General features: G+C 37.4%; 1 protein-coding gene across 1 annotated transcript; it reads right to left on the reverse strand.

Annotated features, from left to right (window-relative positions):
* Nucleotides 1-40,668: 40,668 nt before the first annotated feature.
* On the reverse strand, nt 40,669-107,800 carry LOC128800229 (succinate--hydroxymethylglutarate CoA-transferase-like). Its single transcript, XM_053965285.1, has 3 exons — nt 107,735-107,800; nt 93,365-93,428; nt 40,669-40,945 (listed from the first exon to the last, which is right to left on the reverse strand). Exons 1-3 carry the CDS (start codon nt 107,735-107,737, stop codon nt 40,782-40,784), a joined length of 231 nt encoding a protein of 76 aa, XP_053821260.1. The 5' UTR covers nt 107,738-107,800; the 3' UTR covers nt 40,669-40,781.
* Between the last annotated feature and the right edge of the window lie 36,379 nt (nt 107,801-144,179).

The following is a 144,179-nucleotide window of genomic DNA, read 5'->3' on the forward strand; positions in this document are numbered from 1 at the left end:
GTAAAAATGTGGTGGGCTTATATATATCTAACTAGGAATTTGCTTGGAATCAGCACTTGCAAAACTCCTTCTCAAGGCCTTGTAACAAATGACTAACACAGGTAATCACACAGCCTTTTCAAATCAAGATACTGGTCTACCCTAACACTGAGAGCAAAAAATACTACCAGCAAAAAAGTTTTATAAGAGAAGTTAAGACAAAAGATAAAGAAAAAAGATTTTTTAAAAATAACCTAAAAAAAAAAAAAAGAATCCACAATCATATTTAAGTGCAAAGACAGGCAGACTCTGCTTCCTCACATCCTAGACCAAAGCCCAGCCCCACCAGCACGTCCTGTGTGAACCAGACCCGGACAGCTCTCTTCTCTCTCTCTCCACAGAACAGTTAAAAAAAAAAAATATTTAGTGTCCTTTTGATCTTTTGGCTCCTTGCCTCAGCATGTCTTATGACTTCAGCCGGAACCTGGAAAAGCATCTTCCTAATTAATAGCTCAGGAATTATTTCAGACTGCCACCCACCAGGACTGTTTAGATGGATGGATTGTGTGACCTTTCAGCTGCTTTTCTTCAGCCTCTTCCCAGGATGCTGCAAGTGACCACTTTGTGGCTGTGTCCATAGAAATCCTGCCTACCCCAGGCAACCCCCATTCTATAACAACCCTAAAAAAGGCCTGCTAGGGCCTGCACCACCCAGCTTTTCCCATGCTTCAGACACCAGCAATGCCCCATTCCCTCTTAAAATACTTTGTGTGTGGAGAATAAACAGCTCTGTATTCAAGACCTAACAGATGAGCTCTTTCTAAGCCTCCTTTCCCAACCTTTCAGACTATCACAACTGTATCTGCTTCTAGTAAAGTGCTTTCACATACAACATCACTTATAAAACATACTGTTAACATTTATTTGTAAGGCTGTATACAAATATGTGAAGAAGATTCACAGACTGATATAAACCAGAAAACAATGTCCTTATGCATAACTTTGTTGTCAACACTTTTAGAGGAAAACTGATTTTGATAACCTCTGAGTTTTCTTGTTGTCCATCATATCTGTAAGGACTCTCAATTTTCAAATTATGGAAACTTCTTTGCCAAAGCACAAGCCCTTTTAAGGTAGTTTTAATGGATTATCCAAAGCATAAGACATCTAAAACAATTAGTCACTCCCAAAAAAATCTTGACTATTTATGTAGCCTTATTTTTCTAATTGTGAATAATTGACCAGTCTTGTGAACCCACACACTCAAATTTATGGCATTTCTTTGTAGGTTTGTCTGTCTGTTTGTCTATCACATGACAGCTTGGGAATGCTGCATTTACTCAATTAGAAACATTAGAGACTATTCCAGATGCTCCCAGCCAAGGAAAACCAGCACAACAGTAATGGGGAACACAAAGAACCTTCGTCATCTGCTTTGTGCTTCCACCACTCCCTCTCAGGTCAAAGGTTTGGCTGACAACATTCATTAATGCTTTCTGAAATAACAGTATCACTCCCTCATCTCTTTCCATCCCATCTTTCCAATAGAGCTTATTATGCAGTCCCCCAACAAATACTTTCCCAAATAATGGGAGGAAGGATGTGGAAGGAAAGAGACACAAATTAAGGCCTTCACAGGAAGAGACAGTGGGAGACAAGTACTAGAATGAGCGCCCACAGTATGTACCTCTCAATGGAAGCATGAATTGTAGTGAAACAGAGATGGAAAGGCCTGGAAAAAGGAAGTGTGGGGGAGGATTAGGAGAGAAGAGTAACTCTGGGGTGAAAGTCTCCAGACCTGGAGTTATAAATGGAAATAACACAAGCACATATCGAAGGAGTTCTGAAATCTTCCTTCAAAAGTAATATCAAAACTGACATCTTAGAGGACTTGATAGTCAAACGTTGGAAGCAAGGGCCAGTATTCATAGTTTTGGAACACAATTATACTTCTATCTTATTTGCAAGGAAAAAAAGAGTAAGCATCATAAGAAGACCTACCTCATGTTTCATTTCATGGTTTTTTTTTTCCCCACTGTCACTCAAGCTAAATCCCACGTAGCCTTGAGTCCTGATCCAGAGTTTTGACTTTGCAGGATTCTTTCAACAGTGGGATAAATTTCTTCTCAGCCATAAGCTTGCCACCTTCAGCAAAGAACCAAGAATACTTGTGGCCAACATTGTTTTACCCCCTAGCAGGAGACAACATTCAGTTTGTCATTATACATTTAGTCTAGGATACCAAATTAGCCCAGTGCAGGAAACAGAGTTGCATACTTGACTTTTACATGTTTAACAAATGCTCTGAAGAAAACTTACTCAAGGTCTACACTATACAGAAGCCCACAGAAGATGAAACAACCTGATGGAGCTGATGACTACATGCCTCCACTGATTATGTTTTCAAAACTTAGAACAATTTGTACATGTGAAAAGCTGACGGACATTCTTGACATTTTGATATGGAAAAAAAGAAAACATACAGATGAACTTGCCATAAATACTACACAAGTCTCTGTTTTATCCACACAAATCTGATAAGTTTGTCCATCACAAAGAAATAATGCTGCAAGCTGAATCATGCAGTCAGTGTTTCACAAGTGGATTGTTTTACTGATATGTTTGGAAGATAGATTGGAGACATGGGCTTTAAAGTTTTGTGTCTCTAGGCCAATCCCAAGATGGTTATACAGGTAAGCATAATTATTAACTTTATAAGTACTCACATCCTGTTGCAGTATCCTGAATGAATGTAAGATCTGTCTCTTTACCACTACTGGTATTGAAAAGTATAGTATGAAACTTGCCTGAATAAGCAGCAATAAAGTCAGTAGTTCAGAAATTTTTATTTCTACCATTGAACAAATTACTATTACTAATTTTAAAAAAGAAGTGGTCATTTAATAAAGCATTAGCCTCTTCTAAGATATTACAAACACTCATTAGAAGATCTCCTTTCTTGATATGAGTATTCTAAACTGAGCACAGTTACACTTAGTACACAGTACACTTAGCAGGCACACTTGATTTCAGCTGTGTGGAGCTTACACTAGCTCCATGGCACAAACTGATCATTCCAGCTGTGCAGTGCATTGCAAGAAGGTGCATGCTAACCTGGGTAAACTCAAGACACCTGACAACAGATGCCCAACACAGAGAAACTCTGATGTCTCCTCAGCAATCCTATTTTGGGTTGGCCAGCAGCCCAGAGGAACCCTAAGATTCAGAGGGCAGCAAAAGATGGGCTAGAAGAATGTTTCTAATGTGTTTGGTCTAACACTAGATTTTCGTTCCATGCTGAAGTCCTGCTTGAATTGGAAGGGTGTTTTTTGGGAGTGGTAGGTGTGCCTGTCACATGTAAGTCTACACTAAAGCAGCAGACTGTTTAACTTACACTCTCTTCTTCATCACTTTTCTGCAGGACTAACACCTCTGCTGAGTTCTTTTCGTCAGATTATCATCCTGACAGATTCCTGGCAGTTCCTCTTTTGGCTGGGTTCACCAGCCATCTCTTTTTTTTTAAACTCTGAATACTTTCAGATGCTTTCTTGTACTCATATTAATTTTTGAGTACTTCAGCCCATGTATTTCACCTCCCATAATTCAAATGAGGATCTCACCTCAGATATTATCTGCTGCTTTTAAACTTGGCATTGTATTACTAACACAGCTTATTAATGAAGACTTTCCAAAAACAATAACTAATGGTGCCTGCAGTTGGAGCCCTGTCGTCTCAGTACCCTTGGAAACCAGGCCCACCCTGCCCCAGACAAAGAAGCAAAACTAATGCTCTGAATTCAAAAAGCAGATTTGGGTCCTCTTCATGCATAGACCAGTCACTTCATCTTTGAAGGAAGGAATGATTAAATCTCAATCTCATGGGCAGCTGAAAACATTGACCCTCAGTTCTGCTGAACATTGGGCTGACTTTGGATTCTAGGATGGGACAAGTTCAGATGGCAATATTTTGTGTACTGGCAGCCTCTGTGTTAGTACTGCAAGAAATGCAATGCATCTCTCTTAGCTTTTCCAATAACTGACCACTCATTTGCATGCAACTTAGAGACAACTGTCTCTAAGATTCAAGGCATAAAGAACTTAGAGACTTTCAGTCCTCTTGGTAATATCTATCTTTTCCCTCAATGGTCAAAATCAAAGATGATAATAGTTTTTATAAGTCTCATTTCTTCCCAAAACAGTGTGAACAATGATACCATGATGCTGATGCTGATACCATGGCTGAAGATTCAAGAAAATCAATGTTAACTTTAAACTGCCATTGTTGTTACTCCAATTTAATTTTTAATTTTTCTAAATTTTTCCAGTCAGACTAGTTTGATACATTGGGAAGAGCTGTTCCAGTGACAAAGCCACTGCTGACATTTAAGCAGCTGATAATACTTTTGCTCTTATAATAATACTTATAATACTTTTGCTTCTAACAGGCTGAGAGAGTTGGGGTGGTTGTTGAGGAGGTTTAGGGAGACCTTACAGCAGCCTTACGGTACCCAAAGGGAGCTTACAAGAAGGCTGGACATGGACCTTTTCCAAAAGGGCATGTAGTGATGGGAAAAGGGTAATGGCTTTAAGCTAAAGAAGGATAATTTTAGATTAGATATTAGGAAGAAATTCTTTACTGTGAGGCACTGGAACAGTTTGTCCAGAGAAGTTGTGGATGCCTCATTCCTGGAAGCGTTTAATGCCAGGTTGGATGGGGTTTTGAACAACCTAGTCTAGTGGATGGTGTGCCTGCAATGTAGGGGATTGGAACTAGATGGTTTTCAAGGTCACTTCCAACGCAAACCATTCAATGTTTCTATGATCACCACTGATTCTTTTATCCTATTCCTTTCAGGCTAAGGAACAGCCATAAAGACTATGTATTTTATAGTGTAAAATGCAGCAAAGGAACCCTTCCACCTTTTGCCCATGTGCAATTTTTCCAATTTCATTTCTGCATCTTTATAATTTCTTCCATCCAGCATAGTCCAGCCAGAGGGGAAGGTAAAAACATAATGTAGGCTGCTTTCTTAGCTGAGCCCAACACATAACCTACAATTTCAGATTCAAGCAATAGCAGTAAACAGCCATTGTGGACAGGAATGATTACATAACATAACAGATGAGTTCAGGATGATGGAAGAAGAACTTTCTTTCATAATGGAAAATTAACTCAGAAAAGGTGGAAATTTTACAAGGAGATATTAAAATGCAAAATGAATACTCTTTGGTTCTTTGCTTCAGAACTCGTCCTCCCCAGGCTTTGTTCTGCAGATAGGAAGTAGGAAACAAAAATGAAAATATTTCTGGCATGAACAGAGTTAAGAGAAAAAAGGTGGGGGGGGGGGCAGAATGACTGCTAAAAGTCCGTATTTCCACATCTGCTTTCAATTATACTTATGTCAAGTCATTTTATTATTTGACAAAACCAATCCAAGGAATTAAGCTTTTGTCGGATGCCTTGAAATATCATTAAGTGTTCATACACAAACACACATACACAAATAAAGTCACGTTTTCCATCTAATATAAACGTGATTACAGTCCTGAAGGAGAACAGGAAGAGCAAGATGTTACCAACTTGCAAACCACGGCTTCCCACTCTCCTGCCAACCCTTTCTCTCACATAAGGCCAAAGCCAGGGTGAGGTCCCCCTTTTTCCAGCACAACCCAGGGTACATGAGCTGGGACCAGCAGTAGGAGGAAATGGGAGAGTAAGAACTGCCCAGACAAGACTGGGAAGGAGGAGGGGAGAAGCATCCATTTACAAATTATAATTTTGTCAACAATCCAAATTTGGTTTTAAACTAAATATTAGCAATAAACTCAGAGAGAAAAGATTTCCAAACTGCATGACAAAGGAAGTGCTGGGAGGATATGTCTTTTCAACATCTCAACAGATGTCTCTCTTTCCGTCCCAGTTATCCCAGACCATCCATTTAAGGTTCTCCATACTTTTAAGAGCTGGAGCCCTCAGACTGCTGTTTGCATATTTGCTCCAAAAGAAATCCCTTTAGAACTTCTGATGCTTTTACACAACCCAAAGTATGGCTTTGGTGGAAGGAGTGGAAGTATTTAACACAATCTGAAAAACAATCAGACCCAGTGGATATGCCTCTCACTAGAAACCCCAAAATGGGGATTTGATACCAAGGGTCAACGAGTCACTTTAAAAAAAAAAGTAGGAAAATAAAAAAAACAGGAAAAAAATTGCCTCTGATCACTTAATTTGTAGCTCATTTTAGAAAACACCATTGCTTTACTGCTGAACAGGATTGTGATCTCATGATAACAGCTGAGGAAATAAAATCTCTGTTTCTTTTGGCATTTTCTCATTTCAGGGTCTGCAGGCTTGGTGATGTTTTTCACTCTTTGTGCTGATATTACTGCAGACAATTCTCTGACTTTTCAGTGTCTTATCAAAAGGACAGCCTGATGAGTCTACCACAATCATCTATCTGGGCCATAAAGAATAATCCTGGTCCTGAAGATTTTCCTTCCTGCGCTCTACAGAGTCTCCCATGCAAACTTTTGCTCCAAGGGTTTTTTAACAGAATAAGGTCATAAACAGTTCTTTCTTGAATGACAGTCAATGGTTTGCAAAGCGAGATTTCTCAACTGTCAGACAGCTTTCTTTTACACATCTGTATGTAATCTATTTTGTTCTTCTTGTAAGTATAGGCTGAATATCTTCTTATGCTGCTAATACAGCCCTAGGTCCCACGTCCCAGTCTTTGATCCCTCGATTCCATATACCAGCTCCACATACCATAGTGCTCATGATTATATTTTTCCTGCTTTTCCACAGTGAAACATGAGCATTTTCCTTCCCATATCCTAAGTAACATACATGAAGTTCAAGCTTTGACAGACATGTTTATGACAGCAAATTGATGACTTGACTGCACTGCATATGGAACAACGGGGTTAATCACAAGCAGTAAAATACAGATCTTAGCACATGATCCTGAAACATACCCCAGTGATACTGCCATCACATCTGTGGTATAAAGCATCAGGATTTATTTAAAACCAATTCAGGTTTTAGCAGAATAGAAGCCCTAGCAATCCAGCCACCTGAATGAGAAAAAAAAAAAAAAGTCTCCAATAAACTATCTTATGTTGGAAATTTAAAAAGTCTATGCTTATTCATTTTTCTAGAGGTCTTTTCTAGATAAAAGTGGTGGGGGCAAAAGAGCAAATTGAGGGGATATGATGGAAAATAAGGAGATACTGTTTTAATATACATCTAATTTCATTAAGAATAGGAGAATTCAATTCTAATATTTTAGAAATTAATAGGAGTAATTGCCCCTTGTTTGGTTAGGTTTTTTTTAAATTCCAAACAGAGAGGTGAGAAGACCTATGCCAAAACACATGCTTAAATAATATGTTTCTCTCAAAATCCAAGTGCCTCCAATTCAGGATCTAAATAAGAACTTCAAAATTACCTGTCAATTCTTGTAAAATCTGGCTCCAGTATTTAGCTTGTAAAATGGGCTGTCCATCCAGAGGTGCTTTGAGGTCTTCCAGACAGGCTGGAAAGGTTCATCCAACTTCTTGAAAAAAGTCACTGCAACAGCATGATTTATACCTTCTCAACAAAGCTCCAAATGGAAGAGAAGCTTCCTTTTGAAATATCTTAATTAGTCAGGAGACACTGAACATCAGAAACTTGTTGCAGTGCAGCAACCCACCCACTTTTGCTGATTGGAAACATATAGAAAAAATACATTTATTTCCACTTTGGAACTTTTCATATATCCCATCCTTAATTTCATCATGTGTTCTTATTCTTAAATGAGGCTGCAAAGTTTTCAGAGTAGAGAAAGTATTTGTAGTGTGCTAGACACTGTCCATACAAAACATCCAGACACTAATAGAATAGGAATAAGTGATTGTTTCAATAAAAATTACAAAATATATCAAAAGTGGGGGACCAGGAATTACTTAGACACATGGAACAATTGGAAGCCATTTACCATACTTGAGATGCTTGTGTGTTGCATAAGGCTTTCTCTGGTTACAAATATTGTTGTTTTTGACTGGAGGAAGAGAGGAGGAGGTAGCAATTTCCAGTGTGCTCTTGCTGATTGTGCTCACACTGTTTGTCTCTTTTGACTACTGCATAAACAATGGTTAAAGCAAAAACACAGATCAGGGGTAGGTTTGAGACACTTATTTCCAAGGTGCTTCTACATGCTCAGGCTGCAGGCACCAGAATACAAAAAAATACTCAGAGAAGCTACTTGAACAATAAGAGAGGAAAGGAAGATGAAGCAAGAAGCAGGGGGGCGAAACCCCAAACAAAAAACCCATCAGGCAGAGAGTTCAGTTGCAGAAGCCCTTGGTGGAAACATAGTTTGTAATTGTCTGTTGGGCAATGTGGCACCTAGGCTTTATCTGGGGCCAGACAAACTGATCTGGGGGGTAGGGGACAGAGGGGGAAATCTGTTTGTGGGTTGCATTTCTGTAATAATAAAATAATTACTGAATGACTGACAAAGTTATAAATTAAATGGTGGTATAGTGGTATCTCTCTCCTACATTGGAACGCAGCCGGGAGGAGGAGTGTTTTTCAAGGGCTGAAAAAATTGTAATTGAAATAGAAAACTAGAACTAATGCGGAATTAAGTCACAGTAAACATTCATGGTGTACTTCTGAGTTTTGGTATGATCTTGTATACAATGTCACATTCACTCAGAAGTATGTGCAGGGTAGGATGCTTCCAGAAATCTTCTTATTACAGCATGGATTAGTGGTCTCACTTTACAAAGCAAAATTTATTCAGCAAGGCTAAAATCAGTTGAATTCAAGGACTTGAATGAATTCTCCTGTGCTGGAGAGAACTCAGTCTCTAACTGAAATAAAGTGCTGCTGCTCCACTACACAAATGCAGCACTGCTACCTTATTCCAAGTAAGGATTTGGCTGGGTATCATCAGGAGAGCCTGGAGATAAGTCCTTTTCAAGGACCCAGGCATGGCAGATGAGAAGGAACAGGGCAAACACAACTTAGGTGGATGTAATCCTTCTCTTTTCCTTTCATCTCTAACTCTTGCCAAAGTTAGAGGGTGGTAATAATCCAGAAAACGAGATAAAATTGGGAAGAAGACATTTGGAGGGATTAAATGAAATATTTGCACAGGACACAGTGTTTCAGAGGTGGCTCAACCCAGCTAGACTGCTATCAGACAGGAAAAATCTAAGTATCCTGACCTTTTAGAGCTGCTTACCGGCATCTTTAAAATCGATGAGTTTGTATAGTGAATTCTCTACTCCTAGCCCTTTTAACTAAACAGTGATTTGATAATGGGCCAAGATGTGGGATGTGGAAGAACTGGGAAAGCAGTTTAAGGGCAAAATGCAAAATAAAATGAAAACCCAAAAATGCATATAGCACCCTATTTTTAGAAAATTAACATATTCCCTTGTGCCTGTAACACACAGAGACATCAAAAGAACCTGATGGTCCCAAATAACTCCTGGTATCAATTTCTCAGCCATGACTATTTACATACAAGTGAACTGGCAGAAGTGACTATCCATGTTGTTCTCCCTAAACAACTCAAGTTACATGGGGATGAATGAGATTTTTCTCTCATGGAAAGCAAGTCTTTTGACAAGAGGGGCAACAGAAGCTACCAGTCTGTAATAAGATCTGGAGCAAGCCATCTTATTTACTTCCCTAGCATGATGTCAACTGCAGGCAACTGGCAGTGTGCCTGTCATTAACGCATTAACAAGCGTCGCACTGGGAGACACTTCTTTTCTGCATGTTCTTAGTCTTGTTCTCTTTGCTCAGGACAGATCCTGTCTCCAAGAACATAATCACATGCATTTTTCAGCCCACAGCACTCCAGCTTATCTGCAGTACTCACGTGTCTCCTCTCACAGGCCTAACACCTCGGATGCATTCATTTTCCATGCTTTTAACCCTATTTCACAGTGAGGTAGTTGGAGGGAGTAATGCAAGGACCAGTGCTCAGGTGGTCATCTGAAAGCCTCAACCTCTGTCACCCTTGTCCAAGACCAGTGCCCTGTCAATTGAATCTTCTTCATGTCAAGTTCAATGAAACTCAAGCATTTACTTCAGGAGACAGTCCCACCAGATTTGCTTACCAGCCCTACAAGCAGAACATGATTTTTGAAGTGGAGCTTTAGTCTGAGTGCAACAAAGAGCACCCTGGTATTTAACACACACATTCCTGATTGCATATACAGTACTGTGGTCTCTCTTATGACTTGTGGAGTCAGAGGTTTCTGGTCTAATCCTAAAAGGCAGAATAAGTTCAAATAGGGCAAGGTAGACATTATTTCTGCATATTCATTTATTAAATTCATCTATCCTATAGAGTCCTGTAAGGCTGTCTTCACTTTTTACTAAATAGGAATGTACTTTAAATTTTCTGCTTTAAAACAGTAGGCACAGAAACAATAACCAAGGATTAACCAGTGTGCTATAAATTTAGACACTAATTCACTCAACAGCAAGCTGTAGATATCCCATCTTCTTAAACAACTAAGTTTCTATTTGCCTAGTTAGAATTTTGGGTCAGAATTTCAATTGTTTTTTCCTTCCCATGGTGTTTTTTTTTTATTGACTCTTAAAAGAAATCAGGAAAGCCAGATGAAAGCTTCATTTAGCCACTCTATCAACTGAATAATGAGGCTGGCACAATTGAACAGAGATATTTTGGGGCTCTATAAGCAGAACTGGAACCAGAATCCAATTCATAATTTTGTTTGCTGCATCCTAAGTTGTTATTATAGAAATAAAGGTAAAATTTAGTAATTATCATAAAATCATAGACTCATAGAATGGTTTGGGTTGGAAGTGGCTTTAAAGATCATACAGTTCCAACATGCTTCGCCATGGGCAGGGATACTTTCCACTAGACCAGATGTCTCAGAGCCCCATCCAGCCTGGCCTTGAACATTTCCAGGGATGGGGCATCCACAGCTTCTCTGGGTAACCTGTTCCAGTGCCTCACCACCCTCTGAGAAAACTATTTCTTCCTAGCATCTAATCTAAATCTCTCATCTTTTAGTTTAAAACCACTACAGTCCTATTACTATCTGCCTCTATAATTATAAATTGCCTGATGCCAGCATAGCGTCTAGTTTTCACTTGAACATACCTTTGTTATTTAAATTAGAGCCAGGCAAAGCCTAGACCTAAAAAAATTAATCAATGTGTGTGTTATAGGTGGTTATGGAATTTATCATTCCCTTGCTGGTGCAAGTGAAATATGAATAAGGATAGGAATAAGCATCCACGCTATTCCAATGCTTAGATTCAGAATTAAAAGTATGTGTACTTAGAACCTGAGGCCAGCTCCGTTTCTCTGCCAAACCAGGAAACTTCGCACTCAGAACAAGACCTGAACTAGAAAGGCCATGCTAAATGCTTTCACTCTGCCATTAGGAGCAGAACAGGAGAGGGGCAGCCCAAGGGGCTGCTTTGTACCTAACGTTTAAGGAGGTTGCAGTGTAGGAGACCACAGGCAGGGGAATACTGCAGGATACTGGGGACACTGCCAGTACCCATTAATTTGCCCAGGTGCCCAAGGCCAACTTACCTGCTGCCTGTGCCAGGTTACTACATTTTCCCACAGCGCTCTCTCCTTCTCTCTCTCTCTTGCACTCCAGCATGCAAGTTCCCTGCTAAAGCAGGTTGCTGGTGTTCTGCACTGCATTAAGCAGACTCCATCACTGTGCTCAAGCTTCCTGCTTGGGATGCAAACATTTTCAGGTGCCTGTAAACAAGACTAGCAGTCCCAGTGCTAACAGCAAGCCAGTGCTCCTTCAACCCTAAAGCCTGCTGCCAAACCAAACAAAAACACCCAATGTGCAAACACTGGGTATCCATCAGGGAAAGTGGAGGAAAGAGACATTATCTGTCATTTCCCTCTGTCATCTGTACAGCTGTTAAGCAAACACCAACTAGTTAATTCTCTGGGTCTGTTGATAATATGAGAAGCACTTCCAACTCTAAAGGCCCCTAATAACCAACAGCACCACTCAGCTGGAAAACACTGTTAAATCCAGTTTCAGACGCAGATTGCCACACAAGTGTAAAGACTACACTCTGTAGGTGTTTTTTTATGTTCATTTACCTCACCTTCTGTTTTGCATAATACAGCAGCTTCCTCTCAAGCCATCCAATTTTGTGACACCTGAGAGCTAAAATTCCTTTAAAAAAAAAAAAATCACATTTTCTTGCCATCCAAAGGTACAGGATTCATGAACACAAAGGCAATCCCACTGTCAGACCTGCTAGAAGAAAACATATGTAAGAAACTTTTCAAAGCTTCTCCTAAAAAATCCCCATGAACCTGAAAGATATTTCTGTAACTACTTTTTATTATGACACTTGCCAAAAAATCTGAGGAAAGTTTAGAGCAAATTTGGAGCATTTGGATGAAACAGGTTTTCAAGAAACTGCACTGATTTGCTAAATCAGCAAGAATACATGGACAAATGGCAGCTTTGTATTAAGCAGAAATCTTCCTGGTTTTGATCAGAAGCTGACTTTACAGACTCCCCATACAGCCCTTCATAAGGACACCAGGGACCTGGCCTAAGCCATGTTTGCCTCCTTCAGGCCACAGACACACTGACAGCCTTCACACGCCAGGCATTTAGTCTCAGCACCTGTCTATACTCAGGCAAAACTCTCTGGTTTATTCCTATGGGAACTTTGCTGATCAAACACACTCACTGAGTCTCCTGCAACCCACGTGAAACCCCTTCAACTAGGAGACTACTGTCTTACTCTTTGTGAGGAAAAATAAATAAATAAATAAATGTGTTTTCGAATGGCTTTGGATTCACTTCCATGAAGAGAATATGTCTATTTAATAAAATAAAATAAAAAACAAAATCTCTGAACATTTTAATAAGAATGGAAAACTGAACTGTCTTCTGTAATCCTGTTGTTCTGACTGGGCCAGCACAGATATCCCAAAGTATGATTTTTATAAACAGTATTAACAAATCCAGAACAGATGAAGCAAATGGCAGCATATTCTATTGGGCTCTGTGGTGAAATTCATATACAACACCATGAAATTTACTTGCATGTAGCATATCCTTCTAATGATAAAATGTGTATGTACTATTTTGTTTGTTTTCAGGCAATGGTGCAAAAGAGAGGGAACAAATTATATTTTTGCTCTAAAGGAAAACAGTGTTTATAATAATCTACTTAGTAACACAGGTTGCTATGAACACATCAGACCATCACTACCCTCTCCAGCATGCCTCTTTGCAGAGGCAGCACGCAGCTCAGAGCCTGCACAGCAGGCTCTCACCATCCCCATAGGGATCTCAGCATTGCACTTGAGATGTGGTCTCCCTCTCCAGGACATTCACTCCCCTGCACTAACAAAACTGCGAGCCAGCAAAGGGGGCTCGTAAATCTGGGTAGCGGGATTTCCTCCAAAGCTGGATTTAGACTTCAGAGCAGATCCCCAGCATAACCACCGATATCACCAGCACCAGTCAAAGACAAAACTCATTCTTTTCTTTCCCTTCCTCACTAGTCATTGGTACACATGAACATATTCTCAGGCAAATGGATGTTCCACAGCAATTTCAGCACAAGGAAAGAAAAAGATGGCTGAAAATAAAAAAAGGTCCTAAAAACATATGTGTACATGCCTGCACATAAATAAATACCTTAGGAGTATGCAGGTATTCCAGCACTATAAACCACGTAATTACCTCTAAGTGTAGATAGGCCACAACCCTGGTCTAAGTGATGAAATTCAAAATCTGCCATTACAGAACAGTGGTCTGAAACATTATATAAGTGACGTGAGTTAAGGATGGAGTAACAGCCTTTACACTCAATTTCCTGGCTTTCCTTGGTTTGCGTCACACCCTTAATGTTATTTCAACATTGCATTTTGTCCTCTAAATTAAATGTACAGTAGGTGTTTTGTATTTAATTTCCTTACGTTTTTTTCTCCTCCTAACGGAAAAAGAATGGAAGAGATTCATGAAAGGTTATAAAACACACATTGTGTACTGGAGAGGCTGGAGTAGCTCTTTTGGAGCCTTTTCATTCTCCTGGGAAAATATGTAATTAGGTAGTTTTTTAACATGTGTATTATATACTGAATTACATGTATTTATATACTTCTCAAAGGAGTATTGCTTACACAATAGCCTGGAGCAACTTTTTTGGAGCCATTTGAGTCTATCATGTAATTATGTACTTAAAACTCGTTTATAGTAAATTTTGTTGTGCCTACATAGTACATTTTATTTTTATTTAAGATTAATTTTAAGGCTTGTGAGGGGTGCTACACTGACAGCCATAGAGACTGCAGGCTTCTATTTATTTACAGAAAAGGAAAACACAGGTAATGAAGATGTCTGTGGACATCCCCAGACTACCCCTCCAAAATTCATCTTATCTTTGACTTTGGGAACAACTCTCCAAAGTAGGTGGTAAATGAGTCAGTATTCAGCTTTCTTAGCAATTTGTTATGGCAGGTTTGGGGATGAGGACATCCATCCGCCTGGAACTGGACTAATACCAAAAAGATTATTTCACATAGGCTGCTAAGTATTTGCCATCTGCTAATCTGCAATTTATCTCATTTCATTTTCTCTTCTTATATTGGAAAAAAACCCACTTGGAAGTTGGATTACTGTAAGAATTTAGGTGCTGTGAATCAGACATAGGCCCTATGGAAAATGGTAATTACATAAGTTTGTACTCTCCCAAGATACAGCTTTTTGATTCTTTAAACATCAGAAAGAATTTAAAGGTTCTGCAGCTTTTTTTCTTTCCTGGAAAGAAAGAATGCATAAGCCAAAATACTTTTCTGCTGAAATCATAAACAAACAAACTCCCTTTCCTCCTCCAAATATGCTAAATGACAATGTGATTCTGACAAAAAAGCACAGTGACAGCTGTAATGTAAATGCATGGATATACATAATTTTACATCATTTAAAGTCCTAAGAAGGAAAATAGATTGCTTTGAATTATAGAAAGTGAATCACCAAGCAGTAGTGCTGGACAAATAACAGACTTTCTTAACAAAAAAAGTTGATACCAATTCTGAAACTAGTTTGATACCTCTCCTCCCAAATGTAATTCCATTTGACTTGGATTTATTTTTATTTTTGAACTATTTTGGTTATTTAAGATGTGTCTGCCAGATTTTTGTTTGTTGTTACTTTTTTTAACAGTCTTGTTTTAAACAAAGCATAAGAAAATATTTTTCAAAAATGTTGAAGGAATTCTGCATTTCTCAAGTAACACTTTTTATTTAAAATGTTGAAAGAGGCTAACCCAATTCTCTTTCATTAATTAAAACACAACTGGCATTCAGCCAATATGCAAAGTTTTAAAACCTTCCAAAACTAATTTTTGGGAAAACCTTATATGCATAGAAAGCCTTCAACACAGACTCCTAAGGAGCATTCAAGAGCACAATATTTGGCTCCAGCTTCCCTTCTTCTTAACACCATGCTGTGGGGGAAATGCATGAAAAGCGAGGTTAATGATGAAGGTCAGTACAGAAACATTTTGGGTTTTTTTACTCTGTCAGGGCAATGTTCTCTAGCAGAAATGTTGTACATTTTCCTTACCAAGGTCCATCCGTGGCACAGTAGCAGACAATGGACAACATGAAGACAAGACACATTCCTTATCCTACATAGAAGGAATATATGATGTGCAAGGAAAAGCAATCAAAACCCAGGGAAAATTACTATAATTGACACATCGGTGACTGTATACCACTGCAATCTTTTTTAAGGTTGTCTTTAGCTATGCATTTTGCCAGATTAACTCTCAGTACAGAAAGTACCTTTGTGCACAGAGTACAAATTTCAGCAAGTTACATCTGACTCAAATCAAAGCTACCAAAGTACTACGTGTCAATCTGCTTCCCAGGAGGCTATTTCTGTGCCTGCTTCAGCTTTTTCTCCTCAGCTCTTTCTGCAGTAGAAAGGTCCATCACCAAGTTTACAGGCATTTACTTTTTGAGTTTTAGGAAAGAGAGAAGTGCCTAAAATATCACTGACAAATAAAGGAACAAGCCTGGAAAATTTCAGCTCAAAAGCCAAAGATTCCAAATGAAATTAGTGACAGAAAAGAGTGGGTAAAGAAAGACTGTTAAGTTTCATGGGTGCTGTCATTCAAGAGGATGAACAGTGCAAGAGGCAGACCCTTCAAATGAAAACCAAAAGCCTGGCATCTTGACATCATCATGCCAACCCCCAAATTCCAAAATCCTCTGCACTCTGGTTTCTTTATCTGTTAAGTGTGTACAGTAGTGTTAGTCTAACTGCAGCATAGAAAGAAATGTTTAATCATGAGCATCAGCTTTCAAGGTCATATGATTTTTTAGCAACATTAAAAAAAGGTCATTTTAGTTATTTAAAAAAACCCTTCTTGTCTGTGCTGTTACTTTTGAGATACTTCTGTCATTTTCAGTCAAGGAAGATACTTTTCCTTCCTGGGGTTACACAATTAAAATCCTAGTCCTGCATCCCTTCCTTGCAGGAGGAATCATTCTGATATGAAAACTCCTAAGATATCAGTAGGCATTTTGGCATCAAGAGAGTTACAAGCGCAGGTGCAAGAGGTGCAGGAAACTTCCCCAGGCCATTAAAGGACACTTAATATAGCTATAATTTATCACCAGTGCTTCATTTTCAGCAGGAGAACATTCTTCTCATGTCAGGGGACAACCACCAGTGGCAGGACACGTCTGCCACCACTGTAGCAGTGCAAGTGCTTAGGAACACTGCACCACAGTGAAACTATGCAGACATGAAGTTTGGGTCACTGTGGGCACTGCAGAACATAGTTCCTCTTTGTCTACAAAGTGTACTGCATGCCCTTGTTGCTCCTACTGGGAGGCAGTTTTATGACCTCACTGTACTGAGGGGTAGAAATCACCCGATTTCCATTTTAATCGTACTCAGGGCCAAGTTTATGCCCACTTGTTCTTATGCAAATATTGCTCTTGGGTTTAAAAAGCTTTTTCCCCTCTCTGGCATTTAACCCTGGATGTATTTATAGAGTGCTGTCAAATAGTCTCTCAACTCTATTTTGCTAAACTAAACAAGCCAATCTCTTCTAATTCCTTCCCATAAGATAGGATTTTCAATCTTTTAATATCCACACTAGACTTTCCATATGTTCTAGTTTTATTTCAACTTTAACACAGTTATTTTAAAGTAAGTATGCAGTATTCCAAAACATGCTTTCCCAGTGTTCTGTACAATGGTACCAGTGCCTTGCCTGATATATTTGACTTCTCTGCTGTCTCATCTCTGTCACATCATCATGATGTCACTAGCTAGAATAGGATGGACAGAATTAGCCATGAAGTTTTAGCCCAAAACACAGGCACACACAGTAGCAGCACAGTTAGGTAAGCATAAGTTAAGGGCATTTCCACAGTTAGGTAAGCATTTCCAATCCTCAGCACTCCAATTTCCTAATAGGTTGAAGAGGGAATTTTCACTGGCATGTGTGCAACATCTCATTTTTAAGGTGAATGCTGGTCATTAAGAAACAAGAAAGTAAGATGGTCCACCAAGGTTGATCTTTTTTCCTCCCCCAGGCTCCCCCAGCCCTAACTGGAAGACGCTCTCTGACCAGGCATCTGCTTTTATTTTGAAAACAGAGAAATAAAAAGTTGTTTCCAGATAATAACCTTGATGAATACATCCACAGATTTAGACAGATTTACCACTGCTGCCCCTGCATGGCAGAGCACCACTGATGTGCTGGATGCTGGTGAGCCTTTTGTTGTCACACCAACAATTCCAAGGCTGCACTAGTGCTACCCAGCTTTCCAGCATGCTTCCTTTCAAACCACAGCTAAGCTACAGCCATTCTCTTCCACTCTCAGCCGCCCTGTACCAAAATAAAAATCAGTCAAATGGAACAGAAATCCCAGAGCAGTAGGCAGTGTTCTGCTTGTGTTGCTCTCACCAGCTGTGACAGCCATGCAGTAGGAATGGAGCAGCAGGTTATGTGTGCACCTGTATGGCAGTGCTGCAGCAGCAGGATAAACCCAAGTGTTATTGATCGGCACACCACTCTCTTCTCTCTGCACCCCACTGTTCCTCAAGGCCCTGAAGCATTTTGTCTTGCTCTTAATTTTATCTTTACGCTTTCCAGAACTAGTCCTCAAGCCAGCACCCAAAGAAGCAATATTTTGGTGACAAAGAGTAGCTGGCCACATACTACAGTTCTGATGATCATTTATCCTGAATAAGTATTTCTTCAAGAATCCTCAGCCTCACTTTACAGAGCATGATTTAAGAATGCTCTGTATTAATAGCATCTTCAAGATGTTTCTTCTTACTGTTGTTTTCCCTGTGGTGCCAATGAAGGATGCTTCTTAAGGGGCTTACCAGGGGATGCATTAGGCAACAAGATGACATAAGCCTATGGTGCTAAGAGAACATATAAGTTCAGCAGCTAAGAGTAGATGTGATAACACAACATCAAGCAGTAGTAAAGCACTGTAAGTTACCAGTTATCAGCATTACTTGATGCGATCTAACTGCGATTTACCATTTTCTCTTCTGTTTCAATTCACGTATATTGGCTTGACACCTGCCCTGAGAGTTGTGGCTTCTGCCACATTTGTGCTCTGAGTTTTTCATAGTTGTGCATGCCCAATCATCATTATTCTTGCTTTTTGCTAGGCACAGATTTAAGAAAAAGAGCTAAAGAAGTACTGAAGCACCTTCCTTTCCCTTTCAGGAAGGGTGTAATCCTCACATTACCCTAAAAAAAGATATCGTACTACCAGCTGGAGCTAAACTCAGTTTACAAGTTAAAAATCCTTCCTTGTCCTTCCCGCTGAATTTCCTGTACAAGCACCCCACCATCCTCACTCACATATACAGGTCACTTCCTCAAAGTGTAACACATCTTTTTGTCTTTAAGATTTAGAAAGCATTTGCACATTTAAATAGCTCAAACCCATAGATTCCCACTCACTTGCTTACATGGCAGATTTTCAATACAAGAACTCTCAGTAGCCTGCAGAACAGATATTTACAACTATTATAAAGGCACAAAAATTAATGTATCAAGTTAAGGTAGAACTAAAACCATCATTTGGGTCTTGGTTGTCTTGTTACCTTCACATGCTTGGACTTCTTTGAGGTGTAAATCTAACTTTCAGTTACAACATTCCTTTAATATTTTACCTGCACATCACTGAGTGTCATGGTTGGACACTGGCGCAATGCCAGCGTCCCTATGAAAATGCACTTTCTTTAAATAAATGCTGTGAGATGTTATTAGGAACAGAGTAGAGCAGGCTTAAGCTTAATAACAAAGGAAAAAAAAACTTTATTAAACTACTACTAATACAGAAAACACATAAACTAAATCTAGGATGAAGACCTTTTAAAACACTCTTCTTCTTCTTAATTTCTAAAAACACTTAGTATGAAACATTACTCGGGATTTCTGATTAAATTACTACCTTTTAGATAATCAATACTTAAACTATCAAGAGAGAGAGAAGTCTCTCTTGTACCACAGACCCCCCAGGAAACACAGCTGCTACTCTGTGTTTCCTTGTCACACATGGTAATTGCTTGGAGAAAATTTGCTAGTGTGACACTTTTTATTTTATGTTACAGTGCTCTCACTACTGTGTATGGACAGATTGTTCATAGGGCTCTTTTAAGGATGTTTTGCTACAGACTTAAAGATATAACAGTTCAGTTTCTTATCTTGGGACTACAGTCCCCCCCATTTTCCCCTGGGGCTGAGGGGTTTAAATAGGACTTATCTTTTTCTTGAAGATAGAGGGTATTACTATTTTTTTTTTAGTTTTCTTTGTTTTTTGCTATTTTTGTGTTGTTTAAAGCTGAAATAGGTTTCTTTGGGTTACTACTGTATCTCTTTAAAATGTAGTCTTTATTGTAGGAGATTTTGGTTTAGTTTATGGCTAACAAGAAAAGTCTAGCTAAAAGTTACTTTATTATCTCTTTTTACTTAAATTTTTTTTTCTAATATTTTAGGTTTTGGACTATTTCTTTTTTACTACAAATCAAGGAGGAGTAATACTTTTAAAAAGCTTTCATTTTTTGGAAAGGGTTAAAAGTTTAGATTCTTTGGACGGCTGATATTTTGGTCTGATGTTCCGCCTCCTACGCTGGACATTCCCCCCCGCCTTCTCTTTTTTCTCTGCTGGCAAATTTCTAGGTGCCGCCAGGTTCTTTGTTTCTTTCCCTCTTGGGGGGGGGGGGTAAAGGCATCTTTACTTTTTTCTACTCTTCCGTCTAGGAGCTGGCTCAGTTCCAGACCCTCAGCCCCTTGGCCTACCTGGACAAGGCCACGTGGCTTCCCCTCCCCGACCCAGCCTGAGGCTGGGTAGGGGAGGTCTGCACTTTTTGACGACTGGAACTAAAAGAGATAGTTCTTTTGGGAGTTCTTGCTTTTAATTCCTTGTGTTCTCAGAGGCGTGTTTATACTTTCAGTGGTCACTCTAGGTGCTAATATCTAAACTTGACTACTGGTTGGTTTGACTCAACTTCTTGGAAAAAATTTACTTCTATGTCAAACTACGACACTGAGTAGCACAAATATTTAACTTTCTCATTTTTTATTCTTAAAAGAAGTGTATGTTTGATGCTATCACACAAGAAATACAGAATTTGCTGCTGCATCACCAAATAACCAACAATATATGTCAGATATAGTTTATCTTGAAATTCAGGTCTTAGATTCACCCATCAAATCAAGTAGGATGCTAAGTGCAGCTTATCAGGAACTTTGAACTTCCACAGCACTAGAAGATCGCTCAAGTCCTACGAATACACATTAACACAGCACTGAAGAGAGCAGTGACCAGCAGAACAGCAACAAATTAGTATTGAAAAGATTACTCCGGTAGCTCTCATAACAATACTTACAGCACACAGAACTCTTGCACACAGGTTGGATGCTGGGGGTAGCAACCAGCTTCCCCATCTCATAAATACAATACATATACTAAAATATTACTTTTTGATACATTATATGCTTTTAGTGATTACATACAACTGTTAAGCTGCATTAATTTTTTTATATGTAGTGAACAGAAACTTTACAATTAAATTCAATCACCAATAGTTTGAAGTGATAGAAAAGGATACCTTTATTTAAGAAATCCTGTTTGGGTTCTTTCAGGTCAAATAACTCAACTTCCTTACCAGTATTTACAATATTTATTCTGTTACTAAATAAAATTAAAATTTCTTGTGTTTACGCTCTTACCTTTTAGTAAAATAAGAAGGTTAACATCACAGATTTGGATGAAATCAGAACTCATAATCTTGAGCCAGAGACGATCTTCACTACAAGAACTTCTCCCAGAAAGAAGAGATCAAACTTACAGTTTCTCCTTCTTTATTTAAAGTGCCCTGTAGCTTTTTGGAGGGTTGGTATTGGTGTTGTTTCAGGGTTTGAGTTTTTGTTTATTTCACTTGCTTGTTTTATTGGTTTCAGTAAATTTAGGGAAACGTTAGGTGAGTCACATGAATTTCACTGTATATTGTCCCAGCAGCAGCTGATATTTCTTTGAAGATGCTCTCTAACACAACATAAATCTACAGTCATCTACAGTCATCTACACTGGAACTTGAAGCACTCCAGAACTGCTAAGGAATGGATATTTCAAAGACACCTTCAAATCTGGATGCTCAGTTCCCTTGCAAGGAATATCTGAAAAAATATTCATAAAAGTTGGGAAACTCAACATTCCAACACAAGAAATCTCCACAAAATCCTGACAAAAGATTAAAGTTGTAAGATGCAAGAATTCAAAATTTATGCACTGGCATCTTTTTTTTTTTTTTCATTCATCCTTCTTAAACACATAAATAAAGTCTGAGAATCTCTTGCAGAGTCTTTATTCCTGTAAACAAAACCTTATGAAAAAAAACCAAAAACTTGCAACATGCCTACCATCATGGTTTGAAGTGTAAATTTCTATCTGGGAGAAAGAGGTATTTGCTTTTTTATCTCCTTAGAGTCAATAAAATAAAACATTTTAGGGTCTTTTATTGTCAAATGTCTGAGAATATGTGCTTTACTCTTCCTGGATTAGACAGTGAAAGTAAAAGGTCTGTGTGAGATTTATGATGTCCTTCAACTCTCCTCTCTCATCTTCGGGGAACACCATCCTCCCCACAAAAACAAACAAAACAACAAAAAACCCCATACCAAACAAGAACAATAAACACCAAAAAGCTCAAAAGTCCTGATTCTAAATCACTCAAAGCAGTTGCTACTTATATTCAGCCAAGTTTTACAGAACTTTTGTTAAGAGAGAAAAGTGATACTGAAGTATTTTAATGCACTTGTCAAATATGGTTCAGATTCTGAGCTAATCTGATCTCTGGGACTTGTTCTACTCTATCTTATTGTGACTCACCAAACAGCTTCCCCAACTTCCTCCACTAGCAAAGCACAATTGCAACTCAAAAATTATAGTTTTGGCACAGATCACTGCCATGAAGTGTGGAGCTTTTGCAGCACTACAGTTATAATTGTTAAGCGGCACTAACAAGAGCCAATCTTCCTAGAGGGTTAGAAATTATTTCAATTGCCTTATCTACCACTCATGCTTATGGATATCACCACTGAGAAGAGCAGAATCTGAATCCAGGTCCTAGGTATTAGGCACATTGTATTATGGCTTCTTATCATTACGGCTTACTAATGGGTAAAACTTGATGACACCAAGCTGAATGGTGCAGTAGACACAGCTGAGAGACAGGATGCCACTTAGGGAACCCTGGAAAAGCTCAAGAAGTGGGATTATGTCAACTTCAATGTTCAACAAGGCCCAGTGCAAGGTCCTCAGCCTGGGTCAGGGCAACCCCTGGCATCAATATAGGCTGGGGGATAAAAAGATGGAGAGCAGTTCTGAGGAGAAGGACTTGAGGGTGCTGAGGGAAGAAAACCTATACATGACCTGGCAATTTGGGCCTGCAGCCCAGAAATCCAGCCATGTCTTGGGCTACAGCAAAACTAGCTTGGCCAAGGGTGAGGAAGGTGATTCTGTCATTCTACTCTGCTCTGATGAGATCCCACCTGGAGTGCTGCACCCAGCTCTGAGGTCCTCAGTATAGGAAAGACAGTGGACCTCATTGACCTCTTCCCAGTGAGGATGATCAGAGGGCTGGAGCACCGCTCCTGCAAGGAAAGGATGAGAGAGTGGTGGCTATTCAGCCTAGAGCAAGAGAAGGCACCAGGAGACTTTATTGCAGCCTTTCAATGCTTAAAGGCTTTTAAGAGAGTTGGGAACTGACCTTTTATTAGGGCATGTTTCAAAGGGACTACCATTTTAGAGGGACATGGAACAATTGTTTTAGAATAAACTAGTGTAGATTCAGACTAGAAATACTGAAGAAATTTTTTATAATAAGAATGATGAAAGACTGGGACAGGTTGCCCAGAGAAGTGGTAGATATGCCATCCCTGGGAACATCAAACATCAGGTTGGACAGAGCAACCTTGTCAAGTTAAGGATGTTTCTTCTCATTGTGAAAGGGGTGGACTAGATGACCTTTAAAGGTCCCTTCCAACCCAAACCATTCTACCACAATCAGGTTTTGTATTGAAAGCTTCTAAGTTGTGTTTTGTTATGAGGACATATTTTTGTTTTAAAAGTCATTATGATAAAGAGCCTAAGTGAGCTCAGATGATAAATACAGGCTCAGTAAAAATTGACCATGCCTTTAAAGTAGTGCATATCTGATAACAGTTCATAAAACAATATTGGTGTTCCTTTTCTCAATAGAATAAGCCAAAAGCAGGAAGGGAAGGGAGGCACCAGGGAATCTTGGGATGTCCAATTTACTGTAAGTGGGCTCAATTTCCTAGTGTTCTTTGTCTTGCAAGGGGCAAGAAGGTTGACTAGTGTGTCAATGGGTATGGCTGCTGGTTTAAAAGAAATATACCAGAAAAGCAGTCTAAGGCTTGAACAACATTCTTAATAATCCTTTATTTTTATGTTTTTCCACACAGATAAAGGACTCTGCTTTGCAGCAGTAATGACAGATAGTTGCCACACCAATAGTTATCATACCAAATCAAATCTGTTTATCTTCATTTAAACAAGCTAGATTTCTAAAGGTTTTGTTATCCCTTAAGCTGGAAGAACTTCTCTTTTATTTATATTAGTTGCTTAAAACTCCCCTGTGTTATGTGCTGTACAGTGGTATAGTAAGAGCGTTCCATCCCGAATCACTCACCATATAAACATAGGAGATACAGGAGATATTTTTCTTGCTTCTAGTAATACAGACCCACATCAGGGAGTGACTTTAGCTTGCTCAAGGTCATATAGGAAACCTGTAGTACAGCTGCAGTATATATTTATTTTTTTTAGCTCTGACCTGTCAGATGCTGCTGTTGCTGTCTACCAACAGAATTGGTGTCACCCCCTGAAAGAGACTGAAGCTGTCACTACATGTTCACTGATGTAATGTTCACTTGCATTTGTCTGTCAGCCCTATACATGTGCAGCCCCAGACTTATTCCAAAGCATTAGGTCCCAGTGAAGCTGAGTTGAACTTGTATGCTGGAAGCATTTGTAACACTTCAAAAGATAGCTCCTCCATAGCAGTCTCACACCACAAAATCCAGGGTGCCAGTTTTCCATTGCAAGCATAAGAATTGCTCTAGCGCAATGTCTATGGATATTCCTTTAAGCATGAACCCAGTGTAATTTTACAAATAAATTGAGACACAGTTCAATTCCCAGCACAGACTGTGTACAGTAGAAGGGAAAACTATCGACCGGGACAGCTGACATAGCTGCAGTGGTACAAATCCTTTAAGAAAACCTGGGCTACTGAATCCACTATTCTCAGCAGCATGCGCTGTGGGTTTGGAGAGTACAACAAACACCACATGAACATTAACTAAGCACAAAGTAAAGCTCTAAACATCTTTAACAGTAATCATGGCACTCTGGAAGGCCTGATTACCCATTACGGATCTGTGGTCTCACCTGGTATCTTCCTCAGGATCTTCCTTCCATCACACCCCTGCTCGCAGCCACTATCACTGACATTTCCAGAATAGGTATAGTTGCCACAAGGGGAACTCTGGAAATAAAGATATACCTTCCACTTCCACATGCCATTAATTCTGGGCCATAAAATCACTGATTGCAAGCTCTTGGCATTTCAGTGCTCTGACAAGTACTAAAAAGCCAAAGTGAGCACCTGTCCAGTTGCTTAGCAGAATCAAGGCCTTCATCACGGGCAGTATCACAGCCCTTAAAACTAGGCTTGGTTTCATAAAAGTCTGTTGCACACCAAAATAGCCTGATAGAAAGTAAACATTGAATGCATATTATGTTACAGCACATGAGCAGCAAGGTAGTTTTTTTAGTTTTTAAAGCCAGTACAGCTATTACATATGTTGGTTTGTTTGGGGTTTTTGTTTGTTTGTTTGTTTGTTTGTTTGTTTTTGTTGTTGTTTTGTTTTTTTTAATTCTGAGCTAGCAAAAGTCACTTCAAAATGTATCAAAGGATCATTACCACACTAAGTTTAAGAGCAGGACTGACAAAAGTGCTAGTGCAAAACATAACAAAGCAGAGTGTAAATCTTTTGAGTCCAGAAAAGACTCTTTTCAGAGGTTATTTTTCCTTCTACAGAGCAACAATGTAATCTTCAAGCAAACAGAACAAGTGACGGAATGACTGACTGAAGCCCAGGCTTGTTTTTCACCAATGTAAAAGCATTTGCACCCTGGACAAATAGCAAGTTATTCCTTTCACTGGTCTTCCTCTTATTACAGCTTCTGGAAAGAAAACCTATTTTGAAAGGATGTTATATTTGTATGTGTACATTCATTTTATATATATATATATATATATATATATATATATATATATATATATATATGTACTATACATACATATTCATATTCACATATATGAATGTCTGTTGCAAGTAGAAGTGTTTATACACGTGGCCCCAACATTCAACCTTCTCTGTGAAGCAAAGTGATGCACACAAAGTTTATTTCTTCTTTTTTAATTATGTAACTACTGTGATTAAATAATCACAGAATATTCAGGAGCTGGAACAGATCCATATGTGAGCCTGTTCTCTGGGACAGCAGGGAAATAAGGGACAAATCCAAAACAGAAGTTTGGGGAATCCTGACAAACTTTACACTGGCAAAAGCATCTCCTGTAACATGAAGCTCATTACCACCATGTACTTGTTTACTGGGGCATGGATTGTTGTGTCAACCGGCCTTTAAATTCCCAGCAAGCTGCAGTCTTCAAACCACTGACACAAGGACTTCTCCTAGTAAGGATCTGGGCAGCCTCCCTCTAGCTAGGGGAAAGTGCAAAGCATGGGAAATTTCAAAGCAGCAGACAGAAAAGGCTTTGCAAGGAGAAGGAGCTAGATCTTTATATAGGACCAGAGCAGGCCAGGTCCTATATAAAGGACATTTGCACATTTACATTTACATTTACAAGGACATTTGCAATCTTACATTTGCACAGCTATAAGCTGTGGGAGCATTCCCATTGTAATCAACAAGATCTCTTAAACATGCTTAACATGAGGCTTGTGCTTACATACCTGGCATAAATGGCAACAGAACAAGCAACTGCAGGGCCTGCTTACAGGGGGGCTCACCAGTGCACATGGACAGGAAGCAACAGGGCCAAAGACCCAGATCCATATTTTCCTAAAAGCAACTGATACTTCTGGATGGCCAGTTAGGTAAGGCTGATATTTACAGATATGGAAACAAATATCTAAGAAACAAATAACAAATATGTATATATATATTTTAAAAGATATAGATAGAAATCAGGTCATAAGCTACTCATAATTTCTGAGATTCCCAAACCTAACAGCAGATGCTGCTACAAACTGAGACCTAAATGTCAAGTACCAATGATGTTTAAGTGTTACTTAATTAAATTAGAAGAGAAATAGCATTAATGTGTTGATTCAGTCATTCAGAAGGATTTTATACATTCACAGCAAGAACATAACTTACCCTTTAAGCACTCCAAGTTTTCACCTCATGGCTTTTTATTGGCAAAAATGCCTTATCTCTGTATTCAAGCAAAAAGTTTTTATTTATCTAGCCTTTTTAGGTCAGGTACCTACTGTCTAGACACACCCCATACCTTCCTCTTACATTCTGTAGCCCAGAGCATCATAGCATATATGTCATTTGCTCCACAAAAGTCACCTTTGGTGTCAGCAATATCCCAACAGGACACTAATGGCAGAAGCCATCACATACTGAGTTGACACTCTGAATGTTCCAGTGAAACAAAGAGACACATTAATTAAATGCAGATTAGCATAAAATATATTTGAGTCCCAAATAGACTGTGAGGCTCAATTATCTGCGAAAGAGGAGCAGAACTTTGACCAAAGCTTTTTACTGTTGGACATGCTAAAGCCGGCACTACATAAAAGGAATACCTGATGTATCACATACCATGAAAAAGAATGAGTTAAAATTAATGGACATATGGAATACACATGTGTAAGTAAAAATTGAGGGTTAATTACTCATATTATACAATCAATGAACAGAGCTTAAATGTCAACTTGAGCTCCAGAATTTTCAAGTCAGCAAGAGTCTACTATTCATGTTGAAGAACTAGATTAATTGCATGCACCAAAATGTTTTAATAACAGTATGTGACAAGAAAAAAAGAAAAAATGAATCGTCACATAATCCAAACTAACATCCAATTTCTAAATAAAAACAAGAGAAAAAAAAAAGAAATATGTTTAGAAATTGATTTAAAATATAATTCTAGATTTTTCCACAATAAATTAATTTTAAGGAATTTTTCATGTCACCAGAATCCCCAAATACAAATTTAGTTTCTTCAAGGATTAGCTGATTTCCTTCAGAAATATCTTTTTTTTTTTTTTAAGGTAACTATACCAAATGCATTAAGTAGTATTAAAAAAAAAAAAAAAAGGTAAAAAAAAGAAACCACAAAAAAACCCAACTATTTCTTCTGCTTTCTATGAAGAAAGGTCAGGAAACACCAACCCCCTATTTAAGCATGCAATTTTTTTTCCTGCCTCTGTAACTGTTGCCAAAACCCATTCTTTATCTGAGGCAGATAAAGAATGTGTTTAATGTAAAGCACCTTATTCTTCTAAACACCCACGTAGCTTTCTGAAGGTTAACAGATGCATCAGAGAGAGTAACAAGACACTGAACTGAATCAGAAAGGTTTTGAATGTTTGATTGCTTTGTTATACTGCTGTTAGCTGCCATGCAACCAAACAAAACCAGTGCTCCTTTTGAGGAAAATTTTTGCCATCTACATCAAACTCAGAAGAGTGAAGTGTCATGATTTAAGTTCACTACAGGTTACAAAGCAGAAATGTATGTCCTAAAGTAAGAGAAATAGCATGACTTCACTTTAGCATCACTGTTACACCAGCTGCATCCCTCTGATGTGGATGGATGCTTTTCTAGCAATGAGACCAGAGTGGAAGAAATGGCTGTTGAGACCATACTCCACAGCATTTGGGACTAAATGTGCTCTTAAACAGCATGGTTTTGGCTGTGTTTCACTGGGAGGTTAAGTTTACATTCTTCAACACCTCAGAAGCAGTATTGAAAAACAGGACATTACTGTCTAGTGGTGAGTGCTGCCATGACAGGCACCAAACTATCACAGTTGAGATGGCCACAACACACAGAGTATCATCATACAACTTCAGAAGGCTTCAAGCACCTGCCCATACAGAGCAACATCACTTCAGAAGGCTGCAAGCATCTGCTCATCTTGTCCTTCAGCCCAACCTTTTATACCTCTCATGCTCATGCATTGCACTTTTGCGCCCTCTGTTCCCTTTTGTGATTGGTCAGTGCACCTTGGCACTCCATGTCTCATTGCTTTCAATACTGTTCACCTGCCCTGCACAGCTGTAACCCCAATTAGGGATGAGGCTCGGCCACAGCCCCACTCCCAATTACCACAAACTGTGTACTTACACCAAACTATAAGTTACAGCCTTCTAGTCATCAATTGCAGAAGTGCCCTGCTGCACACTCCCATCAGTACCATGTATGGGCCCTCTGTGGGCCTGGTTCCTCCCACAGAGTGGAAGGGCCAAGCGAGCATGATCTCTGCAGTTTCCAGGGGAAGACTATGGAAAGCACAAGTCCAGATACTGGAGTGATCAGTTTGAAGAACTAGACTTAGTTAAGTTCCCCACCACCTCTGCTCTGATTTGGCAAGAGTTAAAGAAGAGGATTAGAGAAAACAAATGCCCTGTTATTTTAGAAAAGTTGATTCCTGGAATGATTGCTGCCAGGGGTCCACAGCAACAGAACAAACAAAAAGAGAGAGAGTCAGGGCAATTCTTTCCTATCAAGTTGGCATGCACCCCAGAGATTGTTCAGCAATTCTTCAGGATCAGTGAGAAAAAGTCAGCTGTGGGAACATAGCCTTGCCTTTGCAAGCATCAGCAACCTTGTAAACACTGAGTGTAAGTGCTCTGAAGTGAGCCGGAACATGAAACCGAGCTGTGTTCCCAGCTGGTGTGCACTGGTGTCATTCCACCCACAAAAAGCTGAGCTGCGTGGTTCAGCTCTCCTCTTGGGACTGTGCTCCCAGGTACCACCAATGCTTCCAGTTGCAACACAATTGCATGCAGACACTCTCTGGGAATCTCCCTCTCAAGCCTGCATAGGTAGTTGTTCCCCAGCTGCAGCATCTGGAGGACACACAATTCTTTGTCACTATTTTAGATCTCACTAGGGATGAGGAACTAGACTTAGATAGGGCACCTTCAAATTGCTCTACCACAACACTCAAAGCACTGGAAGAGGCATATTTGCTCCTTTTTGGCAATAAAAAAGTGTCAAAGGATGGTTAATTTTAAGTTAACTACACAGGACTCCCTCTGAGCACCACGAGGCAGAGCTAAAAGTCAGGACAGGAACCAAACAGTTAAGCTGCATTCTTCTCAGAATACACATTAAAAGAAAAGCCTTTCTCTTTAGTCAACTTCAAATCCAGTATTCTGCAAAAGTGAATTAGAGTGGCTGGAACACAGCTTTTCTAAAGCAGTTTACCTTGGACAGATCACAAAAACAATAATCACAAAACCTGTGAACCTTCTGTGAACCTTTCTGTGAACCTTCCAAATTATCACATTTCTTCTTCTGACAACTGAAAACATTCATAGGGTGGGGGAAAAGACTGAAATCTAAGGGATAAGTATAAGGTGGTTTTAAGAGCTGATGATCTGAAATAGGAACAAAAGCAAAAAAAAAAAAAAAAAAAAAAAAAAAAGAAAATAAAAGAAAAAGAAAATTCAGGCCTTTGGAGTGTAGCCCAAACCCATAATGATAGAAGAAATCAGATACTTTCTTGGTGACAAATTCCAAAAAGCACAACAAGAAAGACAGCTACTTTCCTCAAAAATTTATAGCTATGCAAAAAGACTAGTTATTCATATCACTGTAAATCCAAGTAAAATCAGCACCTCATTATTCTGATCAAACACACAGGAACGCCTGATCAAGGGCAGTCCTTGCCCAGAGACACTGCAAAGCAACTGGATAAACCAGAGAATGAGAGGAGGAAGTGTAATAAAGAGAAATCCTGGGTGAAGCCAGTCAGCAAAAGCTCAGGGGATGCCCTTTATGCCCTCAGATTACCTGCCATAAATTTCTAAGCATAAGTGTCAAGTGAGAGATGCCATTGCACCCTGGTCTTTTTACACTTATGGACCTGCAGTGCTGTTAATGTTCTGGCAGTTTTGCTGGCTTTCTTTCCTATAGGCAGGCACTCACAAATTTGGCATGACAGAGAGACCTAAATCATACAGCTAACAGCCAGCAGGACCTACCCTGCTCCACAGCCTAGAAGCCTTTCTTCATCCCTGCCTGGCTTTAAAAAGCATCTTGGCTGTATTGGAGTCATCTCCTTTCCAAGAAAGAGACAAAGCCAAATTTCAACTTCCAAATATCCTGCAAGGCCTCCCTCCTTTGGGTCCTCCTGCGGTGTTCCTCCACCGCAGTCCTGCACTGAATCCTCTCTGCAGACATACTTCTCACCAGGGGTAAGGTCTGTGACCCCAGCTGGCTCCCAACATGCCCTGCTGTGTGTCCCTCCTCCCTGCAGTGCCCACCACCGCCTTCCTTGTAGAAGAGGGAAGGAGACCACAGACACCCCTCACCTCTGCCTTACTGTTGTGTTTTGGGGTTGTTTTCAAAGGAGTCAAACTGTAAGTGCACCCACAGACACCCACAGACAGCTGGTCTTCCTCAGCAAAGCCCCTTTGCATTGGCAGCATAATCTGGAGATTTAAAAGCAAGGACTTTTTTCAGATGGTGATGTCTAAAATAAGTATATTTTGAGTCCAAGTACATTTTCACATGCTTTCGGTCTCTTCAGAACCTTAAATGGGAAAATTAAGATTTGAGCATGGCGGGCTTAAAGATAAGTTACTGACATTAAATTTGAATAACACCCTGAGCTCCTGATTTTTCTTTCTTTGGAAGCTGTTGCATTTCCACCCTGACTTGCATGGAAGCTGAACATTTAAACTGTATGGTTTGATGTGACAGTGTAGGTCATTTAATTACTCTTCATTTTTCACTTTGAGGGCAGATTGCAAAACTGGATATTTGCTGAAATCAAATTAAATCTTTTGCTCTGAATGGTTGGTTTCAGTAACTAATCAGCAAGGCTCAAATGACAGGTTTAGCACATCTTCAACAGTTTTAAATTTCTTCTGTATTTGAACGTGCAAGATTTCAATCCACTTCTCATTGCTCTCTGTTCTTCTGGAGTTCAAATATGTCAGTATTTCCTGGAATGCATAAGAGAATTATAAATAAAATCAGATTGAAACTCACTTTCAAAAAGCTTGGCATTATTGAGACCTACTTTTAAGTGTAGGCAGATTTAATGTTCGTTTGTGTCCAGGAAGTTCAGAGGGTTCCACATGCACACCTTGCAAGCAGAAACAAGCCATCTGAAATTAATGAGGTAAGCGTGCATTACATCTTTCTATCTGGGAAAGGTGGAGTGAAAAGTTCAAAACCAAAAACTTTATAAAATCAGGACTATTAATTAAATGCTGAGCCAGAATGTATCAAAGGCAAGGAAGTAATTCCATGTGCTCCACTTGGCATGGGATCAGGCCCTTAATTTGAAATTTTGCAGAGTGAGGAATATGGAAAACAACACAGTATTACCTTCTGCTTTTTAAAGGGCAAAATCACTTGTCCAGCCTCCTAGAGAAATTCTCTAACTGGGAAAGCAGTCATCACATACCACCAGATCAGGGAACTGATTTGGAATAATTACCTAAGTAATTCGAATACATTTTCCAAGACTCAAAGACCTTCATTTACAGTTAGATGTCCCTGGGTTCCTCCCTGCCTTGGTTGTGGAGGTAGCTATGCTTGATGGTCTGTCCATATGTCTCTCCTCCCCCATGTAATTTCACCCCTCTTCTTGGTAACCACCAGGCACACGCCAGTGACCAAACAATGCAGGACCTAAGGTCTTCCTGCAACCCTACTAAAATGTCTCCGCAAGGCTAGCCCAGGTCACAGCTAGTGCTCTCTGCTCTTTCATGGCTGGGATCATTCACCACACCTTTAAAGCTATGTATCACTATTCGACCTACCACAAGGATCAACTGTATATGACAACATGTATATGACAGATTTTTCTCAGTATACCAAGGCCATTCCCTTCCTTCCCAATCTATCCCTTCCCCACTTTTATTTCTTCTCCTATAATTTCTCATATGTTTCATTATCTCTTTCCCCTTCTCTCTCCTATTTTCTGTTTTCCTTTTTTTCTTGTTCTTTTTTTCTTTCCTTTTTTCCCTCTTTTACCTCTTTATTTTTCTTTATTTTTCTTTATTTTTCTTTTTTTTTTTTTTTTTTTTTTGCCTTGCCTTCCTTCTATTTTTTCTCTGCCTTAGATGTAAAACCTTCTTCTTTTAGCTTCTACTACTGCTGTCAGTAGTTCTTCCTGGGAATATACATTGCAGCTAATCTCCTTAACCCTAAATTCACTATCCCAGTCAGATAATGAGATTAACTTCCTGAACTTTTTGCAGTTGCTGCCAGAAAGGCCAAAGTCTAAAAGCTTGTGATCCCATTTTTATACGTAAGCAACCACTAGGTACAAAGATACTATCTGTTTATACCCAAATGATATGTGGAGTTCTTTCACAAGCCCTTTGGGGGGGCTTCTTTCTGTTTCAGTAATGGGAGATTGGGAAACTGTGGTTGTTCATATTGGTTTTACAGGAAAAATAGAATGTCCTCACTTTGCAAAAGAATTTAACTTCTCTGCTATGCTGCAACACATGCATTTTTAAATCAACACAATGCCTCTGCAAGACAGACAATGGATTCCATTTGTCTAAACAGAGATGGCCTCTGCTATCAGGTCAGCTTGCAATCTTTACTTTGTCCTTCTGAAAGGAAAGTACCAAACTACACACAGATAACCTAGAGGAAGGGAATGGGACTTGCCCAGCATCAAACAGGAAATCTGTGGCATGCAGATTTTCTGATAGCCCTCAGTTTGCCCAACAATCACTGGATCAGTCCTCTTCACATGAGACTAAATTCTTTAAAGCTATGGGAGTAAAAAGAGGTATGATAAGCCAAGAAGTACTGTATCTGCCACTGTATCTGCTACTATTAATCTTCATCCCCCCTTAAGAGTTTTGTTTTTCTCTCTGTTTTCTGTAAGTGTTCACATCCAACCTATTCAAATACATGCTGCATAACATGCTGCATAACCTTTTTCAAATTAGCTAATAGCATCAGCTTGATCCTATCATCCAGCTGCTGATATCAACAACCAGATATTTAAAAATCATCATTATAATTCACTTCCAATGTTTTTTTAGAAATAATTTCTAAGTGTCAGCTCCCTAAAGCTAAAAGAACCAAGCGGGACAAATTCCAGGCCTGCAAGGAAGGCAATGCAATGACCCGCATTTTGTTCCATGGACAAATATGTACCAGAGATGTTGCCAGCCCTTTATCAAAAATCTTGCTACAGCTTCTTTTCAAGTCACATCTAAATATATTGTTCTATCATAATATTCTCTTCAAAATTTTTAAACTGTTCTTGATTATTTTAGGGTCTGATTCTGGAGTTTTTTGAGTGCTCAAGGCTGGCAATAGTCAACAGTTCTCACAAAAAGCTACACAAAAAAAGGTTAGAATTCCCCTCTTCTCCAAATGCAGTTCAATAAATGAGTATTCTACTGATGTCACTAACATTGCTAATAGCATGGTCATTAAGGCACGTACAAATACCATATAAAGCCTTGTGTGGCATTTGATGCAAGAAACATCAATTTTTATATCATGATTTAAAGTGAAAGTGCAATGACCCTACCAAAGGAATAAAAACCCTAATAATGTAAGGCTTCTGGATGAAAGCACAGAAAAGGCTGCGAGCTTTCACCATAGGAACTTAAAGCAATGAGGCTTTGTGTACCTGGAATGCACAAACTCATGGTACTGAAGTTCAGGTTCCCTACTGAAATAAATGTGAATACCCTTTCATTGCATTTAAAGGACAGTGGATTAGGTTTTTAATTGTCCAATATTTATGGCACAAAATAGATCTGTAATGTATTCAAACAGTTTTCATGCTTTAAGAGAATGAATTCAATGGTCAGAGGTACAATGTTTTGGATATCTGTGCTCCAAAACTTCACAAATGCAGCTGTAAATGCAAAGGAGAGAGGACAACCAGTGCATTAGGAGGCAATTAGAAGAAAGCAAGTCCATAAAACCACACAAAATGAGTCAGCAAGCAGGACAGACTCTTCAAAAGTATTAACAGTTTCAAATTTGTTTACAAATTAATACTTCTATCAATTTAACATCATTGACTAAAAGTAATGATGACCAGGCCACACCAGGCCTTCAGATGAACTTCAGGTAGTTCATATTGTTTTGCAACCAGGATCTATGGTCATTCAGTTTGGTCATGTAAACTTTTGTCAGATCTGTTACAATCAGAACTGTTCTACACAGGTACAGGGAGACTTGAGCTGAATTCAAGGCCATCAGCCCTACGACCATACTACAGAATTTGGAGTTTTCTATTGACACAGATGCAACTAAGTCTTAAGCAGTGCTTTCTCTCTTTGATCCTGGTTATTCTTAAGGTTCTTTCTCTATCTCAACCTGCTCCCCATCAAACACTAATGGAGTGTTTAGTACAGTGGACATGATACAATGTGTGGGCAGAACTGCTTCAGAGTATAGGCAGTCAGACAATGTGGTTTGTTCCTGAAGAATTCAGAAAAGTGGTACCCTAGTAACACCTGTAGAGGTTTGTAGAGTGACTGCTTCATTATCCCATTTTTCTCTGACTAAACTGTATTTCCCTGTGTTTTCTCTGACTAAACTGTATAAGCAGCACAGTGCACTCACAGGATGAAGACATGTCATATATCGCTGGTGTCCCAGAGCCACCTAGCCTGAAGATGACAGGGCATGAGACTCTTAATCTGTGACTTTCAGAAACCTTTACAGTGGCTTTCTTGAATCAGTTCTTCCATCTTTCTGCTAAAAGTACTTGCTGTTGGCTTTGAGAGAGAGAAGCTTTTGATGGGAAGATAAAAAAAAAATTTATCCGAGAACTGTCACTTTTCCCACATGCTTGCTTTAGTCAAGGTTCAATCCACCAGCAGAAGAGAGTCTCAGTGGGAAATGTAACACTGCTCTGCATTTTTATACACAATTTTTTAATGTAAAACTTTACCTTCTCCTAATATGGATCTTTAAGAAATGGGAGGTACGTGTGCATTCCTCTACCAGGTTACACATTTTCAAATTTCTTTTTATGCTTAAAATGTATTTTGGCTAGTTTGGGGTAGTTGTTAGGCAAATATTGAAATAGCTGGCTCACAGAAGCAATTGGAGTGAAGTGAGCTCCTCCCCAGTCTGCTTCCCTGATAAGCAGTGTGACACTGTTTACTATAAATTAAACCATATTAAGGTTTTTTTAAGGCAGGCAGTTTAGTATACTCTTCACACTATGATTTTTAAGAATGTATTGATAACTAAGGATTAATTGGTACTTACTAATTCATTTTTAGCTGTAGCTCTAGGGAATAGGAAAAAAACCTGAAAATCCACAGGTTGATTCCATCTTAAACCTTGTATGGGTCTGCCTTCATTGTTCAGCACAGTCTGAGCCAAAAAATAGATCTTCTTTCAAGTTTCACGGGCCCTTGGCATATGTGATGCCAGGCATTTTTCTGGCATTTTCCAAATTCCAGTCACAACAGAAACCTACAGTAATTGAATTGATTGATTGTCAGCTTTAAAAAGGTTACTGTATCACTGTCTAACATAGTATTTTAATCACATTGGCAAGTATCATGGAGGCCTCTGTATAGAGAGGTTACTTGATCCTACAGGAACTGATTTAAGATTGGCTGGTTTTTTTCACTAGCTAATAATCTTTAGCATTTTATCAGGTCACATTAAACTAAATGTACAAACAGTTAAGAAAAGTACTGTATCTGGCACTGTTTAATGTCGCTGACATGAAATGTGTGCAGCTGTGCCAGCATTCCTGAACTCTGAAAGTACTTTACCTTTCCTCTATCTTTTGGAAATTAAATACATTTTAATATGTTTTGGGGAAATAAATATGTTTTAGTACAGTGCTATAATGTTAGGAAGGTCAAAGGATTAACTGTGTCTTGTCATCTAGACAGTAAAAGACATCAAGACCATTTCAATTACAGAGATGCCTAGCTGCCTTTTATCTCCAGGTTCACCAGGGCTGAGGGTTTACTGTGCTCTGTCAGTGGCAGAGTTATATGGCAATTTAACGAAAATGCTCTCCCCAGATTTTGAGTACACATGCATACTCCCTGGAAGCACTATTTCTGACTGCTATTTTAGCTTCAACGTATTGTCACTAGACATGTTTGGGACAAGCTTTATTTCTGAAGAAGCAAGACAAAACTCTGATTAATATCATCAGGCATCAATCTATTTCAATGAACTTAAAAAAAAGGACTTTCATACTTTGTATGCAAGTCAAGGATAGAGATATTTTCCCTTTCTCTGTTTTGGATTTTCTTTTTAATATTAAAAGATATAAAAATGACAAAATAACATTTTTATTTTGATTTTATAGACCTGAGAAGAAAAAGAGCGGTTATCTTCATCACAATTAAGTGATCCTCTTTTACAGACTGTTCTTCATATCAATATGGCTTCACTGGCCTTTGCCCATCAGCCGGATCACTGCTGAGGCTGGTGAGCTTCTGATAGCCGATTGTTCCTCCTGGCCACTAACCAAAAAAAGACCTTCTTTTGTATGTCAGTTCCAGGGCACCATTGCAGACAAGCATGCAAGGACTTCCCAAGTGCATGGGAAGGTTCTGGGGAAGAGTTACCAGGAACAAGATCCACACAGGAGTGAGAAAAATCCATTACTGTCTATCTGACCATTATTTGATTGGAATTTTCTTTTGATGCATTAAAGTATCCCTCAGTGAGATCCTCGGGCTATGCAAAATCCTCCTGACTCTGCCTGACCAGTTTTGCAGTTTTCTGGGTGATTTATACTTGGTGTAGAGCTTTACTAGCTTGCATGGAAAAGAAAGAAAGACAGTTATATGAGGAGGGCTGAGGAAACATTTTTAATAGCGAAGCTATTACAAGAACAATGGGACCCCCAAATGCAGAGAATGGAGCCAAAGTGGCCATGGACCTGGCATCAAGAACACATGTCAAAATGGAAAGCTCCTTTTCCAATGGTAGCTAAAGCTTCCTGGCAAACACTATGAGTGGGTTCAATTTGGAACTAGACAACAGGTGTGTTCTGTATCACTCTTTTACTTTTGGGGGCTTTTTCTTAGTTTTGTTTTTTAACGCAGTGATGTATAAATCAAGTCAAATTAAAGCAAGTACCATATGCACTCTCACATCGTGGCAGCACCAGAAGATTATTTTCCAATTTAAGCAGAGAAAAGCAAACATTCATTGCCAGAGGCAGCTGTGTATAGTCATCACAAACTACATTTCTTCTTCAAAAGTGGAGGGATCTCAGTTTATGAGTTCCAGAATCCCACGTCATGGCTGGTTCCAAGTTTTGAGGTACAAGAGAAAACCGTTTTGAAATTACAACATTGTCAAAATGCAAGTGAGCTCTAGAGACATCTATTCATGAAGATTCTTGGGAAGAGTGCAGTAAATTTTGTTTGAATATCTTTTTCTATATTTATTTGTTCATTTTTAAGGAAAAGGGTATTATAACAGCTTAAATATTATCATAGTAATTGTTTAAATGTCTTCCAAATCACCCAAAACCAAAAGACTAAACCTTATGAAAGGGTAAAACTTCATGATCAGATGTTGGAAGCTAAAGGAATTTCTAGCTTCCAGATACTCCTATTTAAAGGTTTCCTAGATTCCTATTTAAAGGCTTCTATTTATTTCTGCCTAAAGAGTAAGTATGAGTCTGTGTGTGAGTGTTTGACTTAAAAACTGAGAAATGGTATCTGGATTTCTCCTATTGCAGTAACTACTGGAGGTGAGACAAAATAATGTCTCCAATTGTCCGTTTAGGCATTTGACTGTCAACACAGCAAACCGGAAAGGAAAAACACTAATGAAAAAACAGACAAAGAAAGGGAAACACTGTTTGCATGTGAACTCTGCACAAAATACTTTATGGAGTTTAAAGCCCAATATTCAGCTTATTTAAACCACTATTACCACGTTAAAGTCAAAGCAGCTCTGCCAATTAGCTAAGGATATGGTGATTAGCTATTTCCATCTTGGAAAAGCACAGGAAAAAATCTTGATTTTTTTTAGAAATCCTTTAACAAAACTAAGCAATATTTTAGTATACCTTGTGTTTGTGATTCTTAGAAATGTGAAGAAAAGAACCCTTTGGAAAGTAAACCCAGAAAATTTATTTCTGAATGTTATCTGACCGTGTTTTTCATTAGTAAACAAAGTTTAGTTCAATATCAGATAATCCACTTTATATAAAGCAGAATTCAAATTTCTGCTTTTCTCATTAAAAAGGGGATGTTCCCCTTAGATTAAAAGGAAGGTGGACTATATCAAAATCTTTTCCAATTCAGTTTCAGTTCTTCCCCTACAGTGTCCCAATTCTCAATTCAGACTTATTTCTATATTTATTTTAGAAGTCACTTTTCCAGGATCTCATGATGTCTTTTGCACATGGATAAAGTATGGTGCTTTGTGCCAGGAATGCAGTGCAGAAAAAAAAAAATTAGAAGAACACAAAAAAAGAGAAAACAAGCAAACAAATGAACCAAAACACTGGGCTTCAAAAATAAGCAACCACAGTGGGGTTCCACTGCAATTTGATTATATAATAACCTCTTTTCTTCCCCCAGAAGGTAATACAGAGTTGAGAAGTTCAAATGTAATACAGAGAATCTTGTTTGTTAGAGTGGAAACAAAGTGACAAGCTAGTTATAAGCCAGGCCTGTTTCTGATACTTTGAGAGAAACATGGATATTGTGTTGAGCGTCAATTTTAGTTTTATTCAGTTCTAGGTATAGAAAGGCTTTGCCTCACTCCCAGTGTGCACACAACAAAGGTTAAACCCTTCCCATACACTGAGTTTACTTTAGCTGTAAATTATATACTATCCTAGAGGAGCCTGTGATGTCTTCTGTAAGTGAAGAACTGCCAAATTGGTTTATAGAGAAGAAAGGGCTCTCCTCTAATATTTTCTTTATTATTTCTCATGGATCAAATTCTTCCACCTTCTTCCACTTGAGTGCCTTACTCTCAAGAGCAACCCTGCTGAAGGATATGGTATTATGAAATTTGAGGAAGATCTGTCAACTCTCACCAGATTTTAATCATGGAGGTTGGACTGAGTCAAAAATTTGGTACAGATTTCAACCTGTACTTTCTTCATTATGAAGGTGGTTTGGATGGTAACTAGAGTCAGAGACAGAGATCAGTACCTACCCACAGAACCATCAGACAAGTTTGGTATTCAACATTAAGCATGTGGTTTTCTGTGAACTAGTGTTTAATGAAGAGTACCCTGAACCTTTCTGAACAAAATTACAGAAGTCTATTGAGCCACAGCTTGTTTTTCAGATGGTCTTGGAACAGGTATTTTTGATAACTGAAGAACTGTGCCAATTTCAGCTTCTTTCTGCTAACATGTTGAGATTGTCATGACTATGCAATGTAACGTAGAAATATATTAGTAATTTGGAATTCCATGGAATAGAGGCAAAATTTGCAATGGTTACTCTACTTTTGATCTAAAATAGAGATGAACAAAGTTTTCAGGATGCATAATTCTGTTCAAAATCAATCAGATCAGCTACCAATTTGTAAATAAATTACTTTCTATTAAGACACAAAGCAGCTTTCTCTGAGTGGAGAGTCCAGTATAAAGATTTTTAAAGCTTCTGCTTCTTTCCACTAACATCATGTCTTTCTGAGGACAAATGTTTAGGCAATTACTGTAATTATAAGGACTCCATTTTCCATGTGAAGTAGAGAGGATGAGTAGTCACACAGGACTGTATAATTACATTTATTCCCAACCCCCTCAAGAAAATCTTTCACTCAGGCAGAATGAGATTGTTTATTTGATACATCAGTGTTAAAATCATACAAACACACGTGGAAGAAAATTAGGAATTAAATTATGTCTTCTCTTTGAGTCCCATTAGGGAAACTGAAGGGAGCAAAGAGAGGACAAAGTATTGTGAACTCAGTGTGAAAGAATGTAGCTAATGTTCCTTATCTGACCTCATGCTGAGCCACAGCACCAGTGCAAAGCAGTTCTTCTATAGCATCATCCTCATACCCCAGCACGCTCTTCAGTATCTCCACTGTGTGTTGTCCAACAAGTGGAGGTGGTTTTGCATGTGACACAGCAAAGTCACTGTATCTGACACCTGGTCCTGAAAAAAAAAAAAACAAATAGGAGGGAAATTATTTTCCAGAGTCACTACCCATATTTATATTGATTTGTTAGTTTAAAGGAAAGTACCTCATTTTCACACCAGTTCTAATCGCAGTCATTACCATAGAAATGTTACATTCTGAAATTACAGACTAAAAAAAGATTCCCGTTTGCAATAATATACCAATAAGCCAGTTTTAAATAGTTCACTCAAATGCAGAATTACTGGATAGTCACCCAACGTTATGAAAATCTTCCCATTTTTTCCAGTGATATGTATATCAGGGTGCTTTGAGTCATATTATGTCACCAGTCTCCCACTCTCTACTACTTGAACAGCAATGCCCAGCCCACTCAGGCTGCAATGCAGAAATCCCCACATTTCTACAACCCTAGGCAGCACAAGTATTAGGACACAATTCAATGTCATGTTAACACACTTTTACTGATGTCAGAGCGGTGCAAGGACAATGGGTAGCACCATCTCCGGCCAGCAGCAGCTCAAGTACCTCTGCAGTGTGCTCCATTATCCTGCAGTGACACAGAACTGACAGCATGCACAGACATGGTATTCCTCAGTTTGGCTTACATTTTATCAAAAATACAAGTAGCAATAGCCATAAGAAAATCAACAATGATTTATTTACTCTGGCAGGAATAATTTCAAAAGTGAAAATGTGGAAGATGGCAATGATAAGAAGTCTTCTATTGCAGGTAGTCATATCTCATGTTTTAGTGGTGCTCTGTAGTGAACTTTCAGTGTAGCTCCCTGCAGACAAATAGCTATACCCTTACTACCAGACTCAGAAAGGAGAATGAGCCACAAATTTGTGCTGGGATCAGAAGTGAGGTATGCACTCAGCACATGCAGTGAAAGATTACCTGCCTCATGGGGAAAGAGAAGGCAATAGTTTCCTTAACTGCTAATTAAAACTCTTCTTTAATACAAAACTGAAAAACCTTTGATGCTATTGGCAAAAGGATTCGTCTATTAATAGTAATGTCTTTTATTACATCATTAAAAGAATTTACAAAAAAGGTTATATTTCATTATATCTTTGTCTATGAAACTACAGCTTTACTTTGAAATGTGAAGAAATACATAGAACATTTCAAAAACCAGAACAGTATTTGTTTTATTTCTGAAGAAATAGAATATTGACCAGCAAGGGAAGTGAACTACAGCATGAATTGGTAAATTTACTACTGGAAGCTACTATTTATTTGAGGAGAGATGCTGGCAAAGGTCAATCAGCATGCCAAAACATGTCATTTTATTATTTTTTGCCAGTCTTCGTGAACTGTAATCAAATGTTTAACACTGTAAAATATCCACCTCCAGGAAGGACAAAATAAGACAAAAGTTGCCTAGAAAAACAGTATTTTTCAAGCTGATTTGGTACATTTCTGACAAGTATGCTCCTGGAAAGACTAGTGGTTGTACTTGATGATCTTACAGGTCTTTTCCAACCCAGATGATTCCAGGACTCTATATATGGTTTCTGAGTTTAAAAAGGAAAGGAGTTACAATTGGGGAATTGCAGACCAAATAATTTAACTTCAAGTTCCATTCAATATTTGATAAAATAATCACAATGAAAATACTCAGCAAATGAGTAACAGCCAGCATGTACCTCTTCAGATCAAATTGTGTGTGTGATCTCTTGACTTTCTACCAGGAAAAGGGCTGGAGGGGAGAGACATTCCATCTAAATTTAGATATCAATAATCTAGATGTAGAAGTTTAGTTCCTTAGACACTCTGGAGACACTGAAGATGGAAGTACACACTTACAGTGTCTTCTAAGACACTGGTAAATGAGTAAACCTGGCCAGATGGATTGCAATCACCTGTGTTTCTCCATAGAGGAAAGGGTAGACAAGTGCCCTAGATGGGGAGCTTTACCACCCAGACATCAAGCCAGGTAAGATGACCCTCTGTCATGGCTTAATTCCAGCCAGCAGCCAAGCCCCACACAACCACTTGTTCAGTCCCCCACCAGTGGGATCAGAGGGACAATCAGAACAGGTAAAGGTTGAAAACTGACAGGTCGAGATAGAGACAGTTTAATAGGGAAAGCAAAAGCCTTGCACACAAACAACAAGAATTCTCTACTTCCCATAGGGAGGCAGGTGTTCAGCCACCTCCAGGGGAGCAGGGCCATGTAACAGTGACTTGGGAAGACAAATGCCAAAACTCCAAAAGTTTCTCCCTTCATCCTTCTTTACCCCACTTTATATACAGAGCTTGATGTCATACAATCTGGAATGTTCTCTGGTCAGCTGGGGTCACCTGTCCTGGTTGTGTCTCCTCTCAGTCTCCCATGTGCCCCCAGTCTTGCAGCGTGGCAATATGAGAAGCAGGAAAGGTTTTGTGAAAGCCCTGCTCAACAATTTTTAAAAATCTCTATATTATTCAGCACAAATATGAAACACAGTCCCATACAGCCACTGTAAAAAAAATTGCCTCAACCCCAGACAAGACCAGCACACTCTTCAACCCATAGGACACCAAATCAAGATTTGACTTTCAGACAGAAAAGTCTCTGCTATTTTCCATAAACTGACTAAAGAAACAAGGTCTAGATAAATCCAAAGCCAGGTGCAGTACTGAAAGGGAAATCATATTCAGAGAATTGCTTCTTGGGATCTTCTAAAACAGAACATTTTAAGTGAGCTCCAGAGGAATCTGTTCAGTATGAAGCGCTTACCAGTTTATTTTTACCTGGATGGCTGATGGAACTCAGATCTTACCTGCTCAGCTTTCTGAGGACTTCAAAAGCTAAAACTTCCTGTGAAGCACATTTTACAATGACCCGGCTACATTGGAGAAATAAATAAAAGAGGGTGATAAAAGAGCTCTGATAAAAGAGGGTGAAATTCAATACTGTCAAGGGGAAGGAATTATGTTTCATTACATAAATACAGGGCAGGGGACAAACAGGAAAGTAGGAATAGTTAGGGGTTATTCTAGTTCATAATGTGAAGATGAGTCAACAACATCATGCTGTTGTGAAAAAGGCAAGCATCATACAGGGGTGTACAAACAAGAGCGATGCCTGCAGGACACATTTTTGCTCTAGTTAGAGCTGGCAAGTCACAGCTGGAACAGTGTCTGGTGTGAGGCCCCCACTGCACAGCCATCTGGAACACCTGAGAGCTTCCATAAGACAGCAACTGAAATTTTCACAGGAAACATGACAGATTTAACCAAGTGGGACCATGGACCTAAAGAGAAAGGCTAGAGAAAAACAACTTCAAAACTGTTTTCAAAAATGTATAAAAACCCCACCACTACCACTAAAATAAACCCTAACCACACCCCCCAAAATCCATGGAAACTTCCTGGAAGGGGGAAATAAATCCTTTTCCATGTCCATGATTAGAAATACTTGACTTAAATTGCAACAAAGGAAACTGTAGGAAACAAAAAATAAACTTTTATAATGGTAGGGGTAGCAAAATGCTGAAACAAGCCATGGTAGGAGGCTGTGGAGTTTGTATCAATCCAGTCTTTAGAAAGGAGATTTATTCTAGAATAGTTGATCCCACAGTCTATCCCTGGAGCTTGCTGATGGATTAGATCTCTCACAGACCCTTTCACCCAATATAATATGAAAGCTAAGAAACAGCTCACATCAGGGATAAGTTTTCTATTAACTTGTTCCTCTGATTCTACTCACTTCAAACACGCTGAGTTTTCAGAGGAAAACTTCAGTGAGAGATCAGTATATATTAAAGGAAAAGGTGACATCACTGGGCAATATTTGAATTAATTCCTCTTCTTAGGAGTGTGTAGGAGCCCTTGGAGGGCAGAACTGGCACTAGTGCAAGCCACAGGAATGATTTCTGTGCCAGCTGAAATGCTTGTGTGACAATAATTTCAAAGTAAAAATGCCCTTTAGAGATTTATTAGTCTAGAAATTCAGCATAGTCACAGAACTATTATGCAATTTCTACTAAAAAGAAAAGATACAAAGCAATCTTATTTCAGGTGTGTGTATCTGGGAACTCTTTACAGCAAGAAATCGGCAAACCCTCAGAGGTTTAGTACCTATAGACTTTTCATTGCTTGTGCAAATCTTTGCTAACATAAAAAATTATAGATCTCAAACCCTGGGAGTTTTTGCAGTGATATTGAAAGACACAGAATAAATTCTCTAAAGAGAGAAAACCAAAATTGACATTGTGTGCAACAGACAGAATGCTTCATGCTTCCGAAAGAAAATTAATCTTACAAACTAGAGCAAGCTGGAAAATTGCACAGCAATTATAAAACCAGGGTCTTCTTTGAGCTTTTATTGTTTGATGCATAATTCATCACGCTACTTTTCACTTTGATAGAGTTATAAAGTTATCTACATTCATTCAAAGAAGCTACTTGCTAATGATCCATCATTAACGATTCTCTGTTCATTCCTTGTGTAACTTCTACTTGGCTTCTGTGTCAATTAGGAGGGTGCAAAGCTTGCCAGTCAGGCTTCAGCAATCCCACGCTCCTACTGAACAATGTGCCAGGAAAGCAACCAGCAGAATGCTATGCAAATGCTAATTAAACACAACTGCCTTATGAGGAAACCATCCCTAGAGGCAGAGAGAGGTGAACTGCTTTAATTAAGGTCAAAATCATTTGCATGTGGGTGAGTTACAGGAGCCTTGCAGATGTAAACGGGCTTTCGCTGCGGTAGAAGAAGGGTGCCTGGTGAGAGGGTGTAAGATGATGGTCATCTGTGCATCCTTGCTGTCAGCAGGACATACTTAATTCAGGCATGAAGTTAAGGGGGCATTTATTGTCACCTGAAAAAAATAATGAAAGAATGAGTGGTAGCTGTAATTTACCTTTGTACTGTTAAATTAAAAGGAGTCTGTTTCTCTTTTTGCTATGATCATCACTGACAGTAAAGCAAAGAGCGCTTTCACCACATTTAAATTCTAAGCTAATATTTTGTTATTATTATCATCACTTGGATTTTGACACATTGCTAAAATACATGCTGTGCACACCACATAACCTACAAGAATTAATAGTGTGACAATAAATCAAAATTTTTATCAACTGTAACCACAATGACAATTTTACCAAGACATCTTGAATGCTTGAACTGAGCCTCATTACAAAAAATTCTTTTTCTTTGGGGCCTATCTACAATGGCACTGCTAAGCATCACACTGAACTATTAGTTAAAGACATACCAAACACATTAAAGCAAAAGAGAAAAATGAGATACAACCACTGAAACAGGTCCAGAAGGATCCTTCCTGCAAGAATGAGATGCCTTTGAATACTCACCCTAAACAGATGAAATACACAGCAGTCTTTGGAACATGTCTCTGGGCATTGCTGAGATTTGGGGCTGCAGAAACAAAGTCATTTTCACTCTATATGCAGCAGAAATTAAAGTTGGATTTGAATTCCATTAAATGCCCAAAGCATAGTATATAAAAGTGGGTAAAAGTAATAATCTTTGTTTTGTCCTGACAAATAGCATTCCTCCAGCATTGTACAGCAACCACCGGAAAACACATTTTCTACAGCACAGGTTAGAGCATATTGAAGCAATCTAACTCTCAAACTATGTAGACAAAATCAGGCCTGAGGACAGCCAGGCTCAGGAGAAAAGTTATGATTATTTGTTATTATTCAAGTGGGACAAGGGAAAAAAGGGAAAATTTGAGCTAATAGGTAAGTATACATTCTGCTTGAAACATATCATCTACCTTTGCAAAAAAAGAGCAATGAGAAACATAGCACCACTTGCTAGTTAGTTCTACCCTAGTATACAGTGTAATTTATACAGATGTAGGAATCACATGAAAAAAAACAGTATTTGGTTTGCATTGCAAGGTTTTGGCTACAGAGGCAGCTTCTGGCAGCTGCAGGAAATTTTCCCTATATCCAATGAAGCCAATGCCAGCCAGCTCTGAGATAGACTCACTGATGAACAAGGACAAGCCAGTCAGGGACAGTGGTGATAGCAGCTCTGGGGCTACATATTCAAGAATGGGAAAAAACCTGCAGAACAGTAACCAAAAGATAAAAGTGTGAGAGAAATAGCTCTGCAGATGCCATGTTCGCTGAGGAAGGAGGGGAAGGAGGTGCTCCAGGTATCAGAGCAGAGATTCCTCTGCAGCCCATAGTGAAGACCATGGTGAGCATGGTGTGCCCCTGCAGCCCATGGGGATTCATGATGCAGCAGAGACCAGTCTGCAGCCTCTGGAGAACCCCAAGCCAGAGCAGCCTGAAGGAGGCTGTGACCCCGTTGGAAACCCACACTGGCGCAGGCTCCCGGTGGGACCTGTGGACTGGTGGAAAAAGGAGCCCATGCAGGTTTGTTAGCGGGACCTGTGACCCTCTGGACTCCCACACTGTAGCAGACCATTTGAAGGGCTTCAAATGGTGGAAGGGACCCACCTGGGAGCAGTTCATTAAGAACTATAGCCTCTGGGAAGGATTTGTGTTGGAGAAGTTTGTAAAGGACTCTATCCCGTGAGAAGAACCCCACACTGGAACAGGGAAGAGTGTGTGTCCTCCCACTAAGGAGGAAGGAGCAGCAGAAATTTGTGATGAACTGTTCACAACCCATCATTTCCCAACCCCCTGCACCATGGTGGGAGAGAAGGTAGAGAATCAGGAGTAAAGTTAAGGCCAGGAAGAAGAGAAGGGTAGGGAGAAGCTGTTCTTCAGATACAGTTTTATTTCTCATTATCCTACTGTGACTTGATGGGAAATAGATTAATTATTCCCCAAGTTGAGTTTGTTTTATGATGACACTGATTTTTCTGTGTCCTTATCTCAACCCCTTCCCCTGCCCAGCAGAGGAGGTGAGTGCTAGAGCAGCTATGGCGGGTAGCGAGTGTGCAGCCAGGGTCAACCCACCACACAAAACAAACATGTATGCCTCTTTCAATAACATGGTGTTGCTACACAGCAGTTTTGCAATTCCAATGAAATATCATCAACAGTTAAGAACGATGGCCCAGAGCCAACACACTTGCACGCAGATCCCTTATATGCTACAGATCAAGTGTTTGGAGCATGCAATCATCTGTTTATGAAACCGGCCTGAAGGAGATCAGCAGGAAAGAAGCAGTGACTTCTAAGGCAATGAAAAGGAAAGCAATACAAAATAGGTCCATGAGAGGGACTTCATGGCTACTATGAAGAATATATAGGTGTTGGAAATGATGTGTGCAGGGATATGATATGAGTAGACCAGGGCAACTGCATTTTGAGTGTATGGTTTCTTCCCATTGGTCTCAGCCATGACTTCTGTCAATCTGTTATTCCCAGCTGAGAAGATGGTGTGCCCAAGCACACAGCACAGCACAGTTTGGCTACACCATTTTTCACCAGACTTCTTCCCCTTGATGAAAGTCAAAGCAGAAAAGTACACAAGACAAAAAAGCTCATTATAGAGTTCTTACTAGTATGAGTAGTGCACACAGGCTTCAAAGTAATCTCCAGAATTAATGACCTGCTCCATCTCAACTGGAAAATTCTCATATTTTTCTTTTTCTTACCAGAGATCTGAAAGTTTAGGAGCATGGGAGACTTTTTGGGAATCTATTTAATTGCTGGGAAAAATATTTCTTTTTGCATTACATTAGACCAGGTGATCTACCTTTTAAGAACAACTCATAATAGATTGGGAAAAAAAGTAATTAAGGAAATAATATTCAAAGTCTTGCTCCTCCTTCCTTACTGCTGCTTCCACTTCCTCCCCCACTTAGAGCACAGTCACATAAAGTGTTCACCTAGCATCCAGCACAGCTGAGAGGGTGGAAAACTTTGGCAGGATTAGTAGGAATCAGTAACTGAGATTGGAGAGGATGGACCAACTTGAAAATGGTAATAAAAAAAGTAAACCTTGCTCTAGGTGCTATAGGAACACAAATATAAATCATCAGTAAATATTAAACAGTAAAATCAGTAGGGCAGTAAATAGCATCAATATTAGCAATATCTACAAGCCACCTTTTCTCCTTTGGACAATTCTGACTTCTGTGGAAGAGGTATGAGGAGAGTCCAACTGCACACAAGTCAAGAATTTTAAAACAGAAGCATTGTGAGAAGAATGACTTGACGGGCAGAGGGTAAATACATATAATCTGTGATAGCCATGATGGGTGTTTAAAAATGAGACCACTTTTAAACCAACACTTAGGCATTCAAAACATCCCCTACACAATTCTGAAAATCCTTTGCTAAGTACATTTATAAAAGTACTTTCTCACCTGAAGCTGCATGTAAAGAAATGCATTAAAAAACATTTAATGTATTTCCTATCAACCAACATCTTGGATATAATGAGTGTAAATACCACTCAACATTTATATAACTCTTTACATTTTCCAAAAGACACAATACTAACTGTACCTAATTAATATTACATGACTGCTGGAGTAAAGGAAATAATTTATCAGTCACTCTGGTTGCATATTTGAAAGTAATTCCACATAATTGTTCTATCTGAGTAGGACAATTTTGTGATAGGACTCTTGGCACCCAAAAGCTTTAAAAAAAGTTGCAGTATGGTGGTGTCTACTTCTTCCCACATGTATCATCTCACAATGCTGAAAATTTGTCCCAACTTTTTGTATAGACTCATATGGTCCCACTCCTTCCTGAAATCCCCAAAGACTTCAAGAGAGGATTTAAAGAAAGACAGGAAGGAAGATGACCAGTAAGAATACACAGAGGTAGCAATTTTAAAGAACCATAAATTCCCTAGGCAATAATCTGTAGCTCCATTTCCTAAGGAAACAAGTTTATGTGTGTGTGCTGTCTTTCTAATCATCTGTTTGTTTGCCTTGTCCCTGCCACACACAGTAACTTCTGAATCTGTCAATCTTGACAAAAGTATAGAAATCCCAAGGTAAATAAAGTTCTTAACAGTGTTGTGAAAAATGGTAACTGCTGAAGGATAGGTGCCCAAATTACTGCCCTGATGACACTCAGAAAAAAACCCCAAAGAATGCAATTGTTATATATTCTGTTTGGCCGCAAATGGCTTACCAGTAAGTACAGACACAGCTCTGTCAGATACATCTAGCATATATTGTAGAAGGCTTAAAGGATATGAGGATAGTTCAGGTCATAATAAGGATTATACATAGAGTTTATCAAGGATATAAGTTTGAAGGAAAATGCTATTTAGTTCCAGAACTTCTTTTAAGTATCTTTTCTAGAGTACTGTGGAACGTGTGTTCTAGGGGTTTCTTATTGTTCTTGCAGGAAGGAGCTGAAGAACTACATGGCAAAGACAACTTGCTGGCAGAATCCCTGCAAAACTCTAAAAGGAAAATCCTGCAGACACAAGACTAAACTACTGAGAATCCAAGCTAAAAACATAATTTGTCTCAAGTCATATATAAAATGCAATACATAATCCCACCACAGGATGCTGGTTAACCACAGGTTGTGTACCTAATGCAGAAATTACAGAGTGAAGCTGAACTTGTACTACACAGGAGGTCAGATCATAATATGATCACAATAGTTATTTCTAAGCAAAAAACATTAATTTCTTAAATGCCCATAAGCAAAACTGTTTCCACCCCAACAGGGCTGGGGTTAAAATGGCCTATCTGAATCTCCTGTGATACTTAGAAGGTCAAGCCGCATATAGTTTCATGTTGCATCTTTACTGTAAGCCCAAAGGCCTTAACTACGGTGTCGTATGGAGAATAATTACAGAAGTATGCTTACACGCATGGAACAAGAAAAAACAAAAAGTCACCTGAAATGAGCCTCTTGTAAGGACAGAGCATTGCCTAGTTGCAACACACTCGCATGATCTGGAAGGTGAATCATGCCCCCAGCTGAACAGGAAGGCAAGCAGCTCCTGGATGCTCTCCTACTGAGCCTGGTGAAAACTATTTCCGAGTCCCATGCCTTGTAGTTAGTGTGAGCCTGCATGTTGGAATAAGACACGCCAGCCAACCCAGAAAGTGTTTGTATCTCCTCAGTGCACCAATTTGTCCTTTCCTGTGTCCTGTCTCCAGCTATAAGTTAGATTCTTTGGCTCTTCAGAGACCCAAAATGTAATCCTCTTAGCCAGCTGTACATCATCAGAGTGGGAGCAGATGAGCTCTTCTTTGCAGATGAGCTTTTCTTTAGGCAACCAGCTGAAGCCCAGATACACGAAGCTGATAATTCAGGGATGCAAGACAATGCACACTGAAGGACATGCACAGCCTAATCCAAAGTCTGGGTATAATTAGTCTTGCTTACTCAAGGGGCACTTTTTCAGGATAGGAGGCTTTAAGCTTTCTCCAAACAACTGGTGAAAATAACTAAAAATTAAAAACATTTGGGCCTTCCATTAACACAAATTCAAAAGAATATTCAAAAAGCTCTCCTAAGAAACTTTTGAAAATGCATTTCTTGTTCCCAAATGCCCTGACAAGGTTCACAAGCCTGATATTCCAGCTCCTAGGGAACATTCTTCTGTGGCTTGTCCTTTAAGTATTTCTGCAGTTATTTCTGTACCCTTCTGTAAGCCTGAACATCAGAACACAGCACAGATTATTTTGCAGAAGATAAATAATTTTCTATGTCCCTTTTTTATGCCTCTAAAGAGCAGACCAGCTCTTTGCAGTACACCTTGTAATGGGAATTTACGTTAAAATTATTATTTTTGATGGCTCCCATCATGCTTTAAGTCTCTTTTCAAAACCAAAGGTGTTTGTTGCACAGTCCTATTCTGGAAATTCTGTCTGATAGTATTAGACCCCACTGTAACATCCCCTTTGACAGCAACGGTTGGCAGCCAAAATAGAAAGTGAACTGGATGGCAATTGGTTTGTGGCAGGAACAGTCTACCAAATTGCTTTGCTTAAGTTCCCTAGCCTCACCACAACCAACTTAGTACAGGTTACTTATTCATTTATATAGGATGATTAATGTCTTACAACATCCATATTAGCCCATCAAGAGAAAGAAACTGAGAAATGAAAGCCTTCCTCAGTCCACCTGTAGCAGAACTGCTTCCAGTCACTTTTTAAGACTTTTACATTGATTATTTTTTCCCCAACAATCATGTATTGAGGAAGTGATTGTTCAAAGGCTTAACTCTCAGAAGGAGTATATTATTTTTAAAAGCAAAGACTAGACATTTAGTTAGATGTCAAATCATGTGTCTGTCATGTGCTGTATGGATATTGTCATGCTCCTTTATTCTATGTCTTCAGGTTGTTCCTCTGTGGCCACAATACACAGGAATATAAACCTCCACATTTGGAAAATTCGTCAGTTAATACTTTCTTCCCTGGTTAGTGATACAAAATAAATATCTTCAGAGTGAGTATTAAAACAATGGGAAAAGCCATCAGTTGCAGCACAGCCAAGGAAATTCTGTAGGTTGAAATTCTTCAGCACAGATGAGAGCCAGGTAACTCTATGTTTGAACACCATGGAAATATGTGAAAAACAATTTTCAAGCAAGGCACCTATGATTAAGTAGGGCTGAGCACTGTGCACAGCCTGATCATTCTTCCAAAAGCTCTCCCACTCCACCCTCCATTTACTTCTGCTGTCCCCTGTGTAGCAGAATGAGGCTAGTTCTAGTGCATAGGGACTTAGCCTGGCAAAGGAAGACGGGAAGGGATTTGATACTTTGTTTTGGATTACTTGAAGAACTGCAAATTACATTTTTAGCTCTTTGAGTAAGGTGCCCAGACTCTTTAAGGCATAGGCTACTAAAAATGCTGGCTGAGTTTTGAAAAGCTCTGTGCAACCTGGGATGGTTCTTTGACTGTCATACTTGAGACATCTTTAAAGGGGCCCATTTTCCTGTAAAAGCCGAGGACATTTGAAAACCTTTCCCTTTCAGGATGCCTCAGTTTGACTGTGGAGAGACATCTGGTATTCAAAGTAGACAAGAAGAGAGAGTATCCTTTCTTGAGCAGAGGAAAGTAAAATTCTAGACATAGAACTTTTCAGCCATTTTTTTTTTTTTTCAAATTCCTATTTAGAATAAGTCATAAGGTTAATCTCAAATTCTTTAAAGGGAAGCAGTGTGCTTAAATTGGAGTCTGTAAATGGGGTTAGAGAGAGAGCGCACTGCAGATTAGGCTGGGTTTTTCCATTGATTTGTAATTTGTAAGTGACAATTTGATCAATTCTGTCTCAGTGTGGAGGGCTGGGAACAGTTTGTCTTGTTTTCCATTGTTTGCTGCCAATACCTGACATGTTATATTCAACTCATCTTGCAAATATCAAATCAGTATGGGCAGGAGAAACAACCATGTCAAACCACACAGTCTTCAGTATAGTTGCTGGTTCTGTGGGTGTGCCAGTGCAAGCCTGTGAATGTCACTTAAGTATAGGCTGGTTCTCTATCAAAGTTATTGTGGTTTCTAACATTTGCCAGCCTTTACTTCATCAGAAGGATTTCAGTTTTGTATTGTACCCTAAAGTGGGCAAAAGAGTCAGAAATCATCTCTCCTCCCCCACAAAGGCTAGAGTAGAATTAACAACCAGAAATTTACGTCAGACGCATCCATGAAGAGGAATGAGGCACGAGGTTAGGAAGCCATCCAAAGAATGGTTGCCTACCTCCTTACTAAACTAAATTGAGCTAAAGTCCCTTCTTTGCTCAAGAAGACAACTGAAAAGCTGAGGAATAAAAATTATAAGCAAATTGAAACCAGCCATGCCTAACCAATACCCTACCTTAAATGTGCACAGATCAGTTTCATAAAAAGTTTCCCCATTCTCTTTTTCCTTCTCTTAATACTTTGACTGTTTCCTTCAGTTGCCCTTCAAACTGCAAAACAAAATGCTTTTACTGACATGGTTTGTAATTTTGAAGCCCAAATCTTAAGCAGCAGGTGCTTAGTTTAATGGAATTTTTCCATCCCCAAATGTCTGGGATCACCATTTGCATGTCCCTCCTACACAGCCCCTCAGCTTTTATCCTTTGCCATTTGTTTTTGTGGATTTTCATTTAATATATTTCTTCTGCTTTCAACAATCTGCTTTTTCACTACAAACCCTTCAACCACTCCTCTTATTTTAACTCATAAGATTGGCAAGTGCTGTCTCCTAAAAATCCATATAAAATATGAAAGTCCTTGCTGTCTCTGGTCTTGCTATCTCTGACTTCATTTTCAGCATTGCTCTGTCTCCTTTACACTGCACTGGCAACTTGAAAGGGCCTTAGACTGGTTGTAAATATTTGCACCACAGGAACAATTACATTTTAATTTCCAGAGGTCCTACGGCTTCTCTGCACACACACACACAGACAAGACCCACAAACCAAAAAAAAAAAAAAAAAACCCAAAAATCTCAGCAAATCAAGAAAGAAAAAGAACAACAAAAAAAAAATCAACCTGAACCAAAATAACAGTTGGGTTTAGTTCATACAGTTATTTTGAGCAAGTCTGTGTGTGGGCACATTTGTTCCATACTAACAGGTTTTGTTTCCATTTTATTTTAGCTTTTTGGTTGATTTTCCTTGAGTAAATTTTCTCTTATAATTTTCTTTTTTTTTTTTTTTTTTTTTTTGAGGTAATGTTAATTATTTTTACAGGCCTAATCTTAAGGAAAATTCAAGGAAAAAGCATCTATACTCAGGTTGCAATAGCGTATATAAAAGCATGGATTAAAAGTAACTGTGTTGAAAAAAATGGGATTCACATACTAACATTGGAACTAAAGATGCTGAAGTAAGTGAATGCCTGCTCTGCCGTGGTGCTGGTAGATTGCTCCTGAACAAGGTACAATTTAACAAAGTCGAATCATCCGTCCAATCATCAGATTAAAATTCCAGTAATAAGGAACTGATTCCCTGTATCCAGAAAGACCTTTCCAAAGTTTATGTTTTAGTTAGTCCACCAACTGTATCTGTATTTGACATGCATTTGACATATTAAAGAACAGTTTCTTTTTTTCATTTGCCTTTCTATTGCTTATCAGGTACACTTACATATCAGTATATAGCTCTTGCCCAAAAAGAAATTACATGCTACAGAAATGACCAGAACTCTATTTGCTAATTATTTTGACACAAATTTGACTGAAAACTCTGCCTTTTAAAATACGAATTTGCATTGCTCAGCAGTAAATCACAAGGGCTCACATAGGTTTCTCACAATTAAATTTTAACTGAGCTTTCCATTCTTAGCAAGGCAGCCCAGTTTCAGAAAGCCATACCAGCCACTTCCTAATCCATAAAGCTCAGAGGCTATCTTCTGCACTAAGCATGCAAAAATGTTTAATACTAACACAACTACCTCTCACAGATTATTCTGATTCTCAGGCTGATTTCTAAGCCAGCTGTTCTCAGACTGATTCAATGTGCAGATTTCATTTTAAACCAGAGTAATTCCCTAGTTACTTGCCATATAACTAGATCTTACAGGTGTAGGGCATGTTTGTAATGCTTGTTAATCTACTTGCAGGGAAAAAAATCATAAAATCAAATAATTTGTGTTGCTTTCTTGGATTCTAATGTTTTCTTCCCAACTTTCAGATACTATATCAACAGAAGAATGCCAGGAATTACATAATGCTTTATATATGTACCTGTTACAGATTATATTAGTTAATTTCAAAGCCAGATGCTATTTTTGTTTAAAGTAATCCTTGATGGTACACTTTTTAAACAAATATACTATATATGTATTACATTCCAGTAAGAGCAACTGCTTGCTATGAAATACAAAGATTTAAATTTACCTTGATTACAGATCTTTTACATTATAGCTTTGTTCTTTTCCACGTAAGTAGTGCAACTAGCTTCCTGCTCCTCCCAGGGCTTATTCTCTGTAGAGCAGTTTTGATAAAGAAATAACACCAAATACAAACAAAAATGATGAAAATGTATGAAACTCATCAGAAGAAACTAATCATCATCTAATAGTAAGGTCAACCATAGTACAGACTATTGAGCTGGGAATTCAAACAATTGGATTTTAACCAATCAACTCTGTGATCACAGGTAAATCATGTTCCATTGCCATATCTTTGTATTTCCTGTACAGTTGTGTTAGACTTGTCTATTTAGATTACAAAATGTTAGGAACTCCAGTCACTGCCTAGTATTTGTTTATACAGTGACTGAGAGAATGGGCTCTACTTTGTATTGGAATGAAATACAAATAACAATTTTCTGATATTCTGTCTCACAGAGATGCTTCAGAGGAGTATGAACCACTGTCCCAAGTTATATCTGATAAATTGTGTATTACTCTGTGGTGGGAAAGATTTCTTTCTAATCCAAAATACATCTGTCTTGCCGTGCTGCAAGTGATAGTTTCTGGGCAGAGAGCATACTAATTGCAGGATTAAACTCTTAGCTAACTCTTGGGTGGAAACAGTTTCCCATAACGTGGTAGAAAACACATGTTGGCCTCTGTCTGCAAACTCTTGAATATCACAGCCCTGATCTTGACTGGGATATTTAGGTACTCTATTGAACTATGTCTGTGCAATATAATGCAATTAAAATTAAATAATAACAAGCTATCAAGAAGTATTATTGAGATTTTACTGGCTCCAGTACTGCTTAGCCAGACTTAGTTGCACTTTGAAGGCAGAGACAATTGTGCTGAATGTAATGAATTCTGCACCTCCTTCAAGTAAGTAGCACAGAAACTTAGAGCTGAAAAATTAACTGTGATTTCTGCTAAGCATCTTAGGATCATTTTAACGTTACAAAGACTCAGGGATTTGAAGCTTTTTAAATCTAAAGTGTATCTTTGCTTATAATATCTTCCTGTAATATTTCTCATTTCTGTGGATGTACATATTATATCCTATTCTCAAATTTGAATGTCTGACACAGCTGATATGACACAGACCCCATTGGCAAGCTTCTAGAAACAGCTGGCCCCAACATCTTTTCTTCCCATGGGTATGTTGAGCAGGCAGATACCAGACTGCCAAACACAAATGTGGAGGAAATATTTCAGAAATTATTCTGTGTACATCTCATCCTCTTAGGGCTCTCCAGTCAAAAGCCTAACAAAATACTAAAATACCCATATTGTTAAAATGTACTGAAGATGCTGGAGGCAAATGCACTTTTCAAGAAAAACTAGATTGTTTGATGAAGCTACTTCTTGTTTCAATCTTATTTTTATGGTTGTGGCTGCAGTGCCAACACAATCAAGAGTTCTCTATTTTGTAATACTGAAGCAAAGTCCTATGCCAGAAAGCATTAGTAAACCTAAGAGCAAAGTTAGCTGGGTGAAGGGGGTGAATGCAGTAGGATGAGGTGTGCAGTGGGTTGTGGCAAGAAATGTTCTTTACACTCAGGAGATCACAAAAACAGATTTCTGTTTGGGAAAACACAACTCTTCTAGAGAACAGGATTAAGGATTCTAGAGGAGAAGGTAATGACTCCCATTCTTAGCTTCTAATCCCAGCATACCTTCTAACTACTCTCAGCCCTTAGCCTAACCAATCACCTGTTACCACAGAGAGGTCTGCCTTTCCAGCTAAGCCATTTCCGTATTTCTCTGCTTGGCACTACTCTTTGGCCTCATTTGCCAGCTCTAATCACATGTGGACAAACTTTCTCCCTTTCACAGAGACCATAAAAGCTAACATTAAAGCAGAAATACATTCATAGTGGCTCAGTACACAAGACCAGTCTCTGAAAATGGTTTAAAAGTAGATGCTCTTGAAGGCATGTGAGAATACAGGAGGAACATCCAATATTTCCCCATGATAGTTTTACAGCCTCTAGCAATTCATCGTCTAGCTCCAGTATCCCACCCTTTTCTTATGCATACTGCCCCATTCTTCCCAAATCCCTCTCCCTAGTCTCCTTTTAACCAACACCTACTTAAACATCCTGAGGTTAATCAACACAAGGAACTTAATACACCATGAGATAATCTATCCCATATAGCTCAATTACTCATCAACTTTTAATGTTCTTTTTTGTTCCCAAAGCCCACAACTCCCCACAGTATTTTCCACTGAAGCCTAAACTTTATTCTCACTTGCTCCTTTTCCCACTACTTCTCCAAAACCTTCTATTGACCTTAAATATAGAATACTCTAAATGTTTGATATTCCTCACTACTTACATTTTTCCAGTTTCTTCATTAATCAATGTACTCCCTCACCTATTTCTTCCATAAAGCTGACCATTTGCATATTGTGCAATGAAAGCAATGCTTGAGACAGAAAGATTAGCAAGTGTTCTGACCAAATTGACCATATTTGTTCAATTCTTCTTCTGGATTTCTTAGATCTCTGCAGATGGGATTAATGATAAGCCAAGTAACCCCACTTTGCAGCATGCACTGCACCATCATGTTTTAAGCAGGTGTGGGAAAATTCAGCAAAGAACTAATGACTCCAGAAGTGCTAATAGAACCTCAATTCATGATGAAAGATATAACACCCATTTAATACACAGACAGAATTTTTTGTAATTTCTATCTAGGTCATCCAGTCTTCTTTAGAGGCCAACCACAAACCAAACAAAATCAGAATCAGATCAAAAAATCAAATACAGTGGACTTTTAAAATTTTACATTATTTAGAACTTTCAAGGAAACTATATCATTTATGTACATGCAACAGCAATCTTAGGGTACTACAGACCTCTACATCAGATATGAGAAACAGCCTCTCTTGTCCGGGAAATCCAAATGTTGTTTTCTTGAGTGACTCAAAGGAAGGACATGGCCAGTGCATCTTTATTCACTCTCCTAGGTCAACCAACAGGAGTAGACTCTTCTCTGTAAAAAGTCTATATACTCAGTTTCATGAGCATGGCACTGCAACAGGCTAATCCAGGAGAATAAATGCTTTCTCTTCATCTTTATTCTCAACCACCTTTGACTCATAGCATTTCTAGAGAGAAATAAGACCACAGTTTTCACAAATGGCTCTGTAGGAGCCCAGGATGCTTTTACTATTAGATCTGAGATATTTGTGGTAGCCCTAATTGAAAGAAAGAGCACTCTCAGAATCTCAGTCCTTAATATATTAATATATATATAATATATTAATATATATATAATTCTGCTGGATAACGAAAACCAAGAAACCAAATCACTTATCAACTTTGAAAAGTTTGTCTTAATTAGTATTTTTTGTGCTCTAGCTTCCCTCTTTTATAAAGACTTATTAATAATTTTGAAAATATTATACAATATCAGTCCAAATTCTATTAAAATAACTGTGTTCTGCTTGATTTAGAGACACAGATGTGTGTGTTCTACACACGTGAAGAACACATCTGATTTGTATGGCGTACTTGCTATGACATGTGGAAACTGCTGTTAAAATCTATGGCATAGTTGCTCATATTGGATATTTTTAGATTGAGAAAGACATAAAGTCATTTTTTTCATTATTTTTAATGTAAGCAGTGATGATTTCCCATTGATATTAACTTATATTTTAAAACAAGAACAGTTTTTAATGGGGTTCAGGTTGAAGTTTTTAAATTAAGCTTTGACTCTCACTATGCACCACATTTAAAGACCATAAGTAGTGATGCTTTGAAATAAGAGATTTAGAACCAGATTTGAGAAATATTTAGTCATTTAAGCATAGTGCAAAATCAATTTAAAGGATTGTAAAAAATAACTTAGGACCAATATATTTTGGTAAATCTGTGCTTTCAGGTTTTCTGAGCATCAAAATAAGGTCCCTTTCTGAGAGGCCACAAACTGATAATGTTGGGAAAGTAAATCACTGATGACTTAAAATCCTTTATGTGTATTCTGGATAAAAATGTTAATGAAGACATACAAATAATGTCCTATTTTCATTACAAACGAATACCAAGTTGAAAATAACCTTTCAGGGAGAAACTGCAATTAAAGGAAAGTTCTTAAGAAAGGAAGAAAAAAGAAGGGGGAAAAGAGAAAACAACCGTGAATGTGGGAAAATGCTATCATGATTTAGGAGAAGTGCTTATATTAATCCACATCTGAATCCTCATCCAGATATGTCAAAATCAATGGTAATAATAGCAACATGGAACCACGGACCATGTGGAAAAATTCCTTGACTGCAGTACAGCACTGTAGTATAGGAATGGGAATACATTGAAATCAACATCTTTCCAAGATTTGAAAGTTTTAAATTAAGTGGTAGAAACGGTGAAGGTCTGAGGTTTATTAACAGACTGATCTACAAGGTGTAGCATTTCCCTGAAGTGCAAATCAAGTGTTGCCAGTGGTAGAGGAGTAAGTTCTTCAGAAATGTTAAAAAAGAGATGAAAAAGGATGAAAAACTCTATATACAGAGTTGTAATACATTCTGCATAAGAATGAATACACATAAAAACCCCATTATTTATCATGCGATGAATTCAGTATAAATTCTTGATCTTACACTGCAGTATAACTATGAGTAATTTACATTAATTAGTGGCATAAAGAGTTTGAAGAAGAAATAAATTCCTTAACAGAACATCTCGATTTCTGTTTCAGCTGGTTACACGCAGATAAGCATCTTACACAGATGTACTGGTATTATATAGATGAATGCACATTTGCACTTACAATGAAATGATTACAAGATAGACATTGATATATATATACGCAGAGCAAACATACAGCCACTTCCATTTCTAAGACACTGAGATTATTAGGTGCTTACTCTCCACATAGAGGATATTATTAACATGGTTTCAGGTTGCTACCTTCTCAAAAAAGTCTGATCCTTATCAAACATCTTTGACATTCCCAGTACAAATCTGATGGGGAGCCACCATTGGATAGACATAAAATTCTAGCACTTGCACTCACTTGCTGTACAGCTTTACATAAAGTAGCTACTCTGTGAGTTTGTGATCCAGAAAATCATTTCAGCACGTGCTTAAATAACCCAGCCTCCTCAGCTGCAATGAGTGATGATGCTATTTGCTGACTTAACTCTTAGGTTATTATGAAGATGTCAGTAACACTAGCATGGAGAGAGGAAGTTTTTAGAGCAGCTAGAGCATTACAACCAATATGGCCAATAAACTTTCCTTAGAACAATAATAAACTTTTTCTGTGATCCACACCAATCTGCCTGGCTGCAGCAGGGTTGACAACTTTACACTTAGTGAACACCTTCTCTTTGTGGTGTGTGTCCTACTCAGCCCTAATCTCCATACTGTCCACAATCTGGCTAGGCATACCACTGTCTCATTTGCACTGGTATATCTTGTTTTCTTTCCAAAACAAACTAGAACAGGTGAGAGCAAGGGGCAATAAGAGTGCAGACCACAGAGAGTGGGGATGTTTAGCCAGTCGCAACTGTGAGCTGTGAATGTCCCTGAGTTGCAGACTGTTAGAGATCAGACATAAAGAGCAGGAGAAGAGGTAGTGATAGACCAGAGCCTAGAACATGTCATTCCTCCTCTGCAGGAAGGAAAGAATGGCTCAATGATGAGTAGGTAATTCAAGGACAAGAAATTAATTTATTGTGAAATTATAGGGAAATTTATCTTTGTCCCTGTGAAATGGGGAAAACAATTCTTAAGTGGTTCCCAATATGAGGTTTATGATTTTATCCATTGCTTTGATGAAATTATAACAGAGCCATTAAAGTATCTAAGGCAAAACAGAGCTATATTTTCCAATTAAGTTTATGCAAAAAAAAAAATACTAACATTGGTACAAATGAAAAGCCAAACTTTTTAAAAATTTTGTATGAGTTAATTACTTCTTGTGACAAAAATGAAATAGACTGCTATGATTACTAAGGGCATACTGCAATACTAGAATGGATACTTCCTTGCTTATTTCAAAGACAAAAGCAAGGTCACTTTGAGCATTTATGCCCAGGAATTAGCCATCTCCTGTGGAGAACTAGTTCTAAGAAAAAACAGAACTTTATTACCAATACCAACTGAAAGTGCCAAATTATTTAGAGACAAGTGAAACTGCTATCTTTTTGATGCAGGCATCTAGTCAGGAACATGCCTACTACCTGCCTACTAGATCAGAACAGAGTCCTTGAAGTGATTTTATGCAAGTAGCTTACAACTGCTTTGAGATGGATATGATTTAATAACTTCAAGAAAAGTCTTTCAGCAATTCAGATCTCAATGGCCATATTTCTGTCATACATTAAAATGGTCTAATATTCATGTTTCAATTAACACCTCTTACAGCACAACTTACTGTCCTTGTCTCAGTTTCCTCTCAACATACAGATGACAGATTCTGAAAAGGATCAAATATTATAAAGTCTTCCAAAGGACTCCTCATACAAAGGATGAGACACTGAAAGCAAAGAAAATGAACCTTCATTTTAGCAGTGTGCCTTTAAGGCATTAATAACAAAGGCTAAAACAGCAACAGGAAACTTTTCCAAACTGGTTATGTTTAGCTGTTCTAATTCTGTGTACTGCTCCAAGGAATTTGAACACCCACTGAAACCAAGGATCTTCCTTTACACAAGGAGACATAAAACATAATCCCATCAACTTTAAGGCAAGTAACTTCCAAGAGATTAACTAGAGTGATTTATTTGCAACAGGTTTGCTGCAATATTAACTTTTCATTACAAGTACACAATGTTTGTCTTTTGCAAAACAGTTCCACTTCTTTTTCTATCAGAGGGCCACCAATCCTTCATGCCAGGATTTCATAAAATTAATAAATTTACTTCCATAATCCTTGGTGCTTTTACTGACAAATGTAATAAACTACAGGATGCAAAACTCTGCAAGCCTACTGGGATTCACTTTCTTTTTTTCCCTTGACAAGCTTTACAGAGTAGCACGTGTGACATGCTCATGAGCTGTAAACCAAATCCTTAGCAATTTCCTCTTTTTCCCAAATAACTCAAGTATTTTATGAATAGTGAAGGATTTCCTTTATCAAACAACACTTGTTGGTTGTTTTGGGTTTTTTCCCTATGTGAGTCGTTCTCAAAGAAATACACTTTGAAACAATTGTATGTAGACTTTCAAAAAATACACTTCTAAGGAAACAAGTAAAACTTGACTGAAAAGTAGGTGTCCTACACATTAAAGAGAAATGAGAAGAATTGAGAGAGAGAACTGAGAGAACTGAGGACAAACCTGATGGACCTACAACCAAGGGAGTCTTTCTAACCCTCTCACAGCAGGCATTTCAGTGCCACTTTTTATGCTTTTATCTCTGTAAAAGATTTGCCTTTCTTTGTTGTTGCAAATCACATATAGATTGATTTTTCAGCATTGATGAGCCAGTGAGGTCACATAGGCTCCTAATATTTTCTGTTCTTAGTCCTCCCCAAAATTTGGGTGCCCACTACTCCATCTGTAACAGAAGGTGTTGTCCTACTCATAGAACAGCCACACTTATATGCCTGTCTTCTGCAGCTAGGCCTGCACCTCTGTCTCTGACCCCATCCTTTGCCATCTGGAATTTTAGTTGGCAAGTGTGTTAGTGCACACACGTGGGCCTACAGTGATGTGATTTCAAGTAATTTTGTGGAAACAATGCCAACACAATGGAAATCGAAGTATACTGTAGCATTGATCCATCTGCTAAAAAACTCTGATTTTTTGCTACAGAAAGAGCAGTCTGAAATACAGCTCTTCAGGAGAAACCACACTGGTTCATATCATCTTCCTGCGACCCCACATAATGGCTTTAGTCAAAACTTTACCTTATCCTTCTGCTGCTGAGAGACACCCTTGATTTGCCTGGGAAGTGGGGAATAGGGCATTGTAAGCACAACTAGTCCATTATTTCTTGTTTATTCTAGAAGGACCAATAAAGGAATGAACACAAATCTTAGCTGGAATAACTGTAACAAAAAACAGTTGAGTATGTTTTTTGATAGTTGGCTACCTTCAGGAAGTCTCAAGATAGTCTAAAACTCCCTCTTCATCAAGAAGAAAGACTGCTCAAAATTTCCTTAAACTGACAAGCAACACTTAAGAAATTAATCAAATTGAAACAATTTTCATTTTGCTACAAATCCAGCTCCAAATTAAATATTACAGGAGCACTGAAAATCTGAAGAAAATGCCCCTTGAGGCATAGAAAACAATTAGTGGGCAAAAAAAGGAGACTTATTCAGTGCACCCCTCACCCTAGAAGTCCAAGCCAATTACAGTAGAAATAGTCAGTGATTCAGCACAAAGGTTCCTTGGCAGACTAGTGAGGAAAAGGCACAACTCCAGCTGGGTCACTCAGAGAAAAAAAAAAATGCAATAGTGCATCATAAGGGCAGGATTTGAGTTTGCAGCCCTTAAAAGGGGGGGCATTTAATTTAAATAATATAATTTCTAAGAGGGCCTTCTTCATTTATATTTGTTCTCAAAACACAAACCTAAGAGTCATTTGTAGTCACAAGGGTCAAAAAATCCTGCAACTATCAAGAGTCTCTCTCATAGCTTAACTCAAGGAACGATGCATTTCTGGAGATTCTGATACTTCTGGGAAGAACAGAGTGCAATCCAAAATTTAACCATCAGAACCATCAGGGATTCTGTCATCCTTTTCCCTGAAAAAAAGAGAAGGGACAAAAAGAGGAGCTTTATGTAGTTGCCCTGAAGACATGTTGGAGTCTTGATTTTAACTGATGACAGAAATAATCAGAAAAGGAAGCTCGGGGGTTGTTTGGAGTTTTTTTTTTTCTTTTTTTTTTTTTTTTTCCTGACAAGGGAGCCAAAATTTTGGTCATTGTCAGAGACAAGACAAGATGAGATGCAGACCTTCTATCTGCCATAGACTGAGAACTCCAGTTCTTGAGTATGCATGAAACATTCATAAAAGTAATCTTGGAAGAGCTATAGATTCGAAAAAATATAATGGAGAAGATACAATAGAGGAAGGAATCACAAAATGTGGAAAGAGTGCACAGCTATGGAGGCAAACAAAAAAAAAATAGAGTTAACTGTTTAGGACCCAAAATACTAGACAGAGCAGGAGGAGGAGAGGAGAGTTTGATGTTAAAAGTGATGAAAAGGTGACTGAGATGCTTACCATTGAGATTCAGAAAAAATACTGGAGCAAGAAGATGGGAAATATGAAGCAGAGTCATCAACTGCAGCCGAGGAAGTTCTTATGATCACAAGAATTTTTCAAAATGTTCTCAGCCAACTGTGGTTGACTTGGTGAATCATGCAGTTAGGAACAGGAATGAAATAACTGAGCTAAGGGACAGTGTGGTACAGGCCAACAGCTGATTTGACAAAAGATAGCAAAAAGAAAAAAGCTAATTTGAATGGATTGTGTCTGAAAAAAAGTAAACTGCATGGGCTTAAGCTTCACACAGAAAGAAAAGGAAAGGAACTTCAAGATACATTCTCAGCTTCTGCAGTTGTCCAAGAAGTGCTTTTAGCAATGAATTTATCTTGAAGATAAAGCTGTAGACAGAAAAAATATTTGTCTTTTAGGAATATTTGAAAAGCATATGTATGTATGATCTTATTTGCCTAAAAATAAAAAGATAACATTAAAATAAAAGCTTTTACTATTAAAAAAAAAACCCCTAAACAAACTCCATGTCTTCTTACCCTTCTAATAATAGAACCACAAAATACCACAATACAAATACTGTTCTTGTAAAAGTATTGTCTGAAAAATTATACCAATGGTTCCAGAAGTGTGAGGTTCATTAATTTTACAATCCAGCTGGAAGAGTATGTGCATGTGTTACTGTTCCACAGCACTCATATAAAACATTTAGAACATAACCATTTTAAGGTGACACTGTCAATATTTAAATAATGCTAAATCTCTTTTTTTTTTTCAATACTATTGTGTCAGAAAACACTTGGCAATTTTATAACTAAAGAACAAGGGTTTTATTTCCTACTGCTCCAACATGGACTGTATGCAGGTTTCACAAAAGTTTTCAGATGAGGCTGTAGAACCTCCATCCTCAAGGTTTTCAAAGCTTGACAGACAAAGCCCCAAGCAACCTGGTCTGTATTCAGCACTGAATTCAACCTGCTCTGTCCAGCAGGATTCTAGAATGCACAACATCCATTATGAACAATTTCAGTATTTATCTCCTGGCAGATCATCTTGGTAATAGACCCCTAGTCAAGCATGGTGTTCATGACTCACTTGAGCAAGTAAGATTAAAAAACATGCAGAGGTAAACCTGGTATTTGAACAACTTCATTTGATGAGGGAGTGAGAGTGATAAACTCAGTATCTGACACAGGGAAATGGGGTAAAATCTGACAAAGAAATAGCAGGAGGATCACAAGTAGTCTCCATCAGTGTTGTTTTCTGTATTGCTCTGTACTGAACTTGTGTCTCACATAAAAGATTTAAAATATGGTATTATATCACTTTTGATAAGATTCAGTTCTACCTATGTCCTGGTTCTGACCAGGACAGGGTTAATTTTTGCAGTAGCCTGGAGGGAGAAGGGCTAGGACCTGGAGGTAATTCTGTACCACCTCAGGCTATTTCCGGGGCAGGGAAAAGGGACTCTTTTCCAGGGAGAAGAGGTTCCTCCCAGTTGAGAGAATGTGGCAGAGGGAGTGGTCTGGTATTGTCTATTATTGAGGGTATTTTCCATGTGAATATTTTCTTTTCTTATACTCTCTGTCACTAGCATTGTTGCTGTTAATGTTTGTTTTCTTACTTCAGTGCTGTTTCCAGTAAATTGTTCTAAATCTCAACCTGTGATCTTTACCTTTTGTGCCTCAGGTTGGAGGGAGAGACCATGGTTTTAGTGGGAGTACAAAATTGGAGATTACCATTCCTCAACCATAACAACTGCAATGTATGAGATTAACTGACTACATTTCAAATTTATTTTTTTTAACCAAATAAGGCTCTTCCTGCTTTCACTGCAGGAAAATGTGAAATATGGCTTAAGGTTTTCCAAGGTGTCATGCAAAGCTGTTATCTTGAATCTCAAAAGGCTTATGAGGCTTGCAGTCTTTTCCCTTTTACATTGGGAAAATCAGAGTGGGTGAACCATCTTGTTAGCTGTAAACTGTGATTCTGATGACCTCCTGGATGTCCCTGTGTCATCCTTCATTGTACTGCTGAGACCTGTTCCAACAGACTTGGTTTCAATCAGGCCACTAAGCAGTGACTAAAAATCAATACACTTTTTAGAAGCAACTCAACCATGGCATTAAAAAATCACTTCTTAAAACCTCATATTTTAAATATATGAAATACTTACAAACCTGAGGAAGCAGAAACACGTAAGCCTTTAAAAATGATAATTTTTCAGATTTTCTCTCTGCCTATGTATATACATTGGCCCTGCAATATGCCACAAACATTAAACTTTCAATTGGAAGAACAATTCTCAGCCACCTCTTTCATAAAAACCTGTCAATCATTTGTAATATTTTTTGACTGATAAATAATAGAGCTGCTTCACTGAGCAATTTAAGTGATATTATTTACAGCTGGAGAAAAATGAGAACAGCCTAGCGAGGCCAAAAAAGAAGACACATTCACACAAACTAAATTAGATTTATAATTTTTTTTGCCATTAGTTTGAGAAGATAAAGGATAACCTTGTCAAGTTTTACTTTGCTTGGCATTGCATTTTTATTTTCTAATGAAAGATGTTGAACACAGAACTTCATGAGTGTTAATAAGTTCCAGTGCTATTGCTGATGTGCTGAGACTAAATCCAGATGGAACTACTGAAGTACTGCTGTATTTGGGATGTCTATGCAGAGTGTTTGAAAACAGCATTCAGTGGCACTTATTTTTTTTTTTTAATCATATGGTGTCAAATTATACACCACTGTGCGAAAACTTCTTGAGCAGACCCTCGAGAAAGCATTTTTGCAGTTTTTGGGGTGATTTTGTTTTGTTCTGGTTTGGTTTGGTTTGATTTGTTTTTTGGGGTTTTTTAAACAGGGTTTGGTGGAAAGAAGGTAAATCTGAAACTCTGACATTTTCCTCTACAGTCCCACTGCTGTCCTCCTGTGTGCGCCAGATACCTTTGCAGCCTCGGTGGCTGCTATAATGAGAGTGCCCAGACATGGAGAGGAGCTGGCAGCTAAGACCAGGCAAAAGACCATTCCTCATGTCGACCTTGCTCTTCTCAGGTCTTCTCAGAGAGCACGAGGTAGAGAGACATTTCAGCTACCTGTTTGTACAATTATAATTGGATTTTAAATCCTGTGTTTTAACCTGAGGCTTCCATTGGACTAAATCTGGCCACTGCATAGCATGTCTCAGCAAAACTTCCCCACAGGCAGTGGAGTCCTTCTAATGAACAAACAGGGCTACTCTCCAGTAGCAGTCAATTCCTATGCTGCAATGCTTCCAGAATCACCACCAAGAGGGTCAGGAAGAAGAAAAGTTAAATAAGGGAAGCATAGTAGATCCATTGAGTTCTGAACCTCCTGCCATTTTCCATCACTTTTGCATTAAAAAAATGGAACATTTGAAGGCGTTTTCAGGGTACACACTTATTTTGAGTTATTGCTATTATTTTTTAAACTAGACAGAGGCTCAGCTGGACCAAGAACTGCACAGACAACTGGAAGAAAACTACCCTTAATACAAAGAGTTTACAGACTGAGTTTACACTACTGAATTGGACAGCAGTAGAGTCTCAAAAATATGGCAGAAGATATAAAAACACCTGTACTGAAATGAAAAGTGAAATAAATAGATAGAAAATGCTCAGCTTTTCTGCATAATCCAAGGTCTATGTTTAACTCCTAGCAGACAGAACATGCTCTTTTGCACCTCATTCTGTTCCTTAAGAGATAGTTTTATGGGAGAAGAATTTATTGTCAAATCACCCATGCTAATCTTTTCTGTACCTTTTACCTTCACTACCAGAAGCAACTCAGGAGTTTCTCAGAAAACTAATCTAAGGTGAGTAACTAAAATATTCATAATAAGAGCTGCAACCATTTGCTCTATGCTGACTTGTACTATTTCAATGTTTTTTCATAATCTTTATCAATTTTTGCTCCTGTATTACACTTAAGATGACTTCATAGGGAAAAGGCCACTTTTTTATTTTATTTTATGTCTGCTGGGAGAACAGCACATATGGGAATCTGTTCTTCAAACATATATGTTATAATAAATAGATTAGGAACTTCACTACCACTGCTAATTTGTGCTGTAAAGAATTCAGATTTCTAAGTTAACTTCCTCACCAATTTCATGTCAATAAATGAAACAGAAATGTTTAATCTAATTGTATTAAAGAACAGTGAGAAACTTTGAAAGGTTAAGTAATGAGAAAAAAAAATCAGAGAGGCTACTTATTGCATTGTACAAATAAGCTGCCACATTACAAGAACCATCCATCTTGCATTAACAACAGATATTTGGATCCTCTCTTCTGAGCCTTCTATCTTTTAGGAACTCATAGCAAAATAAAAGTATAAATTCATTAATAATCTGTGTGCTGGAGGTCATTAAAGAAGTAATGCTTGTCCCATTATATCTTGAACTAAATATTATGGTATTTTTCCAAGAGCAGGAGAAGCCAAGAGTACCAATTATGGTGCTCTCATTTAAACAAGATAGCATCGTTCTCTGGGTTGTCTGGGATCAGACAACCCAAATATATGTAACGGTTACAGTGAGTGTCAGTAATTCTGATTTCCAAGTATGAAAACCGTATGTAACTTACCTAACAATGCATATAGTAGATGTAACCTCAAATAATTGTTTGCCTCGTAAAAATTTGGAATATGAGGAAAAATAATATTTCTCAGCTGTGGTGCTGTCTGTGGTTTTAGTTTGTTTTGCTTTTCCATTAGGAATCTGGTATTTGTGGCTGACATTTTTATTGCATTAATGGCAGGAAACAATATCAAAAGAATGCAGACAGAAGTGGAAAACATTAGCAGAAACATTTAGATCCATTGCAGGGACATTCTAATTATGATGGTGAGTAATAGACATTTAGCAGAAAAGTAAGTGTACATGGTATGCACTTCACTTTTTAAATTTGAGTTTCAAGTCTAAAAAGCTGAAGACTTGCAAAATGGTAGAGAACCTTTGTCCTCCATTTTACTAGATGTGGGTCCCTTCAGTTCTGCAAACTACAAAGTACAATAGCATGAGACAGCAAAAAATTAAAGCCATAATCTAAGTGGTATCATTACACAGCTTCCCAGAAAGTCTGATTATTAAAAACGTCTAGGGTTTAGCCTTCAATTTAAGGTGCTGTTGGTTGTTTTAAGTTGTTTGTCTTTGAAAAAACTGTTTCTGGCATTTGCAGCTAAAGGCTGAGGCATGATGAAAATTTGGGGTCAATGTGTCATGCTTAATTTGTCATTATAAGAAACACAGTATATTCTGTACTAATTGCACTTACTGATATATTTATTTTCATTAAAAAGCAACAACAAAAACAACATCACTGTTTAGTTTTACTTGACAATGCAACGAATCTTGCCATTTGCTGAGAAACTGAACACACAAAAAACCCTTATCACATAATTTATGCACAATTGGAGATGCATCTAATTTTGTCTTGTTAAATGAGGACCAGATCTAACCACCAGTGAAGTTAACAGAAGACTTCCCCTTACACTTCAGCAGGCATTATATTAAAGCATTGTTTTTTGGTGAGTCACAAGTTTCTACAGCTGTCATTTTATCAGTGTTGCAGACCTTATTTGTATGTTTCAATGCACACTTTCTTCTTATTTTGAGATTTGGATGTTCTCTTGTGGGCTAGGAAGGATGGCTTTTTCAGGAACTGATATATTTATTTTTTGAAGACAACTGAATATGAAATGCATTGAACTAAATATAAGTTAGTTCAGCTGCAAAGGTTAGCAGCTAAACTTTGTATGGTGGCTGCAGTTGAATCCTACAAACATGTAGAAGTTATTAACTGTACCTATTGACCAGTCCCATAGGTTCAAATGGGACCTACTCACTACAAGAGTTACTGATGTGCATGGCTGTTTGCAGGATCAAAGCCCCACTATGAAACAGAAAGAAAACATCCCCTTGGAGGGAGCTACCAAACAGAAAATACATGAGGAGTAAGAAACAAAGAGATATTTCAAGATGAGGTACTGCTCTGAGAACAGATGAGTCATGGAAAAGATGCTAAGTGATTCATTAATAACAGAAGCTTAGCCAATAAGGAATGTACAAGTATGAAACTAATGACTGTGCTTTTACAATACTACAAAACTATTTGCTTTTGTAAACTTAACATAGGAGTAATTTTCTCCCATTCTGAAAATTTATTATGCAATTCGTTGTCACTTTAATAAACTATATACATGGCTGTGATAACGGTGGCTCAAAATATTAAGGACTTTACAGTTTTTGTTTTAAAAAAGAAAAACACTAGGAACTTCAAGTTCTGCCAATTTTCCTCCCTGCCAAGTCCTATTAGCATAAATGAACAGTTTATTTTAAGAAATGCCTGATAAATTACTCTACACAATCAGTAATGAGGGTACTGTCAGCAAAGGAGAATCATTTCCAAAATTTACTTGGCACAAATGAGTAGTTGACTAGCTCACAACCATGTTACATGGCCTGAGGCCCTGTTTTATTCCATAAATCTGCCTGACCTCTTCAGGGTGAAAATTAGTGATTCTATAGAATTCTACAGAATAGAAGTATATTCTATTATATACAATAGAATACTTCTATATAATAGAAGTATAGTTCTATAGTGGTTCTATAGAAAAGGTAGCAAACCTGGTCTGTTTGTGCATTTTCTCATTTTTAAGAAAAATTAACACGTTCAAATCATTTATTGGACTATTTTGATAGCTTCCTCTTTTTTGGCATACTGAAGCTCCAACCTAAAGTTACTGCCATAGGTTGTATGTTAAAATTGCACATCTTTTTAATCACAAATTACAAGAAACAAAAACATGAAGACGAGAATTATACCATTTCTTAAGAAAAAAATGAGAGGCATGAGTCTCCATCATGCTTCAATTAATCTCAACATCAGTGTGTTATCTAACAAATCAATTTTCTTTTTAGAATATAGTTTCAAAACTAGAGAGGAATCCCTTGGCATGGATTATTGTGTCAATTAGCAACTGAAGCCAATAATCATTCATCATCTCTTCTAAAGAATCCCTGGAAAAAGTCCCTAAATACTTAATCATCATTGCTATGGAATTCATTACATTAAAGCAGGGAGAAAACCTTTCAAAGAAATAATTAAAGATAATAAGGTTTTTTTAAAAAGCTCTAAGAAACCACTTATGCTCTGCTCTCCTATCACTGCAAATTACTTCCAATTGTTATTCCTCTTTTAAAAAAGTTTGATTGTTCCTGATTTGTCCAGTCTAATCTTCCAAGTCACAAATGATAGTTTTCCCACATTCCCTTGCAGACTGCTTGACTAGTTCAAATATTTTTTATTCCAGTTTTCAGAATATTTTTAATATAATTTAATCTGCACATACTTTATGTATAATCTGCCAAGTTCTTCACATCTAACAATATGTTATATATGTAGTTAAACATTAATGTCTAAATACAATGTCTAACACAATATGAACAGGCAGTCTATATAAAATACAAATGAAGATAAAAGGCCTCACAAGTCTTGTGAAGTTTCATAGGAAAAGAATACACACCAACAGCCTCCCAAGAGGTCTGATGTGAACCCCAAACTGCTTGTCAGTGCACAGCTGTGGTGTTGTTAGTGAGATGTTGCACTATTTGCCAAGGAAGCAAAGGGTCTGGAGAGCTGAAGAAAACACCCTGAGTGCAGGAGAGTGCTGCGCAGACTCACTTCAGGGGCTGAATCCCCACACAGTGGCAGACAGATCTAGAGGAAAAGTTCTCCATGACACATCCAAAGGTATCCATAGCTACTATTAAATCCATAGTGGGCTAACAGACATGACACTTTCAGGTTTTTGTTCAACAAGGAGTTTCAGTCCTGAGATAACTGTGACAAAACCAGTCTCTAGCAAGGTTTGCAAGGACAGTTTGTCTTCTCTGGGAGAAGGATTTTAGCCATGTTTTAGCCAAATTTTCATTCTAAGAAATATATGCATGTTAAAATGTAGCCTGAAATTTCAGAAAGGTTTCTCTCTGCATAAGTGTAACTGTGTGAAACAGCAAGAAATTATGTACTCAAAGATCTAAAATCTCTCAAGTTTTCTCACTTTTCCATATTAAATTGATTCCAGGCAGCTGCCTAATGAAATGCTTCTTTTCCAGAGTGAGGTTCGGAACACAAAACTTTACTTAACCTGTGTAAAGCACATACCACACACTTTCTCAGAGCACTGAGGAACAGAGCAAACCTGCCAGGTCAGACACCTTCCTGGAAGGCTGCATTTCCTCTCTCAAGCACAGGATTTGACACCAAAAGGGAGAAATGTTTTTCACTTTTTGCGTTTTATCCTGATGTTGCAAAGGGTACCAGGGATAAGCAGAAACAAATCTGAAGTGCTTACAAAGATTTTTTTTTTCCTAGTGTTATGTAAGACTCTACAGACTGCTTACAGGAACACTGTAATGGAATGGTGGGAACATTTACACCGCACCGGGCTGCGTTCTTCTGCAGCTACAGCTGTACAGTCACCAGTTCTGACCACAGAACACCATCAAAATGGCCGGCAGAATAGTTCTGAAACTCAAGAGTATAAGTTAAAATCAAGAGTATAACTTAATATTGCCATTTCCATGGCCATATGTAATTTTATTTTACTTCTCCTTTAAGCAAACTATAACAATTTTTGAAAGAAATGAGATTTTGAGCTTCTGTTGGCATCAAGATTATAGTAATTTCTTTTTTTATACTTCCCTTTTTAACACTTATTTGCTTTGATTTGGATTTTGATTTTGTATGGGTACTACCTTCAGATTTCCCTCAGCTACCAGTAGCCTTTAGTTTCTATTATTACGTATCATCAGCCTTTAGTTTCTATTATTGCTGCAAGTGGATTTTTGATGGCTGAACCAGACCTAATCACCTACACAATGGTATCAAATCATCAACATTTTTACTGATTTTTTTACTAGCTCATTTCACTCTTTATTGTTTCATTTTTGCACAGTAGACTTGATTTATCTGTGCCAAGGTAAAAATTAGGAAGGGAGATGGTAGAGTGAAGGGAAAGAGATGCAGGAATGTGAAAGATGAACAATGCATAGTGAGAACTATTCACCAGTACTGTTCTTGCTTACAAGCTCTTTATTGCCAGATTGTCTCTCCTGTTGCCCTTTGAGCACCCAGGCTAATGTGACCCATTTTGAGTTAATTTTGAAGTCTATTGCCAGGCATCCTAAGTTTCAGACAGTCTGGTACTGTCTTTGTTTAAATATCCTCCAATAAGTCATACAGCAGCTGCAGCAGAAAGCTTGTCTATTGGTTTTATTCTTTTATTTTTCTTTGTTTTCTTCTTTGTCTTTTTACCAGGGCTCATATTTCATGAAGCTGTGCAATGTCCTGTGGTCAGTCAGAAGTCTGAGCACCTCAGATTGCTATTTCTTTGCTCCTATCTGAGCATACTGTCTTGGTTGACATTTAATTCAGATCTATATTAGTAGGTCTGAAGTGTATTTCAGGCACATTGTAGCACCGTCTAAGTCTTCTAGGATTGCTGTTAGGTCTCCTTCCAAAAAAAAATACTTTGCATGTACAGTACATTCCAGCATAACTTCCTATCATAAGTGCCCCTTCAGACTGCCATGGTTGATATACAAGCTGATTTACTACTGCCTGGTCTTCAGGGGGCTGTGTGAAGCCCATCATTGGAGATGCAGATTTTGTCTTATAAAATAATGTTTAGTGTTCTAGGCATGTCTTCTTGAGTGCATCTATCATATGCAGAGATTTTCTTGGGAAGTGCCTTATTTTCATATTGTACTGCTAAAGTTCTAAGAAGAAACAAACCCGAGTACAAACTCACAGTTCTGTCCATGTTCCTTCAAGCAGATTTTGGGCTAGTGCTGAAAGGTGAAGTGAGGGAACTGCATTTCAGAAAGCATAGCTCTGTGTTTCCTTTTGGCTTCCTGTGTTTAGTAAATGTTCTGGGCTGCTTGGTATGCATTAGCACTTTGCCTAAGCTCCTTCAGAACAAAATAATTTTGCTTTAGCTACCCTATAGAGTCTTAGGAGCAGTACCTCCTAATTGTTTTAAACACCTTGGGTAATTCCAGAAAAAAAATCACTATGTTTAATAGACATTGGACTTCTTTCATTTTAAGTGCTTTCCTAATCATGCTGACTTTTCCAGAGTTTTGCTGACATCTCTCCAGATGTCAACTAACAGAGAAAACACATTTTTACTCAAGTTCTACATGTCTACATTCAACTTCATATTTTGCTTATTACGTAGTGACGCTGACTGTCTCTTTTGTCACATCATTAATTTTTAGCTCTGTCATCAGCTTCAAACCACATGTTTGGGAATCCTTCCCAGCTTCAATTTACATTGCAATACCTTAGAAGTTGGGTGCAGGTCAAAAGCATTTACACCAGGCCACTATCTTTCAAAAGGTGTGGCCAGTGTCATCACATGGCTCAAATCACAGAGTGGTAAAAGTCTTAGCCTGACAGAGGTGTTAATTGGATGATAGCTTATAGAATCTAGTGTGTATTAGTGATGACACAGATACATACAATTATATGCTTTGGTGTTTGGCTAAATGAAAATCCTCAGCTTACTCAAAATTTTTCTCAGCAACAATTAGGCATCTGAGTCATTCTCTAAAAGTTTCAATAGACATAATAATGTCAATTCTTGTAGAGTTATCAACTATTTGATATTACTCTGTCATTATCAAAAACTGAATTTTAGCCATCTCACTGTATTGAGGCTTGTTTCTGACTTCATTTTTGTGTGTCTGATTCCCTGAAGTATGACCGTACATCTTCTGAAAAGAAGAAAACACACAGAGAACACTCTCTCCTCTACCGTGCTCAGGAAATTAATACCTTGTGTATATAACATCTCTTGATTGTCGAACTTTTTCTCCACAGGCTGATTTGCTGTTTGGCTTCAAACACCTGCATCATGAATTCTAATTCTCCAGATTAAAGTCATCCAACTTTGTAGGATTAGGCTGCTGATGGCTTCATCATCCAACTGGAGTCAACTGATTAAGACTTTATAGAACAGTTCTGAAAATAAACAGGCTGGCATCGTTTTTTGCATCTTTCTGTGCAACTGATTTATCTGGACTTATGCAAGACAACCAGAAGACATCTTTCTTTTGACTGTAATCTCTATGTCCTCCATACCTATTAACTTTATTTCCCAAGCTACAACACACTGAACAGAATGTTTTGCTGTGCTCTCTGCTTTTTCTATGATTTTGCTGGGAACCAGACAGGGTTTGTACTGTCTTGTGTATTGTTTCACTCAGTACATACCCTGCAACCCAACACTTGCATTCTTGTACAGTCTGCCTCTGTCCTGTTTCTGAATTTCCTTTAGTTTGTCCTTGTTCTGCACTGATGACACTATTTTTATCCTCTTGCTAGACATTTGAGCTGCCCTTGCCATTTGAAGAAATGTGTCTGTTTCTTTCAGCATCATCCCCTACATGCTGGAATCATTTGCCCCATATATGTTTCTGTCTCTTATTAAGTGATTTTTTATATCTCCAAAAGATGGATGCCAGATAATGTGACTGTGAGGAAGGCAAATATTGCCCCTTATGCTTCTTGGGTTCAGATAAAAACACAGCCACATTCCTTCCAGGGTCACAGTATATCAAATACTTTTATTAGCTGCTATGATGTTTTAGGTATTATTTGTACCAACTATGTCTCGTTCACTTCTCTTTTTCACCAGAAATGATAGTAGAAATGTTTTATTATACATTTCTCATCATTACACTCCAAACCAATGCTTTATTCACTATATATTAGTACTGTTATACTTGACTAAGGATTTTTTATATGGAAATTCAGTTTATTAGTGGACTTAAAGTCTCATGGCTGTTCATTGCCTCATGGCTGCTTCTTTTCTCTCTTTAAAGCTCCTGTTTTGTTTTTCAGTAATGTTTTATTCTTGTTGTTAGTGTCACCTGACTGACTATTGTATCACAGTGTTCTTTACTAAATAAGGCAGGCAGGGAGTGCCCTACATCTGAGAAGTCCAATGTACTCTATTACATTACTTGCAGAGATCATTCAATTGCCATTAACATCCCAGACACAAGCACACAAACTCGTTCTTTGGTGACTTCTCCATATCCATTTTTCCTCTTAAAGCCCGTGCTTCTCTGTGGCAGCTCCATGTCTTGCTTAGCAAGGATAAACTTCTGAGAAGATCAGAAAATAAGAATCTAATGAGTTTCTCTATACTGGTAAAGTAACAGATGACTTCTCTACACCACATGCTGCCTCACAATAACTGCTATCTTTATTCTATGGCAGCTCCCCATTCTCTCTTAAGAAGTATTCCAACAATTTATTTCAAACTAGTTGCTGAGAAAAATGTTTCAATTCTTATACAAAGCACTGAAAGCTGAGTGTATGACAAACTGTAGAAGAATATCTCCCCTGGAACAATAAAACAGACATTTTGCCATTCAGGACCTTGAACACTGCAGCCAGAACCAAGGGGTGAAGCCAATGCACAATGTCACTGACTGATGACAGCCTCTAGGACAAGCAGAATAAAAGGGGTGGGAGGGAATCCCCAAAAGATCACTTCCTTTTTCAGCTATTTGTGCATTAACTATTCTGCTTGCCCTGTAATTTCTGTAATCTCCAAGCCTCCCCAGGATTATGAATACCTATTGTTGACTTAATTGGCAGAATAACAAGAAACATCTGCCAAACTAACCCAGTTTCTCAACCTCTGATGGTCTTGGACACACTATGACTTTGAGAGAGAATAATGCATTTTGTCTTCTATGAAAAAGCCTGGAAGAGATCCTTCCAGAGCTCAGGGAGACATTCCTAGTGTAAATCAAAGAACCAGTATACAACAAAAACTTCATAAAGACTGTCTTGTCAGGTGTTCATCTAATATGGCTTGTGGAATATATCCATAATTCTAATGCTAGGCTGGAAGAGAAGGGTAGAATTAAGTTGATTGAAATAAAAAGGTCAGGTCTTTTCTTGCTTGCTAGAAGATAAGTTTTGAGAGAGATGAGTAGACACACAGGTGGACAGAAGGTCTAAGGAAGATTAAATGAAGAGGTTTTTAAAATAGAATAGAACAAAATGGGATAGTTGAGTTGGAAGGGACATAAAGATATCATCTAGTCTAACTGCATCACCACTTTAGCTGTGTGGTGGAGGGCTGGATTGTGCTGCTGGTTGTGACTGCGTGGAGCTGACTCCAGCAAGGTACTGATGTACCTTGTAGAAGCCTCATTAAAGCATTTATCAGGCTCCATCCTTCATGCTTTGTTGTCATCAAATGTAGGAAACAAGGAAGTTCATAGTCAGATCTTTTGAATTTAGATTTCAGAAAACCATGAAGAACTGTAGGTTTCATTGTCCATGACATATTCTGGATTTCATGGCATTCATGTGGCAGAAGAAGCTCTGTCTCATGGTATAGGTCTACAGCCCTCATCCTCCCCACCAGATGAAGCTCTGACAGAAGAGACATCCCCTACATCAATAAACACTCCTTGCATGAGGAACTGCAGACCACAAATAGGTACCACCATGTCAGGTAGAGTGCCATGAATTTCTGCTCCACTGTAGAACTATCAGAGTAGGAAAATATTCCCAGAGGCATGAATAGATCACAGGATGACTGTAAGCTATGAATGAGATACAAGCAAATACTTTCTTGTGTCTCAGGCAAGATATTTCCATAGGAAAGGCAGACATTGTGCAAAGCCCTGATGAGAGCTCACCTATGTACTACTATGAATGTACTACTATGAACATTTCTCATTTTTCAGGTTCAAGAAAGATAACTTCACTCTGGAGTGAATGCAAGCAAAAACTAAGCCCCCTGACTTACGGCCTACAGAAGAAAATGACAATTGGAAGGAGCAATACAAATGCTTGCAGGCCTACCATCACTTTCAAGTAAGGAATAAATTATTAAGGTGAAGGAAGAAAAGAGCTATTGAAGTAAAGAAAAAACATGGTAAAGAACACAAAACCATTAGGGACTCCTTTCCAAGAAGGCAACCTCATCATAAACAGTGTAGTGGCAAATGTTCATTGGTGAATTGGTGGGAAATCACACATGCTCTTGATATCTCTGCATGCCCAGGGAACCAAACTCCTCCTACCTTTCATCTCTGGCATCACCACAACAAAACATATTTATATATGTTATAAATGCCCTTATTTACATAGTCTGAAATTGCATATGAATTTTGGCACCAAGGTACAATATGACAAGAACAATACCTTCCTTAGTCTTTCATTACATCTAATCTTAAGTACTAAAGGCAAAAAAGATTTGACAGGGTTATAGCTAAGACCTGAACATCTTCCTGTAATACAAGGTAGGCAAATAACTCTTAGAAAGATCAAAGGGAGAAACTAACTCTGAAAGTTTTACCCTGTGACTGAAAGGTGTTTTACATCATTTATAAGCATGGCCAGTGGTTGTGTTTAACAATAGGAGCTGTGCAGCTAGTTTTAGTGGGACAAGAGGATGTGATGGCAATAGCAGCAGTTTGTGACAGTTTGTGACAGTCATCTTCATCAGATGACAAGCCCCTCAGGAGATGAGATGACCCACCAATCCCTGGAGGTACCTGAGGCTGTCAGCCCTTTTTAGCTCAATAGCAGTGGCAAGACCAAGGGAACACCGTCTTGAGGATCACTGCTGAGCTAGCCATCCTCATCCCCTGGGGAACCTGAGACAGCAGTCATATGAAATGGAATGCAGAAATGTTGCCAGGGGTCCCAGTGCTTTGAGGCACCCACACAGGTGCCCTGTCAGACATGGAAAGGAGTTTTGTCCCCAAGTAGATCAGACCAGGGGATTTGGCCACTCTTGGAAGCCCCTGAGATGGCTCCAAGTAGGGCAAATTAGGGTTTGGGCATCGCCTCAAAGGTGTGAACAGTCTGCGGGGCAGGGAGGTGACAGGTTTTGCTCACATGCTCAGGAAACAGCCAATCACGAGCACTGGGGTCAGGAAGGACTCTTCCCCTAGAGCAGATTGGCACTAGTCAGGGCTCCTTCAGTCCCTTTTGTCTCAGTTGCTGCCTGCTGCTCATGCCCCGTAAAGATGGCCTCTCATGCCCTGCAAGTTGGGGGAGAATTTTTTTTTTTTTTTTTCCCCATGGTGGACTAGAAATTGTGCCTGGGATTTATTTTATCTTCCTCTGCAGCACTGAGCACAGCCTGTTGTCAGAGCTCCTTTGGGCCATTTTGGCCACATACTGCTGGTCATGTTCCACAAAGGCAGCCCCCATGCCCCTCATCTGCTAAATGAAACTTTCTAGACTCCCAGAGCAGGCCTCAAGAGAGGCTCCCAGGGGTTGGTAACCATTCATTTGATAAGCATATCCTGGTTCACGAAGAAGAATAGAATGGAATGGAATGGAATGGAATGGAATGGAATGGAATGGAATGGAATGGAATGGAATGGAATAAAAATAGAATTGAATATAGTCCAGTTGGAGGGACCTACAGTGCCACTGCCTGACACTTCAGAGCTGATAAAAGTTAAAACATGTCTTTAAGGGCAAGTGCCCAAATGCCTCTTCAACACTGACAGGCATGGAGCACTGACCATTTCTCCAGGAAGCATTTTTCAGGGTTTGACCACCTTCTGGGTAAAGAAAAGTCTCCTCATGGCACATCTGAACTTCCCCTGATGGATGCAGATTTCAGTCATTCCCCACGTGTCCTGGCACTGCGAGGCCGAGAAGAGCTCAGCACCTCCCTGTCTTTTTCCCCTCCTCAGGAAGCTGTAGGGAGCAGTGAGGTCATCCCTCAGCCTCCTCCTCTCCAAACCAGACAAGCCCAGTGCCCTCAGCGCTCCCTGCCATTCCTGCCAGCCCCTTCCCCTGCTTTGGTGCCCTTCTTAGGATATGTTCAAGGACCTTCACATCCTTTTTAAATGGTGGGGCCCATAACTGCACACAGTACTTGAGGTGAGGCTGCACCAGTGCTGAATTCAGTGGGCTAATCACCTCTCTCGGCTGGATGGTGATGCTGTGTTTGATGCACCCCAGGATGAGGTTTGCCCCCTTGGCTGCCAGGGCACACACACTGCTGATCCCATTGAGCTTCCTGCCAACTAGCACTACCAACCCCTTTCTGCGGGGCTGTTCTCTAGCCACTCCTCTCCCAGTTCTGACTCGTGTCTACTCCATTCCAAGTGCAGAATTTGGCATCTGGCCAGTCTTGGGGGTGTTTTTTATGTCATTGGTGATTTCCCAATGCTCCAGCCTCTCCAGATCCCTCTGCAAGACCTTTTGTCTCACAGTTGAGTCGGCAGCACATCCTAGTTAGGTAGAACCACCAAACTTACTCAGCTGCAGCCTTCAGATCATTGGCAAAAATATTGAACAAAACTGAGAACCCTTGAACTGAGCCCTGAGGAACACCACTGGTAGCTGGTCACCTGAGAGATGTTGCCCTGTTCATTGTAATCCTTTGAACCCTGCCATTCAGGCTGTCCTTCACCAAGTGCACATATGATAGTGTTAGTTTACATAGTAAAGGAAGGAACACTCAAGGGATAACACACCTTCATGTAAAATTACTTAATTCCTTCTAATCCAAATGGACAGTGTAAAGGGCACACTCAGCATATCCTTTTGTGCAGGATCTCCTTTAGTATATAATATATAGAGAGTGTATGTGTCCACGTTATAGATGTCTGAGAGAAATTAAATCACTGAAAAAAGAACATGCTAAAGAAACTAGGATGGATGTGGAGGCGGTAAACCCTAATACACAATATTAGAAAATATGGAAACAAACCATAAATTTAAACTTATCTACATTTTTACACAGACAAAATAAATTTCAGCATCATATAGATTACATAACCACAATGCAAAATATATATGGTTTAAATCCATCCTTTAAGCCTTTGAAACAGAAGTACAAAGGAAATAAAAACAAATTTGTTATATTTTCTCATTTTTTGCCAATAGATGCAATAGCAATAGAAAAGATAATTTACATCATATCCTGTATGGTGAGTGGTTATATAAGAGTGTACTCTGGTACATCTTAGTAATCTGCATTTTTTCCTATTATATAGCTCTCTTAGAGCTACATAGATATTAATCCATTTGATCACCTGGGGTTTTATTGTAGGCTGAATGTTGCCAGTGGAAGAAGACCACTTGTGAGTGAATTTTATATTCATTGTATCTTAAAATTCAGGGTAAAATGGTTTTCTCAACCAGCATGTCTCATTATTTCACAGTTTCAGTATTTAGGAAGGACTGGAAATACAAGACCTGTGGAAGAAACCAATCTATAATCAAAAGTCATAAGTCTTTCAAAGGCTGAGTTGTACATCAATGACATTTGCATCCAGAAGTATTCTGGAATTAAATACAATCACATTCTTGCCTGAATCGGTGTCTTTGGGTAGGCATTCTTAGTTAAGTAGCTAACAGCTTCAATGAAGTAGAAATCAGCTATGATCCCAGTATGATGAGCAAACCAAAACACAGTCCTTCCTCTCCAAAGTGGGGTTCAAATGACCTGGTTATTAGGAGAAGGACTTCTTTCTTTTTCACAAGTTAGGAGATGGTAATGGTTATATTATTCAAATATAAAACTAAATCTTGAACTACTAAAAACTCTTCTGGTAAAGACATTAAGCACTAGAAAAAGAAATTTCCTAAATTATGATTGAGCTTTCAATCTTATATCTTGGCTTTTTAAAGAGCCTCTACAAATGGATCCTTTTAATATTTCCACGTAATTATCAGCCACTATATTACAAAGTGTACCATGGATGGGAATTTTTCATTTTGTTTTGCATACATTAGGTTCCCTATTTTACGGTACATTTCGGTTGATCACTTAGAGTATATTTGGAAAAATTACATGACAAAGCTCCAAATATAGTCTTCAAAAAAGAGCAGAGCATTTTTACTGAGGACATGTCTTACTGCAAATAAGACTGCATTTGTTTAATTCATTCATCCTGAGTTTAAAAATTATCCACAATTTACTAAGATATTTAACATCAACAGTGTATTCACAACAAATCATGTATGTTCCCTGAAGGTACCCTATATTTGAAATCTGGTTTATAAATAAATAATTATTTTTTGCCTGGCTTTCAAATTATTTTTTCTTGGTTATCAAAGGTAAGTAAAATTACCCATAAATACTGTTCAAAGGTGAGCAGGTAAAAATTCAGTATGATACCAAGGATTAACTTTGTTTTCAATTACAATAATTTTCTTTATACACGATTTTGTTAAAAAAATGTTTATACAATAAACAAAAAATATTCCGATTTCTGAATTTTCCTAATCACCTCTGTTTACAAATTATATGCACTGTAATGACCTAATTCTTCTCTCTCTACAGTTTAACACCAAACAACTTCCTTGTCAAGTGTAGAGGAGTTTATAATATATTCACATGTGATATACAGGTGTAATAGATAATTATGTTATTGAAGTATATTATTATATTTCATTGTAACTGGTACCCAGTACAAGATTAAATTCAAATAGTAAGACTTTAGACTTATAGCTTCTAAATACAATCAATGAAACATTTTGATTCATATCTGTGTGCACTTGGGGAAATGAATACCAATCTATGAAAATACCTGAAAATGAGAAGTATATGCTGTGCCTCAAAATATAGCACCTGAGTGAAAACTTTACATTAAAAAAAAAAAAAAACCAAAACAAATACAAAAAAAAAATGTAAAAGTAAAAAAGTAAATGCAAATTCATGGAAATGGTAACATTGCTTCATGGATATTGTTGTGGATGATGCTGCTTTGAGTGGTAAGCTTTCTAGCAACGGGAATCTGAAAGTCATATTAAAGCAGTAAACAAAGTATTGCTTTCTTTCTTGAAGTCAACTGGAAGCAGGATTCCCAGGTATCACCACACTAGTTAACATGTTGAAAAGCTTAAAATTTGTCAGAATAGTAACACTTAAAAGGTAAATGTCTTAACTGGAAGATACCAAGGATTTTCTTTTATATTCTGAGCTACTGCCCCAATTTATTGTTTTCCTTCAGTAGGTTTCTCTACATTGTCATTCTTACAAAAGCACTTGAAGGTTATGTTAAAGTGGTCTCTTGCAATCCAACATTGCTATGCAGCCATGTCAAAACTACAATTTATCCACGTATTCTCCCAACACTTTTAGAGGCAGTAAAATCTAGAGCATGGTACAATCTACAAGGAGCAAAAGGACAGGTCAACATTTCTGATGTTTTTTTCTCAGGAAATCCAAGCAAAAATGGGGAGTAGAAAAGTAAGCTATTAAACTCTACATTCAGTTTTGAGATAAAACAACTACTAAATTATACACTGGGGACATTGATTTGTGAGTAGTGAGGAAGTCAGAAAGTAAAACTTTCCTTTCAGGAACTACCACACAAGTCCTTATTCCAGCCTTTTAAGAAGGTACTAAAGGTAAATGCTACCAAGACAATTATCTGCGGCACTTTTTTCATATTTTCTGTCCCCCTAGCTATAAGCAAATGTGAAAACTAATATGTTTCAAATTATAGGAGAGTTTTCATCATAGATTCACTCATATAGGGATCTATCTCATAATCAAAGCAATGTAGCTTAATTTTTTAGCACTAATCTTGTGATTTCTTCAGAATACTATTAAATTACTGTAAGTGTATACAAGCTTGCATGTCTGTGTCTGGGGTTGTAATAGCAGATGTGTGCATGAAGTTGTGTGTTGTATAAACTGGATGATGGGAATTGGTTATTAGTGCATCATTAGCTTTAAAACTTTGTTTGCCCCACATGTTTATAAATTGTACTGCCTGTTTTCACAAATGGGCTTCATTTTCTGTTCCTTGTGACTTTTCTAAAAGCAGCTGGCAAAGAATATTAAAAAGTTTCTTCTAATCTGCAAACTTTTACTTCATTTCATCTCCGCATCTAGTTGAAAACCGATGAGGAACACTCCACTTACACACAAATCAATTTTTTTTATTGTCCTGCCAAAGGTACAATCTCTAAATAACTTTAATTCAAAGCAATGGACTCATATTACATTTTAAAATTCATTAAGTTATCAATTTCATTTGGTAGATTATTTATTTGCTTTTTATACGGGTAATCTGCTTTTGTTTCCTCTGTTCAGTCTAGTTTCAGAGAGCCAAAACAGGGATTTTGTGTTTTCTTAGTTTATTCTGTTCTGTACCTTAACAGACTCTGTGTCAGGAAGATTTTTCTAATCAGGTCTTGACTCAATGCCTAGTGTTTCAACAGACCCTGGATTAAGCTAGTTCACATCTATTCCATCTTGGTTTAAATATTTTGCACACTATGTTAGGATGGACAAGCTATTTTTATTTGCCTAAAAAAATCTTTATGTTAGCAAAAAAATGTCAACATTTGAATCAAATTTGTTGACCAATAGCAGATAAATAAAAGTCCAGTAAAAAAATAAAAGGAACATCTAGTCATAAAACATTTGGAAAAATTCTTGGGAATTTCTTTCTCTCCCAGAATCACAAATGAGCTCCGGAATAGTTAGCAAAATGGCAGAGGGCAAAAGAGGTGGCAGCACTGCCTTATTTTTGATAGCCCAAATTATTAAGGCATCATTTAGAATATTCAAGACTCAGGTCAAAACCACCATTTTAGTTTTTGATTTTGATGTAGTATGTCATTAATTTCTGGGCTGGACTTTACTAGCAAGAGTGGTAAGTATAAGGAAGAGGAACAAAAATAATTTCAAGTTCACATTGACTAAAAGGACTTACATATTCCCTACTTCAGAAGTTATAGATAAATTAACTAATGTACAATAGGTATACTCTACCTTCTGGTGGTTGGCTCTTAATCAACTGAACAACTAAGCTAACTGTATAAGCCTTATTTTGCCCCTTATTTCTATCCGATGATTCTTTTCATAAACTACAAGGAAAAATAGCATCAAATGTAACAAAATATAAATATTATAAATTGGAAAAAAATAGTTAATTGTGAGTTCTATTATCTCAATCTTTTGCATGAAGATGTGAGAAACATAATATCATGGGCTAAGAGACTTGCCCAGAGTCAGTCAGGAAGTTTGTGATGCACTCTACACAACTGCAGTTTTCCCTATATATATACAGTACACAGACTGCAATAAAAAAGATGGAGTTACAAAACTGTAACTGCAGAGTACTTACACAAAGGACCTGAAAAGATCTGGGCAATAAACCCTACATAGTCTGTCAAAAGGTTATCTAGATAGAATTTTGATCATGTAAGTACTTTCATGGTACAAAAAGTATTTAAACCCCATGAAAGACACAGAAAATATAGTTCCTGTATTAAACTGAAGATACAGGGTTTTTTGCAATTAAATTAATCAGGTCTTTAAAGACAGATGCAGATATTTGCCAAATTTTCCATCTCTTGAGGACTACTGAAAAACACAAATTATAGTCAAACATACATGAAAGAGGTAAATTGATGACATTCTATGGTCAATGTGATAAGAAGACAAAGCACATGACCTAATGCCCAGTGCTGACCACAAAATTGTTCAGTCTAGATTCACAGAAAACAGGGTAAGTCAAATCACTCTTACTGTTGATGGGAAGGCAGGCCTTGTGTCAAGATGATATGAAAGAAACACAAATGAAGATTAGTCTACTCAGTATCCTAGGGATTAAGAAAAATTTTCTAAATGTTTAAAACATATTCTTACATTTAATGAAACCAACTCTTTTTTAACTGACAGTAGATTCCTTTTCTTATCCAATAATTATTAAAGATCATAAAGATATATGAAAAATTTATGGGTGTTGAAGTAATTTGGCTGTTTTACAACACACCCAAGGCATGCAAACATATCTTTATAATCACACACCCTGAACTGTGTGAGCACCTGGCTGTGATTGTTACAGAGTGAGGGTTAAGAAACTACTTTCTAAGTTATTATTATTTATAAAGAAGTGGGAAACACATTCAAACAGAAGAAAATACTACATCATTTTAGACAAAGTTGAATTTTAAGACAATTACATTGGTGGAAAACTCATTAATTTATTTGGCTATTCAGTAAATACATCACCTTTCTGCCCCTCCCTTCCCCCACCATGTGATAGCAATGAGTTGCTCTTGAGTTAACGCTCCATCAGAATTATGTCCAGTTTAAAGAAAATCCTAGTATAGCTTAGGACACATGGAGGAAAATATAAAGAAAATATTCTCCAGTAACTAGAAGTATAATTACCGATCAACATTTAATACCTCAACCAGAGCTTTACTTGATTTATTATGTACAGAGCAGAAAAATGTCCCCACTTGTGCCCTGAAAATTTTTTTATTTTTCCTCCCTATATAGCAGTGCCAGATCCTGGAAAAAAAATACACAATGAAAGAAAAACAACTTTGATTACCAGATCCCAAAGACCAACAAAGAAAAAAAAACAAGAGTCTGATGAAAGAAGAGTCTGGCACAAAGCCATTGCTTGAATGACACGGTCAGTACTGGTCCCAGTCAGCATTATTACTCAGTTACTTTGAGACTGATGGAGAAGTCTTCCACTATTTCTTAATTCCCTCCAACAACTGAAGTTGAGTACTAGGTAAGAAATAATTGCCTTTTCTTGCTAAAAACAACTTTAAAAGTATTAACTGTGGCACTAAGACCATTCCAGAAGGTATAACACATTTTAAAATATGTGGTAGAGAGATACTGTGGAAACATATGACAGAGGAGCGAAAACATTAAAAGGTTTGTTACTAATGTTTTACTTTAAAATGATTCTTAAAAGATTCCAAATTAAAGCATAATTCATTAAAAAGATGCACTAGCCTTTCTACATAATGCTGAAACCAATAACATATTCCTTGCCATTCCCACCATCTCTTTTCTGCTTTTGCAATCAGTATGAATATACTGTTTATATATTTATTAATTTTTTTAGAGTATTTTGAGGATAGCTAGGTGAGTTCCTGTAATGGTCATGGACTCCTCAAAATTGAAATCAGCTCTATGAATGTAAAAGACATAAATAGTCAGCCCTGATGACTAAAGAAGACAAATGAGGTAATGGTAATGCTGGTGAAGCTGTCTGTCTCCAATGTGCCATAAAAAGTGAAGTGAAATTAAATTTTTTCAATCAACATTGGTTATGCACATGCATACACACACACATAGACAGGCACACACATATGAAAAAACACCTGATGAGAAGCAGACAGGATCAGAATTTCAAGCAAAGGATGTTGAAAAAATTGTTAAGATTTTTATGCTGTTGTTGTTTTATATTGAAGGCTCTCCTAGCTGCAGGAAATAATAGATTGGAGTACAGACTTCCTTAATTTCCTGCAAACTTCCTCCACATGGAAGTCACTTTTCTCTGCTTTATAAACCTACTGAAGCTTCCTCTACTACACTTACAGTAAATGGTCAAAAAAGATAGCATGTATCACTAACAGCCACTAACACTAACATATTAGCTCCCTGTATTGAAATGCTCTGATCAAATACATAGATGCACCACTGTTTCCTTAGCTATAACTAGTCTTCCACATACATGAAGAAAATAGGTATAAATACATACATAATAAATATAAATAAATATTTAAAATAACAAGTAGAGTTTTCCCAAGAAATTCCTTCCCCAAGGAATCAAAGTAGTTTTCAATTATTAACCAAGATCCAAAAAACTGGAATTAGGTAAGACACAGAGTGATTTGTCCAAGGTTAAGGAAGAAATCTGTGGCACAACAGGGAAGTCCTATTATATTTCTTGCCTCTTTGTCTCATTCTTTAAAACCATTCTTCTAAGAGATTGATAGCAATTAGTCTCCATGGAACCATGACACCATTTAATGAATCACACACAACAGGAAAAGCCTACCTCTGAAAAAAATTCTTTCTGGTTTCAGTAGTATATTTGTAATGCACAGTGACAGGAGAAGACTGGAAAAAAGGGACATTTCTCCTGAGTGGGTTGATTAATTAACATAAGTTGCCTGAATTCAGTCCAAGAAATCTATGTCAAGGAGGAACCCTGCACTATTTTTCCTAACTGAGCTTGGAACTGTCCCCCAAAAACTTTATCTCAAGAGCACAGAAGGAAATTATGAAGCCAGGTATGAAAGTGGCCTTTCTGAGCAATAAAGTCATCCTTGATGCACATGATGGGCCAAAGGAAAGGCATTGTGTTTATCAACTCAGGAAATGGGGATAAGAAGAACATACAACATAAACATTATCAAAAGTAAGATTGTCTGGAAGAGGTGATTTACACAATTTCAATAGTTATATTGCTTCCTGTTTGATCAGAGATGATTCCGAAGTCTAGGCTTATATCCAAATCCCCAGTTTGCTAAGGCTTAGAAAGGGTCAGAAATGAAATTTAATTCACAAAGGTTCCTGCTAGTTAATAAATTCTAAAAAGGTTAGTTTGTTAGGGACAGATGAATGCATAGTGGTTTTCTCATTAAAAAAAAATAATATTACAAACACTGTTTTGACTTTAAAAAATAACCAGCAGCCTTTAAAAGCCAACCTTAGAGACTAGATAATGCAGAAGCTGGGAGTATTATTATCTGAGTTTCCTAAACCATATAAGGGGACTGTAATTGAAAAGGCTTGGGAAAGAATGTATTTCATCCATTAGTTTTTTTCTCTGTAATCAGAATGGGTTGGGAGCACCCATTGTGCTCCATACTGGCACTCAGAATACACAGTGGCTTCCAGAAATACACACACTACCACTCTTTGTAAAATCCATTATTCATTCACAAAGTAGTTCAAGACTAAACCAGATGCTAAAACTTCTCAAAATTTTGTCCCTTCATGTACCTGTAGTGTCTCTGTGCCATCCAGTATCATCTGCAATCTGGCACTGTATAAAACATTATTTTTTGTCCCTGAGAGTACTTTCTGTGCTCTACATTTCTTATTTGAATAAAGTGTGTAATTTCTCCTTCAGATCTCTGTGGAAAGAGCTAAGCACAATAGAGCTGAAGAAGAGACACTAATGTTAATCACAGAATAAGAACATAATCCAAGTTGGAAAGGACTTCAGGAGGACTCCACTCTTACTTGGATCAGGTCAGAGCCATGTCCTAGGTCAGATCAGGTTGGCCCTGGCTTTACCTAGCTGTTCCTTGAAATTGTCTAACAGAATACGCAGACCTCTCTGGGCAACCTGCTCCTCTGCCTGACTGCTGTCATGATAAAAAAAGATATTAATGATATACAGGAATCTCTCTTGTCCGTCATCTTCCCACCATGTGCTGCTATGAAGAACCCAGCTCTTCACACTGATAATCTTCCTGTAGGTACTGAAGGGCTTCTGACAGGTGCCCCTGAGACTGCCTTTTCCCTTGGCTCTACCTTCCAGCTGAGGTGGTCCAGCTCCTGATCATCTTTGGAGCACTGCCCTGAGCTAAAGATGATTAAGTTGCCTTCAGGTACAGAAACAGAAAAGATTCATCAGTTCAGCCCTACATTCAGATGAACCAGTTCTGGCAAGAATTACTCAAGCAAGGCTCTCTCATAGTGTTGCACATTCTATATAAGATATGACAGGTGTATGTATATGTCAGTTCTAGAACAACATCATGACATGAATGTATGGAATTATATAGGTGAAACATTACCCTAATGAAACCACTGAACTACCACAGAACCACATGTTTCTTCAGAATGTTATCACCATCTTTTATAGAGTCACTTTTAGACTCTAGACTCAGACTCACAATGAACTCTCTTTTTCACATTTGTTCTTGAATCAGAGATATCTTGATACTAGTAACAGCAATGCAATGTATTTGTGCATAGACATTTTTCATGAATACTTGAAACAAGAGACATCAAAATGCAAGGTTTCTTTCTTTCCTACCATGAAGATATATTCTGAAAAGGAAAATTACTAGAAAAATGTTCTTTGTAATACAGCTTCTCCCACCACCCTATAATGCACTTATCAGCGCACAGTATATCTTAGACTGGGAATCACAAAAACAGCAAGGGGGGAAAGTGAGGAAAGAATCAAATTCAATAACCATATCAAAAGATATTTAAGCAAAGGAGGAGTATTAGTTACCAAGTCCAACATAAAAAATGTAGCCTACACTAATGTCAGTGGCAAAATCTCTCAATTTCAAGCTGCAAGATCTCCAAAGGAGGATTCATACACAGATTTGAATCGACTCTCAAACTGGGGACATGCCTGAAGAAGGACTACTGCAAATTAATATGCTAGACACAGAGGCCACCTGTGATACTTGGAGCTGAAATCTGCCAGCATGGCCCACTTAATTAGTGCCTGTTGCTGCACTCACAACTTTATTTGGCAGCAAAAGTCAAACCTCTGTCAAGAGCCTCAAGTGTGATGTCCAATTCAATTACTAAAGGGCACATTAAAATCTGGCTTATATGGTTAAGAAATAGCAGCAACCGATTTTTATTTTGGGATTAGAATCTCCCCAATCTCTTAAAAGAAAAACATTTTCAGCCTATTTAGGTTCAACATTCACATTAATAACTTAATTTTTCTTAATAAGCAATCCTGAGACAGAAACTGAGAGCTTAGTAAGCTTGTTCTCTACCAAATGCAAGTTATTAAAACAAAACAACATTAAAAAAAGTTTTTAAAAACCCTTCTATTTCTTAACTGTCATTGAGAAGAAATTATCTACTGTAGGTTTTCTTTACACACTCTTCCCTCTACTCTTCAGATATATCATTAAGCAGGATAAATCCAGAGTACCTCTTTTATCAATCATCATTTTACCTATCATCAACAGTGGCCAAATTCACTTTAGTTTTGGGACAGTGTAATGCGCTGTCTTTCCAGTGATATCAATAGGTCCATTCTGCTCACACTGAATAAGTGTTCTTGCCCCTTTCCTCCCCTGTGTCTCCCCTCCTTATCCTCCCATGCCAGGAAAGGAAGGAATTCTACTTTTCCTGCTCAAATATCCAATAATCATTTCAGCCATCTGTTTCAATACAAGAAACTCTTCATAGAAGTTCATCTAAATGGCAAACCACTAGAGACTAAGATGATTTATTTTAGTTTAGTGCAGTGTCACTAGTTTAATAAAATAAAAAAATTACTAAGGATTTGGGAAGTACTATGGCTTACCTATGTAAAAACTCACTCTCTTGCCAATACATTCTATTGCTGCTGACAGACATTAGAACATTCCTTTCATCTCTTTCCTCTTCTTGCAGTTTAAGCTATCCCCTTAAGGAGTATTTGCTTTCTCTAAGATAGATTATAAATTGTATGCAACATGAAAACCTTACACACTTCCTCTACCATCTGTAAGGCTTTTATTTCTACTTCTTAAAAAAGAATTAACTCAAAAACCTTTTATTTGTCTTTTCATTTTTGGTAAATAAACCAGGATTACTTTTCTGTAAAAAAAATTTTTTAAAGGATTGCTATTTCCAGATATGTGCAATTAGAGAAGCATTTTTTAATACAGTCAACCAAACATTCACATCTAGTGAGATCAAATGTGGAATGCAAACTGTGATAAAGAGCAAATATGGAGCATACTCATCCACACACACAAACACCCCCTAGAAAACATGACCTAATACAGGATTGGTTTCTTTCAAATAATCCTTTCTGCATCCCAGTGTGAATCCAGGATGTAAAAATTAAAATAAATTTTATGGATCAAATTCTTCTTAACACTACATGTGCTCAAGTAAACTGAAATTGATGACAACTAGATGCAGTGTCAGAGGGTGGAACTGGCACAGAAAACCACAATGTCAGGAGAAGTTCTTATAAAACTAGACACGACAAAGTGCTTTGAATGAAGGAGGAAACAATTCTCAATGTGGCCTGGGAGAAAGAAAAGCAGGGAGAAGCAGAAAATTTGACCCAATAGCTAACAGATTATCAGATAAGGATCAGTTATCAAAACCAAGCCAACTGCAAGATGTTCATAATGGCTCTCGTTGTACCTAACTCCATTACATAACTAAGACTAATGGAAGGAAAGCCACACCCATTCCTGGTCCATTTAGAGCTGTAAAGAGGAGAGACTGGTTTATTATTTTTGTATAGACTTTTGTATTCTTTGGAAGTACAAAATAGTTATTTAAGCTTCATTAGGTCTTCAGTACAAATTTCCCTCCTCATTTGTCCTTTTTTTTTTTTCCCCGTTTTAAACAGAAATGTCCCTAAAAGAAGCCTGGGTAACTTGCAAAATTTTGATTTAAATCAAAAACAGATTCATGTATTCATGTAGATTATTTTAGCAGTAACATTTCTAGCAGTGGGAATTTGCAAGTATTATCAAATTGATATTCATGTTATGACAACTGACCAATGAAAACCAGAAGCTATTCTGATACACGTTTTAACCCATTTTTCTGCTCCTGGAATGACTATTGTCATTCCAACAAACGTTGGCCTGGTTAAAATTTTATTCATTTGAATGAAATGTGAAGATGCATCATGTCCTCAGCTGAGTTCCAGAACCACTCAGGATGTCATGTAGCATTGAATTCAGCAAAAAGGATTAAACATCTAACCTGGAACAGCTATCTTCCCAGCTGTTGGATTATTCATTTCCATCACAAGTCGATTGTGCAGTACCTAGGAAAACAAAACAAAACAAAACAAAACAAAACAAAACATGTATGTAAAATAAAATGCAATCAGTTCCTAAACTCAAGAGGAAAAAAAGAGATAAACATTATCATGTTCTTTCACAGACTCTCTGAAAATACAAGGATCTACAACACAAGTATCTTGTTTATTTTTGCACTGTTAGTTTTGAGCTTGTGATGGATCATACTGTGAAATGCTGCCTTAATAGCTTTTACAAACATTTTGGAGAGACTAAATAATTTTGATGTTTTTTCTGTTTTTTTGAACGGGTATGCCATGCTTCAGGCCCTGTGTATATCTATATGGGATGATTATTCATCACCATTTTCAGATCCTTGTTATTAATCTCAGCCAGAAAACAGTGTGTGATACCAAAATTGTCAAGTAACAGAGAAAAAGATATTTATAATAGCAAAATCACTGCTCCTGTTTATAAAATTCTGCACCAAAAGCCACTAAACAATATTTATAATTACTTTACCGATTATTCCTCCATCCTTGTAATATTGTTACCTTAATCATATAATCAGAATTATTAAGAAAAACAAATAGTCACCCACTAGGCAATTATTTTCATATCCAATGTAACAAGTCTAGAATGTCTTGCCAAATGTATCAGCTATAGAAAATGAAACATGGGGAAAGCATTTTAAGTGATCATCTACCTATTGACCTCGTACCAAGAACAACACTAACAACCTGGACTATTAATGACAAGTCTTGAACTAATTAATCTTTAAAATTTTATGTTAATAAGATGAGAATTTTCTTATGTAGTCTGCACCTTGTTCTGCATTTTTATTACTAGAAATTTTTCTCCTGATACATAATCTGTCTATTAAACATCTTGTCTTTTCCCCAAATGAACACAGAAAACCAATCACTATCATCTTTATAGCATTCTTTTATGTACTGGAAGATAGTAATCACATCCTCCCTCAGTCTGTGCTTTTCTTGACTAAACAAAACTAATTCCTTTAACCATTCTTTCTAGGTCAAATTTTGTGAACCCCTTATCTGTGTAGAATAGTGTGCTTAAAAATTTCCCATTCCTGAACAGGTGGTGTCAAAAGGCCAGGTCAGCTTTCTCTTAGCTTGTGGGGTGAACCTATTTAGCTGACATTTAGAAATCCAGATATTTCCAATAATAGATGCTGGTGGAACAATGTCTCTTCACTGGTCTAATTGCTTGGCGATATACCAAATCGTTAGTTCTATTTCTATTTCAGAAGTTTAAAGGCAGATTTGGTAGACATTCAAGTGAGACATCCAGAATTTTTTTTCCAAGTGACAGAATTAGAAAATATAATTGCTTTTTTAAATTCTTATTTAGAATCTTTCCAGTCACACCCTTAATCAAACATCATTGAAAGTCTGGCCTCCTTTTTCCACAACTTACTTACACAAGCTTGCTTTATGCATTTAATTGATTATTTGGGACCTGAATGCAAGAAAACACACTCATTTGAACTTGAAATCCACAGCACACTCAGGTGAATAAGCTGTTCTTTAGACGGCAAGTTAAAGCATGTACCTAAAAGTGGCTCCAGTTGGTTAAAGAAAAGCATAGATTGTCTAGCAGCTACTCAGGGCTCCACAAAAATCATGTTTTTCTCTGTTCCAAGTCTCTAAATTCTTCTTCTCATAAGACAGACCTAAATTTCTTTAAAAATACTTTTTTTGTTAGATTCAAAATCCAGATCCCTTTTCTTTACAGAATGAACTACAAAACCCCTGAAGTATCTTTGAGTATCATCACTACTCCTTTTAAAAGAATTGCTCAAGATGCAGTCAAGCTTCCTTATTTTCATTATTAGTACAGTGTTGAATTTCATTCTCAGATATATTTTTTACTCAAAACCACTGAAATTTCTATTAATCTTATTTTCTACAGTAATTAAGCCTATATTGATATACTCAGTTCCAACTTTTCTTTTGAAGAAAACAATCACCAAGAAATGACTGGTCAAGAACTGTGGATGTTTTCCCCTACATATTTTAAACCAATGTTTAAAATAATTGTGTAATTTCCCATTCCATGCATTGCACTATTAGGAATCCCACAAAGAAATTGATAAGAAACTTCACCAACTTCTCATGTGCATTCTTAAAACACATGAAGGATTATTGCATTCTAGCCTTGGGAGAATGCAACATGCACATCCTTTACCATCAAGGACAAGGAAAACCAGAGGAAAAGGTAAGAGACACAACTCAATGGCTTTCTTCTCCATTGTCTTGTATAGGTGAAATGGTCATGATATTTCTGATGTGGCAGAGCCCTCCACTGTGTCTGTATTCACCTGAGCTCATAATAAGGAACTGATGAACCAAGAGAACCATGTAAAAGATTATGGTAATCAATTGATCATATTTTTTTCCATATGGCTTATTTTGCAGGGTAGAAATACTATATTGTCTATTACCACATGATATTTTCTGAATCAAATATTGTTTGGGAGGAATTTTACAGTGAGATCACTGTAAAGAAATCAGAAGCACAGTCTTCACTCTTTCAGTAAAAACCTTTTAATATGTACCAGGAACAGTGTGGCCAGGAAACAGTGTGGACTAGGGAAATTATTCTTCCCCTGTACTCAGCACTGGTGAGGCTGCACCTTGAGTTCTGCATCCAGTTCTGGGCCGCTCAGTTTAGGAAGGACATTGTGGTACTGGAATGAGTCTAGAGAAGGGCAGCAAGGCTGATAAAGGATCTGGAGCATAAGCCCTGTGAGGAGCAGCTGAGGGAGCTGGGGTTGTCAAGCCTGAAGATAAGACCTATAACTACCTGAAAAGAGGCTGAAGTCAGGGGAGGGTTGGCCCCTTCTCTCAGACAGCCAGTGACAGGAGAAGAGGGCAGTCTCAAGCTGCTCCAGGGGAGATTTAGGCTGGACATTAGGATGTATTTCTTCACAGAAAGTGTGACCAGGTGTTGACATGGGCTGCCCAGGGAGGCAGTGGAGCCACCACCCCTGGAGGTGTTTAAGGAAAGACTGAACCTGATATAGTTGACATGATGGTCTTTGGACTTATGATCTCAGAGGTCTTTTTCAACCTAATTGATTGATTCTGTGACACCATTTTATTTTATTCCAAATAAAAACATCACTTCAACTCTGACGATGCATGCAACTAACCACCCATGACAACATGGTTTCTCTTAAAACTGCCAGCAAAGTTTCAAGTCTACCTATTTCAATTCTACCTAAGGTAAGCTTGCAAATCCCTATCAAAGGAGATACAGGAATCAGAAACATATCAAACCTTATAGCTCCCACCTCCCTCCTTCCCTGATTCAAATTTTAGAAGTTCTATTTAATGTGGAGCTATGCACTCAAAATATGCATTTGTACAGGTACTACTCTTTCACAGATTCTTCTAGAGTTTAGTCAAAAGGATTTTAAGGGCTACAAAGGAAATGATGTAACCATTTTCTCCATATTTTTGTAGCCACAAGATAGCTGGCTTTTGGTAAACGAAATTACCACTCGTGCCTCAAAACCACAAAAAAGTAATAATAGTTTTCCCTGTACATGCTGAATATAGAGCAATGGCCATAATCACTCCCTGAAAAAGTAACAGCACATCTTGTGAAGAAAATGCCATATATGAATTGCATCCCACACACTGAAAGTACCCCTTTCCAAATAAAAATACATCAAGTCATTTGAAATTTGGAAAGGATATTAAATATATCCCCATCTGACACCTGGTTCTGCTTGGTCTTGTATTCCTAGAATGTTGTTGCACAACAGAATGGTTTGCATGTCAGCATGTTTCCTCGCCACTTTTTTTCCTAAGCAGAAATCCCAATATATTCAAGTTCTGTTGCAAAGTTCATCCTTAATCACTTATAACTTTACTATTCTTCTTTCCAAACACAGTTTCCAATATGCAGGGGTCACTTTGAGAAGGTATTAGCTCTCTACTATATCTAAGTATTGTATTATTGAATCACATCTCTCTCCACTTTACCTATTTCTCATATTTGAAGTTTTTTACCATTTCATGAGACAGGACATAATTTAAAGAAAAGTTGTTTTCTTAACAAATTTTTGAATTAATAAAATCTGTTGTTAAAAATTAATAAAATTTGTTGTTTCTGATTTACCTCTTTTCTCCCATTCCCTTATTCTGACACAGTGAACACTGTGAGTATGTAATAGTCTCTTAGGTCCCTAGCACCATGTCTGTGATACTATATGCATACAAACAGAAAAATTACAGTTCATTGGAATGTCCCTATTCTCTACTGCTGCTTTCTTCTAGGCCAGTGTCTAGGCCTAGAAGAAGGAAACAGACTGTTTCCTTCACCAAACTTTCTGGGTTTTTTGTGCATGTGAGGTGATGGCTTTGACAAAGTCCTTATGTCACAGCTTTATAGCTATTTCCTACTATATGTTATAGACAATATTACCTTTGATTGACATCCCTGGGAATGGCATTCTGAGGCCTGATGAATACATCCTTACCCTGATCCATGTCACATTGTTAAATACTTCACACTTTTCTGCTGCATCTCTTGTTCATCTACAAAACACCTCACCTAGATTCCTTCCTGGATATCAGAATTTAATTTCCTTACTTTTTCATCTTTTGTTTAAAGAGTTTTTATATCCTGTAGCCTAACAGTGGTTCTACAAACTAGCTATTGGCTCTTCAATATTGAATTTAGGTTTTACAGTAGCCATGACTTTAATCCAAAAAGGTGCATTCTGATACAAGAGTTAAGAGCTTCTTACCTGCATTCTGCTATGTCACTTAAGTCAAGAACTCCCATTTGCATACTCTAGAACTAAATGTTTCAAAAGGCAATCACTGATTGAGAGTGATGAGAAATTGCTTCCCTTACACTCTATCCCAATGTGACCTTTGACCTGAAAGCAGTTGAATTCACCCATTATTACTACTTTGTTAGGCTTAGAGGAATCTTTTATCTCCTTCAACGTTTTGAACTCAATATCCGTTTCCTGATCAGGAGGCTCAACAGTATAGTCCTAATATAGCTCCCCCAGCTCTATGACCTAATCTGTCCATGCTGTTCAGTTTATAGCAGATATTACACTTTCCTATTGATTTTTGTCATTCCAGTGTTCTTCAGTAATGGCTAGGTCAAGATCCTTCTTCTTTGCCAAGAATTTCAAATTACTTTTTTTATTCTTACTCAGCTCACGTTCGTATAGAGATAGCTACAGGTTTTGTATACATTTGGGGAAGCAGAGAGTTGGCCAGATCATTTTTATTTAACTCTAAAATTTGACACTGTATTACCTTTCCAGAATTTCTTCTCTTTCCGTTTTCCTGCACATTTGATTCTTGTCCTGTACACCTTTTGTATGACTGACATCACTACCAGATGTTTTAAAATGGTGTGAGCCCTCATATATCAGCTTTTTTCTCAACTCCTGCATGAGACCACTCTCATTAATTTCCTGTACGAGCAATTTATTCTTACTGCTGTTCTAGATAAGTCATTCCACTGAGGTTCTTCTCTGCAAAGCTCTGTGTAAGTATCCTAATGGAGATCCTATTTGTCATCCATTAACTGAAATATCAAAAATCTGAAATTATGAAACCTGCACATTAGACTAAAATTAGACCTCAGTTTAGAAGGGAGCATAAAATTGGTGAAATTGGATAAGTTTCCAGGATTATTTTAGTGGTTTGTAATACTGGAACAGAATATACCCACCACAGTGACCTCTTCTCAGGCACCCTATGAAAGTCTGTTCTTCACAGACTCACCTTCTTCCACCCTGAGAGTCTACTCAGCAAACTGTTTCTGGGGCCAATATGAACAGGCAATTACAGTTTTTAGTAATTCAATTTCCTAAATCATCTTTCAAACTCATAACCAAAGTAAGATATGATCCTGATACTGAGAAAAATTCTCATATTAATGTTTTGCTTCCCCTAGCACCTCCTCCTACAAAATTAAAAAATTCCTTAGTGCTAAATCAGCCACAGTATAATGCACAAAAGAGATATTAAACAATCAAAAAAGTATTAAAAATTGAAACCTTTTCTGACAGAGCAGAAACACCTTTGCCACTGTCTAATCAACACATACTTCTTTTTGAGAAAAATTACTAAATTTTATTTATACCTTATAGTCTAAGTAAATATGAGACAGCTGCTAAATAAGTCTATATAAATCTCCTATGTTTTCATCACATATATTGAAAAGTAATGAGAGTAAAATAAGGTACTTTTATTCTAATAGTAGACCATATTACAGTCAAGAATCAGGTTTTTAACTTTTGTGGAGAAAGAAGTATTCCCAAGGAGTTTATTAGCATGTGAAATGTTTAATATTTGTAACAAATAGCAAGGAGATTAAGAGAATAAAGGTTTATAACTTGGGCTAAAATATACAAAAATGCATGGATACAAATCTTATTTAATTGCATAAATTCACCAATTTTCAAGGTTGCAGACATGACCCTGACTTCAAGGGGCTGTCTGGGTGCTTAAAAATCAGGTTCCTTCCCTCAGATCATCAAGAATAGTTCCCTGACAACTTCTTGCACCATCAGTCTGGAGATGTGGCAGAGGAAACAATCTGTCCTTATTTGTAAAATATACATATATTTTTCAGATGTTCTTTTTCCCTGAGAACTGATGTGATTGTAAAACCATACTTTTGGTGGTTTTTGGGTTTGAATGTGTAAATTCACAGAAATATTTTAGCAGAGATGGTTGGCTGTACTGCTATTTGGATATAAGACCTGGCTCATGCTGGTAGGGGTGTGGCTATATTCAAAGCACTGGCTCTCTGATCAAAGAGTCTGTCTCCAGCTGCAGCATAGCTTTCCTAACATTGATAACTCCACACCGATCACCTGGTGCTACAGAAACAGATTGATTTTATTAATGCAACTGTCTGAAATACTGACTGTTTTTTTTTCTTGTTTTAATCAGAATTGCCAGTAATTGTCTGCTAGCAATGGTGTTAAAAATTACTGGCTTTTGATAATATTTTTTCTACTTTGGATTATTACAAATACTATATTCAGCCTTTAAATGTTGTGCTTTTAGTTTCTTTTAAGAAAAAGCATGGAAAAACCTAATTACAATTAATTTTTAAAGATGCAAGTGAATGTAAAAATTAAGACGAGTATCCCGGACTGTACATATATTATATTATTTTGGTGTCCAGAATGTCATATGAAAGGTTTTATTTTATTTTATTTTATTTTATTTTTTATTTTATTTTATTTCATTTTGTTTCTACAACAACAAAATAAGTTTCCAGATGTTTTCTTTTGTGGAAATTGACCTGTTAACAAAAAGCAAGTGTATTTCCTAACTTAATACACTGATAATAAGCTAGGACTGCCACTCCTTCAAGCACTGTGTGCCATAAGTGGGAGACTGGTGGGGTAAAAATACTAAGAACCTTTCCACTGCCATTGTTTTCATAACAACTCTGTGGATGTTTGTTACATCCCTGTTTATTCATCAGGGATCATATATGGACCTGCCTATGGAGCTGGAGATGATGAAGAGAAAATTCTGATAGGGTTTTGGATAACTAAGATTTTTCAGAAGTCACTTTTTGCCATCTGGTATTGAAACAAGTCACAAGCAGATGCATGTGGATTGAAAAATGACTGAGGTGTTTGTCCACTATGTAAGGGAATTGTTATTTCAAAATGCACAAGCCTCAAAAAGTCACAAATTTAATATCAGGCTATTAGTGAGCATAGGAACCATTAAACAACAGCATTGCAACATTATGCTAAAATATCACTTGATTTCTGATGCTCCATGGGGGTTTCACTCGTTTTGCCAAATACTATGTACATAATCAGTATATATTTTCTGACCTTGCATGCCACACTGAGTTCCCAAGAGCCTTCTTTTAAGTACTCCATCCATCTTTCATCTGCCATGTAAGTTTTATGGTTTATTTATACATCATTGTTTCATTAGTGCTGGTCTGTCAGCTCAGAGTACTTAACCTTTCCCAGGACTGCAAATGTGCTCATCCTCAGAGGAATGCCACTTAACAGTGGCACCTGCTTACTATTGTAAAGAACATGAGATGAGACCATCTCCCTGCACACCCTCAGTCTACTGCAGGCAGAGATTCACCACACCTCTCATAAGTGGTTTATTCCTGCATAATCTTGCACTGACCTTCATAGCCCTTTAGAAAAGGAACCGTGACTGTGGTTTGAAACACAGCATTTTAAATTAAATTAAAGGAATTCTGTATAGCAACATGTGCAGACAATCCTGGTAAACTGTATAGATGCTGTTGGTAAACTGTATAGTGCTGTTATCTAGGTGTCCTGGGAAGTCAAAGGAACTTTCATCAAAAGAAACTCTGGCACATAGAAATTTTTCCTGATTTATACTCTGCCTTGTAAACATTAGCCTATGTAACAAACCCACTTAAGATAGAGAACTCCTAACCATGCCTACACCACAGAACTGGGATTCAAGAATGCTAGGTGCAATGTGTATATGGAGAAGGTGAAGAGTAAGTTCCCACTTTGTATCAGTACCTCCAACTTCTTTCCAGTAGTTCAGTACTTAACTACTGCCATCCACTTTTCCATCATTAGCATTTAGTTATTAATTTTATTTCCCAACCATAAAATTTCTCTCCTAGTTGCAGTAAAGCAAAAAGAAACTAAACCCAGGAAGGTATTTCAAGGCTATGAGTGTTTACACAAAAGATTTCTTTCAGAAACAATCATCATAAAAAAAAAAAAAAAAAAAAAAAACAAATCAGGGTTTTGAAAATACTATATTTCACAGTTATTTAGTCATTGATGTTCATTTGATGCTCTGTAAGAATTTAATGTAAGAAGTAATTAGAATGTGCATACTACATATGCAACTGTGAGCAAAAATACAACACTAGTTTTTAAATATGCTGCTTCCAATGAACTTTGCTATACAAGTTGCTAGAGAAGCTGAGAGACCAAGATGGATATGGAAAAAGGAAAATACAAAGGACAGATTTTTCACTTAAAATCTTACACAAATTTTCACAAACACAGACACCAAATAGTTCACCAGGGTGTCTTAGGGATAGATTTTTATCCCACACTCATTTTTGGTTTTGTTTTTGTTTTGTGTCTGGGACAGTCACTGCCCACCCCCGACCCTGGCTCCAGCAGTTTTGCGATGGGCAAGAGCCAGCCTGGGATTTCCTGTGAGAAGTGGAGGGGGCAAGGGGCAGTTGCTTCCTTCCAGTGAGGTGAGTTGTCTCCACGGCCACACAGTGGGATCTCTCTGATGAGAAATACTTCTTGCCATGTGGATTTTTGCCCATTTTTTATGTTCTTTTCCTTTAGCACTGTGACTGGAGCTTACTGACTTGCTTCTCTACTGCTTGGGAGACCAGAGCCAGCGCTGCTGCACTGGGACCTGTGAGCACCCCATTGCCCGCCAGCGACTGCCCCCTCTGCACAGCCTGAGCCCAGTGTGCGGCCATCACTGGTGAGCTGCCCAGGGAAGCGATTCCCTGCTCAACCCTGCTGTTCTCTGCTGCTGCTTCAGGGCTTCTTGCTACACTGTAACCCGACAACCAACTACCCAGAAGCTTCTGGCAGGGCCCAGAGTTTTCTGCTACACTTTGCTTGTCAAACCGGACGTGCCCATCTCTGCCATTTCATCTTGCTGCTTCCGAGGTTTCCCGCTGCAATCCGTTCAGGTAGTCACCTCCTTTGATCTTCCCTTTATTGTAACATTTTTTGTGACTTCTGATCCACATTCTTTGCTTGCTGCTTTGTTTTCTGGTTGGCATAAAACCCAAATACTGCAAAATTTGAACTCACAATATTAAAGATACATTTCTAATAGTTACTTAGAGTCTTCTATGTTTGGGAACCTATTGAATCCTATTATTTTTATCTCAACAAGAGGCACAGAGACTGGCTTCCACCTGTCAGTTTGCAAAGGAAAGCCCCTTCTCTCTTTCTCTCTTCAGCTCACCCGCCACTGCAGCGTGGAGGGATGGCTGAGCTCGCACGACAGCGCCCCCTGCAGCCGCGGGGCAATCATCGCACATGCCCTGCCCAGCCAGGAGCCACCAGCGCCCCTGCCGGCTGTGACCGTTAACTACACCAAAGGGGAAAGTGCCGCAGCCAAGCAAAGGCTGTTACTGGGTTTCTGGATCTGTTTGTTGTGCTGCTGTTGTGGTTGGATTTTGCCTTGTTATCCATACACATACTAGTAAAAGAACTGTTATTCCTTTTCCCTTATCTTTGCCTGAAAGCCCCTTAATTTCAAAGTTATCATAATTCAGAGGAAAGAGGGTCATATTTTCCATTCCAAGGGAGATTCCTGCCTCCCTTGGCCAACACCTGTCTTTCACACCAAGATAGTGGGTAAATTAATCTTCAAATATTGGAAGTTATATTTGTCTCCTCAGCTTTGTGTTAAGGATTTCTTCTCTACCTCAGCAGTGATACCTCTTGCATAATATTACCTAAGGCAATACCAGGATGTGATAGCAATGAAGTGTCACTGATGGCAATGATGGAAGAGCATTTTTCCTAAACATGCAAATGTAAGCAGATGAGCAATGTAATTGGAAAAGCATTTTTTACATTCTTAACCATTTCAGAGCCTGCACAATACCACCAATTACAAGACTTCACTGTATATGAGTTTAGTTGAAGCAGGTTGCACAACCAGAAGAACTCTTTCATGTCAAGCCATAAGCACTATTCTGAAAATTCGCTTTGTATAAGACCTTATATTCTAGTGAATGCTATTCAAGGAGATAATTAAAGTGACAGGCAATGACACTATTAAAATGTAGAGAGGCATGACATCTAATAAAATGAAATAAAAAATACTTTAATAAAAGCTATTGTCTTCAGCTTGTAGATGCTTTGTGAGACTAGCTCCAACCTTAGCTCAATTTAAGTATAATACAGAAACTTCAAAATTTCATTTTTTGACTCTTCTGATTAAAATGCTACTACATCATACAGTATGTATTTCCTACAAATGGAAAATTTATTTAATAAACTCCAGTCCTGCAAAAGGACTCTTCTTACAGAACTACTATTGGACACTAAATGTCTTCAAGACCATACTATTCCATGCACATCATATGAAGTTTGTGTAGATAATACCACTTGAGTATCAAAGCAAGTATCTTCTATACTTTCCAGGGAAAAAAAAGTTCATTAAATAATTCTGTTGCAACAAAATTAAATACTATTTTGCTGGTAATGAAACCAGTCCATTACTATCATCATGTGAGATATTATGAAGTTATTGTCATTTTTCATTTGATCACCTACTGTTCAAGAAAACTGTTGGGAGATATTAACATTAAAAAATGTTTAGTGTTTCAGATCAAAACAGAAAGTTCTGTAATGTTTGATAGGTTAAGCTAGTTTGAAAACAGTATTATACAACAAATCAAGTGTTATATAACTTTAACTCATATATTTTAGGAGAACGTCACAGGATACTTTTAAAAAAGGAAGGCATTATTTCTTTGTATCTCATTTATATATATAAATGTTACGTACAGTGGAGTGCATAAAACTAGCGTTTCTTTTTGATGTAATTAATTGCTCCAAATACCTATTCGCTCAGGTATTTAATTAGTCTGAAGTTTTCTTTCCCACTACTCTGCTTATCTGATGTCAACCAAATGCAGAGCTTGAAAGAGATATTTAAAAGGCAGGTGATAAAAGGCCTTTTTCTCCATTAACTGAAGCATATAAATGTTGAGATAAAAATAATAACTGAGGTAGGATGCAAGTCCCAAACCTAGAAGAATCTAAGTAACTGTTAGAAGTGTATCCTTAATATTGTGAGTTCAAATTTTGCAGTATTTGGGTTTTATGCCAACCAGAAAACAAAGCAGCAAACAAAAATGTGGATCAGAAGACACAAAAATTGACTTACAATAAAGGGAAGATCAAAGGCAGTGACTACTTCTGTGCTAAATAAGAGCCATATTGTTGCATCCCAGGTTGCGTGCAGATTAGGGGTTCTGATATAAGTTAGTTAGCTGGTTCTGTGTACCCCTTTGTACACCCCTGTTCCCCCTGCGATGGTTCGCTCCAGGCTGCCTGCCATTGGAGCTTCTCCACATCACTCCAGTAACCACCCCCCATCCCTTCCTGAAACGTCCCTGTCAGTTACCCCATCTCTACGTCCCTATTCGCTCCAGAACCCTGTGTCCGCCCCTGTCGCGTTCCCATTGGTCGCTGTGGTCCACGTCACCACCACGGCACCTGTCCCCATTGGGCAGGAGGGCTTCTGCCCTCCTCGTCCCACCCTCTATTAAATCCCACACCTCCCCAGTCCCGGGGTCCTTTTCGTCCACGCGGTGCTGATAGCGAGTCGCGGCTTCTCCACCGCAGCTCCCCGCGGCAAATAAAAGCTTTCCAGCTAACCACACGGACAGAGTGGACAATTCCTTCACGTCTTTGTCTCGCCCCTCACGCCAACAGCAGAACGCGGCCAGTCCACCCCGGTGCGTGGAAAGCAGAAGCGCCCAGGAATCACACTAGCCCTGGTCCCGCCAAGAAGCAGTGCCCGAGCCCAGCTCTCCGGAGCTGCCCGGAGCTGGGGAAAGACAATGCAGCGCCATACCATATAACCAGTAAGGATGAAATGGAATAGAAAGAAATAGAAATAGAAATAGAAATAGGAATAGGAATAGGAATAGGAATAGGAATAGGAATAGGAATAGGAATAGGAATAGGAATAGGATAGAATAGGATAGAATAGAATAGAATAGAATAGAATAGAATAGAATAGAATAGAATAGAATAGAATAGAATAGAATAGAATAGAATAGAATAGAATAGAATAGAATAGAATAGAATAGAATAGAATAGAATAGAATAGAATAGAATAGAATAGAATAGAATAGAATAGAATAGAATAGAATAGAATAGCTGTAAGGGATCCTACAATGATCATCATGTCCCACTGCCTGAGCATTTCAGGGTTGACCAAAGTTAAAGCATGGTTTTAGGGATCCTGTCCAAATGCCTTTTCAGCACTGACAGGGGCTGGGCAGGGTCAGGCAGAGGCATCAACCACCTCTCCAGGAAGCCTATTCCAGGTTTTGGCCTCCCTCCAGGTCATGAAATGTTTCTTCATATCAAGTCCAAATCTCCCCTAATGGATGCAACTTTGAGCCATTCCCCACATGTCCTGGCACTGAGAGACTGAGAAGAGCTCAGCACCTCCCTCTCCCCTTCCTCGGAAAGCAGTAGGGAGCAGTGAGGTCACCCCTCAGCTTCCTCCTCTCTGAACCAGACAAGCCCAGTGCCCTCAGCAGCTCCTCAGAGGACATTCCTAGCAGCATCAGTGCCCTTCTCTTGATGTATTAGAGTCACATAAGAAATATTTAAACATTTTAAAATATTATTAAAATATTTAAGCATTAGTAACAGTAACTGGAGATAAGGAACAACAAGTTAGGGAGAAGCACTGGTATATAAAATCACAACATTTAAATAGGAAAAACTATTTTCATTTTCTGCTGCTAAGATCTATCTGTCCTTTTTAGATGGACAGAAATTTTAAGGCTAAAACTAAGTAAAAACATAGAAAATGGCCTACATAAAACAACCTTGTCTTATCACAGTACAGAAGGATTTTTCAGTGGTGTGATCCACCTCTAGTATCTAGGTTCTGAGATCATCTAAAAGCCCAATATCATAGCATTTCCCTTGAGAACCCAATCATGTCAGAGACCTACTGTAAATTCATTCCCATAAAACTTGTAGCATATTTTCTTCACAAAAATATATAAACTGGATTCCCTTTGATAAACTTTTCTTTTTTCTATGGAAAAAAATAGTCTGTATACCTGCAAATATTTTTCTCACTCATTCAATGCCACCATTAATTTAGATAAACAGAAGCAAAAAATTATTCCAACATGCCCTTATCCTTTACTTTGATGGTAAAAATGAAGAAATATTCTTTTGGAAAAACTACAAGTTCTGGGCTTTTTTTCATGTAATTCCTTAGTCTCCTGAATACAGCTGCCAGTATTCAACAGGAAGCTGGTTTTTGAAAGTTGATTATTTTTGACCTGACTCAGTCCATCCTCCAGTTACAGAAAACCAGAAATTACCAAAATACAGTTGCCACGTAAAATTAATTGACAGTTATTACTGATAGGGCCTTCAGTGGAATATGTAACCTGGTGAATTAGCAAAGACAGTCAAAGGAAGGATTCCTCATTAAAAACAATGAACTCATATTGTGGGATTTCTTCTTTGCCATGCATGCATAGAATGATTTTGGAAAGGAACCATATGACCCATACTCACGTCACTTACCATTAAACTGTTGACTGAGGATTACTAGATGGTAAACACATTTCCCTCATATAGGCAACAGAGAAAGTCACATCCAGAGGGACTGTGTTATCAGTTTCTTATCTGAAAAATGTGGAAAATAATATTTCCACAATTTTTCAGAAGAATAAAAGGCACACGGGACGCTGAAAGATACAGAAAGGATACCGTGTTGGGCTGGTTTTTAATTCACTGGACATTAGTCATCTGTCTTCTGATTTACAGCAGCAGAGGTGAGACAGGCTGCCGAAATGAATTTTCACTAGATAATAAAATCCTCAGTGTTTCTGGGATTCACTGGCACTGCTTCCATGTATCCATTGACACAGATGTTCCTTATCAGTTGTTTCCTTGTTATATATAATAGAATATTCACAGGCTTAGAGTCAATACTCTGTGGGTTGAAGGAAAGAGCAGTAATGCATTCAGAAAATGTGCCCTGAATAAGTGGTAAGTGTCTAATGTGTTAAAGGATAAGTCAGATGTGTGTACAATCCAGTTTTCCATTTCAGCACTGACAAATGCTAAATCTTCAGTCAAGCTCTACTTACAGGCACTTGACAGTTGGGACCTGCCTGCATTCTCCCTTAATCCATCAACACATACTTGAAGTGAAAAGAGATACTCCATATCCGGAAAAAATCTGGAGTTGTTCAATAGACCTCATAGAGATATAGCTTACTTATTTGTCTTGCATAAACATGTCACTCAAGAAGACATCAAAGAAAACAGAGCTGTCATAAATCTGATGCTTGCTTTTTTGTTGGTATTATTATTGCTCAACTATTCAAGGTGATGAAGTCTTGGTGAACTTCATTAAGCTAAATCATGCTAAGCTAGGACCATTTGCATACTTAAGAAACATGGTGACAACACAAAAAATTATTTAGAAATGTTCCATGTATGTAACTGACACTCAAATGTAGCTACAAGATATTTATCTTATATTTAACTTTGTTTGATTACTAAATTGTAGGTGTTTAATTTTGATTGCAGTCTTTTAAGGAAAAAAAAGTAAATTAGTTAGAATCCAGCCTGCTTTCTCTGAGTTAGCTCCACAATGGGAGCCACAGCATAGTAAATGGAGATTTGCTTTATAGACCTAAACTGATTAATTCCTACTCTAAGTGGGAATAATTTTACAAGAAGATATATGTTACTGGTGATCTTTGCAAGGAGCTGTGTAACATTACCTGGGGTTGTTTATGGATTAGCTAGCAAGAATACAGATTCTGCTTCTACTGATGCAAACAAGAGTCACAGCAAGACCCAAAACATGTTGAGAGACTATTCAATCAAGTTTTGCATTTTAGCCTGTTAATGACAAATTAACAGGATGTTAACTTATAGTTGTCTCTTGCAAAACTGGAGTAGCAAATACATTTTGTCCATTATCATTCATTTAGTTAGGTGTAAGTTCTAAGTGACAGGCTAAAGGCATCTTTCAGGCATGTAGAATGTTTCCTTTGTAAGGCTATGCTAGTGTTGTTGAACCAATGTGATACTGTCATGGAAGCTAGCTGCCTGAATCTTTCTCCTGAAACTTTTCTCTTTGCAAAAGCTGTCAGAGTTTGAAACTGGTTTTAAGTTCAGAAACAACTGATATTTCAAATTTGAAATAAAATAGCAGACTTTAAAATATGTAATGCTTTAAAATCATCTATTTTATCTTAGAAAATAAGTGTAACCACAGAATTATTTGAGATGCAAATAGAGTGAACATGGAAACCCCTCCAGAACTACTTCTTAGTCCAGTTCTTGTTCTCATAGTAAATTACTAAGAGGAACCCAACAGCAAAAAAGGTCTTCTTTTTATACCAGTATGGTCTATGATTGTTCAAGAAAGGTTGTTCAAGTTGTTCACTTCTCTTAGAGGAGAAGTGTCTAAATAATAAATGAGGGGAAAAATAATCTGAAATTACTTAACTAATAAGCAATGAATGCATTATTTCTAAATGTGTTTGCATTCAAATATTCTATAAGAAAAAGCCCAAAATCAAGCCTTCTTGTCCAAGATAAATTTCAATAAAATAAGGATTTATCAAATCACAGTGTTTTGCCTATTTACTTCACTCCTTAAGTTAATTTCACTGTGGAGAATGAAAGTCCTAATTTTGGAAACTCTTGAACAGACAATGTTCAAGAGCAGGTATATACATGCTTTTTAACACTTTCCATTGCCATACATGCATGACAATTTGACTGCAATTCAACTTCTTTAGGAAGGATAGTACTTGTGCTAATGTGGCCTAATTAATAAGAACCAGAATCAACTTTGTTATCTTGATTCCATCAATACTTCGAATGTTTTCTAAAGCACTGAGGAGAGATTTGAATGAAGGGACTAGGAAACGAGTAAAAAATGAAGCAGGCACATGGTTTTCATTTGGGGTGGAGGGAGACTGTTATGAAATTTACTTAACTGCTGCAGGCAATATTGGAGGATTAAATGGAAACTGGCTGAACCTTAGCTTCCAGTTTATAAAGAGCATTCACTCCATAAAGTTTCCTTATAGCACCTTTTTACATAATGAGCTTTAACTAAATTCTGTCAGCACAGAAAGTGGTTCATATGGTTTAAGATGTGTCTTACTTAAGGAATTCAGAAGATTTTCCTTTCAAAGGCAGAAAAGAGCTTTAAAGGATGGCTTGACTTTTGAAGTGGTAGAAGATGTTGTACCTATCCCATTTCTCATGTTTTCAACTACAAGCTTGAAAAAAATCTACGGTAGGATGTTGATCTTGCCAGCTGCAATTATCTTTCATCTGATTACTCCTATGCTATTTTACATAACTCTCAGCCCCTTGAGAAAGTGTGTATTTTCCCAATAGCTTCACAATTGCTATGAAAAACAGGAAGGACAAAATACATACATTTATGTCATTTATATTTAATTTTCTTAGTTTTCAAGATTTTCCTTTACTTCTGTTCTGGGCTCAGAAAAAAATTAACAAAAATGGTCATTTCTGACATGTACTTTACTCATCAAGGTGGTTGCCTCTCCTTTTCTTTCTGCTTTCTTGACCTTCAAGAACTTCCAGCAGCCTCAATCCAGCAAAAGGACTAGTTATGAGGAAAAGAACACAAGAAGCATCAGGATTTATCTGCCTTGTGAAAATCAAGTATTCATTTGAACTTTTCAAAGGATTTTCCTTGTAAGCACTATTCAAATGAAATACTTTAAAAAGTTTCGGACTTAATGTAATTTGATTGAGAAATTTATTAATGTCTTTAGAAAGGCAAGGAAAGGCTATAGAAATGTAAAATATAGACAAATGTATAATTTGATTTGTATTTAATCAATACATATGTCATAATGCAGCAGAAGCTAAAACTCTATTTGAACAAAGGAGTTGCCCAATGCAAACAGGTGATAAGTGAAGATGCCATCAGCCAAAGAACATGATACTGACACATGTATTAATCTGCTTATTTGTAATTTTGCAGCCAGAATTATCCCCTTGAAGTCCATACACAATGAATAATTTTTTTGGCATACTAACTCAAAGGGGAAAGAATCAATTTTACAAGTGTAATATAAAATGTGATATTTATACCGTTTTCCGGTTGTAATCAGCACTGTCTGATGTGCAAGTAATTTGTTGAATGCCAAAGACATTCATGTTTGGCCTAACAGTTGTTGGCTGATTTTGCTGAAAGCTGTGTGTCAGAACAGGAATCTGTTTGTGGTAAAATGGTTCGTGCAGGAAGGTAGGCAGCCTGCTTCCACATACTGTGCTAATGATGCCTCTTCACAGCAACCACATTTTCCATTTTGGAGCCTTGCTCTAAGTCATCCTGAAATCTCCACTGGGAGAGCATGGGGGAAAGAGGGTATCTCCCTGCCTTAAAGCCTCAGTTCCCAAATTCATTTATTTACCAAAATGAAAACAAGATGAAAATAGCTCTATCAGCTAAATTAGTAATTGTTTATATTAAGCAAACTAATAGCCATACTTTATCTTTCTTTCCCAAAGATCTCAATACTCTTTGCAGTAGATAAACAAGCCTCAGATGATGTTAACTATTGCCTGTTCCAAATATTCTATTGGCTTATGAAGAGACAGTGAAAGGAAGGGGTATGAAACAAAAGAATGCGCTGCCATGTGTGCTGCTTTACAGAAACCCTGAAAGAGAGCTATAGCACTATAGCACTAGATGAATCACAGCTCCTCCTGGCAGCCCTTTAAATGAGGTGGGGGTCAGCATGCAGGATAGAAAAACTCAGCAAAGATGAGCCTGACCACTTCCCAGCTCAACTCCAGCTGCTGAAATTGAAAGAGAAGTACTAACAACAAACCCACTAATGCTTTTGTCTACCCCTTTCTCCTCATGGCCAACCTGGACCAATAATGAAGGGAGCACTAATATAATCATCCTGGCAGGTGAGCTGCTTTATGCCCTTCAAGAATGTCCCTGTAACATGGTGCAATGTAGCCCTCAACTCCATGCCAGAGGCCACACAGGAACTACATGGCATAAGCTGGGAACAATCCCAGGTTTCCCAGTAGAGACCTAACTCTTGATCATAAGACTATACTTTCTTTTTCCTCAAGCCTTTATTTTATTTTCAGTAATGTAATAGATTCTAATCTCCTCATAACCCCATTAAAGTTCTGCATGCCAGTCCCTTGCTCATCATCAGCAGACTGTCCTGCAGGCCTGAAACCACTTCAGATGGCAATTTTTCAAGCCACACTAATCAAAATGAAATATCTTTCAATTAATTATCCCTCTACAACCTGCATTCCAATCCCACTCCATAATTGACAATTACTTGCCCATTCTTTCTCACAAAGCCTGGAGTAAATTGGATAATTTTAGCATTTGTTTTATTTTGACTGTTCCTAAATTTAACGTGGGAAACTCTTTGCACCCATTCCCCCTTCCTGTTTTGGTAAAACAAGTTAGTAAGAACCAATGTCTTCATAATTAAATTTTCAACAACACATCAGGAAGGACTTTGCCTCAGCTCTTTATTGATCTCATTATTACAAAAATCATGTGGTTATAGCTATATCTGGCACTTTATACTTTTTCTTGGACCGTAGGCGGTACTGAACAACATATTCAAAATATCATATTTAATATAAAAAATACATATTAAGACTTCTGGTCCAATTTCTTCCAGACCAACATGTTGCAAAGTATTTCCCGGTTCATATTAAACACACATGAAAACATTTGCACTTATGTTTAGGAATCAGTTCTTGACCTTCTAAACTTGTATTGTTCCCCGATGAACACTCTGGTTCTAATTCCCTAAAAGGCCATGACCTGGTGTGTATCCAAGGTCAATTAAAATGAAGTCCTTAAAGCTTTTTCGTATGAATTCTAACATGTTTTCTAAGAATTATAGTCTCAGAATTAACCCTCTGCTGTTTAAGATTTTTCCAATATGAGTTTCTGATTGCTCTGAGCAGTTGAGTGTGCTGTATTTTTTATCATTATTTCCCTGCACAAAGCAGCCATTATGGCTTATCACCTTCCTTTTCATCACTGTCTCTTGGAATCAGAAGAATGAGAAGCAGTAAAAATCTGGTCAGCCATCAAGGCTATTCTCTTACTTAGACCCACCTATTTCTTACAGAGCTGTTCATGCTGAAGTTTTCCAGTCTCATTTGAATGTCCTATGGTTTCATTTCCAGGGTAATGATTGATATTCAGCAGCTTTTCTCTTGCTCTTTAGTCTACATTCTCCCTTTAAAACCCCTTCTTCGTCATCCATGACTTGACCACGTCCCATCTCACTTACAAGTTCCCAATGAGTTTTGCTGTACTGTGTAACATCCCTATTCATGCAACCCAAGATGATAGAGTGGGAGAAAGTAAGACAAAGAAAAGACACGAGAGGCAAATTATGAAACATAAAGGACAAATAAGGCACTAGAGAGCTCCTAGCTGGGTGACTTCAGATGATATCAAGGGAGAGAAAACCCCTCCGCCAACAATCAGAACTCAGATTTCAGACCAGAATTAGCAAGCACAGCCAAGAGGGGACTGCCAGAACTGACATACATTAATAACCCAGTTGGGATTAATCACCAACAGGGGATTAGAAAGGAAAATAGTCAGAGGACTGGGGTTGTGAGTCTTGAAGAAAGGCAAATGGAGAGAAATGCTGCAGAAGGAGGGTATGTAAGGTAGAGCTAACACTGAGAGGAAGCAGTAGCTTGAGTATTTGATGTCTAATAGCAGGTCTCTGGCATGATAAAAAATTTTCAGTGAGCACACACATGAAACAGTCAGCCATGTAAAGCTTAATTGGCAATGCTATCAATCCCATTTGACAAATCAGGAGACTGGAACAAAAGAGATTTCTATAATTCTAGTGAGATTAAAAGGGAGAAACACTGCCTTTGATTATTAGGTGCTCTTAGAATAACAATGTAGAACATGGAATGGTAATTATTACATGCAACAGGAATTGGAAAGAGAGCCAATATCTTTTATTAGCTCAACTGATATAGCTAGAACACAAAATCTCAGAAGCACACAAGCCTTTTTTAATATTTTTTAAATTACTAGCTCTATTTAATTGGTTTATGAATATTTTAGTACAAAGTTCTTTCTAGTGTCACAGCTATTATTTTTTAAAAGGCATGTAACTTGATAAAAGTGTTATTTGACTTATCCTCTTTGTAGATTTTAGTTCACATTGCAGCTAAATCTTAAGTCACTAGCCTGACATAGTTTAAAACTAACTTTTCTAGTTCTATATGGATTTTTCAGCTCACTTAAAATTTCCAAAATACAGCTTTTGACTTAAGTTTATCCTGGGCTAACTAGTCATCCAGAAAAGCAGCCAGAAGAGCTTTTCACAAAGTGAAATTAAGAGAAGAAGATAAGCAGGAACATGCTGTATTTATCAGTGTAAATCCTATATTTTACTTGTAGTGCACTAAGGTATCAGGGATTTATTAAACTAGTGATTTAATAAGCTAGTTCCTTGAATACAAGGATTTATAAGATTATTTTTTAAATCTGTAAATTAATAATATGGGAATAATGATAATCTTACTGTGCTATCACACTGCAAGTTTGTTGCAAATCAGGCAGGCAATAATACTCCTGATTTTCAGGAATGTCTGTACATACTCAGCTGGCATGCAGGTGTTCAGCTAATAAAACAGAAATAGAAATCAGTTAGGCAGGAAGTTACCAGATGTTTCTAAGGCATAAATAGGAGAACAAAGGAGAGAGATGCACTGATATCAGTAAAAAGAAACACCCATCATCTTTACTTGCTGGTATTTTGAAAGTATACATGGTAAGAAGAATTCCTCCTTACATTTAAAAACCAAAAGATTGTATTTGCACCATATTGTATACAATTTTAGGGAAAAAAATGTAGGAGACCCATATGAAACATATAAAAATAACAGTAGAACTGCAGCACTATAAGACAAGTAATTTTTAAAATGGGCAATTAATATGGAGAAAAGTTAATGGCTCAGTTTGAAACGTGCTGAGTAATGAAGACCAGTTGCTTTAAATATTCAGCCATGGTAACCACAAGAACAGTAGTGACTAACACAAATTTTCTTGGTAAATTGGAAATCAAAGTTCAATAAAACATAGGGTTGAAATCTGATCTAATTTCTACTCACACAGCACTAGAATAACTCATTTGACATCCCTGAAAAAATGTACAGCTACACATTTCTAATTCTGCTCCAAGTACAATTTGCAAGAATATACAGTTTTTATGCAGTAGCTTTACCAAGAAGCTCTTTAAAGTTTGTTACTACGGTCCCCCTAAGCATGTCTGTTGTTTCAATAACCCTGCCTTTATCAGTCCCATCAAAGCTGCTGTCCAGCATAAGGTTGCTAGGAGCTATAATGAAGTGATGCTGCTGTGGATTTCCTTATAGCTCAAGATTTTCCTTTACTAGGCAGGTGACTGCAATTTCCATCACATCAAGACAATTACTTATAAGAACGGAAGGAACCTTCAACCTCCCTCCTTTTCCTCTACTCCTCCCAGCTGAGGTTGCATATCATGATCCACAAACTCGCAGAGAATACTTTGCTTGTGATAACCAGTACTACAGGAAATTGAACTGCAAGACAGAAAAGTATTTTAAAAGGAAATTCTCTTTGTAAACCAAAGGCTGGGAAACAGATCATGGAAAATACTGTGAATAAGTTTTTTGATTTTACCTTTTGAACAGATGATACTATGGATCCCTATAAAACAGGTTTTCAGAAACAATCTTTAGAGCAGACACAAAAAATCAGGGTTTCTTTTCATTACTGGAAAAGGTTGAGAAACATATTTTAATTTGTGCACAACTGCTAATCTCCAGAACACCACAAGGTTTTCATTCTTATGACAAATCTTAAACATACAGAAGATTTCTATTTTATACTGTCAACTCCCTAAGCAAAAAGTTGAAACTTCAAATCCACAACTGAAATAATTTTCTTCATGAAAAAGAAAATGAAGTTGAGCTGTAAAGGCATAGGACTCCAAACTTGTGCCAGGCATAAAAGTGTTAAGACTATCAGATGTAACTATTATTATAACAACTACTTTTTTCTTTGACTTTTTGAACCACATCATGACTTTAAAGATTATAATGATGGCTATCTGACAATAGTAAGAACAAACATGGTGTCATTCATCTGCTCTGTTCTCATATTTGTTCTAAAGAAAAGAAATTACCATTTACATTAGTGTGACACATTAAGAGCAATGCAGCATTGCAAAATATGAAAATTACTGCATTGTAATATTGCAAAAGCATATACAGCTTCTTTATCTGACTCTACATCATTTATTTATACCGTATTGTCTTTAAAGGCTAAATACAACACCTAAATTGCAGAGCACAGTTACCTGGCAAAAAAAAATATGATAATATCCTCAAAATCTGTCTACATCAATGATTTTTTTTTTCTGGAAGTCAACTAGTTATCTGACACTAGGTTATCACTGAAGCAGTGATAGAATCACTCCTATCTCAGCTGATCACAGCACGTATCTCCACACATTCTAGAGAATTACTTGCAGAATAAGTCACTTTTGCATTGCAGACTTACACAGAATAGTAAGAGGAGTTGTCCTACTTTGAACAGCAAAGAGGAGCTGTTAATTTTAAGCTAAAATGTGGTTGTAATGTAAGGCCAAAGTAAAAGAACAGAAAGTATCTACCTCATATCTGGCAAAAGTACTGATCTCCAATTAATTACCAGTGATGTCAATGAACTTCAGGAAAACAGGCCATACTAAGAAATTGTAAGCTGTCACAGTACAGTAAGCTGTCACAACAGAGATGTTGGGTTCCTGAGAAGAATGTTGTCCTTGAGATGGGCTTTATTCCTTCTGGAAGCAAGTCTCACTGAAAAAGTTTGTCTCATTTATTTCGCTGCTACAACATGTTGTATGCAAACAGGGCCCTTTTACCAAGTACTCACTGCATCTTAGATTCTAAATTCTTTACTTTGAAGAATGGCTAAATACATGAGGCTTAAAAGAAAATATTAACTCTCTTTCCCTTTGATGTACAATGGGAATACTGGTAGACATTACTAGAAAATACTATTTTCTATAAGTTAACTGCTATGTTTGCATGATTCTTTGCAAACTGATTTAGCTCAGTGTTTTATTAAAAGTATTGGAGAATATTTTCAAATATTACTTAAAGAGCAGAGATATCCAAAATGAGGTGCCATAAAGGGGACCATATTCCGGAAAGTAGTTCCTTAGCATTTTCTTAGTATTTTTTACAAGAATAACATACATTATCATACTTTCATTTCTTTCTTTTTCCAAAACATTATTTTTATTTATTGCGAGTATTAATTCCTTTACATTTATAATACAACTTAGCAGGATGAAATTATAGAGGAAAACATAAACATAAATACGACTCACAGCATATGGTTCTGAAGTAACCAAGTTCTGCCATTTTTAAAGGGAAAAACATTAAACAAATACCAAGATCATCTAAAATGATGGTCTTCCACACTATTTTTAGGACATACAAGGTTTATTTTTCTAGATGTTAAACAAAAATCCTCAACAGCAACTCAGGGTATCTTCTTGCCAGCTATTGAATCAATCCTGCTTCAGTTAAATTGTAACCTCAAAAAATTAAACTTCTAAAACCGCAAAATTCTGAACCCTGAAATTCAACAGTGAAACCTCCACTGACTTCAATGAAGTCAGGTTTTCACCTTCATTTTTACTTAATACTATATGCTGCTTTTTTAGAGGCTTGTACTTCTGATACTGAGACCTAGTTTTTAAAATATATTTCACTTGTATTATTACAGCAGTTTAGAACAAAAGATTACTACATCTTGGACTGAAATTCTCCTTCCTGCTTTACATCTAGTTTTCATGATTGTGTAGTTAGGCAATGCTTGAGCTATTCAGGAGCTTTTGCTGCTAAACAGAGCGTATCAGCTCCTCTGACATTAAAAAGGAATAAAACCTTTCTTCTTTATGTGGCAACTCTGGTTAATCCATTATGAATCTATTTTAAAAATTACTTGAATCCTTTTTTCCTGGAAAGTGATCAATCAGACTGTGACAGATTTTAAAGCCAACATTTGCCTAGAGGCTGAAATAAAAGTAATAGGTAGAACGGCTCTGTCTGCACCAAAAAGGTGATTAAAGGTTTTGTTTTGTTTGTCATCACGATAGTACTGTTTGAAAAATGTTTGGGGGACATTAGGAACATCTTTTTAACAAGTGTGAAGACTAAAATAATGTAAAGTGTATGTCAAACAGGGAGTGTTATAATTATGAACATTAAAGTTGAAGCAAGCAAAAGTATCCTCCAAATTTGGATCCTTTTTGAAGGATGGACATAAGAATTGCGATTTTATAAATCAGAAATTTACACTCCAACAGTAATCCATTCCTTAAAGTATGTATATGAAAAAGCAAACCAAAAAGACTCCTAGCAGCATGTGCTAGAACAAGCCTTTAGAAGATTCAAATCTCAGAAAACAATAAGACATTTTCTATTGTGTTGTGGTGGACAATATCCACTAAGCTCTGTTCACACCTTTTACTTCTTATTCAAACAATTGTCCACTGAAAGCAAATAGAAAGCACATGTGGGAATGCAACTCAGGTACTGACCTCAGACCTAACCTTTTGGAAAAACGATTCAGGATTCCAGACTCAGGGTAATGAAAAAACATTAATTGAATCGTGGTCCTTTCAGGTTTTAAATATGAAAATAGCATTTTAAAGTACAATTTTAATATTTGATGAGTCTTTTATACAGAGTGATATGATAATCTTCTATAATGCTAGTAAAAATTAATATGGTTTCTTTTATTTGCCCTTAAATAGGTTATTCAATAGCACAATAATAGTAGCACAGAAATATCATTATTTTGTCATCATAACTAATGGTGCTATCAACTAAAACATCTGTGGCCATAAAATAGAGATAAGACTAGACATAAATTCTCTGCCTTGAATTATCAACTCTTCATGTTATGAAACCTACCTATATAGGACTGGTATAGCACAGCAGGACTAGTGAAGTGTTAAGTTTATACTAGATAATCATCAGCTTTCACAATGGGGATTACCAGATCTAAAGCACCACTAGTACAAGAAGCTATAAGAAGCTATAAGTTGCAAGCCTATAAAAGGACACCATTTTTAGCAGCTAATTTGTTTTGACACATATAAGATGTGAGGGCAAGATTACTATATTAGTACAGTACTGGTCCCTTCAGTACAGCTTCCTATATTTACAATGAAAAGTTCAGTTTCAACTGTTCCATTGTTTAGAGAAAGCTAGTGCTGAAAATTTAGATTAATTTCAAGACTCACTGTTCATCACTGTTAAGTGAAGTTCATTTTTAGAGCCAAAATTTCATAATTCTTGGTATTAGCATGTATACAAATCAAGCATAAAGATAAACTAAACAGCATCCTAAACACTACATCAATTCTGCAAGTACAGTTAACAAGAATACAGGCTGAAGCAGAGATCAGGTGTTCTCATCCCCAACAGTTACAAAAACAATCAGAACCTGCACTTTACCTGCAAATACTGTCAAATGTACCTGTTAAACAAAACTAAAGATTCTGCTACAACAAAAGAATGAGTGAAGACAAAAGTGATTTTACTGACACTGAAAGAGATACAACTACAGTAGAAGTATCAGCATCCATGAATTTAAATTCATCATACATAGATATTGCAAGATCAAAGCAGGGTGCAGAAATAGGTTGCATAGTAATTTAACTCATGCTTCTTGATAGTAAATGAATAGTACAAATGCATATAAACAGTCAACTAGAGAAGTCGGCTGGAATACTGCAGCCAAGATATGCATTAGTTCCTGATAGGCTGGAAAATACAAATATTGCTTATGCAAAGTACTGAATCTCTGTATTGAAAAACATCACCTTTATCACCACAAGTTAATTCAGCACTGACAGAAGATCCCAAACTCTATTCCTGGATATACACATGCTCTGTTTATCCACAGAAAGGAAACCCACCCTGGATAAGTTGATCCTAGCCAACTACCGCCCAGTATCAAATTTCCCATGAGTAATTCCACAGAGAAAGTAGTCAAAGGCCAAGGACTTTCTCATCTGGTAGAAATTAACCTTTTAGACACAGCATAGTCTGGAGTCAAGCCAGGACACACAACTGACACCACCTAGGAGACTGATGAATATTCTCCACCCATCAATGGGCAAAGGACTGATATCCGTTCCCATCATCTTGAACCTCTTCAGTGAGAGTAGAGCTCTAAAATTAAAGAGTCCTTCCTGAAAAGGTACGCCCAGTAAGTAGTGACAGGAAACTACCTCCACCAATGGACTCCTCAAGCTGTGTGGGCAGTCACAAAAGCCAAGAACTGCGGAAATTACATTTATCCCAAATATCACATTGTTCACACAGCTTTTGTCTCATACCGCTACCCCACCCTACCCCTGCTTTATTTGGACTGTGAGCTCCTTGGCTACTGCTGATCGACACCTCTTTGTTTATCCAGCGTCTAGCACAAACAAGGACTTCGGTGGCAGTCCTTTGCATAACCTAAAAAACACTCTTAATAGCAATGCTATTTGCGAGGTTTCAAAACTATTCATTTCCCCTCAGCTTATTTTCAATATCTACATAGAACAACAAGCTGAAACAGTGCTAAATCTACTAGCAATATGTAGACAGTAAAGAACCTTATCATAACCCCCATATCATCATATAACTACTGCCACAACAGACCATTGTGAGCAACAGCCAACTACACTGGAAGAAAGACAGAGAAAAAAGATTCAGAAGCCTGCAGCCACTTCATCTTTTATATGCATATCAATGGTTAGTCAGTGAGTACTGGAACAGTACACATTTTTAAACTCATCTCTGTTTTGACCAGAATCACCATAAATCTTCTGTCAGCCTAGACAAGGTACAAGATGTTCTATAATAACTAACACTGTCAAGGCCCGTTAACTCTTCACTAAACCAGCAGCAAGACAATCTATCCAGACATGGATAGAGACTCAAGAATCCTGATTGATGTAGAATATGGTATATCCCCTAGAATCACAGTAGATTCCACTTCATTTCAAATCATGTTCAGATTGCAGTTTTACACTCAAGGCATTTAATGGCCTTTCTTTACAAGAATATTTTTATGTATATATATGTACATATACATAAAAACCACAGTTATACAATTTTTTTCTGATTAATAACAATAACCATAACCATAACAATAACAATGATGTTTAGATACCATAGATACTAATCTGTAGTGCAAGGAATCCATTAAGGGGAAGAAAAAAAGCACTAAAAGAGAACACAGGCAGTGAGAGGATCTTTATCAATAATATAGTAGAATAGTTACTACTGTATTTTAAAATTTTATTTCAGTTTTGATCCACTAATTTACATGCATTTCTTTACTCTGTATTTAATACTTAGTTCAGAAAACAATCGCACAGCTACTTCCAAGGAAGATAATACTACATATTTTTCAGCTGACTTTTGAATTAATTTTTAAACCTATGAATTTTTAAAACTCTTAATTATATCTAGATTTGTAAAACTCCTTCACCAGTTATTTGCAGGAAATGTATAAGCCCATTTCTAAACTAAATTTCTTTGGGACTGGATGACCATGAAGATGCAACAGTCAGAGTGAGGAAGAATTTGTCCTTTTCAACTACGAATCATGAAACTAAGGAATAAGGCAACAGATATGCAATTTCTGAGCTACACAATATGAACTTCAACTGACCAATTTGGAACAGTTATTGATGAAAGCTAAAATGATGCAAAGTCTTTAGAGTTGTTAATATGATCTATTATACTTAGAAATATTCAAAACTATTGGAGATAAACCCCCTAACATTACAGAGTCTATGCAGACCTTATATTGCTTGAATCTGAAATGTTAAGCAAATCACTTTGGTTTTAATTGCAACGTGTTTTAATTTCATAATATAGTGGAAAGAAAAATGAACAAATATCATAAGCATTAACACTAGGACTTTTTGTGGTTGAAATTTTTTTAACATTACATACATGTGTCTATTGTGAGAACACTCCAAAACACATCAGGTAGATTCAGACAAGATGTAAGCTTTTTTGCTCTGCTAGAGAAAATATTTAAGTTGGGTTTTGGGGATTTTTTGTTGTTTTGGTTTCGGTTTTGTTTGGATTTTTTTTAATAAAAGTGACTTCTACACATAAAACATTTATATTGGAATTTTGTAACATCTGCAAACACCTCCTGAGAACAAAACCTGACAGGAAGAACTGCAATGCTGTCAGGGCTGGATGAACTTGTATGGGAATTTGGGAATTACTGGAGAACTTATCTTATAGATTATATATAGATATATAATGATGCAGACATCATGAATATAGCAGAGCTGCATGAATCCTGAAGGCTAGTAGAAAGGTAATCTGACATGTAATACTATTTGTTTGTAGTTCTCTGGAGTTGCAAAGAAAGGAAAGAAAGGGCTTTAAATTGTCATATTTCTTAAATCAGCAATTTATGGATTTCTGCAATAGTTGCTAGAAGTAAAAGTAAGTGCTCAAGAGTTCAATAAAATAAAATAAAATAAAATAATAATAAATAATCAAAGAATCCTGCAGATGCCTCTAAAAAAGATTGCCTTAGAGCCATTAGAGTACCAGAAAACATTTACAGAAATGTCTGTAATTATTATATCCATCTGTCTCCATGAAGAAATTCTGTCTTAGGCCACATACAGCTTGTTATCAGAAGAGTGGTAAGTGGTAAAACACCCTTTTTTAGGGTGCTGTGTAGTGACAGACAAGAGGAAAAAAAAAAAGGAAGAAGAGCTTTTGATGTGATTATGACTGTGACTAGGAGAAACAGAGTTTTCAGTAGTAAGCTAGAGGGAAAAAAAAGATATGACAGAACTAATGTATTTACTTCTCAAGCATTGATGCAAAGAAGTTTGACGTGATTACTGATCAATAAGGCCACAGTCCTGTTCCTGTGCCAAACACAAAAACCAACAAATAAATGCACCTGAGGAACAAATGTGATGACAATTAAGACAATACTGCCTTCCTCCCACTTTACTTCTGAAAGTGTACCTGAATGTATTCTGTGCATGTGTGAAAGTAAGTGAATGTAAATATAATGAGAAAATATTGTCAAGCAGGAATAATGGCTGGTTACCACAGCAGATTCAAGCAATAAACAGTTTTGGTTGATAAAGCTGATGTGAAATGCAGGAGCAAACAGTTAACCAATCTCTCCAGACATATTAAAAAAAAACCTTAGTGATGAGGAAAAGTACATGTACCAAAAAGTGATAGGGAAATATGGTTCAGATAGCTGTCCAAAATTTGGAATTATCCTGGGAGATTGATCCCAATCCAAAGAAGCCAAAAGGCCTAGTGAATGACTGTCTCTTGAGAACTCTGCTCCAGGTAGACCTTTCCAGGATGAAACACATTTGTTTATTTTGTTTCTTGGTAACAGAAAATTCAATCAATGGCCTCTGACTGCCCATCCTGTTTCCAGTCCTCAGAATAAGCTATTGGGAGATTTTTTTTCCCCCTGCTCAAGAAAATCATCCTTTAAAATGTCAGTGTGATTAATAAGACATTAATGGACTCAGCTCAGTGACATGTCTGCTCAAATATCACCTTTTGTGGTGTTTGGTGGTTCTCTTTTCCTGAAGGATACAGAAGGCAACAGACAAGAGGCACCCAACCGCACTTGTTGGCACATAAACATAGACACTAACAATTTTCAATTGTAAATTAGCAAAAAAATAGTTTTATCCTTTCTGAAAGAATGTGTAACTCAAGCCTTTCAGTGTTTGTGATGTTACATTTGAGTGAACACCATTAATTTGAATGATTATACTTGTGTGTTGGGTGATTAAATATATTTGTGTCAAAAGAAAATCTTGTTAGTGCTATATGGAAAGGCTTCCTTCTTCCCACTGAAACCCAATTGTCATTAACCCTTCATATAAGTAAGAAGGATTTTATACATGAATATCTGGGCAAAGTGAAAATTTCTTAAACCCAGATTACCATCATTCTGCCTAGGCCTCAGCTCTGATCTCATATCTGTTAATTAGGAAAAAGCAGACAGCTACCAGCTTTTCTGAGATCATACCTGTCTTGCAAGACATGCCTCAAAAAATAACATGGCTGAACTTACGTAAAAAATTGAAGGCTTTCATTTAATACTCAGTTTATTTATACTGGATACAACCAAAGTTCACAAGAGTTAAAGGCATCAGTACTTTGACACACATATTTTTGAAGAGGGAGCAAATGTACCACTACCAAAGATACAAGCCAAGAATAGTCAAAATCTTGTTCATGTTGTAGTATAGCATATAAGTCAAAAGGATGGAATTAATATATTGATCATAGAGCATTACCATATTATCCTGAAGTCAATGGGCAAAACTGATTAGAAGGATCAGAAGTAACAACAGTGAAGATTTCAGCTCCATTTCATGGCAAATTTTGAGGTTTCATTAAATTCTCTTATTCATTACTATAAGGAATGCAAAATCTTTTGTGCATTTTTGTCAAAACTATACTGTGATCACAGTCTGACTGAAATTTGAGCTTTATTGTGAAATAAAGAAAGAAAATACATGTTTCTCTTTGTATTGTGAGAGAAGGCTGTTGTAAATCATATTTTTTATGTTGATAATGAAGTTGTAATGTCAAAAGATCCAGATTCAAACTTCCCTTCTGCCTTATTTAAAACATAATATTTAATCCCTGAAACATTAGTTAAGATAAAAAGGTTTTGATTGACTGACAAAACTGAGAATCAGAGGGACCAGCTTTAGTGTTCTAATTAAGATGGGACCTATAATGTAGCGCAGACATAAAAAATTGTGTCTGTTTTGCTTGGAACTCTTCTAAAAGATATGAAGTTATTACTCTGACAATAATTTACATTTGCATAATCTACATAATTTCCATGTTCATTTGCATCCATAATAGGATTGCTGGGGAAACCATAACAGGAAAAAAAAAATATATACCTAGTTTGAGATCCACAAAGCTGCATCGTTTATAAGTTCACCTAGTTGAATCCATGTCTTTTGCTAAGGATGGCCATGTGTTTCTGTATAGAGTACAATTCTAACACGGTAATTGTCAACTATTGAATAAATTATTTAAAAAATAAAGCTTAAATTTGAACATAAACTCCTGTATGCAAGAGATATTTTTGTAAAAGTAATACAGGTCTCCTCTCAGCAACAGGAATGAATGCTCATAGCCTGCTCCATTAAAATTATTTATAATATATATAAAAGGTGTACTGCATTAATAAAAGTACTTTGGTAATATAAGGAAAAGACAAAAAATGTGATCAAGGAAGAGAGACAATGAAGAATAAGGGGAGAAACATTAACAAATAAACTTTTATATTTCTGTGTGAAAAATGCATAATAAACTCCAGGACAAAAGAAACTGGTAGAAAGAGGTCAAATTCTTAATAAGTGGAATCTTTCAGTTTCTCAATTGTATTTTTGTGAATGTAGAAGAGGCCAGACTGGAAAAAGAAACAGTATATATTTTAATATAATAATTAGAATGATGGCCAAAAGGGAATTATTCCATTGAATTAATCAGATGGGTTTCCAAGCCAAGCTATGGCGCTTTTGAATTTCCATCCCTTAAGACAAACAGATCAAACAAAATGTTCCTTTTTTCCCATAGCTATCCCAAATGAGCAGAAGTACAAAGATATTCATTAAACATTTAAATAAAATATTAAATACTGGAACAGCCATTTAATATGGTGACCACATGTATTAATTCTTGAAAACATAAAGCAAAATATAAATTTCCTTCTCTTGTTGGAAAAATTTTGATTGCTGACATAAGCAACTATTACTGTTAAATGGTAAATTATAATGACTATTTTTTAAATATGGAAAGCTATGGATACAATAAATGACAGATGGAAGAAAACTGACAGAATCTGCAGATTGAATGCAAAAATTGTAAAGGCCTGTTTCTTTGGGGAAAGGTTAGATTTGTTTTTTTCTTACATTTTCACAGGCATGTCATGTGAGATTTTAGTGAAGATTACTAAATTCTTGTCACAGAATTTATCGAAGAGAAAGAAACAATTTCTGGACTCATTCCAGAGTGCTGGTAATTACTGCTTTGGGTAACTGAAAGTCTTTGCTAGACAGTGTCCTTTTTCTAACATGAGGGAATGAAGTGTTCTGTCATTTGAGGATTCGATCTTTATTATAGGCCAGGAGGTGTGCCATGTTATTTTTAAAAATAATTCTTCTGCTGAGATTCCCATACAATATATTTTTCTTATTTCCTACTTTTCCTTCATTGCCGACACTTTTCATAGAAGCCAATCTTTTCTTTTGCAAGAGAGCAGAGTTCTTGGAAAGACCATGTAACCCTTTCACTAGGAAATTTGTGCTTCCAGGCTGACTAGAGACATAAAACAGATATAAGGAATTAAGTATTCATCCAACTACCCTGGCTCTTCTCTTCCTTTAGACAGCATTAACTTTTCTGCGTTCACCACTTGCAATTCAGTGCACATCTAAGGCTTCAGCTCCAACAATGAAGCCTATGCTAGCTGTAGCTGGATTTTCAATCATTCAGAATGCTAAAGTGAATAAAAACAAGAAAAAAATACAGCCCAGAATGATGGAATATATATTAAAGCAGTTCATGGCCTCCACCAAATACCCCACTTACAATGAGCTTTAAGGAAAACTTGAATTTTGGTCTCAGTACCGTGGAATAAAAATAGCTTTTTTTTTCCTTCTGGTTGCCAAATGTGAATAAAACAAGTCCTATATAAAAATTACATTCTAAGATTACTATTGTTCATGCTGATTTGTTCATGGCAGCTTTTTTCCAAAAAAAATTTGTCTCATCGATTATGGCAGAAATACACAGAATGTTCAATAACATGGCTCTAAAATTTTGACCTTGGGACTTGGGGGACCTTTCCTTGCTTATCTATGCTAAACATCTTTTAAATATCTGTTTCTACACAGGTCCCATAAGGTTTGGGTTTAATTCAGTTAAATAAGTCAATATATCTATCATATGAAAAAAATAGATCATACTTCATTTTGTGACATGAGAAATTCACAAGGCTGAAAAAGGCCACCGAAGGACTGGACACATCTATTTTAAGGACTCCATTGGCTTCCATATTAAAAACCATCTTTCTCTTGCCAAGTAAAGACAGAAAATATTTTGCTTATATGACAATCTTATATTGAGGACTTTTAAAAGATAAATTAAAATTTAAGAATCACTGGGAGCAAATGAAGATTCTTAATTATATTGATAAACTCTATGCCAAGTTAATAAACATTATTTACTTGATTTATCTGTCAAGAGGAGAAATGAGAAAGCTGATGTCAAAAATCCAAACCTTGTCCATATCTGTATTGGGCTACTTCAAGGACAGGCTATCACTTTAAACGTTTTTCCTCCTTATTTCTGGCTAAATGAGAAGACTTTTCCACTGGGTGAGGAACTGAACAGAGCTGTCACATAGTTCTCTGAAAAAAATAGATGCAAACCATCCCCAGATTCAAAGAAAGCTTTTGTTTTTCCTGTTAGGCTAAGCTCTTATGCCCTGCTCTATTGTTGCATTGCATTGGCAGTATTTTGTGCCCTGATGCAACAGTCCAATTCAGATGTAGATCCTCTTCCCTCTCATATATATACAGATACATGCATAAACACAGAAACACATACAAAGTGCTCAGAATATTTGGCCTCTTACTAAAACCCTTCTCTCTAGGATTCCTGGGATTTTATACCTTTGAAATTCCAGAAAGTACTTGCTAATATAATTACTTAAAAATTAGATTTTGCATAGGTTAATTATAGAAAAAAGGGTGCGGTCTTTTTGAGGTAATGCATTATTTTTAATATACATATTACTTCAGGCAGAATATGCTGTTCCCTGATGTGCTGACAAGATTGCTCAGAATGAGATACCATCTGACACTGTAAATCTTCATTTTAAATATAAATTTATCTCTTCACATTGGCCATTTTTCTAATTACCAAAAATGCCAACAGCTTCTGTGGAGGTAACAACTACATCTCTGTTTTTTCCCACATTTTTGGAATTGAAAGATATATTTATGTGGGATTTTTGCAGTTTAATACACAGTACACAGAAGACTTGAAGTTATTGCTACTGTGAGACCTTTAACTATGAAAAAAACAATGGAATGTGACCAAGATCTTTGTTGGCAGTCAAGAATAGCCAAAGGCATGGAAAACTGGTGTTCCCAGGATGGCTCATGACAAACGTAGTCAATGCCAATGCTGTTCATTGTGCCCACTTCCATCAGAAAGAACTTCCTATAGTGATCTATCATTCCTCTGCCTACCAGTTATAATCTTTTAGCCATCCAAGATTTTCTTTTCCTAAACAAGCTGGTTTATGTATTTTAGAAAAGATTATCATGACATAACTCCTTTAAGTAAAGTGTAAGTATTATATTGTGAGGATTAAGTATATTAATGAATATCTCATGAACATCCACCAACATATTGACTCTGTTCATTGAAAGAATATATAAAATCAGTTTAAAATATAATTTCTTTGTGCCATCCACAGTGCACAATGTAAATAATGCATCAGTAACCCATCACTTTTTCTTGAGTGTGAAAATGATGTTGATAAATCTTTTCTTGCCAAATCTCTACCTAAAATAGGTCCATTTACCCCCCTTTATGCCTTAGCAGATACAGTTTTACACATTGAAACTACAAAATACTCAAGTATACTTCATATATCTATATTGAGGCCATGCATTCATTCTGTGCACGTAGAGAGTCCAGACTGTGCTTAAACTATAACAAAGTCATAGAGATGCTGTAAGAAAAGATAGATGCTTTGTCAGTTAGGAAAAAACCCTAAAACTTGGTCTTGAAACACTCTTTCCCACCTCATTTAATGCTGCTTATGACCAGTGGAGCCTTGGATCAGAGTCTCTTGGTTCAACAAGAACCATTCCCAGCACACAGAAGAGGACCAATAAAAGTTGAAAGGAAAAAGTCTTCTCCCTCAATTTTAAGATGTTAGAAATTTTAAAGCATATAATTTTATAATGGCTGTGTTTATTTTAGCAACAGTAGACTTCTTCATTTTGAGTACATATACTAACCCCCTGTTTAAATTCAGATCTATTTCTGATCGATAATAATAAAAAAGCCAACAAACCAAAAAAAAAAACCCAACAAATCTGTACGACTAACAGGTGGTTTAAAAGGTGGTTTAAATCTTTAGATCAATCATAACAAAGTAACAGCTTTTTCCAAGGATGTGACATCACCCTGTATCCAGAATTTATTCTTGTATTGACTTTGAACAAGAGGGTATTGCTGAATCTTTCATATATCTTTCATTCTTGGGATATGGACAGCAGATGCACATTCTCCACTATCTCCACATTGAATGAGCGTTACAGAGACAACAGAAGAGCAAGATCAGCTGATCAACTATCACATAAGATGACAAGTATTCTCTTTTATTTCAGTTTGTGGAAAATCTACTGTAAACATAGTGAGAATTTGTATTTTCCTCACTACCTGAGCAGTGCCAGACAACAGAATTGCAAAATGCCAACATAGCTCTTCTGCCCAGTTAGGTTTTCTAGACAAAAAATTGTTTGAAGTCAGAAATAAGGCTGTTTAGAAGAAATTTAATCATAAAACAGTTCTAGTCACTGAAAAGATACAGATTTGTTTGCATACTTGAAGTAAATTAAATTTAACTTTTTAATGCTGCTAACTAGTAAGTGAGTAAGTGAACCAAAGTTTATTGTTTTCTACAAAAATTTACCTGAAGGCTGTTTCAAAAGAAATACGAACTTTATGTTCAGGTAAAAGCCTTAATTTTGGATAAATTATTTCACGGACACAGAAAAGGGAGAACAGGTTCTATATTCATCCTTATTTTAACTGGAAGCATATCTTGAAATTTAGTAAGAGTGTATACAGTGCATGAGACTACACCATGCATGTGTGCACACAAGTGGCACAACTGCCACCTAATTTCACTCTGTTTTATATCATGGCAATCTGCAGAAGTGATGTGGCACAGCAAATATGTTCAGTGAAGAATCCAGGAAAGAATTTGCTGTGTTCAGCAGCACTGGTATTGACTCATGCCAAATTCTTCTTTCTCAGATTACAGGAATTAAGTCCAAGTTAGCCATAAAATTTTAATGCAAGTACAATGCTATGTCACCAACAACTTGTCCTACTCCAACAACTATCACAAATATCCTCCCATAATTCCTCCAGGCAATGGTCTTAGAGATAGACACCATTTCCCAAGTGGCTCCAATTTTCTTGTGAATGACAACATGGTCTTGGCAAAGAAGTGTACCATAAAGAAATCAGAATTCTCTCCTAACTTTGTAGAACCTTTATGAATATCTGACAACTTGCTTTTGCTCTGACACTCCTTCCTGTACCACACCTTATTAACTTTTTCTCCCAGCATGTGCCCTTTAAGGACACCTGTGGATGCTTTAAAGCCTTGAGAGTCTGTGTGCGCACACATGAACTTTCAGTACTTTCTGTAACATGTGGCCTGCATATGGAGAAATCAGTGATTTAAAACTAGCTAAAGATTATCAGACAGGCCTCTAAGCAGCACACAGTGATGATGTGCCAAGGGACAACTATTAGAAAAGAGAAGGATGCTACTAGCACTCAGTATCATGTATCATTTATCACTAAAATAAGCTTTTGTTTGTTTGTTTAGAAGACTCACGTTCTTTCATGATTTTAAGCAAAACAAACAGATAGAAAAAGATCATTTCTATTTTCTCACTGTGATCAAGCCAAAGAAATTTAGACATTTTTCATAAATAACTAGGAATGCTTCCATTTTAAAGAGCCACATTTTACAAAGACCCTCACTTACAACAGTGCTTACAACAAATAAAGGGTATATGACCCAGCATTTACAACAAATAAAACTGATTCTGGAAGAATGAAACAGCAAAAAAATCATGATCTTTGACACAGCATGAGCTGGCACCCTTTTCTTGATTATGAACAAACAGTCTGAACTCTCAAATGACAGGTATTTGGCATGCAATTAGGGGCTGAGAACTGCAGGTTGGATTCAAGACTACTTGTATTACACAGTATCTAAAGGATTTGAAAGCAATTATCAATTCACACAGCTTTTCCTTCTGAAAAAAGACCAAAGATATTTCATGATTTATACAGCTGGATAGTGCTTTCAGTGGATAGTGGATATTTCATGATTTTTAAATCAAGAAATTTCTAATACCCAATACCCAAGATATTTCATGATTTATACAGCTGGATAGTGCTTTCAGTTTTCAGCCCACCTGAAAACTATTTCAGATTTAAATCAGCAATATTCAACAGTATAAAAACCCCACAAACCCTAACACATATCACTTAGACGATTTCCAGAGTGGATGCTTTCAAATTACATTTCCATTTTGAAATTCACCTTCAAAGAGAACAAGGGAATTTTAAAAGTATTTTAAAGCACAAAGAAAAAGATATTTGGAGTGACAGCATTAAACATATCTGATAGCAAGAAACCATTTTGTATCACCAAAAAAAAAAAGGCTTGCATCTTTGTTGTCACTGAAAAAAAATGAAAAAAACAGGCCCAACAAACAATCCTTTCACTCCAGGAAGCAATCCTCATTTGTCTTCACTAGGATCTTATTCATTCCCAAATCCAACTGCTTCTCTCTTTTCGAAATGCATAAAGGACCAACTCTGCCCTCCACTTCTGACCACATTTATTTCTCTACTCACTCTTTTTCTTCATCCTAGGCCTCTTCTCCATCTGTCCATTTGCAGCAGCTGGATGTCATTCTCTTTCTGGGGCTGCTCTATCGATCTGGTAGGATCCTGAATCCCTGAGTCACATCCTCTCTCTAAATCTTCCCTTCCTTTTTCTCTTTATTTCATGACTCTTCTGTGCAATGAGGATGGTACATTAAAAATTACATTGTTCTGCAACTGCACATTTGGAGAAAAAGCATATTCAAACTCAGGAATTAATTCACAAACATCATTTGTAAACTTGTTAGGTTTCTTTAGGGCACTGTTCTATGAGGGTGGTAATAGCTTGTCAGTTAAAACTAGGAACCACAGTTGGCAAAAAATCATGCATTTCAAAAAGTCTTTAACTTATATACCCAAACTCACTGCCAGCATTGTTTTTTCTCATATTACAAGAGCTTCAAAAAGTTTCAGAGAAATAAATACAGAAGGGTGCTTCAAATTGCAAAAACAAGCTCTCAAAAACCAGATGAATTTATATACGCAAAGATTAAACCAGATTAAGCAGGACCTACATTTTAAAAGCTTTTCTGTAGGTGTATGGCATTTTTTTCTTAATTTCCCTTTTTTTTCCTTTCAAGGAGCAAATTTGTAATTACCTGACAAAGAACAAAATAGCAACAGTATCTGGAAAGAATGTGTTTTTAGAGAGTGAGTACTTAAGAAAGAAGCTTTCATCACAAGATATATTCCATGGAAACATAGTTTACCTTGTACCATAAGCTGTTTTACTGCAACTTGAGTCCTGTCTTGACACTCAGTTTTCAACAAAAATAGACCATGACTATGTGCCAAGCAAGTCTCCCCTCAAAAACCATCTCCTTCCCTTCCCCCCAGAAAACAGAATCTCTGAATGAAATGGTAAAACTAATTAAAAAAAAAAAAAAAAAAAAAAAAAACCAACCTGAAACTACTTTTTTAATTTTTCTTGAATTAAAGCAAAGCTTACAACAGATCATTTTCTAGTCACATCACATAATGAAAACACTGACTTGACAGGTTGGATGAACATTAACATGTATTTGGGAACCCTTTACTCCCAGGCATCATGATATAAAAGAACTTAATAAGTAGCAATTGCTATGGTATGAAAGTGTGAAATATCAGTTTCCTATAACAGTCCCTTGATGTGGAAGATCAATTAGAGAAAATTCCCATCAGCATAAGTATCAACATTTTCTATTATGGAGACATTGTTAACATAACTCAAATTGTTTGTCTTTCCACTTAATGTGGAAACATGAGACTAAAAATTTCACTGCAGTTGCTGAAGTATTAGCTCATTCTCACTCTAAAGCCATTTGACAGCAATGAGTAGCAAGAAGAGTTTCAATGTTGTTTTTGTGCATGCTATCAGACCAGACACTCCTGTGCAGAGTTTTACTCAGAGAAGGCAGGCTGGGGAGCACCATCTTGAAGTCATTCATACCTCCCTAATTCTGTGAGCACCTGGTTGAGACCTAGCAAAACACAGCTGCAGCACACCCTTACACCATCCCCTTTCTTGCCACCAGTATGAGATGAAGGGTTGGTGGGACAATTGGGCACAGTGGCAAACAGCTTTCTGCACCAGGGGGATTCTGAGGGGTCAGGTATAAGCAGGTTACTGGTCCTTTCATTTGCACACATGCAGCAGAGGTGGCTAGGGTGGTCTTAAGGAATTCAGTGCACCTGAATAGGTGCATCTGAAGAAAGAGCATCAAAAGTAACAAGAATATAAAGCTTCTAGAGAACAGGGGTTTTTTTATGTTGCTGTTATACATAGCAAACAGGAAATTATTAATACTTGTACATTACCATGGTACTATTACAACATGAAACTTCCAGCTTGAAGACTATATATGGAACACGTTTTTCCCCTTGCATTTAAAAACAGGGTATTTACACCATGTTAGTAACCATCTGTCTTACAGATTTTCCTTTCTTCTCTGCTTTTAGCATTGTAACCTACAATGTACCTTTTTCCTAATGCCATAAACACACCTTCAGATTGTTCTTGGGAAAGAAATATCACCAAAAAATAAACTTAAAAAAAACCAAGCAAACAAAAAAACACCACAACACCCTTCCTCCAAAAAAATATAACAATTCCATAGCAGGTGGAGGCAAACCCCCCTAAATTATCTCAGTTTTTTTATTCACTCCACAATATTCCCCAAACACAAATGTCAAATTGCAGGTGCACACGAAATACTTCTGTTATGACAAGAGCTGTGTATCTTCATAAGCAGTGCTTCTCATAACGATGTGTGAAATAAATGCTAACTGAAATAAAATGGAAAAAAGCCAAAAAAGTCCCAAGTGGAAGTCATGTATAGAAGAGGGACTAAACCATGTGAGAACAAAAGGTCACGTGGCTGATGGTCAAAAGGCATGCACCATTTCCCTTTATTTATTAAACTTCTAGGGCTCCAGCAATAGTGTTTGCATTGTAACAGGATTTGAGTTCACCATATAGATGGTACACTGATGGCATCACAATCAGCTGAGTGACTCATCACAGTGAAGAAGAGAACACAACAAACAGGAATAAAGGTTAAGGAGCAGAAACTGTCAGTCTTAAAGACTGCAGTTAGCGAAGTTTGTATTCACAAACTATAAAAAAAAACCCAACATGATTTTATCCAAGAATTTAGAAGACCAAGGCTCCTCAGAAGAAAAACATACTATGTTCTTTTCTACCTTAATGTCTGTATCTGGGCCTTTGGACTTCAAAACTATAACCTTCTCCAAAAACCAGTTCTTAAAGATACCAATCTTGGTCATAGCCAGAATGCTTGTGTCCGCTAGCCCTATATAAAATGTTCTACATCACTCTCTAACTTTCAGTCTAAATATACTCATGAACAGTTTTACTATGCCTTTACTTGCAAAAATTCATCTTCCAGTCTGAAACTTGCCCCTTTAATTTATTTACAGGGAGTAAAATTAATCCCTATAATTTCTGTTTTGTTAATTTAAACAAGTGCTCTTTATAAGGAGTATATGTTGCTAGGAAAATGAAAGTCTGAATGCAGCACAAACTGGAAAATCTTAAGGAATTAACTATTACAGAAAGGAGAGCAGATGACAGCACACAGGTACAAGATTATTTGTGAGCTTAAAACAGATGTTCTGGTTTCTAATCCATGCTGAGAGAGTGCTACTGTATTGTACTTTCATTGCTTGTTACTTGCTTTAGTGAAAGAAAAACAGGTAAAGGCATCTCTACTGATCTGACAGTCACAAGCTCTGGCACCACAGACATGAAAAAGTTTAATGATATAAGGTCGTAGTTAATTTCCTTGGATACTCATAACATTCTAGCTAAGGCAACACAGAAATTAGAAAAGGATTTCTCAAACACTGAACATTTATTCAACCTCTTAAGAAATTTTTGTCTAGAGCACTTGTAGAACTTAGTAATTTTAATCTACAGTAGGTGGAGAAGTGCTACGCCAGTGTGACCATGAGGACAACACTGAATGTCCTAGTTGCCAAGATTATGATCAGAAATCAGTGTGCATCAGTCTCCTTTCATAAACATGTTTCAACATGACATTTTGTCACTATAAATAAAAATTTTGCCAGTTTTCAGGAGCTAGGTAAAAAGAAACTAATACAGAACATTTAACATAGCCTTCTGACTCTAGCTAGATGTATTTTATTTTAGGATTTGACACACATTTACAGTGCATTTATGAAAAAGGCAATTTCACTGAGTAAACTGTTGACTGTACTCTTCTTCAACCCTCATGATTTGTATACAGAAGGAATCTCCTCCATGGACTTCAAGAGGTAAGGATATAAGTCTTACTTTAAATGCATGGGATTGGGAAGCATCTTCCTCTGTGCTGAGTAATAAATGTGAGATCCAACCCATCCAAATTTAGTCAGAAAGTGAGCACCCAATCTCTCCTAGACATGCAGGATGAACTGCCATCTAGAGGTGACCCCATTCCTTTTGTCTTCACTGAAAATGGGGGCTATACAAACTGCTGAGACCAAATGCTTAACTGGTAGCTAAAATTGGGCAAGATGAGCTCCCACAACTCATGATATTTATAGAGATTTCTTGCTTAGGGATTTTTCTGCAGTTATTTCTACAGTATTAGATTTATACCTTTACTCACATCCTACATCTCAAAGTATTCTATTTAATCTATGCTACAATGGACTTACAAGAACACCTATGAAAATTGTTAAAACACCTTAATTATGGACAAATGGTACATAGTAAAGGCCTTATAATGATAAGGCCACTATTATCATCCACTTTGATTCTTTAACCTGTAAGCTCATCCTGAAGCACAAACTACGAAGTTCACCAACTTGCTAACTGTGAAGCAACTACACTCAATTTACAAGTCAAACATTGGACACATACCAGGACTGGCAAGGGGAATTACAATCTTTCATTCTTAAGAAACTGCCTTGTGATCTTTTTATGAAGACTTAATGCCAAGACTATCAAGTTAACACTACCAAGCAAAATGTCCTAAGTAATCTCATCTGCAAGAGTCATTTAATAACACCTTTCCACTGAATCAGCCCAGAATCTTGTTCCTCTACCTCATGGAAATCTTCTATACAGTAATATTGCTGATTCGGCTTCCTTGTTAATTTAGGGAATAGCTCAAATCTAGAGAGACACAATTCTTTAACTCTGTTTTGCAAGATTTTCCACTGATTTCCTTATAAATTAAAGTTTCTTGGTCTGCTGGGGTTAAGGTGCAGTGGGAAGGGTGTGAGCAAATGGGAAAGGGAGATGACATTTTAAAATGCTTTATAAAACACCAGATGTTGCAGAACCAACAGAGTGGAACAATGTATTTGCAATTATCAAAAAGAAGAGAGTTGTTTGTCTGCATTTTTAAAAACTCATGGGATACTTTAAGTCACTTAGTTGTGGTCTTTCTGTGTGTGAAGAACACAGCAAATGCCCTTATAGATTTGATATTTAAATGACATGCACGACAAGGGAACAGCTTGATGTGGTTCAGCATTTGCTCTTGTTACACCCTGTACTATGCTGTACACATTCCAGTTATGTGAATAATATAAAAACTATGCAAAAGCATTTTGCCCTTCTTTACATATCTTTCTTGTGCATGTTTGAGTTCTATATTTTAACACTTAAGTATGTCTTCCCTCTTGTCACTAAAGACTACATACATTTAAAATCAATCTGTTCTTGCATGTTTAAAGAGCTGTTGCAGATATTTCATGCAACCTGCCAGATATTTTTTGTTTGGTTTGGAAACAATTCTGTTTACACATTACATCACTTCAATATTGCTCTAGAAATGTTTTGTGGAGTCTAGGAGACAGAGTCGGAAATCCTGAGTTCTGTGTTCACTCTGCCATTAACCAACTGTGCTCTTTTAGACAAGTCATATAATGTCTCTGTGCCTTAGATTTTCCATCTGTAAAAGGCACCAGTTATAAATACTCACATGACAGAGGTGTTGTGAATGCCAAAAATACAGCACAACTCTGAAAAGTGACTATGCAAAAAGGCATCTTCTGACTCAATGAACTTCTCCCTTAGTGAAATCCACATGTGAATTCACATGGCCTATATGCTATACAAGCCCCATTTTGAGCACTTAATGGGAACATCACTATACAGTGGCCTTGAGTAGAGCAATGGATTTCCTTCCCTAGAGGATACAAAGCCACATGTGCTGACTTCAGAGGAAAAAAAATATATTTTTTATTTATTTTTCACCCAATGCAGAACATAGCTGAGATTGATACAGCTGTAGATTCCATTCCACCTTGCATTCCATTGATACAATTATTTACTGTTCTTTCACATAATGTGAGGAAACAGTGAGGACACGTTATTGAAAGTGTTAGAACTGCCTACAAATCCCAAAGGCAAAAGATCTGAAGGCAGAGGGACAAAAAGAGCCTTGAAGTAAATTGGACTGCACAGGTATAAATAACTTGGTCAACAGGATCTCTATTACTAGTGACGATGTGTACATTGGGAAGAACCTGGACAGCTCTCAGAACAAAGGCTCAGTTTGTAAGTAAAGCTTAATTTCAGTTGCAAGCAACAATGATTTGATCATGAGTTACCAAGGACAACTAAGATGGAAGGTTTCAACACCATTTCTGCAGCAGCTTTTCAAAAATCATTAATATATTAATACTTGAGAAGTACTGTAAAATCCTGAGATGAAAGACAATGCAGAAAGTATTACAATGCCTCTCCTTTGGATTGTTGGTTTTGGGTTTTGGTTTTTTTTGTTTTGTTTGTTGGTTTGGTTTTTTTGTCATTTACAGGAAAACAAATCTTCTTAAGAATTCATCTGCTCCTTATATTCCCATTGTTTGTGTTTATGACATAATCATTTCCACAGCAACTAATTAGGAAAAATCAAGAATTATGGCCTGAGAGGAGGCCTGTAAGGAGCAAATGAAATCATACATGTGTTACATAGAAGATTCCACTAAAAAATCTCATATCTGGCTAAAAAAGTGAAATGAGGAAGGCATAAGCTAATTTGTTTAAACTGAGGAGAAAATTTTCACCTAAGACAAGTCTGTGGGTCTTATCCAATGACCCATTTTCTTTTTTCCCATGTAGTGCATGTTAAGAACTAGGAATAGCTGGACCAAGTCAAATCAAAAGTCCATACAGTTCAGTGGCCAACAGAAGAATGTCCAGTTGTACAGCGGACAAATATGTGGAGACACTTTTCCAGCATATTCTCGTGCCATTTTTTGGCCTGCAACTTCCATCCGGAACTTCTTCAAGGCAAGTGAATCAACCTCACTTCATGCAACACCCCCCATACAAAAGCATGCTAAAGTATTCCTTTGCTGCCTCTCCTGGTGGCTTGGGATAAAGTGAGAGGAAGAGGTCCATTAATGTTCCCTATTAGAGAACATTAGGGACCTCTTTTAAGGTCTTTTAATGTTCTTTGGCATGCTCTGTTAAGCTATTATTATAGAGAACTGCTAAATATCAAAATTATGGATGCAGTAGTATTTAATTTAAAGCTATTTTTCCTGTGGTTGGAATGCAGGCTGAAAGGAGCACTGGAGCAACTACCATCAGTATCAGTTCAGCTGCATCTAAGGATGTTTGTCATAGACATTTTGGCCATCCAGTGACCCACCTACCCTTTTAGCAAAAGCTCAGTGAGGGATAATGACATGTATCAGTAAGGTGAAATTAGGACTGGGAAAACTCTGCTTTGCCACATTCTCTTAAAACCTTTTGGGCTCCCCTCATAACAAACTAGTATTTTCCTCCAGAACAGCTCTCCTTCTTACAAAACATCACATCCCATTGTCTCCTATACTGCTTTGTGTTTTAAACAAGCTTCAAGATGCTCACTGACCAGACAATTGTTAAGATCTATCAAGTAAGAGCTCTGTCTCAAAGCAACAACATGAATAGCCAACAAGGAGGGGAATTAAGCAGGTAATAAACCACCTCCTAAGGAGAATCAGTTTGCAATATACTCTACTTTCTTCTTCCTGTCCTTTGTACTGTCCTCAGAGACAGGAGCCATTGGGAGTGAAATGCCCTCCAAAGAGGGTAGGAATACCAACTGACCTCAATGTCATGGGAATTCAATGAAAGGATATAACAAAATGGAGAGAGTGTCCTTGCCTACGTTTATTGTGTAGTGCTTGGCCCTTCAAATATGAGTGAATATCATTGAAAGAGATAAAACTTCATTGTACAGGCTCCATTTCTGAGGTTAAAGGAAGGTTTTTTTAAATGAATTCAAAGTTTTGCTTACTCACTATAAACATTTCAATACACTGTGTCAAACAGCTTCTCATGTTAAACACAATATATGACACTGATGTTTTCCATAGTTTATCACTGATGGAACTGGAAGTGTACTAGCAGCAAGTTTTAACTTTCTGGGCAGACAAAGTAATTTTGATAATGGTGACCACCAGAGACAGGAAGAAGTCTAAACATTCTTGATCTCTGGGGTTAGTGGGAATTCAGATGACTGTGAGGGGACCACACATGTTCTCTTGGGAGAAGGGTGCTGGCAGCCTTGTGTAAAACACAGTCCTTTTTTGGCTCAGGCACAAAGGAACAGGAGAATCAGCTCTAAGAAAGTCACACTTCTGGACATATGCAAGTCATTGCAACTGTGCATACCATATGTGTGGAGTGGTAAGGAAGGGACTGAATACAAAAATCAAAAGAAGGAAAGTGGCAGAGCCCTGGAAAGTGGGTTCCTCCTGAAGCAGTAAGCCTTTAAAAACCATTTACCAGGCCAAGTCAGCTCAGGAAACTCTCCCTGCTGCCAGCTGAACTCTCTGGCAGATGAAACAAAGAAACAAAAATTAACAAAAGGGCATTAACAATAAAAAGACAGGATTCAGTGAAGAATCTAGTGAAATTAAGCCTTTTCTATGTCAGCCTGCTCTTGTTAACCTAACTTGAACTCCCCACATGACTGCTTGGGTCAGGAAACAGAGCAGTTAGAAGCAAAGAACCACTGCTGCACCAGGCAAGCAGGGAGCCCAGTTCTGAAAAGTGTTTAACATTCATGTGCAGCTCTAGCACTGTGAAAGTTTTCTGCTGAACAATTTACAGGTGGAGTGGTTTATTCTGCTATGAAAACAGACAGAGTTATAGACAAGAAATACCTGCTATAATGTGCCAAATCCTCAGGCATACAAAAAAGCCCATCTGGGCTACAGCAAACCTTTGCCAACCTGCATCTACTGATATAAGTCAGGATCATGAAGAAAAAAAGACCATCCTGGCAAAAGTAGGTGGAGCTAATCTGTGAAATAAAATTCTACCCTTTTACTGGGGAAACCCAGTATGGCATATACATACTAATAGTGTACTTAAAGAGATAAAACAAGATCATGAATGTGAGTTTGAATACTGTTTAAGTACTACATTATAAACTAAGGATTACATTTCATTCCTCTATGATGTACTGGCATGATGCAATCCTTCTCCAAGTGAAATTAATATTATCTTTGTCACTGATTACTAAGGGAATATACATTTGGTTTACTGTACTTTTACCTAGAAGCTAGTTGCCACATCTTGCATTATAGATTAGCTCAAAGTTTTCAGTTCTTCCAAAAACAAAAAAAAATTTGAAGCATATTGAAATAATGAAAATATCAGTTTGGAAAGGATTGTTAACAATTGACTAAAAGGTTAATAACAGTTTAAAAGCAGCTAAACTCTTCAAAATTTTCAACACAGTATCTTGGCAAAACAAAGTATCATTAAACATGCCTTAAAAAAAAAAAAGAAACCTCTAACTTCAAAGAGTACTAGGCATTTATCCTTAGAGCAGTGCATTACAGGTGACCTCTACAGATTGAAAATAGGATTACATCAACAAACCTTTCACTTTTTAGTTGTGGATGGTGTGAGATGACAGGGTGGTCTCCCTAACATTTTGCTGTGCTACTGGCTCAGGTTTAAAGGAACTATGCAACCAGGTATTCCCTGTCACATTCTGATCTGCAATGCTGACATGGACGCTAGAAGCAAAACCCTTTGAAAATGATACTTTCATATAATGAAAAAAACCTGGAGAACTCTGAGCAAATGGGTGTGAAAAACATGAGAGGGAATATAGGTAAGGAGACAAAGAGGAACCTTTATATAAATATGGCCATGCACTTATGCCACCAGCAGTAAGTCATTTGTAGCACTGTGGCTTAACATCAGATAAAATTATATTAGATTTTGAGATTTACACTTAATAGCTGCACTTGGTGTCTTCCTCTTTATGTAAAGGTTTCCAACATACAGCAGGCAAAGCATAGCATTTTTTTTCCTGGACTACATTTGACAAACAAAATAACTGTATTTTCAAAGATTGAGCAAATCCATAAAAATAAACAAAATTAATTGAATGCTCCTTGCATCCTTGTATTCCCTTCCAGAACTTGCATGTTCTCTTGGGCACTCTGAGTTGGTTTGCACAGCCCCTATTTATTAAAGTCAGAAATTCCCATTTACTTTGTATTCAGTAGCTTTTTTCCACCACAAAAAAAATGACCAAAAAAAAAGACAACAAACAAACAAACAATCCCCAAAAACCAGGAACCGAAAACTTCCCAGCACTTCTTTTTAAAAGATCAGTGCTTTCCCTGAGGAGGCATTCTGATTTGATAGACTTGAGATAAGCCTACAGTGTCTAGAAGAGACTCAGTTTTGTACATTGAGACTCAATATTGTCTATTTAAAACACTCAAATAACCCTAATTCAACAAGGTATTATTTTGGAAATATATAAAAATTAGGAGAGAAGAATCTTGAGCCACCAGACATCAGGTACTGATTTAGCACTGTAAAGGTCAACTAGTCTTATTAAAGAAAACGTGAGCACCAAGTTACCCAGTCAAGCATTTGGATAACTAAATACAATACAAATACAATTCTAATAAGCTGTTTAACTCCCTGCAATTAAACTACAGTTTGCCAGAAGTGTCATATTGCATGCCACCAATCTCACTGTCCAAAAGAGTGACTAACAAAATGATCCATTATTTTCTTCCAGCACTATAAGATGGTGGTACAGAATGGGTTAAATATATAGTCATAAAATCTTCATATATGCCTTAGTGACACAAAAAAAAAAAAAAAAAAGAAAAAGGAAGTTCTAAAAGTATTCTATTATAATGTTCAATATTTTTAAATGCTTTACAACACCCCCTCACCTCAGGGTTTGGTGGTACACTGACAACAAGCCAGTTGATAGTTTTGTATAAAGGAGGATAAACATTTGTTGGCAGACACTTCCTTAATTCCTCAAAATTTTAATTTTGCTACAAGAGATTTCAAATCTGACCACAACAGTTAAGGAAAAAACTTGCACTCCAGTATAAAATACACAAATCAGAAAATATATACAGCTAACAAAAACAGTCTTAGTACTTCTCGATGAGAGGTATTTGGTTCCCTCTCCAATATTCCAGTAATGTAAAACCAGGATGTAAGGCAGAAAATAATTTTTCAATTTCAGGAAACATCATTACTAACTGCCAAAAGTCTATCCATATAATAAGAACTATTTGCTAAAGCTGAACACCTGCAGTTTTATAGAAGGCCTCCAAGGACGGCTGTAATTATTCCAGTCTATTGATACAGCAGCCAATCAAAACCTGAAGGTTTTGTCCGAGAAAACAACGTGTTTTGCTAGCTAGGTCTACATGCACATTTGCAGACATGTGATTTAGACAGGTAGACAGACAGAAAGATGGAAACACAGCTTGATCATGACATAATGCCCTGTATGCAAAAGAGAAGGCTTAATCAAGTCCTCAAAGTAGATTCCTGCTCCCACAATGCTCTTGGAAGCAATCTAGACTGCTGGAACTTTGCATCATAGCAGACCATCACACAAATATGTGTAGATTAGATGTTTTTCCAAATACAAGGCAAATGATTGAATAGTAAATAAAAAAAAAAAGATAAGTACAAAGGAAAAATCTTCCTCATAGTATGCATAAACAATACATCCCAAACCCCTGTCTCTGCTGGTTTGCACAGCTGAAAATGTGACTATCACTTCGGGTATGAAAAAGATATTCTTTTTATTATTTGGTATGCAACTTCAGCAGCACAGCTTTGCTCCTGTTAGTTACACCCAGACTGTTACTATAAAGGTTATGCTCCTTTAGAGGAAGTTTACTTAGAAAATATTCAGTCCCTTATATTTAGAAGTCCATACACAGTTATGGACTACTGAACATCCATCTTACATGGATGAGTGACCATGACAGACCATAACCATAGTTTGTATATGGAGAGGTAGGAAGACGTAGGACTCCCTTCTCACTGCTTGAGTGAAAAAAATATTTCCCACCATTCAGCTGTGATCCTCTTTGGCCGGTGAAGGTTCTGCCTTAGATCTCAGGCTGTTTTAACCATTGCACAAGTATTTTGTACATAACATGGTACATTCACCTTGAGTAACCAGCTTGAAAATACTTTAAGAAATGTTACAATAAAGAGACATTCAGATAAAGAAAACATATATTTCCCCTGAAATTTTGTCTTGCTGTTTGAAGATGAGCTGAAACAACAGATGCTGCTTAACCTAGGGCTCTGCTTCTCACCTCATCTACAGGCAGAGGTCGTAAGCAATGCAGA

Source organism: Vidua chalybeata, chromosome 1 (genome assembly GCF_026979565.1).
Source record: "Vidua chalybeata isolate OUT-0048 chromosome 1, bVidCha1 merged haplotype, whole genome shotgun sequence".
In the NCBI taxonomy this organism is placed as follows: Eukaryota; Metazoa; Chordata; class Aves; order Passeriformes; family Viduidae; genus Vidua; species Vidua chalybeata.

Bases quoted from the DNA above. Each gene is read 5' to 3' on its own strand.
- LOC128800229 (XM_053965285.1), bottom strand. The intron at 40,946-93,364 runs GTTAGATGTTTA...TTTTTTTTTCAG, and splicing joins TGGGAAGATAGCTGTTCCAG to GACCAGGTGTCAGATACAGT.